At 37.1% G+C, this 121,182-nt stretch overlaps 4 protein-coding genes across 7 annotated transcripts; 1 reads left to right on the forward strand and 3 right to left on the reverse strand.

The window, feature by feature from the left end:
- Positions 1-760: 760 nt before the first annotated feature.
- On the reverse strand, positions 761-46,745 carry loxhd1a (lipoxygenase homology PLAT domains 1a). The gene is made up of 43 exons (XM_053479351.1): positions 46,311-46,745; positions 45,968-46,277; positions 42,660-42,774; positions 40,616-40,696; positions 40,280-40,464; positions 39,054-39,152; positions 38,764-38,915; positions 36,229-36,352; positions 35,886-36,136; positions 35,488-35,623; positions 34,107-34,267; positions 33,879-33,965; positions 33,655-33,790; positions 33,295-33,449; positions 31,571-31,731; positions 27,246-27,322; positions 26,928-27,124; positions 26,479-26,671; positions 25,924-26,084; positions 25,134-25,310; positions 24,883-25,021; positions 21,526-21,677; positions 20,916-21,049; positions 20,443-20,585; positions 19,968-20,072; positions 19,694-19,822; positions 18,181-18,345; positions 17,396-17,577; positions 15,950-16,066; positions 15,463-15,625; positions 12,732-12,886; positions 12,198-12,407; positions 10,897-11,035; positions 10,532-10,737; positions 9,986-10,171; positions 7,264-7,391; positions 7,016-7,133; positions 6,525-6,702; positions 6,132-6,317; positions 4,786-4,956; positions 4,055-4,193; positions 2,685-2,840; positions 761-1,387 (listed from the first exon to the last, which is right to left on the reverse strand). Exons 1-43 carry the CDS (start codon positions 46,743-46,745, stop codon positions 907-909), a joined length of 7,275 nt encoding a protein of 2,424 aa, XP_053335326.1. The 3' UTR covers positions 761-906.
- A 3,314-nt stretch (positions 46,746-50,059) lies between these two features.
- On the reverse strand, positions 50,060-77,774 carry st8sia5 (ST8 alpha-N-acetyl-neuraminide alpha-2,8-sialyltransferase 5). 4 transcript variants are annotated; one of them, XM_053479355.1, is made up of 9 exons: positions 77,444-77,774; positions 67,726-67,836; positions 65,560-65,652; positions 63,851-63,943; positions 63,476-63,562; positions 63,221-63,365; positions 62,300-62,412; positions 55,080-55,172; positions 50,060-52,504 (listed from the first exon to the last, which is right to left on the reverse strand). In XM_053479355.1, the coding sequence occupies exons 1-9, from the start codon at positions 77,572-77,574 to the stop codon at positions 52,036-52,038; spliced, it is 1,335 nt and encodes a 444-aa protein (XP_053335330.1). In that variant the 5' UTR covers positions 77,575-77,774; the 3' UTR covers positions 50,060-52,035. The 4 variants fall into 4 exon arrangements, with proteins under 4 accessions (XP_053335330.1, XP_053335327.1, XP_053335328.1 ...); XM_053479352.1 differs by lacking the exon at positions 65,560-65,652 and having other exon boundaries at positions 77,444-77,660; XM_053479353.1 differs by lacking the exons at positions 63,851-63,943; positions 65,560-65,652 and having other exon boundaries at positions 77,444-77,660.
- Positions 77,775-82,331: 4,557 nt separating this feature from the next.
- rpl37 (ribosomal protein L37) lies at positions 82,332-84,998 on the reverse strand. Its single transcript, XM_053477880.1, has 4 exons — positions 84,908-84,998; positions 84,215-84,350; positions 83,001-83,085; positions 82,332-82,433 (listed from the first exon to the last, which is right to left on the reverse strand). Exons 1-4 carry the CDS (start codon positions 84,908-84,910, stop codon positions 82,364-82,366), a joined length of 294 nt encoding a protein of 97 aa, XP_053333855.1. The 5' UTR covers positions 84,911-84,998; the 3' UTR covers positions 82,332-82,363.
- A 14,377-nt stretch (positions 84,999-99,375) lies between these two features.
- Positions 99,376-115,444, forward strand: thbs4b (thrombospondin 4b). The gene is made up of 22 exons (XM_053478027.1): positions 99,376-99,669; positions 101,972-102,169; positions 102,340-102,626; positions 103,272-103,374; positions 103,536-103,618; positions 103,695-103,746; positions 104,343-104,491; positions 104,675-104,812; positions 108,689-108,766; positions 108,927-109,079; positions 109,258-109,362; positions 109,452-109,559; positions 109,794-109,953; positions 110,286-110,404; positions 110,648-110,700; positions 110,917-111,110; positions 111,389-111,567; positions 113,294-113,342; positions 113,473-113,669; positions 113,924-114,096; positions 114,758-114,897; positions 115,053-115,444. Exons 1-22 carry the CDS (start codon positions 99,591-99,593, stop codon positions 115,109-115,111), a joined length of 2,856 nt encoding a protein of 951 aa, XP_053334002.1. The 5' UTR covers positions 99,376-99,590; the 3' UTR covers positions 115,112-115,444.
- The last annotated feature ends 5,738 nt before the right edge of the window (positions 115,445-121,182 follow it).

Here is a 121,182-nt window from a genome sequence, read left to right on the forward strand (position 1 = left end):
TTAGATGAAGGCAAATGATTCGCTGTGGCGACCCCTGAAAGGGAACAGCCGAAAGACAAAGAAGAAGTGCTTTTCCTACTACTTTGGTTTAACACAGGGAAAGTTAAATAATTGTGAAAACATGTGCCGTAATAAGGGATGACAATAAAATAAAGAGAAAAAAAAAAACAGATTCAGCAAAAAGAATTGAATGATGGTAAACCAACTACTTAAACATTAAAGGGTTATTCATGTGCTTCAGTTAATTTGGACAAGCACCATAAAACATGCTTCCGCTCCTGGTAGAGACCTAATGAGGTAGAAAGACTTAAATGTTGTCAAAAATGAATAAAAACTCAATTTAAACAGTTATCCAGTTTGTTCATCTTTTTCCATCACACACAGTTAACATGCACAGTCAATGCCCTGAGATTGTGCGTTTAACAATATTAGTATGAAATTACTGGATTTGAATGTTTGTCTAATCTTATAACTAAAGATAATCTTTGAATTCAAATCTGTAAGAGGAATGAAAAAGTGTGCAGTACTATGGCAGAACTGACAACTGAGAACTTCCAAAATATCTTAATAATGTGTGTGCAATTCATGAAAATTTGTTTTCGTTTTTTAAATTTGTGATGTGTTAGCATTTAATTTTTTATATTAAAAATCTTATTATATGCTATGCCTTAATATTGCACACGTGCAATATCATTAACAGGACACATTAAAAGACCATAATTGACCCACAAAATCCTATTTGGCAGCACATTTGTAAGCATGTTCATTACCTTGCTTTTTTGTGCATCAGGCATATGCTAATATACATTGCATTATTCATATTTAGCATCCACTACTTCCATTTAGAAGAAAAAAAAGTTGGCCTTTTGTTAGTGCATTATTATTTTTTTTTGCAATCCCAAGATGTCAATACCTTGGGTAAAGGACCCTCTTAATTTTGCCATCAGCTTGGTTCTTGTCCAGCCATTTGTCACATGGGAAGACAGTTGTCACCCCATTGGCTGTGTTAGTGATCTCAACCCGATTCAGCAGCCAACCAGGACTGATGCCTGAGTTATCGTGCTCAATGCAGACTCTAAGCAGCTCACCCATATCCAACAGTTCTATGCTAAATCGGTCTGTACGGCCACGCTCGAATAGATTACGGAACTTCTGCTTCAGTTGGCGGTGGCCTGAGTCACCACTGGTGCCGAAGACAGTAAGAAAGACCTTGGCATCTGTACCTGCACCCTTTTCGTCACCTGTTATCACAATGATCTCATATGTGACAGGTGCCAGTTTGCGTGCTTTGCTGGCAAAGCTCTCAATGAACTTTGTGCACTCAAAGGTCTGGAAGTCATCACGCTTGTACAATAGGGGGATAAGTGCATTGCAGCGGAAGATGTACCTGTAGATGAGGGACAAGAAAGTGATGAAAGGATAATCAGTAATAGTTACATTAATTATATACACAGTATGATGCACAATACTGTAAATATGTCCTGCCCTTCAGGAATAGTTTACAACAGTGACGGCTGGTATAAATGGGCCAGCAGTGCTAAGCTTTTAGGTAAAATATTATGTTATGCATGAATTTAAAAAAAATGCACTTTATTGAATCTACAACCAATTCTTTCACCTGTCAGCCTTATTCACTTAAAGCTTGTACATCAGTTATTTCTTCACTTACATCATCTGGCACAGTTCCTGCCTCCCTGAGGCTCTGATCTAAGTGATTTTTTTTTATAATTATAGGCCAATTTCTAATCTGCATGTTCTCCCTAAAATTTTGGAGAAGTTGTTTAAAACAAGCCATAGCTTCAAAACTAACTAGCTTCTAACACAAGGCTGAATCCCAAATTGCTCTCCAACCCCTAATCAAGGGCCCTAATTAATGTGTGGGACGGGTTGTTTTACCACTTACATAACGCACTAGTGTTTCATATTTGCGATTTAAATAACGTAGCTAATGTAATGTATTCTAAAGTGGAATAAGTGGAAATATATAAAAAAATAAAAATTACAGGACCATCAGCTCAATGGTTCATTCTCCTCACCTCTTTGTTACATATCACCAGTAAGAATTTCAAACTGGTTTCACCTCTGTTTATTACACTGTCGTTACATCTGTCCCAGTTAGTTAGTTCTACCAGTATTAGTTCCACCCTAACTACTTACATGAACAAACAAATAATTCTTTGTTGATTATAAATGGTGTCAGTGGAACTGTTGTATAAAAGAAAAATAACAGGCCATACTGTTATTTTACTGTAATAAGGTCATATCGTTGTGCTGAATATCAGCATGGCTGTTTTGCCTTCAGTACTCTAGCATCAAACCTTGTTCTTATGACCAAGTCATAGCCGTGCTGATATCTAGCACAACAGCACTCATTGTCATGTCTCAATTATAAGACCAAGTTGTACAGTATGTGCCTTCCACATTTACTTTTGAGTTTTAAAAAACTGTCTAAATCAATTACACATGTTTGTATAATTTACACAATATAGTGATAGCATGTAGGCAATAACAGGAGATGCAAATGTAATTTTACATTTTAAGAATTTGTGATATAATATAATATTATACAATAATATAAATATATATTATTATATATATTATATATAGAAATATAATAATGTACAAATCTTAGTTTAGTGTATGCCACTGCTGCTGTCCCAGCATCTTGGTCAAGAATCACTAACCTGTTGCCAAGGTTTTTCTCTTTTATGATGACTTCCTCCACCCTCCAGAAGGCTTCTGATTTGTTCTTCTTGCCATCTTTGGGACTGTGGCCCAGGCAGATACAAACAATGTCACCCAGAATCTTACAGGAGAACTCAAACCGGTCCATGGCACCTCTATAAACACATACACAACATGTCATTACAACATCATTTTGGTTTAATTGACTTCTCATAATATTCTATTTATCATATGTGATCTTTTCACTGATTGTTAATGAATCATTAATTTAAAAAAATGTATATGATTAAATTTCTGTCAGTTGAAGAAAAAACTGCATACATTTTTTAAATAAATATATAAATTATATACAGTGGAACCTCGAATTACGAGTATAGTTCGTTCTGGAAGCGGGCTCGTATTTCAAAACACCAAACCAAATTTAATTTTCCCATAAGAAATAATGGAAACTCAAATAATTCGTTCTACAGCTCAAAAAAATAAATACATAAAAATAATTAATGCAAAATATAAAGTAAAAAAAAAACCTATAAAACCTGCACTTTACCTTTAAAAAAAGTTAAAATAAATCCAGACAGATTAATGCTTCCATTTGTGCACGCAGGCGCTGTGTGTGTGCAGAGAGTGTCCGTCTGTATCTGTGTGTGAAGCCGAGAGGAGGAGGGGGTGGAAGAGGGGCTGTAAATGCAAGAGTATGTGTGTGTGTGTGTGTGTGTGTAATGTGCGTGCACACAACACACATTAATGAAGAGATTGTTTTATCAGAAAAATTAGCAAGGAACATCGCTAGTCATACTAACGCATACTAAAGGAATTACTGCTGTAAAGTAAAAAAAACAACAAAAAAACAAATGAACCTCCACTTTACCTTTGAAAAGAATCGCGACAGAGCGTAGTTTCTGTGTAAGGCAGAGAGTGTGTGTATGTGTGTGCAGACCCCGTTCCACGTTTTTTTTTTTTGTTACTTTACAGCAGTGATTCCGTTAGTAAGCACACATGCCTTCTGTACAAACACGCTTACAAACACAAAATAAAATATGTTTTATGTACACATACGTGGTCACAGTGTTATAGTAAACAGTACACGTTGCATGGATGTTGATTATACCAGTCAGAGACAAGCACTAAAACCTAGCAGGGGAGACGATTACCCAGAATTCTGCAGCGCAAGAGAGAGAAAAACGGTTGGCTCAGTTGTGATCACGTGACGCTCGGCGTCAAAACAAGAACAGAAACTCTTATTTGCTCGTCTTGCGGAACACTCGTAGACCGCATTACTCATAATCCGAGGTTCCACTGTGTATATATATATATATATATATATATATATATATATATACCCCGGAGTTTTTGAGGTTTTTTTTTTTACCGTAAAAAACGTTTCTTTTTGGTGGAGTTCTCCATCGTGAGTTCTTTGGATCTTCCTAGTCTTCCCTCTAGAATGATCCAGGCATTCTCTTTTGTCTCTGCATCGTCTGTATCTGCTGTTAATGTGACAACCTCATACTCTAACAGAAACATGACAGGGTTGAGGCTTAACATCAAAAATGTAAGAAAAATTTTGGTTGAAGCGTATGCATGAGTAATATCTGTACCACCCTTTTTTTATTTTAACATAATTAGTTACAAAAATTTCTGATGACATATTACGTGTTTATATAGAAACTTCATTAAGTTCCTTAAGGTAAAATCTGCTTTATCCTGGTCAGAATGGTAATGAATCAGGAGTCCTAACACACAAGGTAAGAACCCCAAATAGGATGTCGGTTTATTACACGCCACTGTGTAGACACACATTTACAGACTCATTCACATTTAGAGTTGCCAATTAATTCAGCAGTATGTTGTGCAGAAATGGAAAGGAAAAACATGCAAAACTCTACAAAGCTTTTAGCATTCCATAAAAAAAAAATAAAAAAAAACTGTTTTGCTCAACCCTCTGCTTGCACTTTACCCTGGGTGTTACCAAGTTTTTTAAGCATTTATAAGTCAGATACAGGCACACATTTAGTGATTTAAAAAATAACAATGCTGTAGTAATCTGAATGAGAACATGTGTGTTTTAATTTGTGAGTGCATGTGTGTCTGTGAGCGTCTTACTAGTTTTCTCATCAAAGTCCAGCACATCATTGTTAGCACAGGCTATCTCTCTCATGATCTGGCCATCATCCTCCTTCTTTGCAAGCCAGCGGTCACAACGAAAACGAAACTTCTTCCCCATGGTTTCATCAGAAATATCCACTGATTCCAGATGCCACCCTGGAGCAAGCCCTGAAGCAAAAACACCAATATCCACACAATATACAAACGGTTACACACACAGAGAAATTCAGGAAAGCATAGGCTTATATAGGTTATGTATCTTAAAGTAAATATATGTTCAGTCAGGAATTGAGAACAAAATGTAAAAACTGTAGAATGGTTTTAATCACTTAACTGTTAATTACAGACATTACACAGACATACAGCATTGTGCAAACTGCTTGAGCCACCCTTCATATTTTGCTCCCAAAGAGGCAGACTTTAATGTATGTTTAAAATATTCATGAGGTAAAGTTCTCCAGGCTTCAGGCTTCCTGAAGAACATTTTTAGCTCACGTTGTTTGGCAAGTTTCTGACCAGTTTCAGGTAAACGTTTTTGTTTGTTAAGCCATGCAGTAAAGGATCAAGCATAAAGAAGTTAGCTAACTTAAGGCTTGAACCAGTGAGAAAAAGGTACAGATTATCAATATACTGCTGATGCTGAAAGCTGAGTGGTAGGAACAGATGAGAGGGAAAATGAAGTTGCTGCTGAGGTTACATAAACAACCAACTTTTAAATTGCATCTTTAGCCACTTTGCAGCCTGTTGCAGCCAGTAAAACATTTTGTTCCTATCTCCTTCATTTCATTTACATCACTTAATTTAAAATGGAGAAATCGGGGCTGGCTAAAGACTTTTGTACAAGTACTAAACTTATGCTACCTGTAATGTCGTTTCGGTTCTCCGCCACTTCCATAGGGGATCGGCTCAAAGGATTTGACGCGTAAAACCACAAACTTGTCGTGTAAAAGTTTACTTTTCGTTTGTCAGGATACAACAAAATCAAACTTAAGAACTATTTACACTTCTTCAAGCTTCAAATTAAATATGGTTTCAAAGAACGGTCAACAGACTAACACCAAGCCCCCTCCTTCTTCTTCAACGGACCCTACGTATACATATTACGTATGGGACTAAAATCAACCTATGAAAAGTATGCAATACAAATATTACAGAATATGTAAAATATATATCAAATAACAATAACAGCCATTCTTAATACAAATAATATTATAAAAAATATAAAAAATCACTTTGTTCTTTATGGATCTAAAACTACCAGTTATGAAACAATACATGCACACAGTTATAACCACTGGTTATAAACCACTTTAATTGGTATGTGCTCTTCTTAAAGCACTTACCTGTGTTGTCATGCCACACCCGGATTTTGGAGAGCTCTCCAAGACTAAGTATATCCGAAAAGTGAAATGTGTCAGTCAAACTTTGCTCAAACTTGTTGGTGTTCTCGCTTTCTTTCAGAGCAAGAGCCCCTGTGTCTCCATTCTCACCAAAAATAATCATCCATATATTGGCATCTGTCCCCGCACCTAAAACATAGTGAATAACGTTTCAGCTTCTGTTCCTTCCCCTAAAACCTAATCCGTTACTGTTCCGCACATTTACAGTATGTGTAGCATTCAGTGGCTAGTTTCTAGTTATACAGTAACTAGCATCATCTTTCTAGATTTGTGTGTAGGCTTATATAATGTAGAGTTGTGGACTGTGTACAGGTTTGTTGTGAGAGAGTTGTGTACCTGCGAGATCACTGGTTTTGACTGCAATTGTATATGTTGTGAGTTGCACCACTTCTTCATCGTCAATAATCGCAGCCATCTCACACACAAGTGTGCGGTTGGGTCCATATGAGCGGGACAGCCAATCCTCATACACAAACAATGCCACCTCGTCTGTCTCAAGGTTATGCAAAACAATCTACACATAAATACACTTAAGTTCAGGAAAAACTCTTTCTGAGAGGGTCATGTATTGTATTTTCATAGACATATTTTCAGATGGGTAACAAATTAAATCTAAACCGTAATAACAAAGTTTTACTAAAATGTTGAAACTACAAGCCATTAGAACATCGTCAGTGTGCTTAGGCATTGACTGTACAAGACCCTAGAACTCTCTAAAGCAAAAGTGAGCTAAGAGATTTCCTTTCATTTGCCATGAATCTGCATTTTTATTCATAGTTGATTTGTAAAGAAGACTGTACTGTATGTACTGTAGCACACAGACAAACCTTATCAAGGAACCAGTTGGGTCTACTTCCAGAGCCATCAATGCGAACTCGCATCTTCCGGAGTGGAGCAATGTCTTCGATCTCTAGATTAAACGTGTCGGTCTGACATCTTTCAAACCTGGGACCGCACATCCACACACAAACACCTCATAATGTCCTCTTTCTTCTTCTTGTATATCAGTAATCTGCTTTTAGTGTGTGTGTGTGTGTGTGTGTGTGTGCGTGTGTGTGTGTGTGTGTGTGTATACCTATCTTCCAATTTAGGCAGAATGATCTCCTCCGATGTGCCGTACACTCCAAACAACGTGAGGTAGATTTGTGTATCTGTGCCAGCGTGCTGGACATCACCTGTTACCACGGTTACCTCATAGATAACCTACAAGACAAGAGACATTGTTTCAAGTAAAATAAGTAAAAGGAATTCATGAACAGGTTGTGAGAATCGTTAAACGGTGACTCAAGACGTATTTGTTTCATTAGTACTTGAACAGTACTTGGACTGTCAGATAAAATAAGTGAGATAAACAAGTTAAAATATAAAGTCCACTATGATGGAGTACTATGAGGAAACCCAAAATCTGTCAAAATGCCTTTATTTCTGAAAAAGTGGAAAAACCAGACGTGTTGTGTTTTTGTTACCAACAAGCTATACTAAGACTGTTTTAGATTCAACAAATTAAAGTCTGTATGTTGATCATCTAAAGCTAAGTGTCTATGTAGTATAACTCATTTAACTGTAGGAAGCTTTACTTTGTTTTTTTCTTTCTATTTTTTTTGATAATTACTTTATATTGAATATTCAATTATGAACACAAACAAAGAGTTAGAAAAGGAAAAACAAACAACATTTCTGATGCCGTGAGCGGCCATGTTGATTTGATGTCACTTTAAGGAACTCAGGCTATTCTTTTACATTTACATTTTTACAAAAATGGCAACAGTGGCTTTTAGTGCAATTACTAACTAACAAATAATACCTCAACACCCAGACGTAGATGGGTTTTTTATTCAAACTACAAGAAAGATCAGCTTGACTGTTTACAGATTTGTACAAATTCATTTCAAAAATATATATGTTATATTTTTTTATTTTACTGTAACTAAAACATATTCAACATTTACTTTAAAACCGAGATAAAACAGTGATATTTTTTCATACTGGAAGACGACCACACCTATACCTCCTTTTTAAAATAATACACCTAACCCCACATAGGCTGCATTAGCAATCACAACAGAATCTTTCTATACAGCACAGAAACACAGAAAAGTGACACCATTAATTTCTCATAAGATTATTTCCTTTTATATTTTATGCCTTAATTTAGTGATGTGATGTAAGCAAACGACAAAGAAAAAAGTAGAATAGTTATAAAGAAATGCATCAACAGCATTGATGCATTTCTTTATAACTATTCTCCTTTTTACTTTGTTGTTTGCTTTTTGCATCAACAGCAGCCCAATGGGATTTAGATTTAAACCCTCTGTTTCCCCTCTACCTTTAAAAACGGTTGAAGAGGAATGAGAAGAACAGCACTGCCACCTGATGCCAAATCAGCAAATTACCACTCAAACCCAGATTCAGTCACCAATAAACAGCTTTAAATGATAACAATTGCTATAAGCTATCAATAAATGTGCCTGTAAAAGAAATATAACCAAAGGCAGTACTGTATCTCCTATTTGGACCACTATTTAAAACAGTGGTGTCAAGTGTCATCCTGAAAAGGTCGGTGAGGGTGCAGGCTTTCATTCCAACCAAGCAGATGTCACACCTGATAGTCTATTGAAAACTTAGAGCGATTAATTACACAGGTGGAATCAAGTGTGACTTCTGCTTGGTTGGAATAAACGCCTATACCTACACAGGCACACTAAAATGAGGCCTAGTGAAAGACACATGCTGTGACTCACTTTGAGATGGTCACTTCTAAAGACGCAGTCTAAGCAGTCGTCATAGGCTTTCCATTCCTAGCATCCTAAATCTGCCTTTACCAACTTCACCGTTTCTTCCTAGACTCACAAAGAATCTTGGGATAGGTTTCCGTTTTCAGGGGGGAAAAGGCTGCATGTTGGCCACATTTGAAAGAACTATTGACGTAGGACAGCCTTAAACGTGACGCTATGACGTAATCAGCCTTCAAATGCATCCTTGGAAGGATGCAGCACGAAAATTGAAACACACCCACAAAGTGTTATTGTTCTATGCATTTCCTGTTTCAAATGTCACTTTGGTGAATTCCTGCACCTCTACCTCTGTTCCTGTGTTTAATTACCTCAGCTCTCTCCTTCTCTATTTAAACCAGGCTCAGTTTGCCAAAATGTCTCCTTCATTTCGTGTTTAAATTTTCCAGCTATCCTTTTGGTTCCTGGATTCTCCTTTGTACCTGAAACTGCCTGTTTTTAACTGGTTTATCTGACCATTGGACTAATAATTTGATTGCCCCTTGTCGGTAAACCTGTCTGCCTTGGGTCTTTGCCTGGTCGAACATATACAATGAAAATAACAAGCTACTGTACTGTACAAAACAACAAAATTACAATAAAGAAAAAGAAAACTGTACAACATCCAGTTGGTCACTTTCAAACGCTTGGTATTGGGAAGGCAGAAAACCTATCAGATTGTAGGTTAATGAATACAGTCCCATACTGATCCAGCAGTAGAGTGACCTTAACAGACCCATGTCATATGATTCGTGAAACTGAAGGACGTGTCACCGACTGGGGATCACATTTGAGGGCAATTCAAGTCACTGGCCTGGCTGTGGTATCAGCCTTCTATCCTAGTACTGGACCAGAAATTTATGATAAATTGCTGACCTACTGTTTACACATTTCTTACAGAGATGTCACAGCCAACTGTTTTCATTAGAATCATCAAACATGTTGGAAAGCAGCTCTGGAAAGAAGCAACGAACGAGCAAAAGAGACAGAGAGAGAGAGAGAGAGAGAGAGAGAGAGAGAGTGTACCTTGCGTGAAATGCTGATAGTGTCTGCATCAATGACATTAAACACGCGTGAAGTTAATCCTTCCCCTCGATCTTTGGCCAGCCAGTATTTGCAGGGAAAAACATACATGATCCCTTTGGTCGGCACAGCAACAGAGAATTCACCCACAAACCAGCAGCTTTCTGCAGTGGCACCATCATGGCCTAACTACACACAAACATACAGTACACACATACATAAGCACACACCTCAAATTAGTGGTGCTTTATTACATTTTATTGTATTTGTATTTACAATATCTTCTGCAGAAGTGGAAGATAACTAGATACATTTACTTTGTTTTTGCACTTAAGTATTTTTATTTGTGGAATCTTTTTACACCACTCTCTTGTACTCCCCTCCACAATGGCATTGCATTACCTAACCAGAGTGTTGTGTAATGTTTGAAGTAGTAATTATTATTATTATTATTATTATTATTATTATTATTATTATTATTATTATTATTATTATTTTAATTCGAGGTATTGGAAATGGCAAATGACTACATGAATGTGTATTTCTAACCTCCACTTTTTTTATGTCCCCTACATCTCTACCATAACAGGTAAAATAGTCGAGGGCTTGAGGTGTGAAGGCGGTCTTCCCTTCCAACTCCAGCCACATAAGTTCGGTCTGTCTGTGTTTTGACCCCTTAATGATGACATAAGCACGGCTGTTTGTCCCTGCTAGACGATCAGAGCCTGTTTTCACTGTCAAGTGATAAGGTATCACTACACACACACACACACACACACACACACACACACACACACACACACACACACACACACACACACACATAAACATACATACTATAATATAATACATCAGTAATAAGCCTATTACAAGCACAGGATAAGTATAACTTTAAGATATTCTGCTTCTCCTACATGAGGAATCCTGGTCTTCCTCCTCCTCTTCCTCCTCCTCCTCAGTGGCTCGTTTTTTGCTCTTTTTATTCATGTTGCTGTCCAGGTTGGTCACTCTTCTTATAGGACAAAACGCACTCTCTCTTTCTTCTGTGAACCCCTACATAACCACAGACACATATTAGTAGAAGGATTTACTCATAAACTAATAACAGTTAGAGTTAGATGGACTGAAAACTTAAGCGATATTCACAAACTATAGGAGGGTTTTGCAAGTTGCATAAATTTTGGGCACATCTCACTTATGCAGGATTCAGAACTGTTTTTTTTTTTGCTTAATCAGAGAATTGGCGGCGCGTGGTTGGTGGTTAACACTGTTGCCTTGTACCTCCAGGGTCTGGGTTCGATTTCTGCCTCGGGGTCTGTGTGCATGGAGTTTGCATCTACTCTCCGTTTTCTCCTACACTCCAAAGACATGCAGATTAAGCTAATCGGTGTTCCCATAGTTTGTGGACGCATTTGTAAATGTTGACCGGAGTCTTTCTTTGATCAATAGATTGTGAAAACTTTACACATGCCTAGTGCAGCTTATTGTTGACTTATTGGTTGCTTTCTGTGTTTTTCTTCACAGCTATCACAGCTATATGTTTTGACTCGTTGTTGTTCTTGACCAACAAATTTGCCTGGTTGTTAGTATAACAATGATTTCTGTCTATTTCAGGTATTTCATGGTTGTCAAGACCATGCCTACTTATTATTAGGTTCCCAACCTGAGGTCCATGCCCCCACAAGGGGTCGGCAAAACCACAGTATGTACACGAGCCTTTGTCTGCTCCGAGATGGAAATATAAAAATGTAAATTAAACCATAACTACACATTTACAATTTTATTAAAATAGAAATCTGTATCGAAAATTATATATATATATATATATATATATATATATATATATATATATATATATATGTTTATACAGTATATATAAGCTGGGTTGGGCTAGTTTGGGGTGGGGTGGGTTGTTGTGAGGGGGGCTCAGCATTTCTTAGATAAAAGCAGGGAGGGCTCCAAGGGTTGGAAACATCTAGATGCTGCTGTCCAAACCTCTGTTTTGGACATTTCCTCTCAAGAAACATCAGGTCATCAATGTGGTATGAACTACACAAAGTTTATTTCCATTTAAAAGCTGCTATGCCACTCTTACAAAACCCCCGGACAAAACTTTTTGATTAAAAAGCCAAATTAAGTCACTAACTGATTTTTGCACATGCGTCATATGTTTTTTATTGTTTTACATGTATTTGTTTAAAACACACACACACACCTTGACATAGAAGACTCTTTCAATTCGTTTGTCTTCCTTTTTGCAAGACAGCCAGCGCTCACACTGAAAAAGAAACACTTCATCCGTATCTGTGTCCACAACCTCTACCTGGTCCAGGTACCAATCAGGACTTAGCATGCTGTTGTCATGGCGTATGCAGATCTTGAACACCTCCCCAAGATCCACTGCTTCAATACTGAAAGTGTCCACCTGACCAATTAGCATAAATTCAAAGAATAGTAAATAAATGATCTATTTTTAACTCAGTAAAAACCCAGGATGTCCTTATACTGTATTCTCTTTAATACATCTTTATCAATACAGTACATACACGTACATAAGCACATCTTTGGTGAAACAGACATGATCTATCTCTGTCTTATCTTAAGCTCATTGTTGTTATAGAATGTGGAATGTTCTAATAAATTTCAAGGGTGATATCTTGTATTATTAAAAAATAAATGATTAAATCTTGTATTATTAAAAGGGGGACTGCAGGTTTAAGTGAAAAACCCTTTGCACTGTGTGTCTTACCGCTCCTCTTTCAAACTTGTTCCTGTTGTTCTCCGACTGGCTGAGTTTTCGCTCCCCCGAATCCCCCATGTCTCCATATAAAGTAATAAATACATTTGCATCTGTGCCTGCCCCATACACATCGCCAGTGGTCACGGTCACTGAATATATATGAACTGAGTACACACACACACAGACACACACACACACACACACACACACACACACACACACACAGACCATGGAAACATTTTGTGTATGCCCACTACTGCAATACAAATAGCTATGAATAACATGTAAACAATGTTATTTTTTATATTTAGAGACAATTGAAACAAATGGATGAAATTTTACATTATGCATTGTAATTTAGAATTCAAGATGAAGATCTGTAAATGTTCACAAGATGGCATGTAGTTTTTATTTTACCCCCCACCACTTTTTTTGCTGGGTGTTTTAAGTTGCTATCCAATGAGAAAAAATACACTTCTATTATACATTAATCAGCCATAACATTATGACAAGTCATCTAATATTGAGTAGTTCAACTTTTGTCACCAAAACAGCTCCTGACTTAATGTATCAAGGCATGAGCTCCACTTTACTGCTGAACACATGATGTCGTATTGATATCTGGCACAAAGCCATCAGTAGCAGACCCTTTAAGTACTCTAAGTTGTCAAGTGTGGCGTCCATAAATTGGACGTTTATCCAGCACATCACAAAGATGCTCAAATGAATTGCGATCTGGAGAATTTAAAGGCCTAGTCAACACCTCATTGTTGTTTTCCTCAAACTGTCCTGAAACATTTTTTATCAGGGAATACTGTTTTCATGAAGGGGTAAACTTGGTAACATCCACATGAATGGCAGGACCAAGGGTTTTTCCAGTAAAACATTAACCAGTGCTAGCTTGCCATCTTCCCTTAGTCCATCCTGGTGCCATCTCTTCTGCATATAAGCGACACACACTATAGCTACGTTTACACTGTCAGGTAAATGCGACCCAATTCCGATTTTTTGCTCATATGTGACACATATTGGATATGTTCTATGTCCGTGTAAACAGGAAAAAAACGCATGCATTCTGATATTTCTAAATCAGTTTCACGCCTCCTTCATATGTGGAACTAAATCAGATATAAATCAGATATGTGCTAATGTGATTGCTGTGTAAACAGACAGATCGGATTTCCTGAGTCATTGTGTTCTGTACGTCATTAAAACTGTGACTTCTTCTTATTGACGTAATTTTATTCTCCGGTGGAAGCGCGTGTGGCATTATAACATCGCAGGTGACATGGAAAAGGAAAAGCACCCAGCCCCCCTTTCTTAATGCTTATTTGGGCAAAATAACATTAAGAAATCAGTATTTGGTGAATAAAACATATGCGCAGGCTGCAATTATGCCGTTTTTTTCATTCGTATTAAAACCATGGAGACGTTTGCGAATTTTGCATATATCGCAGAGCGTCAAGCATACTTCACCTTCGTCTATCTTGGCTAGTGTGGAGCGCAAGAACCTCCCTTTAAGCATGCGCAATGTTTCAGATGGTATGGCAAGTGTAAACACGTGTATCGGATATGAGTCATAGTTAAAAGAACGTGTAAACAGACGGTCAAAAAATCAGATATAGGCAACAAATCAGAATTGGGCATCGAGACCTGCATTGTAAACGTAGCTTAAGTCATCCACATAATGTAAAAACAAAACATGATTCATCAGACCTGGCCATCTTCTCCCTTTGCTCTTTGGTCATGTTCTGATGTTCATGTGCCCATTCTAGGCACTTTTCAGTGGACAAGGGTTAGCATGGGCATCCTGAGTGGTTCTGCCCATCCAGCCCCATACACAACAAACCGTGGTGCATTGTTGGTCCTGACACATTTCTAAAAGAACCAGCATTAACTTTTCAGCAATTTGAGCTACAGTAGATCTTCCATTTAATGAGACTACACAGGCCACCCATAAGCCTCGTCCCTGGTTTACAGTTTTTTCCACCACTGCAGACCTAGAACATCCCACAAAAGCTACAGTCTTGGAGCTGTTCAGAGGTAGTCATCTAGACTTCACAAATTGTCACTCAAATCATTATTCTTGCCTATTTTTGTCTGCTTCCAACACATCAATTTCAGGGAGAAAATGTTCACTTAATATTTTACCTATTTCTAAGTGCCATTGTTTTGAGACAATCAATGTTATTTGCATCACCTGTCAGGATATTACAGCTGACTGATGTATATTTATACAGTATACATGGGGAAAAAAGTTGTCCATAGCTATACTTGTTATCAGAACATCTTGGCCCAGAGCTTAATAATGAGTATTGTAACTGCGTGTTTTGGAAACAATGCTGTAAACTGATCATCACAGTTGGATTCATTGGATTCTCAAGACATTAGCCAGAGTTACCTAGTAAACAAAGTATACTGTACTTCGATGGGAAACAAATTAAACTCTCTTGTACTAATAAGATTAATATAATTAGAATGAATTGACCCATGTTAAGTCATCAGCCACATAAGCAGCTACAAGAATTTGCAGCCTGAACCCTGTCAGTGCCTGTCATATCCGTAATCCTAGGGCATGCTTTTGGACAGTAAGTGTTGAAAGAAACATCACATTGAAAAGGAAGAGTTTCAGATGCCATCTTGTACCTGTTCACAAGAAATGAATCAACATAATGTGCATGAACTAAATAATATGTATGTATGTATGCATTGTGTATATGTAAAGTTGTTAATTACATACTTTCCAGTGCATCATCCACTTCAGTCTGCATTGTTTTGAGTGTTCCATCTCTGGACAACTTCTCAATGATGATGTCAGATGGTACCAGCTCCCGTATAGTTTCACCATCTTCCTCTGAGTGTGCTAGCCAACTCTCGCATGGAAATATGGCAGTCTCTGAACCCTACAAACACATATACTGTTTATAAAAGTTGAAATCCAATCTGAACTGTTATAAGTGCAGAACTATATGTACATTATGTAAATGTAGGTCTTCCTAAACTGTGGCCACAAAGTTATAATCACACAGTTAGATTTGTATTTGTAATTGTATGCAATTGTGTTTTGATTCAAATGTTTTAGAAAATTTATGATTTAAGTTTTAAGGGACAATTTTTTAAACCTAACCATTTTATTTTTTATTTAGTTTTTAGTTTGTTTAAGCTATACTTTTTGGCCTTAAAATAAAAATAGATAGTTTCGTTCTGAGAAAGAGAAGATTCTGTACCTTTCCTTTTCTCAGCAGTCTCCTGATCTCTACTCTGTCAAGGTGCCAACCCCCGTTCATGCCACGATTATCATGACCAATCCTGATCTTCTCAATGATGTCACCAATGTCCTCCAGCTGCGGTGACAAATTTCTTAATATGTTCATACTCATTGCATTTTTGTTACTTTTTAAATGGTCAGAACGATCATGCAAATCACACTAGAATAAATTTTTAAATAATGGTATATTCACTTAAAAATATATGTGCCTGATTTGGTGCCAAAAACTACTCACAATAAATGCAAACGGTTAAATCAAACATTTTATATAATTTGTTCTCAGTCATGAGGGTTTTTGCTTTAAGTATGTCTTATTTTAAAACAAGGTTGCCACATGTGTAAAATTCTTAGTCTTTAATTAAAACACAAAAATACTGTAAATGACACAAAAATACAATTGGTTTTAGCCACCACAAATCAGTTAATGAATATAAAAATTAATAAACAGTAGAAAAGCTCAATCAGCTATAACACATGATTATATTACGTATGTACTATACAATAAGCAAAAAACTAACACAAACTCTAATATTTTGTTTGAAAAACTATACTCTTAATTCCAAAGTGCAATGAGTTGGCCAACTCGTGTGAAAAATTATTCCTTGTGTTTCAAGGATCAAGGCCATGCCAGCAAGGAAGGAAGAAAATGCATAGAATGAATGCATCTGCACATTGTTGTCCTAGAACATGGCCATGTCATTAGAAAAGAAGGAATCCATTATTGGTATGACCTGCTCATACCATTCCAGACATTCAAGTAGTCAGCTGAGTGTTAAGTGTTAAGTGTTAAACACAGCTGTGATTTCTACTGGTGACTTTTTTTGATGCAACTTCAGCAAATGCTAAAGTGATCTCCAATTGTGCTCATGATTTTCTCTGACCACCTATTTTTTCTACCAAGATAAAGTTGCATCACTATTCTTCAAGGTTTTAATAATATGTTGGAAAGTTTCTAACCCAATTCCAGTAACTTTTGCAATCTTCTTGATTTTTTTTCCTGGCTTGATGCAGGTTTACACTTTTTTTTTTTCAGCCAGGCAGTGTATGCACAGTATATTTCAGGCTCTAACCTAGTTCTCTTTGTCAGAAGGTTCAGACCTGGCCATATATCGTGTTTTAGAAAATGATGAGCTAAATATACTTCCAACTCCATAAAAACTGGGTATTTATGCTTTGCAATTACCATCTCTGCCTCCAGATTTAATCTTTACTAAAAACATGTGGTCTGAATTAAAGTTCACATGTGCAAACCTTAAAAAATCACAAAGATTTAAATGTAGCAGTGGACCATTGTAATTGTCAGGGTGCTGCCACCTATTATAAAATCAGTGTTTTCTATGGAAAAAAATTACAACTCATTGTGATCGAAAGTTGATTCTGATGTGCTTTATCAAGTGTGTGTTACCTCCACAATAAACATATCTTCAGCTCCTCTTTCAAAGTACATGGTTCTCTCTCTTTTGTTGAGGCAAAGTGATTTTTGAGATGTACATGTGCCATTCTGTCCATACAGGACAATGAAGACGTCAGCATCTGTCCCCGCTGCAAAAATGTCACTGGTGAAGATTTTAATCTCATATGGAACGTCTGGAACATGACAATTCAGATCAGGTCATTCAAGAGACATTTTACAAGATTATTGGATTTTCTTACTGTAAATACACACCAGTTCAAGTTTGTAAAAATTGATAAACACAAAAGTCAGCTGATATTGTATATACAGTACAGTATTCCTGTGTTTGTTGACTTTTATCTGTTTAATTGGTTGGTCTGGCCTCCTAATTCTTATCCTAAAAAAGCCATTTCAATAAATAAAATGGTGTGATACTGCAGTGAGATTTCACCAAGCGTGATGAATAATATATAGACACATTTTTATGTTTAAAATAGAAAAATTTCACTGACAAATTTTAATTAAATGTAGCAACATTGAGATTCTCATTTAAAATGAAAGCAATCACTACTCACATACATTAATGTGTAATAAAGTCTGGGATTTCATGCTTTTAACATACTGTAACTCAATTAACTGTGTAATTAACTGGATTACACATCACATATCTCTTTGTGTGTGTGTGTGTGTGTGTGTGTGTGTGTGTGTGTGTGTGTGTGTGTGTGTGTGTGTGTGTGTGTGTGTGTGTGTGTGTGTGTGTGTGTGTGTGTGTGTGTGTGTGTGTGTGTGTTTCATACAGGGTGTGTATAGTCTAGTTTGTAACTTGTTGTGGTAAAGGTCTCTAAAAATGGCTCCATCATCTTCTTTTTTATCAAGCCAACGGCCGCATGGGAAACACAAACACTGGCCCAGAGATGGAGCGTCGATCTCCACCCAGTCCAAAAACCATCCAGGTGCGCTACCTAATACACATACACACATAGGCAGAGACACACACAAACACACACATATGCATGCACACGTACACTGTAAATAATTGTCTGTAAAATTTACACCAAATCTATTGGAATCCATCTAGGGATGTACGTGAGTTAGAACAAATTCCTATCTAAATATTTTCCCCTAGTAGACAAAAGTTTTATTAATCATTTGCATCCACAGGCTAAAATGTGCTTTGATAGCATATGCTTTGTGGTTGATTTTTGATGATCATTTACAGTAGCCTGCATCTGTATAAATAAACAGTTATTAATAGTTATGCATTATTAATAATTTATAGTATACAATTTATACAGTATTTGACATGTCATCCACACAGATCTCCTTTCTGCCCATACATTTCCAAAGTCTTTTTAAATTTAGCCTTAGTACACCACCTCATTGAATTTAAAATTGAGCAATTTCAAGACTTTATTTAATTGGGTTTGACAAAAGTAAGGCATTTACCATTCAGGAATTACAGGGACATTCATCACAGGTAGAATGACCCACAGACAATCAGCTGATGGCAGCTGCAGTAAAGGCTTGGCAAGGGGGGAACCTCAACATTTGGTCATGGAAATGGCTGTGATGTATGCCAATCTCTACTCCATGCCTTGAAGCCAGAATTCCAATTTGTGAGGTTTTGTTAGAACATATACATTTTACATAAACTGAATTCTCAAGTTTCGTTAACTGAGCTCATAAAGCTGATGAATATAAGAAAAGTATGTACTTTTGTTTTTTGCTGTAAAAAGAACAGCGATTTGTTACAGTGTTAAGACATGCAAATACACAAACACGCATGCACACAGAAAACAAATGTACATGAATAATATGTCTTCATGTGCACACTAAACATTTAAATGTAAGTTTGCAAGTTTTAGATACATTTACTGTTACCTAGAATAATGATTAATACTCTGTATACTGAAGTTAAAGTAGGATCCATTTTTATTTATTTATTTGTTTGTTTATTAACATAATAGAATTTACCTGGAATTATGGATCCACTTTACAAATATGTCCAATGTTGGTAAAAATTAAGAAACTTATACAGTGTCTTTCGCATAAGTTTATATATACTGTATAAGTATATATAGTATAAATATATACTTATATAAGTTAATATAAGTATATATAAGTCCTAAGGCAAACCAGTACTTATTAAACATACCTGGTTTATCTAGTTTTGTCCATTAATGAAAACAATATATAAAAAGTTTACATTAAGGGAATATTTATACAGGTGTACAATTTTACACAATCTATATAAAGTATAAGCAGTAGTAGAGCATTTGCCAGCGAATACGTTTGTGCGCCTGTGTGTACCTGCGTTGTCGTGACCGATGCGGATTCTTTTAAGGCTCCCGAGGTCGACTGCCTCTATAGTGAACTCATCGATCATACCCCTCTCAAACTTGTTTCTGTGGTTCTTTGAAGCCTTCAAATTAATGATACCTAATTACACACACATACAAATTATACTTTTAATAATGGCATACCGTTCAATCTCTTTTTAAGTTGAACTACTCCACTACATTTGTAGTTATTTGTAGGTTTTTTTTTTATTTTACACATTGGCACACAGTGTGTTGATTCTTACCTGTATCATCATTCGTGCCATATAAAACAGTGTAAACATTGGCATCAGTTCCAGCATTCTTTTTGTCTCCGGTCTTTATTCGCATGGTGTATGTGGTCGACATGGCTACCAACACATTATATAGTAGATAAAGCAAAGTTACTCTACACGCCTGCTGTTGTACTGTTAAACTTAACTTAACTGACAAGCAGTGCTATATTTATATATAAACAATATATTTAAGCATAATTTAATAAACACTTAATAGTCCTTAAATATACAAACATAGATCTTTCTTGAACAATTTCTTGACAAAAGCATTCATGAATAGAGCACTGTATTGCTTCAGGTTAATGATTTAAAAAGAGATCCATTATGCAAAATTCATTTTTGTCATTTTTAAACATTCAGATGGTCTTCTTTATGTTAAAAAAATATATATGAGGGGAAAAAACCTTCTATTTGCCCAATTAAACAATTGGCTCTATGGGCTGACCTTTCTGTTCAAGTCCAAGCTGTGCTGGAGAACCCGCATCGGATTCCTTTGTCATGAATGCTTCATCCACTGGAACTAGCTCACGTGCTAATTGTCCATCGTCTTCATCCACTGCTAGCCATCGCTGGCATGGGAAGAAATACCTGAAAGGCATTCAAAGGTCTGATTACGGTCACATGCAATTTATTTAATGAGTTCTTAAATATAAAAAAGACTGTGTATCAGTGTGTATATTTTAGGTGGACAGATAGTTGTATATAATATTTGGATAAATTAGATATGTTTAGGGTTTCCTGTGCTCACAGTGTACAGTACAGTGCCCAGCTGAGCTTTAAGTTGGGGATCTAAGTTTAGTGTATTTATTTAGCTATTATATTAAAAATATCAAAGTTAGTAAAAACATTGCCTAAAGATTGTGTAAGTGTGATAGTACAATGTATGCTGTTGTTTGCATGTGTGAGAGACACGCTCACTTTGTCTCTTCCTTCATGTCCATAATTTCCACACGATCCAGGTACCACCCTGCACTGGCCTGTCGGTTATCATGGCGAATCCGTAGCTTTCTCAGTTGCCCCAGATCAATTGCCATAACGGTAAACACATCCACCTGAGGAGAGGTCAAACTCTCAGCATGTGTGTGATTCTTTCAGGTTTTTGTAATTTAGTTCATAATGTTTTACGTAGGTTTACATATGTGGCTTTTAATGCATGTACCAGCTATAAATTATGGGATTCTATGGGTAAAACCTAAATGCCCTACTCTCTACTGCTTCCTTACTGTGAAAAATAAATGCTTGTCTATAGGCAAATGCCCAAATGCATTACACAATCTTTAATTGCATCCAAAGGATCAGTGTAAAAATATTGCTTTATCAGTCAGAAAATCATCAGTTAGCTAGTCTGTGAGATTAGGTTTTTTTTTATATTTTTTAATATTTTTTATTTTTAATATAAGTTTAGCTAAGCAAGTAAAGTCACCCAGTCAAACTGGAAAAAGTGCAAAGGGTCACGTATTGTGGATCCATATGAATTTATATATAGAACATATACGTATAGAACATAACATAAGACAAAACATGTCACCTGTCCACGTTCAAACTTATTGAAATGGTTTGATTTGCGCAGCTTTCTCTCGCCTGTGTCTCCCATCTCGCCATAGATATTGATGTACACATTTGCATCTGTCCCAGCACCCCACATGCTACCGGTAAATACATAGACTTCATAGGTGTTCTCTGAAAAACAAACACACACAAACACACACAAGTGTATCTCTCTCTCTCTGTTTATATATATATATATATATATATATATATATATATATATATATATATATATGTATACAGTGGTGTGAAAAACTATTTGCCCCCTTCCTGATTTCGTATTCGTATTCATCAAACACATTTAATTATTAGTCAAAGATAACACAAGTAAACACAAAATGCAGTTTTTAAATGATGGTTTTTATTATTTAGGGAGAAAAAAAATCCAAACCTACATGGCCCTGTGTGAAAAAGTAATTGCCCCCTGAACCTAATAACTGGTTGGGCCACCCTTAGCAGCAATAACTGCAATCAAGGGTTTGCGATAACTTGCAACGAGTCTTTTACAGCGCTCTGGAGGAATTTTGGCCCACTCATCTTTGCAGAATTGTTGTAATTCAGCTTTATTTGAGGGTTTTCTAGCATGAACCGCCTTTTTAAGGTCATGACACAACATCTCAATAGGATTCAGGTCAGGACTTTGACTAAGCCACTCCAAAGTCTTCATTTTGTTTTTCTTCAGCCATTCAGAGGTGGATTTGCTGGTGTGTTTTGGGTCATTGTCCTGCTGCAGCACACAAGATCGCTTCAGCTTGAGTTGACGAACAGATGGCCAGACATTCTCCTTCAGGATTTTTTGGTAGACAGTAGAATTCATGGTTCCATCTATCACAGCAAGCCTTCCAGGTCCTGAAGCAGCAAAACAACCCCAGACCATCACACTACCACCACCATATTTTACTGTTGGTATGATGTTCTTTTTCTGTAATGCTGTGTTACTTTTACGCCAGATGTAACGGGACACGCACCTTCCAAAAAGTTCAACTTTTGTCTCGTCGGTCCACAAGGTATTTTCCCAAAAGTCTTGGCAATCATTGAGATGTTTTTTTAGCAAAATTGAGACGAGCCTTAATGTTCTTTTTGCTTAAAAGTGGTTTGCGCCTTGGAAATCTGTTTTTGCCATTTGTGGATAATGGCTCTCACTGTGGTTCGCTGGAGTCCCAAATCTTTAGAAATGGCTTTATAACCTTCACCAGACTGATAGATCTCAATTACTTTTGTTCTCATTTGTTCCTGAATTTCTTTGGATCTTGGCATGATGTCTAGCTTTTGAGGTGCTTTTGGTCTACTTCTCTGTGTCAGGTAGCTCCTATTTAAGTGATTTCTTGATTGAAACAGGTGTGGCAGTAATCAGGCCTGGGGGTGACTACAGAAATTGAACTCAGGTGTGATAAACCACATTTTTTTTTTCTCCCTTAATAACGTAAACCTTTATTTAAAAACTTGTTATTTAAAAAATTATGTTATCTTTGACTAATAGTTAACGGTTTTTGATGAGCAGAAACATTTATGTGTGACAAACATGCAAAAGAAAAAGAAATCAGGAAGGGGGCAAATAGTTTTTCACACCACTGTATACAAATACATAAACTAATATATACAGTAGTACAGTATATACACATGCCATATGTATATGCATATGTATATGTATATATATATATATATATATATATACACACACATACATATACAGTAGATATGTACATATACTTATGTATCAATGCATATATATATACTCAGCAAAAAAGTCCCTTTTTCAGGATTGTGTATTTCAACAATGATGTTGTAAAAATCCAAATACTTTACAGATCTTCATTGTAAAGGCTTTAAACAATGTTTTCCATCCATGCATGTTCAATTAACCATAATCAATTAATTAACATGCATCTGTGGAATGGTCGTTAAGACCTTAATAGCTTACAGAAAGTAGGCATTTAAGGTCACAGTCCTTAAAACTCAGGACACTAAAGAGACTTGTCTACCGACTGTGAAAAACACCCAAAGAAAGATGCCCAGGGTCCCTGCTCATCTGCGTGAACGTGCATTAGGCATGCTGCAGGGAGGCATGAGGACTGCTGATGTGGCTAGGGCAATAAATTGCCATGTCCGCACTGTGAGACGCCTAAGACAGCGCTACAGGGAGACAGGAAGGACAGCTGATCATCCCCGCAGTGGAAGACCACGTGTAACAACACCTGCACAGGATCGGTACATCCGAATATCACACCTGCGTGACAGGTACAGGATGGCCACAACAACTGCCCGAATCACACCAGGAACACACAATCCCTTCATCAGTGCTCAGACTGTCCGCAATAGGCAGTCCATGAGGAGGAGATGCACTGCAGTACTTCAGGCAGCTGGTGGCCACACCAGATACTGACTGTACTTTTGATTTTGAGCCTCCCTTCATTCAGGGACACATTGTAAAACATTTTTAGTTTATGTCTTATGGTGTTGACTCTTTTAGTGTTCATATAAATATTTACACATTAAGTTTACTGAAAGTAAAAACAGTTGAAAGTCAGAGGATGTTTCTTTTTTTTTGCTGAGTATATACAAATATATATATATATAGATAGATAGATAGATAGATAGATAGATAGATAGATAGATAGATAGATAGATAGATAGATAGATATACACATGCCCATGAAAAACTCTATTTCGTAAAACAGCTTTCAAATTTGATTGTCTTGCTGTGGCATTACTTTGATAAGCTTATGCAATGTCACAATATTCATTCAATAATTTCTCTCCAAGATCTTGTATTGATGATAGGAGAGTCACACAGCTGCATAAAGTCTACTCGCATCCCAAACATTCTCAGTAGGGTTAAGGTCTTTCATTGTTGTTTTTTGTAATGTAAAATGATCTCCTTTTATGGCCATTAAAAAAATTCCGAACACTTTCCCTAATTAAAGATAATTCTATAATATCTTTCCAGGGATTTTCCAGGTCGGAGAGTTCTTAACAAAATTTTAGTACTTTCAGAAATCCCTTAAGTTGTTGTCTTAGCTTTTCGCAGACCAATAATGTGACCCTTCTGAAGCAGTGTAATCTTTGAGGCAAAGTAATCTTTGTCTTCTGATATGGTCGTTTAAGGTCAAGACATATGGTTGTATGTCTTCTGATATGGTCGTTTAAGAATGAGTAGCTACTCACTGTATGAGTTATGGGTAAACAACTTTTTTCCACTTGCACCATATTAATCACTGCAGTAAGTATCCAATAGAAGGCTCTTATTTTTTACTTAGTTAATTCCAGATGGTGACTTTTTCGCCAGGCGTCGTATATATACCTTTCTTTCTCAAGCCCACTCTTACTCTTTCCATACCCTCCAAATCTTCATAGTCCTCTGCCAACAGCTCCACCACAATCTCTCCATCTTCCTCATCCCGAGCAAGCCACCGGTTGCAGGGAAAATTGTAGGTCTTTACCACCTCTCTTAGCTCCCCTGGATCTTCATCTTCGTCCTACACATGAAAAAATAAAGGGAGGGATAGAGGGAAAAAGCAAGCAGAAGACAGTTTTCATTCGTTTGAAACTTATTTATATTTATAAAATGATAGCCAGGGCCACTCTTACCTTTTTCTTTTTTTTCTTTTTCTTGTCTTTCTTCTCCTCCTCTTTCTTCTCAGGTTTTACCATAGCCATAATGAGCCGTTTCACTTCAATGTACTCCAGGAACCAGCCAGGAGCCAATCCAGCATCGTTATGGCCAATACGAATCTTATAGACCCGACCGACATCCAGAGCCTCAATCTGATATGACAAGTGAGAGAAAAAGTTGTGTTATTGTGATACCTTTGAGATACACATATTGTAAACTTATCAGGACTGTTAAAGCTGTATGATGCTTGATGGGTCAGAGCTATTTTGGCAGTACTAGGGGAATCTACAAAATATTTTGCAGGTGATTTCATGTCACCTGTAAGTGGTTTAAACATTATGGATGATCAGTGACATAGATGGTTAAGGCTCTAAGTTGTTAATTTAGGGACTGGAGGATCTGGGTTTGAGTCCTGCTGTTGGTGGTTACTACACCCCAACTGCATGCAGTGCTGTTCCCAAGTCTGGTTAGAAAAATAAGAGAGAGTCTGATGTGAATCCTGTGCCAAGTTGTTTGGAATGGTTGGTCTGTTGTTGCAACCATCCACTCAGAAAAATGCAGATGGAAGCCAAATTTTACCATAATACTCCTGCTTTAAAAGGTAAGAGTAAAAGCACAAGTTCTATTGTTAGGTAAAGTAAGCAAATAAAATAGAGTAGTTTTCTTAAATAATAATAGTTTTCAAGAAATAACGTCAGCTGTTCTGACTATCATTCTGGCCAAAGCACATCGAATGAGGTCTGTACAACACTCATGCTTATGCACCTTAAAGATCTCGGTGGTCCCTCTCTCAAAGTTGTTTGAACGGCTCTTGAGCTGAATGACTTCCGTCTTGCCCTCTTCACCATAGATTTGCAGAAACACCTTGGCATCGGTGCCAGCTGCAAAAACCTCCCCTGTCACGACCGTCACCTCATAGTTTATTACTGCAATCACGAAACACATAGCTGTTAATAAGTACTCTTATTTGTATCCTTCATTATAATAAAATGGTAGCAGTGCTTTGGTAAACTTTTTATCTTAATTGTTTGGATTGTAGTATGTGTTATGGGCTTTACTGTCTCTCAGTTGATCCTTAATAAGGAAAGATAAAAAGAATTCAGCTGAGTCGAGCATGATGAATACACTGAGTCTCTACCACTGTAACATTAAGGTAATGTTAACAGTTTATTATATCTTTATTGCATTATGCCAATATTCTGCAATAATGTAATCAAAAATCTCATCAATAATCATGTATGTGTGTGTTTGTGCGTGCGTGTGTGAGAGAGAAAGATAGATAGATAGAGAAAGAGAGAGAGATAGAGAAAGTTCTTGTACATTTCTCAATATCCAGTATTTCGCTTGGGTAGATCTCAACCTCCACTTTGCCATCAGCCTCATCTTTACAGAGCCAGCGGTGACTGGGGAACATATACTGAAGGCCATGCACTGGCACCCAGATCAACACACTGTCGAGGAACCAACCTGCCTGCAGCCCCTCATTTGTGTGGCCAATCAGGAGACGGTTTATCTGTAAGTCCCGCCCACAGGGAGCCACCATCAATATGCGAATTGAATAATAAAAAAGCCTTAATCACATCACATAGACAAAGGAAGAATGCAAAAAGTCATGCAATTGTCTAATAAGCCGGACAAGATATTAGGAATTAAAAATAAAAATAAAAATGTTTAAAAAAAGCAGTTTTTAAAGATACATACTAAATATTGATTGGGTTTAGTTTTTTCAGGGGTGAAGGGGGGGATGAAATGTGGGTGTGGAAATTCACCTTGCCAAGATTAACAGTCTCTACAGTGAAGATGTCAGTCTGGCCCGTCTCAAAGTAGTTATTGTGGCTGGTGTCTGAGGCTACAAGTAGGATCTTATTGGTGTCACCTTTCTCGCCATAGAGTTTAACAAATACTTTTGAGTCGGAGCTTGCACCGCTTAGGCTGCCTGTCTTTATTGCAATGTGGTAACTAATGTCTTTAAAACACATACACACACACACACACACACACACACACAAAACTCAATTAGTGATTTTATCATAAGGCTAAATGGTAATGAGCCAGTGTGCATATGTGTGTGTTGTTAGTGTACTCACTGAATAAGCGCTGGCCATCTGCACTGGGCACCAGCTCTCGTACTATCTGTCCATCATCTTCACTACGATCCAACCATCTATAGGCAGAGTAAGAGAGAAATTCTTTTGACAACATAATGCACGATCGCAACATCTTTCCAAAGTCAAACCACTCTGTAAAGTCCAATTCATGCGTAAAAATGATTTCCTCTTGCTCCTAGAACCACTCCTTCACAATTTTAGAATTGGAAGAAAAACTACATTGATGGTATAAACTGGTCATTCAGTACATTTTGGTCATCAGATGATTTCATTTTATTGCCACATTCTAAGACTAGACCTGAGCAACTGAAGCAACCCCAGATCATAACACTGCCTCCAGATACTTACTGTATACAGTGGCCACTAAGCATGATGAGTGCCTTGTGCTTCCACTCTTACCCTGATGCGCCCATTACTTTGGAATAGGCTTAATTCAGACTCATCAGACCACATGAGTTTTTCCATTGCTCCAAAGTCCAATCTTCTTTCTTTATAGCAAACTGAAGCCTTTTTTATGATTAGTCTTATTTTTTGATTTCTTAGAATACAGTATTGTATATATTTTTATGGCCACACAACTGATTAGTCCCCATCCTTTGAGTTCTCACATTGTGTGTGGAAATGCTTCTACTTTTACAGTTAAACTTAACTAAGATTTTTCCTGTAAATTTTTTATGATGCATCATCTAACATCATTTCTTTTGTGGACAAAAGACGAATAATTTAAACCTTTTAAAACACAGTAAAAAGATCATGGGATACGTCTTCTGACATGGATATTTATAAAAAGCTTCTGACTGCATTAGGCCATCTGAAACTTATTAATCACTGCAGTAATTATTCAATTTACTTGTTTCAATCCAAATATCAGAACAGTCCAGGCACTTTATTACAAACTGATAAAGAATATTTTGTGCATGGTATTATAAGACACATTAAAAACAATAATAATAAAAAAATTTAATTAATCATCGATCATCCCTACCACTTTCAGTTTCAATGCAGTAGTTGGGGGAATTGCATTGCAGACTTTAGTCAGTATCAGAATCAGTAGTTTTGCTTCACTGATCGTGTGCCAAAAAACTATGTCATTGGCAAATTATCGATACATATCATTTTGCTGTGAAGTAAGATCATTTATTGTATTTCATTTTGTAATAGGCCTAAGGATAGGCATGCCAGAGGAAAATAATTTCTGATAAGGCATAAAAGTTCAAAAATGGCATTTGTGTAATTAAACACACTGCAGTTGGCATACACTGGCTAGCCCAAAAATAAACTTTTATTGTTTTATAAGCATTATACAGTGGTGTGAAAAACTATTTGCCCCCTTCCTGATTTCTTATTCTTTTGCATGTTTGTCACACTTAAATGTTTCTGATCATCAAAAACCGTTAACTATTAGTCAAAGATAACATAATTGAACACAAAATGCAGTTTTTAAATGAAGATTATGTTATTAAGGGAGAAAAAAAACTCCAAATCTACATGGCCCTGTGTGAAAAAGTAATTGCCCCCCCTTGTTAAAAAATAACTTAACTGTGGTTTATCACAGTTAAAAGTTCAATTTCTGTAGTCACCCCCAGGCCTGATTACTGCCACACCTGTTTCAATCAAAAAATCACTTAAATAGGAGCTACCTGACACAGAGAAGTAGACCAAAAGCACCTCAAAAGCTAGACATTATGCCAAGATCCAAAGAAATTCAGAAAAAAATGAGAACAAAAGTAATTGAGCTCTATCAGGCTGGTAAAGGTTATAAAGCCATTTCCAAAGCCTTGGGACTCCAGCGAACCACAGTGAGAGCCATTATCCACAAATGGCAAAAACATGGAACAGTGGTGAACCTTCCCAGGAGTGGCCAGCCGACCAAAATTACCCCAAGAGCGCAGAGACAACTCATCCGAGAGGCCACAAAAGACCCCAGGACAACAACTAAAGAACTGCAGGCCTCACTTGCCTCAATTAAGGTCAGTGTTCACGACTCCACCAAAAGAAAGAGACTGGGCAAAAACGGCCTGCATGGCAGATTTCCAAGGCGCAAACCACTTAAGCAAAAAGAACATCAAGGCTCGTCTCAATTTTGCTAAAAAACATCTCAATGATTGCCAAGACTTTTGGGAAAATACCTTGTGGACCGACGAGACAAAAGTTGAACTTTTTGGAAGGTGCGTGTCCCGTTACATCTGGCGTAAAAGTAACACAGCATTTCAGAAAAAGAACACCATACCAACAGTAAAATATGGTGGTGGTAGTGTGATGGTCTGGGGTTGTTTTGCTGCTTCAGGACCTGGATGGCTTGCTGTGATAGATGGAACCATGAATTCTACTGTCTACCAAAAAATCCTGAAGGAGAATGTCCGGCCATCTGTTCGTCAACTCAAGCTGAAGCGATCTTGGGTGCTGCAGCAGGACAATGACCCAAAACACACCAGCAAATCCACCTCTGAATGGCTGAAGAAAAACAAAATGAAGACTTTGGAGTGGCCCAGTCAAAGTCCTGACCTGAATCCTATTGAGATGTTGTGGCATGACCTTAAAAAGGCGGTTCATGCTAGAAAACTCTCAAATAAAGCTGAATTACAACAATTCTGCAAAGATGAGTGGGCCAAAATTCCTCCAGAGCTCTGTAAAAGACTCGTTGCAAGTTATCGCAAACGCTTGATTGCAGTTATTGCTGCTAAGGGTGGCCCAATCAGTTATTAGGTTCAGGGGGCAATTACTTTTTCACACAGGGCCATGTAAGTTTGGATTTTTTTTCTCCCTAAATAATAAAAACCATCATTTAAAAACTGCATTTTGTGTTTACTTGTGTTATCTTTGACTAATAGTTAAATGTGTTTGATGATCAGAAACATTAAAGTGTGACAAACATGCAAAAGAATAAGAAATCAGGAAGGGGGCAAATAGTTTTTCACACCACTGTATATTTGTGTGTGTATGTGTGTGCGCGAGTGTATATGTGTGTGGGTGGGTGAGTGTGTGTAAGAGACATGGAGACAGAGAGGGTGTGAGTGTTTGTAACTCAACACTATCCTCTAGTCTAGCTAGTGTTTCCAGCGCATCGTGTTTCTGTCGTTTAGTCTCCATTAGTAACCAGGCACTGTTTCCTCATTTACATAAGGACTTAAACATCACTCTCACACCTACACAACTTCTCCCTCTGAAACTTTCTCTAAGGCAAAGACATCCACACACACATCCACAGACACACGCAAATAAACATGTTCCTATTTACCAGTCTACTCACACTACTTTTTTTTTGTAATTTAGAATAACCCCAGAACAATGTTGCAATGTTGTTTATATAACACATATATTATAGATTACATATTATATATAGATTCTGAATATATTAAATCCATTCAATATATTCAGACTTTTTATTCAAAAGTTTTCATAAGAAAATTTTTCATATTTTCCCAAACGGCTTGCCATAATATATATATATATATATATATATATATATATATATATATATATATATATATATATATATATATATGTGTGTATATATACAGTGAAACCTTGGATTGTGAGTAACGCGGTTTGCGAGTGTTGATTTTTAATAAATTCTGACTTGGAAAACGAACAAGTCTTGAATTTTACAAGTACCGAGTATCATGTATCACGCATGCGCTTCTTCTTTTGACGGCGAGCGTCACGTGATCACAACTGAGCCAACGGTTTTTCTCTCTTGTGCTGCGGAATTGTGGGTAATCGTCTACCCTGTCATTGAACACCGTGCCACACACACACACACACACACACAGACCCGTCCTACTTTCGCCTTCTCAGACACACACACACTCTCTCTGCTCTACACAGAAACACTCGCTGTCGCGATTCTTTTTGAAGGTAAAGTGCAGGTTAATTTGTTTGATTTTTACACAGCAGTGATTGTTAGTGTGTTGCTCAATCGAGTGTCATTAGAGAGATTTATTGTTTATTTTTCTGATAAAACAGTGTTTCCGTTGTGTGCGCTTGTGGAGGAAGGGAAAACCAAAACACTTATCTGTCAGGATTTATTTTTACTTTTTTTTTAAAGGTAAAGTTTAAGTTAATTTGTTTAATTTTTACTTGATATTTTGTGTTAATTATTTTTATGTATTTATTTTTTGGGGGCTGTGGAATGGATAATTTAAGTTTCTTCCATTGTTTTTTATGGGAAAATTCGATTGGTTTACGAGTGTTTTAGAATATAAGCCCTCTTCCGTAACGAATTATGCTATATATATATATATATATATATATATATATAGCATAATTCGTTACGGAAGTATCTGATTGGATGGTTGACCTGCCTGTTACAGGGGAATTCCACACTGGTAGCCTCTGGTTGACCCTCCTCTCTGATCAGCACTTTATCCAGGAACCAACCACAACCTCCACCCCGGCCATCATGACCAATTCTCACCCTTCTGAGGGTCCCGAGTGACACAGCCTCTATCACAAACTCATCTGCCTAAGGCAAACAGAGAAAGAGAGAGAAAGTAATACATTTATATACGAAACTACATTGTTATTCTTTAGTGTTTTGTTTGTAGTTCCTCCACTTAAGTTAAGTGTTCTATTTTAACAAAGAAGAAAAAGACAAAAGACAGATGACAAATGTGTGGTAGTAAACTAAAGTATTTTCCTTTTGGCTCTTTGATACCTTTTTATTGGCAAAATGTAAAGCTTTGCATATCATTGCTGTTGTATGCATTGTCATCATTATATTTACTTAAAACCTTTACTCAGTGAAGTTTACTCAGGTAAATTATTGGTCCCATACCTGTCATATTTGCGTTTGGAACCTACCAGAATTCATTTGGTGGTTAGCTTAGCTTGGTTAGTTAACTTGCTAGTCACCTTTCCTTTTGACAAAATAATAAGATTCTTAAAGAAACAGATTTTAAATTCAATGTTGTCTGTAAAACAATGGGGCAACACTGTGCTTCCAAAACAAAACGGAGGAGAAGTGATATTAAAGCATAATAGTACAGGGACATCCAACTATATATATCACTAATTATATTACATGTTTTAATCATTAATTACACTAACTGTTGGTCACAGGCATTGGTAAAAGTAGCTTGGTACTGTCCGCAGTACTGTTAAGAGGGTAGGGTAGCCTGCCAAAACCCACAACCAATCACAGAAGCACTTTCAGCAAGCAAAACACATCTCATAACATTATGGCATCAGTTAAACAACACGTTTTATATAGTAATTGCTTCCAAGTTGTTCTAAATCGCCTATGAACCCATCCGTGTTGTTTTGTTCATGGCCTTCGCACCAAAGCTACAAAGCTTCTAACACTAGTTTTGGATTTAATTCCAAATCCATGTCTACATCTTAATTAAGTCCACTACTTGGACTGTGGACCAAGGCATTTTTACACCCTACATAATGCACTAGCTTTTCATTTTAGTCTATTTGGAATTCAACCTTGGAACCGAGGAAATTTGCTGATATTTTAAAAGTCAATAAGTGGAAATATAAAAAGAATTTTACAAGATTTAATGGTACATTGTACTGTTAATAATTTAAAACTACTTTCAACTCTGTTAATTTTACTAACTGTTGTTCGCCAGCTCCGCCAGTCGTGGTTAGAAACTTCTGCCAAGACATGTATTAGCAGAGCCAAATAACTGGTTGAATAAATAAAACAAAATCTGTTAATAATAAATGTTGTTTGTGGAAATTTTGTATAAAAGCAATATCACACTTTAGGCTGTGGTGTTGTATTTAATATTAGTATGGCTGTAATATCTTCAGGTTGCATTCTTAAGTGTGATATAAGTCTCAATTTGGTCTGAAATGTGTAGGAAGGTTGAAATATTGACAGAGTAAAATAGTGTTTAACTGAGAAGGGCAAGGAACACAACATTTACAGTTTCAAAACTGTACATTTAGTACATTTTTCAAAAGTCAGCATTTAAATCAGCAATTAAACTCCACTAAACTTAAACCACAATTGGACCATGTTTTTATAGTCACTTTTATAGTCTATAACTGATTGCTGAATGAGAGAATAACTCACATTGCCCTTCTCAAACTTGTTGACATTGGTTTTGCTCATAAACAAGAACCTCTCTCCAGTGTCCCCTAGGTCTCCAACCAAGCTCATATATACACTTGCGTCTGTTCCACTGCCAGTTATATTCCCAGTGTAGATAATTATTCGATATTTTACCACTGAAAGACATTAATGGTAAATAATAATGGTACAATAAAACAATTTGACAGAAGAAGTAAAATGTCAGGAAAAAAAAAATCCACCATCACATATGCTTAACAAGTTTGTTTTTGGATTAATACTTTTTGTTACATTGCAACAGTGTTAGCTTTTCATAACTGATTAAATGAAAAGTTTTTCTTGTATTTCGCTGTTATTTTTTACATGGCAGTGGCTCTGGAACATGGACTCCAGTAGCTGGCAGTTCCCTAATGATCTCCTGATCATCCTCATTAATGTCCAGCCAGCGATTGCATGCAAAGTTATATTTCTCTCTGGTCAGACTTTTCATTAAGGTAACCTGCATGCACAAACACACACTAGAGTCAACAAAAATACAACAAATTAATTCACAGAAATATGATAAATGGCTTGCTGTTTTTTCTCACTCTGCCTAGATGCCAGCCAGAGAATGGGTGTCTCTTCTCATGCCAAATTCTCAACTTCCTTATCTTCCCAATCTCAGGCATCAAAATCTACCACAACCCACCAGGGGAAAATATTGTTAAATACACATGTAATACATGCAAATCTTTACTACAGATGTGTGTAATAATAATAATAATAATAATAATATTAATAATAATAATAATAATAGAACTGGTAAATTTCAGTACCAGGAACTTGTCACACTGGCCCTGGTTGAAGCCATCTGATTTGGTCTCCAGCTTTATCTCGTCGCTCTTGCCCTTTACCCCATACACTTGTATAAATATCTGTGCATCTGTGCCTGCTCCTTTCATATCTGATGTAAAGATCCACAGTGACCACTGATGCTCTACAAATGACAGAAAAAAGTTTGTTTCCATTCGTTTTAATGTAAGTCAGATCACAATTAGACTTTTAGTTCTAAAGTACTACTCTATCCATCACCCCTAGAATGTTACATGTCACACAAGTGTAGCCACACAATTTAAACTCTTGTTATTGTTTTTTTTTGTTTCAGCATTTGCTGCACTTTTTTCCTGTCATACGTTTCACAGTACTACAGAGTCTGTATTTGCCATGTGTCCACAGCTCCTGTTTTTGATTCTTTTTTTCCTGCTTATGCTTGTTTGTGTTTGCATTTTAATTATCAATTACTGTATTTTCCACATCCGCATTTACTTTTAACCCTACTGGAGAAGGTCTGCCCTAAACCTAGAAAGAGCCATTTCCAAACCTTCCTGCTCCTCTGAGGACACTGCTGTGGTGTACTCATGGTGGGCTTTGCTCTATTCTCATCTGCCACCATGGAAGTTGTGCCACATCTTAGCAACTGGCAAGGTTTCACTTCTATTTGGTGGAAGTGACATCTCATGTTAGCTATGCAAAAGATAGCACTCCATTGTCCAGAACCCCTTCTTGACGGTGTTTCAAACTTTGGGAGCAAAGTTTTAAGCAAAGTTAGTCAATGCCAAGGAGGCTGAACTACACTGCTTTCACGTGACACATTTCACCTTAAATAGTTTTTTAGCTTTTGTTGCACTTGTCTTTTGTTGTTGTATGTTTCAATATATCACCTAGTGTGTACGGTTTTGCCTTTTGTCACCTGTCCACAAGTCTTGGTTTATTTTTTACACTTGCATTCAGCTTCATTTCCACTTAATTACTTCGTATTGAGACACTAAAGAATATCTACTGAACAAACCAATTTCCATCAACCAACTTTCTTATTATACACATAGAACTCGAATATAAAAGTGCAAAATGAAACTTAAATAAAATAAAACTGTTACATGTGCCTGTGATAAAAAAAAAATTATGTTGTAAATATGACAAACATCATGATATGATCTTATTACTCCTGAATAATCAGTGCTAAGGTAGGTCTTTACAGACAGAAGACTGCTTAACGTTTGGGAGCATAGCCAATGACTACTGGTACAAGTGTGTTTTTTCCAAGCATTATAATGGGTGTATGCTGGTACAACACTTGTGCAAGAGGAATTCAGGGAAAAGAACCAGTGGGTGGATGCTAAGAGAGAAAAGCACATGGCAGATGGACAAATATCTCACTCTTTAATTTGCGTTTGCGCAGTGAGACCATTTCATACAGCTCCCTCTCTACCAAGCCATCTCCATCATCTTCATCCAACCAGCGGCGACATGGGAAAACCTGCTCAATCCCTGTAAAAGGGCAATACACTGTAACCTGAGAAAAACAGAAAAAGAGAGACAAAGTGCAATAGAAATAGAATGATAATGCATAATATTAGCCTACATGTTCTGTTTAACGTTTTGTCCCTTTTGATGGGCAATCAAAAATTTCTATTGTAGAATGTACAGTTTAAACAGCATGATTTTTTTTTTTAAGTTTTAAAATGATTACTAAAATATACCTCACTTTTCTTCACTTATGTTTGCAAACTCTCAAAAGGAGATTTACACAAAGACAGACACAACAACATACACACCTTTTCACAGTACCAGCCACAGCTGATCCCAGCATTGTCATGTCCAATTGTGACCCTGCTGAGTGGACTGATCAGATCCATAATCTCCACGTTAAAGATATCAATCTGTCCGCGCTCAAAAGTTCCACCTTCCAAAAACATCTTCCCACTGTTTTTATTGCCCTTCTGCCCATACATAACCAGATGGATCTTTGAGTTGGTGCCAGCACCCCGAATATCTCCAGTCATCACCTGGACGTTATACACCATCGCTACATACAAACCAGCAACCACAAACACATGCATATTAATATTACACAGGATGTCTTCATTCTCTCTCTCTCTTTCTCATTTACATACATACCCATCGGTTGGGTAGCTCCTAATGCGAAATCTCTCTGTATTTTCCCATCACCTTCAGATATGTCAAACCAAGCATTAACAGGAAACTCATACATCTCTTTATTACCCAGATCATCAATGGCCACCTATAGAACACACACACACACACACAATATACGGCAAGAAATACTCAACATAAATGGGAACTCTTCTAAGACTGCTGGAGAATCAATTCAGGTGACAACCTTACGTAGCTGGGTGAGAGAATGCCAAGAGTGTGCAAAGCTGTTATCAAAGTAAAAGTTGAACTTGTTTACACTTTTTCGCTGGCTACATAACTCTGTTAGTTTTGATGCTTTCAGTATTCTACAATGTAGAAATCAACAAATCTTAAGCAACACCCCTAAAAAAGTACTGATGGTACTGTACCCAGTCACGACATTAAAACCTAAAACATTATGTCCAATATCATGTAGGTTCCCATTGTGCCACTGGGTCAGACCTGGTCCCTAAGGGCCAAGCCTTCTACAGACCACTGAGGGTGTGCTACGGTGTCTGGCACCAGGACATTAGCGTCAGATTTTATGGATGGTGTGGTTTGAAGGGTGGGAGCCCCATGGATCGGACTAATCCGTTCAGCAACCCCCATGGATGCTCTTTCAGATTGGAATCTGGGGAATTTGGAGGCACTGAATGAATGAATTTTGCACTCCTTACTGTAATGCACTGAATGGAATATGCCAGGTATTCTGACACCTTTCTACTGTGGCCAGTATTGACTTCTCTTTTTTTAATAGTTTGTACTACATTAGCTTTTCTGTGGAATCAGACCAGGCGGGCCTTGGGTGTCCATCATCCTCTCACCAGTTTACTGCTGCATAATTGATAGTCAATGTTATTCAGTTTACTAGGTGTTAGTGTTAATGCTACGGGTAATCTGATATGTATGTATTTATGTATGTATGTGTGAATGTATGTGTACTCACTATAAAGTTTGCCTCCAAAATTATAATTATAACAATAATAATAATAATAATAATAATAATAATAATAATAATAATTATTATTATTATTATTATTATTATTATTATTATTATTATTTTTATTATTATTATCATAACCTCTTTTTACAAAATCATTTTGCATCATAATACTTAGAGGATTGTTGTAAATTATGGTTTTAGGTGAGGTCATAACGAAAGAATTTTCTATGGATTTTTGAAATCAATAAATTTAATAGAATGAAATATTTAGAAAGTAAAAATAAGATAAACTATGTTAAAAGCAGACCAAAATTAGCAATGATGGACACACAACTACAAACAGGACACACAATACAGCAAGTAGTGATCAATCCAATTTTCTTTTCCAGTATATGACCTTTAAATAGAAAGGACAAAAGTGTACATTACTGTGACGTATAATGTTCAAATTACGTTTCCATGATCTGTGCAGTTAAATTGTAATCAACTAATTGGGGGTAAATGACTTCTAAATGGAAAAGACATTAAGAAATTAATACATTACTATGTGACATGATATTTAATTCACGTTTGCTATGAGCTGTGTAGTCAAATTTTAATCAACTAATTCAAGGTAATCTAGAACACAATACAATTTGAAACTGATTGTGTGTGTGTGTGTGTGTGTGTGTGTGTGTGTGTGTGTGTGTGTGTGTGTGTGTGTGTGTGTGTGTGACCAGATCATGTTTTGGTCTCTTGTGTAAACTCTTAAGAAAGGGACTGACTAATCTAATCAAAACTGCATGAATTAAAAATCACTCAGTATGAATTACAAACAGACAAAAGCTTTGGACAAATTAATCATTCATTAAGTATCTGACTATGTGACTAAGTCTGGACTTTTCACTAAGAAGGCCATAGACATATTTTACAGGGGGATGAGTTTAACCTTTCCCAGTAATAAAAATAGGCCAATATGAACCCCCAATCACCCCCCCGCCCAAAAAAAAAAAAATACAACGATGATAGATTAAAATGACTAACTGTTATAAACCATAATAAATTAATTGACTTTCTTAATTTATATCAACATGTTAGCCAGAAAACTAGTTAGGCCAATAACTACTTTTGGAGGTAGCCATTTGCCATTATCTTGCTAAAACCCCCAAACCCCCAATGGTGAACGAAAATGTATGTTCTTAGTTGTTGCATCACCAAGGAATAATCATAAGATATTCAAATGAGTAGTCTCCAGTGTACACATACAAACAAAAAAAAAAGGGAAAATAAACTTTCCGTGATTTTTGTCATTTTTCATTCACAGTATTGCGCTGGCCAAGGTCTAAACAAGCCAAATAAATTACCCCTATTGTGACCTTATATTAGAAGATACCCTCCCCCAGTTTGTTGCTCCCTGGAAGAGTTAGCGTTAAGTAGCTTATTTATTTAGTCTTTAAAACAGACTGTTAGAGTACAGTACATAAAGTATGGGAACATTGCATGATCTGACAAAGACAACACTAAAATATTACAATATACATGTATATTTTACTTGAAATTTTTATAACTATGAGTGCCCCTGCACCTGTGTGTACCTTATCACAGCCCCAGCCTGCAGAGGAACCCTTGTTGTTGTGTCCAATGGTGATTTTTGTCAGTCTGCCCAGGTTTGGGTTTTCTATGGTAAATTTATCCTCATTTCCCCGCTCAAAAGTATCCTTCCCTTCACTCACAAGCTTCCTCTCTCCTACAAACACACATGTGACATCATCAAGACATTATTCAAAAAAACGCATTACAACAAAATCTTGTGCATTATGTAGCTACTCATCGTTAAAATAATCCCATAATTGCACACATTATGTGATTATTCACACACACATACCAGTATCTCCAAACTCTCCAAAGATAGTCAGATAAACATCTGCGTCTGTTCCGCTACCTTTGACATCCAGTGTAAACACGCTAACAATGTATTTGTTCTCTACGAGTCAGAACAACAAAATACAAAAGCACACAGACAAACACACACGCACACACAAAATTAGAGCACTGTATTTACGTCAGAAACAAAAAATCCTACACAAAAATAATCAAACAAACCATTTGAAAATATGAAATTAAAAAATATATACAGTAAATGTATAAATGCATTACATTGCATACACATATAAACTTTTTATATGATTCATAAAATGTTAAAATAAATTAGCTCTTGAACATTTGAACATCTCCATTCTTAGAAAATGGCAAAATACTTTCAGTTTCAGTTATTTCCTTAACAAATACTCATACCGTCTCCTCTCTATGGGGTGATGATAAACACAATTAATTCTTTATACAGTATTCAAACTAAAACCTGCCCAATTTTGTGTCCAAAAGTGCTTCCGAAACATCCCTGATCCATCAAGGCATGGACTACATAAATCTTTGTATGTGTGCTATGGTATCAGATACCCAGATGTTCCTGATACCCAGATCCTATGAGACCTTTAGGTTGTGAGTTGGAACCATAATGGATCAGCCATGTTTGTCCAGCATTTTCTTTAGAAGCTGGATTGACTGAGCCAAGTCAACACCTTGAGCTACGTCAAATTCCGGAAATTATTCCTGACATTTTTTTTCCTGTATTATCCAGGTAAAATAGGCCACTGCCATTGCCATGAAGAAGTGTACATGGTTTGCACCAATAGTTAGGTAATTAACACTTGTTAAAGTAAAATTCACTTGAATGCCAGGTCCCAAAAGATATCCAGCAGAAAGTTGTAATTTACACTTTTTCTGCCGCCTTGCTTTTTTCCAGTAGTTACATTGCTTCCCCAGGTAATGACAAACCCACACACAGAGTCATCCACTTGATTTAAAAGAAAATCTTTCTTTACACTAAATTTAGCTCTAGTATGCACATGCCCATTGCACTTCTGCCACAGGTTTGGAAATGCACAATTGTTCTGAATGTTTTTGTATGAAATAGACTTGGCAAGGTTCTGTTCTTTCTGGAGAAGCCTAATTTGTTTAACTTTATTAGATTATGATAGGAATTAAAGCGAAACAGCTAGTGAACTCATACTTTAGCACCAGAATGGTACTTTACCACTGAGTGCATCTTACGTTTAGGGATGTTCATAGGATTAAGGCTGCCCAGGAGATATCTCACTGTAAGTCCATCCCCAACGTCTCGTGCCAGCCAACGGCTGCAGGAAAAGAAAAGACGAAGGTGTGGCCTGTTCATGTCCAGCAATGTGACACGATCCAAATACCACCTGGCACCCATTCCTGTGTTGTCATGCTCGATCCTGAAAGATAGCAAAGGCTTTATAGGACACAATATGCTATATAAAAATATATATATATATATATATATATATTGTGTGTGTGTGTGTGTGTGTGTGTGTGTGTGTGTGTGTGTGTGTGTGTGTGTTTGTGTGTGGTGAGCGGTATGTATACCTGAGTTTTTTTATGGGCCCAACATTGTGTGTTTTAATCCGGAACACATCCGTTTTGTTCTTTTCAAAAGCCACTTGGCTCCTGTGATGCAAATCAAAGAAAAATTTTAACCGGTTTTAAAAAAAGAAGTGAGAGACCACTTTGTTGTGCCTCCGCAAAACAACCTTTCTTACTTAAAATGAAGTTTACAAATTAAAGGTCATGCCGTCCTATATATTACAAATACAGTATGTCTTTAAATTTGGAACACATTATAGAAATACTGCAGGGCGTTTATTTACCACATCTGCAGCATATTGGTGATTATCATGTAAAAGAAACCTTATTGGCTTAACTTACTTCCTGATCTCAAAGCAGTTGCTGAAATCCCTATGAAGCCTAGTACGTCTATAATGATTATGTAACACTAAAAGCTAAAGTAAAAAAATACATACAATTATGCCATTACAAGGGAAAATTTAATGAATTTATTTATTTATAATATTAATGGTATTATAATATTAATTATTTAATGTATTTTGATAAAAGAGATATGACAGAGTATCTTACCCAAGCTAAGAAGTTTTATGCAACCAACATGGAAGCAATACAAAAGTAAAGTCTTCAAATTTCTGCTGAAAATGTTTTTAACTTTGTACTTTAAATTGTGCTTCTTATTTTTTGTGCTAGTCTTGGTACATAAAAATTAAATAAACAAGATTTTAATAATCACCTATACACTATAGATGCAGGATCTTTAGATAGAAAACTCTTTAATCAAGTCACACATGTTAAGACACCAAAAATTACATGTTAAATTGCTCAAAGCACCCCTTACCCCCACGCATATCCTATAATCCATATTCATTACAATAATCACACTCAATATTCAACACTGGCACACTTCATTAGCAAACTTTGGAAATGATGTAATTTAAGCAGTTGAAGAAGTACTGCTAAATTTCATCTTAATTCCAAAATGTTGCATTCTGACCATCAGATTCCAATCAAAGTCCAGGAGAAAAAGCCAAACCAATACTATTTATTTAATACTTTTTTAAACCCACATTCTGATTTAATCAGAATGTAAAAGTAGTTTAATTAGTCATTATGCAACATAAGTGAAATTGTCATCTAAGCAAAAGAAACCCTCTCAGATTAATCAATAATTGCTGGGATATTGATTAATGCATAAAGAGTTTCTAGAGTCTGTTTATAGCATGCACATAAATTCTACACACACAAAGTGCATGTAGATAATTTATCACACATGCAGACTGAACTAGCTTTTATTATTTTAAGACTGGAAGTAGAGTCATATAACCGTCCTATCCCATTGGCTGTGAATAAGATTAGGATGTCATTTGATCTACTCCTTCTTCTTCTTAAAGCTTATGATGTTTTTTGATGCTCTTTGGCTTTTGTGTAAAAGGTTTCGTAGTGTGTTGTTCATGTGGATGGGATAAGAGGTCAAAATCAAAGAACAATGCACTGCCACCCAAGTTACTGAGTGGGCTTTTTAATATAGTAATACCTCCTTTCAGTGCTGAGAAAACAGAAAGAAAGGCAGAATTACACAATTAATCATCAATTTCCTTGGTCATCTTTTTATACCACTGCTTTACCTCTAGCAGTATGTCTAAAAGACTACTTTTTAACAAAATGAAATTTTATTGGAATGTATACATTTGCCTGGCTTGGAAAGACCTGGTGACATACATACAAAAACTGTATAAAGGCTGGGTTTGCAAACATTTATCTACATGTTTTTAATGCATATTTTGTTTATGTAATCCATAATAAAATGCCCCCAACCAAACCATTTAACTCACATTTATTCCTAAATACAAAACCCTGCAATTTTAATAGACTGCATAATATTTCCTATATCATTTTACAAAAAAAAAAAAAACTACTATTTCAGAACCAACTAGATGCTTGTCTAAATCTGGCATGCTCTTTTGTATTCCTGATTAAAATAAAACAGGGTACAATCAGGATGATTTTTATTATCTTATAACATAAACAATTAACTTTGGGATCTTCAAAAGGTTGGTGAACTCACTTGCTGGCAAGCAGAACTTTTGGTGTAACTCCATACTCTCCGTACAAGGTGACAAAAACATTAGCGTCTGTGCCCGCTTCTTTCACATCACCTGTTACTGTCACCACTTCATACACTACAAAAGAGAAAACCATAAATAGATAATATCAATTTGATTTGCTTTTAAATAAATATGAAATGTTTTGTCACACCAAACACCAAACATATAATGAACACTGTCAGCTTTGCATTTCTCCTTACCTGACCTGCTGTAGCTACCAAGTTTTACTGTTTCTTGTCATGATGGAAATCCATCACTCTACTGTATAAGTCACACATATTAGCTACAACACAGTATTGACATTTTGCCTGGCATTATTTAAATAATTTTTACACTTTATGAACCATTTCTGATTAGAGTGCCTCAGATATTTCAGTTAAATATATATATATATATATATATATATATATATATATATATATATATATATATATATATAGGAAGGAAGGGAGGAAACACGTGATAGTCTTCAGCTGAATGGTAGTAGTAGCCTAAATTTGGGAGGAATTGGCCACGACTAAATTAGGGAGAAAAACGGGGAACCCCCCATAAAAAAAAAAACACTTAAGGAAGTACTTCTGGCAAGAAAGCACATCTGATAATGTTATGTCATCTTAAACAACACTTTGTCTTCTTAGTAGCTGCTTCTAAGTCATTATGAATTCCATCTATTCTATATCTATTGAAAATTTTGTAATGTGTTTCATGGCTAACATAAGCTACAAAGCTAACTAGCTTCAAACACAAGGTTTAATCTCAAACCCCTTTCTAACAAGGGCACTACTTTAAAGTGTGGAACAAGGCAAACTTCACCCCACATAGCCTCCAAAATACACCTCAAACGTAATTATTAAGCCTGTAGCCTAATGTCAGTAAATGGATGCATTGTTGTGATTTACATCATGGTAGCCTGCAAAAGGTGAATACAGCTGGAACCATATTGCCATATTACCAGTTTCTTTCAGGCAGGTTCTGCACAGAAAGTCTAAGTGTTTTTCACACATCTCACATTGAAAAGAGTTGAAGTGAAGTTACCCTGACCCGTGTTTCCACTGCTGGATCTAATCCAGAATGGAGCAAGGAGACAATCCTTGGTGCCCACCAGTGTAAATCTGTATGGGGTAAAACAGTAGAAAGTAAAAGGCTATAACTTAACCAGGGCCAACACAGCCAGACGAAAGGAAGATTTATACAGGGTTTAATGTTTAGAATGAAAAAGCCGTAAATAAAAAGTGTTTTTATACAGAAAATTTATTTATTTAAAAGTTGACTATCTAAAGCTGGTGTGCTGAGAGCTGAGAAAGCACTAAAATATCCAGGGCAGTGGTCCTCCAGGACCAGAGCTGAAAACCATTGGACTAGATATCTCACTCATAAATATTGGCTATGTACAAAACCAGGACAGGACTGAACAAATGAAGATGTCCTTATCAACTTTCTAACACAACCAGATGAACCTTTAAAACAATTTAATTGATAGCTCCTGGTTTGAGTGGTTATTACAAATTCATTACAAATGTGCTATCACAAAAGCTTGTGTACCATTTACAGTAACTTTCCAAAATAATAATGATTACTGTAAATTTGGTTGCCTGTCATTTTTTATAGATAGTGGTTTGTATTGTTAGCAATAGAGACTATTGTTATTGTGTGAAAATCAATTTGGGTCATGCAGACTTAATGTCTATGTCTAAGACTTTATGTCTGAGTCTCATTAACTTGACAAACACTTCTCTACAATCTCAGGCAGCAAAGCCACAAATTATTAATCTTATTCTTTGTTCCTCAGGGGATCATATGTTCACTCCTAATATTCTTTCAAGATCACATTTCACCCTAGTATATTCTAACACTCCAGTTTTACAAAGATGATATTCAGAAAGCTCTGGAAGACTTGTTACATGGACAAAAACAAGTAAAATTATACACAAAGGGAAAAGAAAAAAAAAGGTTGAAATAATCGTTTCTTGGGAATCATTCAACTTGGGAGAATAACATCTGTTTGATTCTAAGGGTCCGAGTTTCACTTTGAAAAATAGTTGGATCAACAATAAACCACAATCTGGTAAAATCTGACTCTTGAATTGAGGTAAAAGAGAAAATGTTTGATTATATTGAACACCATATGATAATCACACAGCAAATCTTACCTTTGTTTAGGGTTGTTTTAATACCTAGAAATGATGGTCACTATAAGATAACCAACCAGCTTGTGTTTAAAACACTTATTCTAAAAATGAAAATATAAAATGGATTTATAACCAATGCTCTGTTTTGGTACTGGTGATATTGTCTCCTAGAAGGCATCTTTAATTACCATGCCTGAACAAATTTCCTCTAAGAAATGTATAAACATAAGAAGGTTGCATGAATAGACTGATTAGGGCATTGTGTTTCAGCGCATGGAAAGGTAGCTGGCTGGTCGAATTGGCACCTGACAGCTTTCTCCATGGTGCCTTTACCATGACTGACAAATGAAGAAATATTACAGTTTGCCAATCAGAGCAGGTTCCTGAAAACTGGTTGGTAGAGGTGGTTTGTTGGTGAAGTTTGTGGAAACACATATTATATAAAATGTCTTTTCATGTTGTAATGTTACAGTTTTCCTTCACTGTGACTAATGCCTATGCACTAGAAACAGAGAACAGAGTATACCAAGGTTGGTGTGGAAGAACTTGAGTGGCCTGCACTGAACCCTGACCTCAACACCTCTGGACACCATTGGGATGAACTGGAATGATGACAGCTCCCTAAGCATTCTCATTCTTCATCAGTGCCTGACCCAATTAATGCTCATTGAGAGCCTTCCCAAAGGAGTGGAGGTTATTGTAACAGCAAAAGTGGATCTTAATCTAAATTGCAATGTTCAACAAGTAGGCTACATTTAAGTCTGATGGTCAGGTGTCTACAATCTTTTGCCTATATAGTATATAAACTTTTATAGTATATAAAAGTCATTTGAAGTTTTTTTTTTTTTTTACATAATTGTCTTAATGAGGGCGTGGCAGTTAAAATAGATGGGAATTAAAGATGGCTTATAGGATCTGTGATTGTTCAGGACAGCCCTGTAGTTTATATTAGCCCAAGAAACCGACAGTCAATCAGATAGGGGTCCTCCAGGAATGTGCATACATTGTTTAGGTTCCATTAAAATGTTGCAATTTACTTTTCTTTATTTTAATTCAGATTAATATCGGGAAAAGTACAGAGTTGATACCATATGGCTAAGCAAATGAGAAAGATAAGGAAAGGGAAAAAATATCAGTACCTTTTTTCTTATAGTATTCATCTTCATACCCATCTGAGTCCTCAGTATGATAATTCGCAATCTCCTGCTGGTAGAGCTCAGAATAGTCTAGCTGCTTGTTCTTTTTCTTCCCTTTCTTCCCTTTCTTTTCTTCATCACTCTCTGAACCCCTTTTCTTCTTTTTATCCTTTTTCTTCTTGTTTTTGTTCTCCTCTTCCTCCTCTGTCTCTTCCTCCTGAACGTCCTCGTCCTCCTCAGCCTCATCCACTGTCTTCTTCTTCTTTTTTACATCCTTACTTTTCTTTTCCATGCCGTCTTCTTCTTCTTCTTTCTCTTCTTCTTCTTTGTCTATGTTTTCTTCAACTCCTGCTGCCACCTCACTTTCTACCTCTTTTTTCTTTTGCTTTTTCTTTTTTTTCTCTTTTTTTACCTCCTCGCCATCTTCCACTGCTGGAGGTTTCTCTTTTTTCTGCTTTTCCTTCTTGACTGGCTCATTGTTGTTCTGCTCATCACCATCCTTCTCTCTGTCTATTGCCTCAGCATCCTCCTTCACATCTTCATCTTTTTTCTTTTTCTTCTTTATCTTATCAGTTGTGCTTTCCTTCTTTTTCTGCACTTTCTCACTCTTCTCCTCCCCCTCCTTGTCTGCTGTGTTCTTGGATCTTTTCCTTTTCTTCTCACTGTCTGGTGCATCTTGGTTGGCAGACGTCCCACTCTTTCCTTTCACCTTTGGCTCCTTCTCCTCTGTTCTGTCATGCCTTTCTTCGGTTTCGGGGCTTTTTTTCACTCTTGCTGGCATCTTTTATTCATCTAGCAGCATGAAGAGTGTTTCCTCGTCTGTTTCAGCGGTGTTGGGTGTCGCCGCCTGACCTTAAGTGCAAAGGTGCAGCTGGAAATGGGCCTTAGTGTGGAGCGTGTTACAGGTCTTGCAGTGTACTGTGGAGCTCCTGAATAATTACTGGATGAGGAATGGGTCACATGATCTTGTTGCCATCAAATTGTTTGCTCCACCTTTAAGATTCTTCTATATTATGTGCATATCCGTACATTATATGTGACATATGCCTTTATGGGGTCTGTTTTTTTTTTTTTTTTCAATACTCCAAATGTCTCAAATACATTAACTTTATTAATGTTTTTAACTACATGTATATATAAAAAAAATAAAAGAATATATTAAGCCTTGCTTTTATGTCTGGTAAACCAAAAAAAAATATCATTAGTATGCACCTAGATTTCTGCATTAGTCTGTCTTTTCATTCCTTGTCTATGCCACTCATCCTGTGATATGGCAGCCAAAGCACCTGATATTTCTACATAAATGTGTTACAACTTGGGGGTGAGGTAGTGTAACCTGAGAAGCACAATGTGTGTGTGTGTGTGTGTGTGTGTGTGTGTGTGTGTGTGTGTGTGCGTGCGTGCGTGCGTGCGTGTGCGTGCGTGTGTGTGCGTGTGTGTGTGTGTGTGTTATACAGAGAGTGAGAGAGAGAGAATGTAAGGGGAGGAGAGGATGGGCTTCAAAATTTTCATTATTCATTAGGCATGGATAGCCTTACTCAAACACACACACAAATTGTTTAAAATTAACCAAGACAGAACCCAGGGATAGTGAATCAGTTTCCATACAGTATATACATTGTAGAGTTACACGGACAGGAAAAAATACAATTGATGAAAATACAAAGAAACATGTAAACATACTTGTTCCATACATATAGCCATGCTGACTATATTTTATATTATGCAGGAGTGAAAGTAGTTTATGTTATATTTACATTACCAGCCTAAAGTGACTTAATTCCAATTTTGCTCCCTAATGTGACATGTATCTGATTTTTTCTGATTTCAGATCTGTCACTTTTTGTAGGTCGTTGTAGATTGGATGCATATCTGATATGCGGTTGGATTAGCAAAGGCAATTAGAACAAGGGTACCTGCTTGTGCATGCGTACATCCATGATGAGTCCTTGGAAAAAAGCAGATTTCCTGTTCATATGTAACTAGCATTATATTTCACCCTCCCTTACATCCAGGAGTGGTGAGAAACAGCTAAAGATGTATCTTAATGAAGTGACTGGGAAGTACTGAATGATGTTCACCTTGTAAAAAATCAAAAAAGTCTATAATGACACAGCTAAAGGGGAACACCTTTAAATAATGTGGACAAGACTCTACTGTGTAAAGTGGCATGTCACAATAGAAACTGGGCATCCAGACAGTCTACTGATCAAAGTGATGACATTCATCACACAGTTTGAATTTCAAAAGAGACCCTACATGTTGTAATCAAGAACATTAAACAACTGGTTTGAGTATTAGATGAATAACAATGGTTTTCCCATAGATTAAGAAGTTTATTTTGGCATCAGGGTGTTTACTTAACCTAGACTGCAAAAGGTTTTTATCTTGGACATTCATCACTTGTTGGCCTGACCTTTTTGTTTTCTTTGAGAAATAATGGGGCCATTCGTAAAAATTGGTATCATGGCCATTATCAGTTAGTTTAAAATTGTAACCTGGTCAGTTCAGTAGCAGCAAGAGCATTATTGGACAAACCAGTTTTCTGGGTACCTTGTGACTACAAGCACAGTTCTATGGCATAGTAACTGATGTCTGGGTAAGATTTAAAAAAATTGTTGAGGAGAAAATACATGTAACATGTATAATGTGCAGCTGTGGTCCAAAGCATCCTCTTCCAAGAAGCTGTTTGGCTTTGCACAGTGAGAGCGACAGTCAACAATGAGTTTTAACACTGCCAAGTTGGGCCATTCATTCCAAACCATTGTTCCTCTTGTTCTACATCCTTTCTTTTGTTAAAGTGGCTTAGGTCATTGTTGTGCTGGAGGGTAAAATTGTCATGTTTAGCTGGTCAACAGAGGCCTGTTGTCTTGTGCCTCTAGATTGTGTTTCTGGAGCTTTCCATGATTTCCTCTGTGGTGTTTCTTTGGCTGATAAGTTGCCTTGTTGTTGTGTCCCAAACACAATAAAAGATAATGTAATATTTTAGAATCTTTTCAGATAATTTACATTGTCTTGAATTTTTTTTTTTTTTTTTTTTTTTTGGCCTTAACCCTGCGGTACATCTAATGTTTTAGAAAGTCTTTTGCACCACCCTTAAAAATGATCATACTCTGTTGCTTAGCAGCCTGAATTGAAGATAGACGCAGTTTGTTTTATCCAGCTACAGTATATTTTGTATATTATTATGTTTATTATATGTCATCCTATTTCTTAATATAATGTCAGTGAATAATTCTGACACATTTTGGCTCCAACCACCTTCAGAGCATGAAGGTACAGTATTATGCTATTTATGCCACACATTGATAGCCAAGTCAGAGACAAGATCATAGGGTGACTGCCAAGACACACATATATGCAATATACCATATTTGTCACTTTAATTGACTGATTTATAGCACAGAAAGGCACAATATTGTATATGCATGCATTAAGCAAATAACTAGATATCGGTTTGATAAATTTGGGATTTCGTTTTGGATTAAGATGAGCCAGCTGTATGTATATGGGTGTCTCATCTACTCCATGTTCCACTGAACATAACTGTATAGGCTACATGATAGTCTTTACTCATCAGCATAGTGAGTTAAATAATTAATATTTTTTTAAGGGGCATGATACAATGACAACTCTGAGGTCAGATGACCAGAGAAAAAAACCGACATCTGACCTACTAATCTTACGGGGGGCATGTTCCACCTCTTTTGGAATGTAAAAAAAAGTTGTACTGTAGTTTCTAGTTTAGTATTGTCAGAGAAAAACATAGAATGAAATAAAAACACCTTTTTATACTTTGGTCAGTGTTTATTTATTTCCAACTAGGTGGATGTAACCTTGTCACCATTGCAACCCTTGATTTGGTGCCAGAACCTGAAGAAACTGTAGCTCTCTGAAGTACTGATTTTACACATTTAACCATGACACTAGGATGTAGTGGATTCAGGCCCAAAAACACCTAAACTGCTAATAATTCACTGGGGTGGTGGGGGTTAATTGGTCAGGCTGAATAAATGGGTGGATGGATGGATGCATAGATGGGTGGATGGATGAATGGATGGATGAATGGATGGATGGATCCAGTACACAGAAGCAGTAATTCCAAATGAATTTATTTACACATTTGATAAAGACAGTGAGTATTGCACATAGTACAGTATGACCATGTCCAAAAGCTTTCTTTATATGTCCCTTTATATATCCCTGCCCCTTTAGTCATTTTAATGAGTTCCTCAAATGTATTTAAAGAATGATTTTAGTATGGGATTAATACTACTGTATGTACTGTAGAACATGCTTAATAAGATGTTGTGTTTGTGTCTGGCACTGGAAAAGTGGCTTGAAGAAATCCAACAATTTTAGTCAGATTGACACTGATCAACCTCAGAAAATGATTAATTATTTACCATTTTAGTGAAACCTGACAACACTTCTATGGAATTATAATCAATCAATTATGCTTTACATCACATTCTGCATATTTTCTAATGATGACTGGACACAGAATGTTGCTGATGTTCTTCAAAAAGGTTCACACCTTCCAGAAGTTATAAATATAACGCAATATTTAGTTGTGAGCCCAACACAAAGAGACTGATTAAAATTTATATTATTATATTATATTATTATTATATATAAATATATTTAAATCATGATATGATTTAAATATATTTTAAATATTGTCTAGGATGAACCAAAACAATGCTATTCAGAATATTGGCACCTAATGAGGGAATTATGGCATGACTCATAAAGGCACCAAGAACAAAAGAGAAATACAGTCACAAAATAAAAATTCCTAATATGATTAAAATATGATTAATAGGCAATTCTTGAAACAACTTTCAGTTCATTCGCATCTCAGTTTATATCAGTGTTTGGAAAAAATTCACCTTCATCATGAAATTTTATCACATTACGTGGTACGCCACACGTCTTTTGTTGCCAACTTTTTCTTTAAAATGTCTTTAAAAACTGTTTTTGTAAGAGTCCCTACTATTGTCATGTGTGAGCAACAGCAAAAGAACACAGACACTTGATCCATGTATATAAATTATTAGTATGATAGAAAATATCTGCTTCTAAAATCCTCCATTTGCCTGGACGCTTACAGTGAGTTAAAACTTTTTTTTTTAGACAAATCATGAATAATTTAATAAACGGTCATAAAAATGAACACTGTAAAAGCTTCATAAATTTTGCATAACTATTTTAATTACATTTTTAAAAATCCCCATGAACTATATAAGCTACAACTGCAAAATGTGACTATATTTCCATATTGTTATGCTGATATATTCGCATGATGATTGTCAATATATAATACAGCAGGCAACATGATTTATGTGTGTATATCGACTCCAAACTTTCTGACAGGGACTTTACTTTAGAACTCGTTTACCTCTGTGCATATACCCCATGTCACTTTCAGTGTAATGCTGTTTAGGCAGTGCTGTTTGGATTTGTTTTAGTTCTGTCCTGTCTCTCTGCAAATCTGTTCGCTTTGTTTGAGACCCTAAACCGTATTACAACAGTATTTACAGCTGCAGCAATATCTAATGAAAAGAGAAGCACTTGTATGATTATTTTCAACAGTTTGTTCATGACAATAATAAAGTCATTTGTATTTAAGTGATAAATAGTTCTGTTGTTTATGAGATATTGAGGTTTCATTTCTCCTTTCACAGAATAAAACCACCATTTTAAAGTTTCACCAAAAAAAAAAAGGGGGAAAAAAAAACTGCACGAAATATCTTACACAAAACAAACAAGCACCATGTAGCGACGGCACTGACAGATTTAGATGTTATCTATATCAAAAACATAGTGTGAAACTAAATGGTTGTCCTTAAAGACAGCGATATTGTGTTTCAGACACTAAATCCGACCTCTGGCTTGAATTCACTCAACCGGATCAGAAGTCAACGGCTCAGTGGAAACCACATTAGCACATCTCAGGAATATTGTCTTTCACATGCAAACAGACTCAGTAGTCCATTTTGAATTTCACACCACTTACTAGCAACTGGAAGCTCCTCCCTTGAACACAATCGCTTCAGTGGTCAATTCCATCACCTGCACACCCCAGTATGCACATTCAGGATTCCACGTGAGTGTAAGTGCAGAAAGGTGAAGAGCTCGTGTGGCATGGCATGGAATCCCGGCCTTGGTTTGACATTGTCATAGTAGTGGTGTGTAATGAAAATGCCTGCTGGGTTCATTGGGAATGCCCAGAAGCCGTAGAGGTGCACTTCCTGGCACAGTTCGAGTGCTGCTGTGGCAAGCATGAGGCCACTGCTTAACCGTTTGGCACGGACACCCTGTGCTGCCCAGAAACGCTGTGCACCCAGGAGGTACTGTGGGTGAAAGAAGTAAACACCACGTGTAGTGGAGCCACTAAAGTCATCCAGGGCATACTTGACACGAAAGGACACGTCAGTATTGCGCGCATTATAAAATGCAGGCAGCACCACTGATGCATTCTTGTAGTTCACCAGGACATCATAGAATGGCCGCCGCCATTTCTCCAGTTTGTGAAACCTGTATGTATGTATATATGTATGTATGGGTTTGTGTGTGAATTGGATTGTGAATATGAGAGAAAGAGGGAGAGACATATATATACATAAGAAAGTGCATTATTTTTGCAAAACAGTAAGTGAGTGTTACATAAAATCAGCAAATAGAATTTGTGTTCAAAAGTTGGCACCTCCTCCTTTTTTAATCCTATGTTTTTGTGTAAAAACAAAAATCATCTGATTATAGCTTTTCTTGGTATTAGGAAAATACAACCTCAGTTGAACAACAGCCTACAACTTCACTGTGCCATTATTTGTTTAACAAAAATGAAACCAAAAAGTGTGAGCAATACTAAAAAAACCCTATGATTCACTAGCCTGTAGCAGCAATTATTGTTTCCCGCATAACTTTATCAGTCTGTCACATGGAAGATTTTTGGGTCCATTCTTCTTTACAGCATTGCTATAGTTCATTGAAGCTTGCATGTATGCACAATTCTGCTAAGGTCCTGCCACACCATTTCAAGTGGGTTGAGGTCTGGACTTCCAAAATCTTGATTCATTTATTTTCAAGCCATTCTGATGTACATTTACTGGTGTGCTTAGGAATATTGTTCTGACCCAATTTTGTCCAAGCTTTAGCTTTTAGACAGATTTGCTGCTTGCCTCTTTTTTCCGAAGAGGTTTATGATCAACTAACTGCAGCAAGCTCAGGTCTAGTGGCTGCCAAATAAGCCCAAACCATCACATCTTCAATGCTGTGCTCAACAGTGTGTATCACCTGTTTCTGATGAAATGCTGTTTGGTTTTTCCCATACATGGCACTGGGCATTAAGACCTAACAACTCCACTTTGGTCTCATCTGTCCATAGGACATTGTTCCAGAAATCGTTTTCATATGGAGTTTTGCAAACCTCAATTGTGTTTTCATGTTCTTTTTAGAAAGAAGAGGTTTCTCATGGCAACCCTTCCAAATAAAACATGCTTGTTCAGTCTTCTTGACATTTGCTGTCATGAACTTTAACATTTACCCTTCTCATTGAGGTAAGATGTAATTCTTGCGTTTTTTATGGATTTCTCTTAGCATTCAATGACCTGACCTTGGGGAAAATAATGATTTGATCCCATGTAGACTTTTTCCACAAGAAATGTAGGGTCTATACTTTTTAGAATAGATTTATTTTAAAGTAAAGAGATGGAACATCAATAAAAAATAGAAAAAAAGCACATCATATAAAGAATAGAAAACATGACTTAATACTTGGTGAAGAAACCCCTGTTGGCAAGCACAGAGGTAAGACGTTTCTTGTAGTTGGTTACAAATTTGCACACATCTCAGTAGGGATTTTAGTACACCCTTTTTTCACAGATCTTTGCTAATTCCTTACAGTTTCTTGCCTGTCACTTGACAACTCAAGTTTCAGCTTCCTCCATAAATTTTCTATAGGATTAAGGTCTGGAGACTGACTAGGCCACTTCAAGACCTTAAAGTGCTTCTTTTGTCTATGAGATATGTTTTGGGTCATTATCATGCTGGAACACCCAACCACGACCCATCTTTAGGAAGTTCTTATCCAAAATTTTACAATACATGATCTCGTCCGATTGGCCCCCCAATGAGACAACCTGTATCTTTAGCAGAAAAACAGCCCAGCCCAGCATGATGTTTCCTTCTCTGTGCTTGACTCTGTGAATTTACTCTTAGAGTCATAGTCAGGATTTTTCTTCCTCCAAACAAGAAGAGTCAAGTTGATGAACTTTAGACAGCTTGTATATGCACCTTCCTGAGGAGGAGGACCTGGAAATGCTGAAGGACTGTGTAACCAATGGTTTGTTTGGTGACTGTGGTCCTAACTGGCTTAAGATCATTTACAAGCTCCTCCTGTGTAATTCTGGGCTAATCCCTCAATTTTCTCATGATTATTTTTACTCCATGAGGTGAAATCTTCCATGGAGCTCCAGACCAAGAGCGATTGGTTATTTTGCATGTCTCTTTGTCACCAAGCTTCTTGTAGCCCATTCCAGTCTTGTGCAGGTCTACAATCTTGTCCCTGATGTCTTTTGTCAGCTCTTTGGTCTTGCCCATGATGGTAAGGTTTAAATGGAAGATTGGAAGAGACTCAGTGGACAAGTGGCTTTTAAACACATAACAAATTGTTGTTAGGAGCAACTTCTTAAATTAATCTGTTTACCAAATGAGACATAACCAGTGCGTGGAAGCCAGAATTATTGTTGGTTGGTATGATAAAACTTTATAAACCTTTATTAGTCCCACAAGTGGGAAATTTGTTTCCCACTTGGGATGGGATCAAATACTTATTTTACTCCACTACTCTGTACTTAGGAACAATTGTGCCAAGTCACCTAAACACACTTTCTCTCTATAATGTGTGATATTTTATGATAAATTTATAGTAGATTTTTTTAATGTTTGCCATTGCCATTGTTTTCATGACTGCAATGTTTTATTCAAAATAAAATAAATAAATCCCCCCACACGCACACACATACACACACACAAATGCAGAAGTGCATACAGACACTCTTGATGGTTGATGCTCTTGCAGTGACTATGAACTTCCTGACCCCATGCTCACCTCTCTGTGATAATGCTTGGGTTGATGGTCACCAGATGAGTCTTAGTTCCCACATCTGCTGCATACTTTTCAGAAATTGGAGGAATGTTACACCTGAGATAAAAGAAAGAGAGAAAAAGAGGTAGAAATTAAAAGAGAGAAGTAAGTGGTGGATTCAATTGACATTTTTAGTCATTGAGTTTATTTTATATTAGTGATAAAATAATTATAAAGAATTAATGGAAGCCACTGACACTGACCCTACTGAAGAGAAACAAGCCAAAAAGATCAAGAACAATACTGTATTAACCATAATAAAGGACTAAATATCTCATGAAAAAGATAAGACCCATAAGAAGATATACTTAGCTTGATAAAGAAACAATGCCACAATACACGAAGTCTGGTAGGGAAAAGTAATGAGCACAGAAGGTTGCTTCTGCGTTATAAGAAGTAGATGATTCCGACTGTGCTGTAGTGCCCCCTGCTCTCAGAATTATTTAACTGCAACTCCTTTAAAAATATGTTTTAAAAACAGCATATATTTTTGCACAGTATGTTGGGAGTTTGCATGTTTTATTTTTATAGTTTTGAAATCTCTGTGAGCCTCCAGAATTTGTGCCTGACCCAACTAATGTTTTGTGTGGCTGAATGGAGAAATCCCCATAGCCATGCTCCAAAATCTAGAGGAAAAACTTCCCAAAAGAGCAAGTTATCCTAACAGAAAACTGTAGACTATATCCGGAATAGGCTGTTTAAAAGATGTATAGATGTACAGTATGTATATATAAGATGCATACACACTATGTTTCCCAAAGTACTCACTCCGCTTTACATGCATATGAACTTGAGTAACATCCAAGTCTTAGTCTATAGGGATTCATATTATGTTGACCCACCCTTTGCAATTATAACAGCTTTAACTCTTCTGGAAAGGCTTTAGTAGTGGCCTGGCTCGAGCATGAAATTGTCGAAAATGTCTTGGTGTGCTGAAGCATTAAGTGTTCCTTACACTGGAACGAAGGGGCCAAGCTTAAGTCCTGAAAAACAACACCACCTCATAATCTCCCCTCCACCAAACTTTACACCTGGCACAATGCAGTCAGACAAGTACCGTTCAACTGGCAACCACCAAACCCAGACTCGTTCATCAAATTGCCAGGCAGAAAAGCATGATTTGTGGTGGCCTGCTTTACACCACTGCATCTGATGCTTTGACCTTGGTGATGTAAGGCTTGGATGCAGCTGCTTGGCCATGGAAACCAATTTCATGAAGCTCTCTACGCAGTGTTCTTAAGCTAATCTTATTGCCCCATTCTCAAATTGCTCATAGTATGTGAATGCGTGTGTAAATGTTGACCGGTGATTCCACCATGGTTGTAAAAATGGGAATGAATACAATGGTCTCTACTGGCCACTGGCCTCTATGGTCCCTAGTTGGACTACAGAGATCCCTAGATGGATGAATGGATATGAGTGTCCAGGTATATAGGAACTGTTGCCCATAAGGGGTAATTCTTTTTTCTCATGATATTCCTTGTGGATTGTTTACAGTTCACTCTTATTAAACAGGCTTAATATGTAATGTGTAAAGGCCTAATGTGTAACATGTAAAGGTCTGATATTAAAACATGTACACTGAAAAAAAGAAATTTGGCTACCTGTTACATGTACTAAAATGTAATATGTGTTTTGTACATAATAATTTCATGTTTCCAAGATGAACATGAATAAATTATGTTGTACTTGCATGAAATTTAACAACTTAACATGTATTAGATTCAATCATGTTGAGATAAACCAAAGAGATCTTGTCACTATGAAAACCAGAAATATCAAAGCAAACATCGCGAGAAGAGAACAGTTTGTTGAGAAGACAAACGTGTGGCGGGCGTGTGGAAAAGGTAAGCAAGAATTAATTCCCGTCTTTCTAAATAGAAACGAAATACTGAACATAAATGTCACCTGCTGTTTAGCGATGTTTAGTCACGTTATTTTGGTTTAAGCTATTTCTTGTATTGTTAATCCCACTTAAAATACAGAGGGTTATATGTGCGTGCTTAATCTGCGGTTCGGTTTTGGTTTCGGTCTGTTCTCATGAGTTGTGAGGCGATAGGAACAAAGTATAAATATTTTTCATTCGCTAATTTAAGTATCATGAATTTTAATTGAATATCTATCTCTGTATTTTTTCACAGGAGTTTGTGAGTGAGAGTGTCCTGACTGCATCTGACTTCAGGAGTTTCCTGACCAACCGTCTCTAACGGTCATATTTAAAAGTCATAACGTACAGTCATAAAGTACAAAACGTTTCTGTTGGTGTATAATATTTTTTTTCTATGATTAATACTTATTTGTGGTGTTTTATGTTTTGTACATCTTTTCAAATTGAGACCTCATTTGTAAGTTGCTGCTGGTGTAAAACAGGGTTTTTATTAAATATAAAATAAAAATCTCCGTTTTATCCCATTTGTCTTATGCTTCCTTCCTTCACAGAATTCTGTTGACCAGGGCTTGAAATTTAAATTTAAATTATGTTGGACGCAGCTGTAGTAAATAAGTTTTACTAATAAAATTAATTTGACTGATTAATTTTTTATAATTAAAATTACATTAAACATTTGAATAATGTAAGCACTAAGAAATTGTTAGACTTTTTAATGATAATGGAGTATCATAGACATAATTCAATTACATTACAATTGCACAATTAATTGCTATTACAGTAAATGATAAAGATTATGTTAAGTCAACATGATTCTTTCACACAAGTTTAACATGAATGAAATACTTTGGTTTAGCAGGCAAAATTTGTGTAATTTGGCCACATTTTGATGATGTGGGACCGAAGTACACATTAAAATCAAGTAAATTCAAAGGATTATTTTTTTCAGTGTAGAGCTGTTTACATACCCTACTGTCATCTCGATTATTTTTTGTCTACATATCTACTGTATATGTGGTACAGCCAGTAAATCACATGCATCATGATTTTTACAACACACATTCTTCTTCAGAAAAGTTTATAGAAGCCACTCCAAGAAGAAACCAGAGAGGAGTCATAGGGGCATAAAGGAATTATATACTGGTGAGAACATTTGGGTCAAGGGTGGGTGGGAACATAGTGGGAATCTTTTACATTTTGGAGTCATTCCAATGTCTAATGAAGGCAAAGGTCAAATCTGGGTCTGCAAATAAAAAAGGTAAATTTACATCATCAGCATCAGCCAGCTGGCAGCAGGCATATGGTACCATACACAGGCACATATTTGGATGGAAATAGTGATATATTTGGAGGAAGAGCAATAACTGAGGCATAGTGAATAATTGATTCACTTTTATATAATACTAATGTTTGCTGCATTACCCTTTTCACAACTGCAGTGTGAATTTATAGGCTAGGCATTACTTTTTTGTTATTATTATTCCCATGTACAATAGAAGTGAGAAAAAAAAATTATAAAAATATTAATATTGTAAAGCTACAGTGAAGAGACTCTATTACTAGATTTGAATTCATGTGCCCTTGAGGACTTGAAACTGTCATAAGTAAAGACCTGGAGGAGACCCACATAATTTAGGGCATTATTTATAATCATAGTAATGCCCACAGAGAAATGCTTAAAGGGCTCCTTTGGGGTCAGTGTTTTCTTCAAAATAATCATCAAAGCCTAGCTAGATTACATATGGACCAGCTACTTCCTTCATACTCATACATGCATTTACAGTATATATCTCTGGAATGAGAAATTTGACACTAAATATTTTGCCTTTATTTTAAGTAGCTGAATTATTAATTTAAAGTTTTTTTTAAACTTTTATTTGTGGGGTTCACATTTATTTTATTAATTAGGTATAGAAAATTCAATTCAAGGTTAGTGCAATGCAAATATACAGTAGTATTCAGTTCTTGAATTTGATGTGCTTGAAGCAGGAAATATGGGCAAGTGCGAGAATCAGAGCAATTTTAACATGGAAAAAAGGGCCAGCTGACTGGTGTCTTAAATCTTGAGGGATTAAGGTCTTCCTGGTGTGCAGTGGTTAGTATATACCAAAAGTGTCCAGGAAAGGCTAACAAGGGTTCTGGCTATAAAAGTATTTTTGTGGCTTCTTTACCCCAGCTCCAGTTTGTGTGGATTGTGCAATGTTCTCAGATATGTGAACCCTTAGGAACATGAAGCTGTTGACTTTTTCTACTGCTGTCCAATTGAATTATGAGTGGACTGTGTATCTATAACCACTTCATATGTTTTCTCAACATTAAGAGAGAGGTTGTTGTCTTGGTACCACTGTGACAGTGCACTAAGATCATTGTGTCATCAGCAAATTTGATAGTAATGTTGAAGTCTCGCATAGCTGCACAGTCAGAAATATACGCAATGGTCAAAGAACGGAATAAAGTCCCCTTCCCTCTGAACCCACTGAAATCCTAGTTCCAGTTCTCTGAGCTCTGTGACTGGTTTCATGCGACTATGATATCGAACCTTGAATCTACAAATAGCATCCTCACATAGGTATCCCTCCTTCTAGATGATTAAGGACAGTGTGTTAAGCTGAAATTGCATTGTTTGGGGCTAGGTGTATTCAGGTAGATCTAGTGTAGATTTGAGTATGAAGTAGGACATACTGTAGGCTAGGTGTATAAAGCATTTACTGCTGATAAAATTAAATAGACAGGCACAAAAGACAGGCCTAGTTGCATTGCGGGTTATTACTCGCATGAAGAGCCGACACACTTCCTGCTTGGAGATCGATAGTCCATTGTCCGCATCCATGCTGGGTGTTTTTACTAAGAGATCAGTGATGTTACCTCCAAACCAGTGTAGAAACCATCTTAGCTCATTCAGGAAGATAGACAGGGCAAATCTATTTCTAATTTCTTACTGCAGTATGTAGTAGAAATTTGTCATAAGTTCTGTGGGTATAAAAAGCTTGTGAACTTTGTGTGTCATCAGCAGACTTGCATCAAGACACAGAACTACTGGCAGAGTTCATGACAGACCCAGGAGTGGAGCCCCACGAGTGACAGACCGCAACGATGACCAGTACCTACGGACTTATGCACTCAGACATCATTATCCAACTGCCACACAGCTGCAGGTACTAGGGTTTCCAGACAAACCATTCACAACCGACTCCACCGCTTTGGCTTGAATGCCAGACAACCGTTGGAGGTTGTCTCCACTGACACCAAGACACCGCCCTGAACATTTGCAGTAGGCATAAGACCATGTGACCTGGACAATGCAGCAGTGGTCTACCATCCTGTACACAGAAATGATTGTCGTCAGCGTTGCTGGAGAAGGCGAGGTGAGTGATACGCTGAGGTCAATCATTTCTGTGCACAGGTTTGCTTTGAGGGAGGAGGTGCAACAGACTGGGCAGGCATCACCAGTCAGCGCAAAACAGATTTGGTTATTGCACATGGCTCAGTCACTGCACGTTCTTACCTCTCAGACATCATAGAACCCATCATCATCCCCCAATTACGCCAGCACAACCCCAACTTTCTGTTCATGGATGATAATGCTTCAGCACAGAATGTCAGAGCTCGATGGCAGAATTGTCACAGCACCACTTTAGGAATTTGGAGTGCCTCATATGGTATGGCCATCAATGTCCCCTGACCTGAACCCCATAGAGCACTTCTGGGACCAGTTGAAGCAGAGACTGGATGATCGTACCCCACCCCCACATGACCTGGCAGAACTGCGTGTAGCACTTGTGGAAGAGTGGAATGCATTGCCTCAGAACAACATCATGAGACTAGTGAGGAGCATGAGACGTCGCTGTCAAGCTGTCATTGCGGCAAATGGTGAAAACACCCTCTACTGACATTGTCAATTTTTGTTATTTGGGGCTATTCCTGTTATTGTCAAAATTTTTGAGGTAATAAATATTAAACTAATGAAAATGGTGTTTCTTCTCATACATTATTAGTAATATCTAAGAGAACTTATATATATATCATAATGTAAAGGATTTAAATATTATGAATCAATTTTTATTTCAGTTGAAAAGAAGCCACTCCTATCAAGATAGAAATGCTTTATTATACGATAAAGTTCAGACCACAAAAGCAACATTTCATCAGACCTCCTCACTGTAGGGATTAGTGCTGTACACCACAAATGTACTTGAGAACATGGTGAAGAATGACTCATCTGATATTATTACTCATCTGATTTTTCACTCATCTGATATAATTCCCCCACATCTATGTAGAATAGTGTCTTTAGTCACCACCAAACCTCTCAAAATCCATTCTTTTTTGTAATGAGAAATTTCCTACAATATTCCTCTCTATGTATTTGTCGATGGTATTTAACTATGGCCTCTCCATGTCTTTGACAATCGTTGCTTTCTGTATTAAACAACACTTGCTCTTCTGTTCTCCTTAGAAGTCAGATTAAGGCAGAAATAGCATGGTCACTGCATGTCCATTGTCCAAAGTGTCCACTGAATTTATGACCCTATTTACTGATGCCAGAATGTCACTGTTCCTGTTCCTATGGAAACACTCGCACTTTCACACTTGGGTGACTGAAACTCTTGCCTTTTGCAACAATGACCATTGTTAAAAGCGCTATATAAATAAAATAGAGTAATAAATATATTTCTGTTACCCATACGAGCCCATGATGACAGGTGTCACGAACAAAATTGTTCTGTAAAATTCCTTATTAAATTTTATCCTTGATTTTACCTTATCTAATTAACAGCCTGGGGCAATTATGTGACAATCTGTGAATTTGTGTACCCTTGACATCATTTCATGTTTGCCTGAGTAGCACATGTGACAGAACTAGCTGATTTTTTTCCTTATGGTCTTCTTTAGGTCACACAGATGTTTAGCCTCAATCTTATGAGTTCTTGTCACATCGTGTGTGTGGAAATGCTTTATATTTTACAATGCAACTCCACCAATCGATCCCAGATCGCAGTCATTTATCATTTTTTCCCCAACCATATTCTTTCCATGAAATTGGCGGACTATGCAAGCAGGCAGTGTAGCCAGGATTGTCCAGTGGAAAATCTAGTGGGAATAATATTATTTGAACTTTTCTCACAGCAATTCAGTGCCAAACCTTGTAAACACTGCTTCTTGACATGTATAATATATCAGCACAGCATGCATTCTGTGAGACATTCATTAATAATGAAAGATGCTGACAGCAATCTCAAGACACTGGTCATAATAAGGAATACTGACTGCATAAGTGTTATCAAAAACATCTTACCGGAAGACGAAGTCAGCAGAGTCAATCTCTTTCCCACATTTGCTGTTTTTAATTATTCCTCCATTCCCGATCACGGCACACTTCTTAAACTGTGATTTTGAGTAAGGCATGTCCTTAAAAAAAAAAAAGATAAGAAATACAAAGGGTATTTTTTTAACCCGCTTTTTAAAACAGGGATTTTTTTATTGTGCAGAATAAAAGAACACAGTTATGAGAGTAACTACCTTTATTTCTCTATATATTCATCTGATATACTAATGCACTTATCCAGACATTTCAAGGTAGACAGTTTTTTTCAGTATGCCAGCTTCACGTCTGAAACACTGGCCTCCCAGGAACTCCTTTAATGACTCAAACATGTGGAAATCATTTTGATTTGAAATTATTTGAGGTCAGAACTGTACGTGGGATGTGGCTATAACTCCCAGCCGAGTTCCTGTAGTGTGCAAGTGGTGTTTGTGAATGATTGCGTGTACCGTTGTGTCTCTTCTGCAATTTGGCAACAAGGTACACAAGTTATGCGACGATTTTTCAAGGATCAGGCATTTCACTTGACCGCAATGGGCTCCAAGCCACCATGGCTGGGATTGTCATTCAAATTCAAATGTTTTACTGTGGCTAAGAGTACTGTGCCTGAAGTCTTCAGTAAATATCTAACGGTTTTTATACCTTCATTTACAATAAAATGTCATGGTATTATCCCAATGTGGGCCTGTTGCTAGGTAACGGTTGCCAGATTGATGTTAGGTAAGATGAAGTAGATGTTCGGCAAAAGCTGCTGTTTTTTTCATCTGTCTGCTTTCTCCTCTCTCACTGTTTATATGTTACAGAACGAGAGAAGGAAACAAAGAGAGAGAGTGAGAGAGAGAGAGACAGAGCGAGAGACAGAGAAAGAAAGAGAGAGAGAGAGCATCCACCAACCTCTGGAAGCATTTTAAATATCTCAGGGCTGATGTGCAAGATGCCACTTGTGTCAACCTCGTACCGCAGCTTCGTGCCGGATGGTGTGTTTCTTTGCGTCGTAAACAAGAAGGAGGGAGCATTACAGCACCGTGACAAAGACATCCTGTTACACACAGAGCAGTGAGCGGGTTTAGACGAAAGCAAACCTGCCAACAGACTATACCGTTATATCCTTCTATGAGAATGAACAAGTTTGTTTATCTGTGTACATACTTGAAGTTGTTGGTCTCCTCTTTGTTCTGCTCCCATGTACAAGTCTGCAGGTTTCTCCATCGTTCAAACAACTCTGATGTCTTAACCCTAACACACACACACACACACACACACACACACACACCCCTATATACAGTATAGTGACAGAGCAGCTCACATCCAGCAACACTTTATTATATATTAGCACACATCAGGCAAGAAGGCACAGAGCACAAGAAGGATAAACGAGCACAAACGCTGGCACAGAAATAGCAAGTCTATGAATAAACGTCCTTCTCTGACTTTCTCGTTCTAATCGAATCATTCTAGAAACATGATTCCCTCAGAAGAGCCCAGGCTGCAGATATCTGGGAATCTGAGTGGTGTGTGACTCACATGGACAGCATTTTGATGTCTGTGATTTCTTGGCGCAGTTCTCTGCAGGTGGTGGTGTTATACAGAAGGGGTCCGTTAGAACTCTCCAGATACCTGCCAGGATACACACAGTCATACAGCAGCTACACTACACTAAAGCCTGGTCCCAAACACACACATACACAAGCACACATACACTCACATAGTGGGTAACTGAGATGCTGTCAGGGGTTTTACTGCCTACTGGGTTTCGTACCTCAAACACACACGCGCGCACACACACACACACACACACACACACAAATGAATTCACACAGACTGGTTGGTTGTTGTGAAGAGAAAGGTCACTTCAGAGGGTCCTTACATCAATGGTGAGCAAAGAAACATTGCAGAGACATTAAGATGTGTGGATGGGTCCACCTTGATTATGGAACAAAAAACAAGAACATACATAAAAACGTAAAAGGATTTTAAATTGTGGAGAAAAACAGAGCCGTACTGCATATAAACTGGCCAAATGCCATGACCCAAACTTTTCTCTCTCTCCCCCTATACATCATGTATATATCCTGGCTTTAATACTGACTGTTTCTGAAGTAATGACCTTTAAATGGACTATAGCAATACCATACACCACTTACTCTGCTTTAATCCAGAGCCAATATGGCAGCTATCTTAATGTCTCTTAAGAACCAAACAGGCAGCTAGCTAGGATTTCTGTGATTTATTTGACAAGCTTTAAATAATGTTACACTTAAAATTTACTTAGCAGAACTCTGACTATAAGGGGAATCAAACTTCTGCAAATAAATTTAACCGACTTGTATACTTGTTAGCTTTATAACACTAAAACTGATTTTAAATGGTCCCAAAGCTGCTTATGTTGTAATAGATATTCAATTAGCCCAGAAATGTATTCTCCCATTTATAGCCCTTGTGGGAATGGTATAATTTGAAGCCCGAACCAAAATGGCTGTTGAAATTTGACCCAAAATGGTGGTTGATCTCAGATGACAGACAATAGCAATGAAAAATGAAACATACTTATGTGGAGTTGGGGAGGGAGACAAAATGCAACAGAAGATAAATGACCCAAACTAAAAGACAATGTTGCAGTAAAACACAAAAGAACCATTGCATACATCTCTGACTAGAATGACATTATAAAGATCTGACTGTGCTGTAGCCTAGAGAGGTGCACACTAGATAGTCAGGAGCATTCCGGGAGTGTACACTTTGTTCAGAGTACAGATTAAAAAGGAACCAAAGTAAAAAGAAATTAAAGCGCGAGCCCAGTCAAAGACAAGATGGCAATGCAGGAGGACTGAGATTAGGCAATAGTGACAATTACACACACATACACACTCAACATGAGAGGGTGCGCTGTGTTTGTGACCCACACGCTGGTGCAGGTTTGGAAATGAGCAGCAAGGGAGTATGGGAGACAGACTAAACAGGAAGTCAGTAAACTAAGGGGAACAGAGTGAGCACTCCCAGCTTTGGGGTGGGGTGAGACAGGAGATGGAGTCAGAAGCCAAAGTTCGAGGTAGGGTTCAGACTGCATGCACAAGCACACCACGGAGTGGAAGGGCGATGAACAAATGCATCCTCTCAGACCAGATGGACAGGGGACAGACATCATTCCTGAAGAGGTGGAGGAGGGAAGGGGGAGGACGTTTGGCAAGAAAGAGAGAAACTGATCGGAGATGCCATCATTGACAATGGCCTACCTTCTCTTTTCTTTTTTTCTCTTCTTAATATCTGCTAGGCAGGGCGTGATAACTGCGGAGCTCTCTGAGTGCTGAAAATTCTGACGGACGCATCTGTCAACATGCAGACAGGTGGGGGTTAGCGTCATTTAATTTAGCCTTGTGTTTTTTTCAGGTCAGAATGGCCCGTTTTCATTTATTTGTACTTTTAATTAATAGTCAAGTGAATATTTTTAAAAAGATTTTCAAATATAAAACTTTAGGGGGGAAAAATATATGTATATATACACTCACCTAAAGGATTATTAGGAACACCTGTTCAATTTCTCATTAGTGCAATTATCTAGTCAACCAATCACATGGCAGTTTCTTCAATGCATTTAGGGGTGTGGTCCTGGTCAAGACAATCTCCTGAACTCCAAACTGGAGTCAGAATGTCAGAATGGGAAAGAAAGGTGATTTAAGCCATTTTGAGCGTGGCATGGTTGTTGGTGCCAGACGGGCCGGTCTGAGTATTTCACAATCTGCTTAGTTACTGGGATTTTCATGCACAACCATTCCTAGGGTTTACAAAGAATGGTGTGAAAAGGGAAAAACATCCAGTATGCAGCAGTCCTGTGGGCGAAAATGCCTTGTTGATGCTAGAGGTCAGAGGAGAATGGGCCGACTGATTCAAGCTGACAGTAGAGCAACTTTGACTGAAAAAAACACTCGTTACAACCGAGGTATGCAGCAAAGCATTTGTGAAGTCACAACACGCACAACCTTGAGGCGGATGGGCTACAACAGCAGAAGACCCCACCGAGTACCACTCATCTTCATTACAAATGGGAAAAAAGGCTACAATTTGCATGAGCTCACCAAAATTGGACAGTTGAAGACTGGAAAAATGTAGCCTGGTCTGATGAGTCTCGATTTTTGTTGAGACATTCAAATGATAAAGTCAGAATTTGACGTAAACAGAATGAGAGCATGGATCCATCATGCCTTGTTACCACTCTGCAGGCTGGTGGTGGTGGTGTAATGGTGTGGGGGATGTTTTCTTGGCACACTTTAGGCCCCTTAGTGCCAATTGGGCGTCGTTTAAATGCCCCGGGCTACCTGAGCATTGTTTCTGACCATGTCCATCCCTTTATGACCACCATGTACCCATCCTCTGATGGCTATTTCCAGCAGGATAATGCACTATGTCACAAAGCTCGAATCATTTTAAATTGGTTTCTTGAACATGACAATGAGTTCCCTGTACTAAAATGGCCCCCACAGTCACCAGATCTCAACCCAATAGAGCATCTTTGGGATGTGGTGAAACGGGAGCTTCGTGCCCTGGATGTGCATCCCACCAATCTCCATCAACTGCAAGATGCTATCCTATCAATATGGGCCAACATTTCTAAAGAATGCTTTCAGCACCTTGTTGAATCAATGCTACATAGAATTAAGGCAGTTCTGAAGGCGAAAGAGGGTCAAACACCGTATTAGTATGGTGTTCCTAATAATCCTTTAGGTGAGTGTATCTATCTATCTATCTATCTATCTATATATATATATATATATATATATATATATATATATATATAAACATTTTTCTGATATCATTGTCTTTAATAGAAAATGATAGTTCTAGTAGAGAGATCATATTCCATTCATTCTGACCTGAGAGTAATGAATGAATAAAAGTATGAATACTTTTACAGTTATTTTTATGGAAATTGTTAATTAGTTCATTTTTACCTAAAGATAAAACAGTTTGTGTGTGTGTGTGTGTGTGTGTGTGTGTGTTGCAGTTTAGTTAAGCTTAGCTAAAAATATCTTGGAAAAACAAACCCGAATATATAAAAAAAATGAATGGCCTTTATTGCAAAACAGTTAATAGAACAGGAGAGTTAAATCTATCATCACCCTTCTCACTATTCTGTTTCTCTTCCCTCTCTCTCTCTTCCTGGCTCTCTTTCATCCTGCTGCCTCCACCTTTACCTGGACCAGCCCTTAACAGATTCACACAAATGAAACAAAACTTGTCCCTGACTTCTGATTGGCAGTGGCATTAGCAAAATCTGTTAAATGCCTTTGTAGTGTTAATGTTAAATTAAGTCCAAAACATGCATGGAGTGGCATTCGTGTTCATTCACTTTCACACGTTTTCTCTCTCTCTGTGGGTTGGGTGGTTTCAGTGCTGCATTGTACCTTTTCCTCCCAATTCTGGCAGGTTGCTTCATCCCTCCATCATCAGGGTAACTAACGAGGGCACTCCAGTTGCCCACCTCCTCTCCTTTGAGGCGGGTAAACTGTTGCGTGCTAGTGAAAGAACGAGGCAGTGCATTTAAAGTTTAAAGGTGCATTTTAAAAGAGTGAAACACATTTAAAATTACATCTAGATACATGTGATGTGATCACAAGTGAAGTGTTGAAGCGATCAGTGCGCTGACACCATTTTTTTTCCCATGATACCTATCGTGTGAGAGTGAATTTTCAAAAATAAATCTTATCAATACTATTATCAGTTAACTTGTAAATTAACTGACAATAAACATCTGCAACATATTGTAATTGTTTGAGATGGGGAAAAATCGATTCAGTTATATATCACGATTCTTTGTGTGGCAATACATGTATTGCCAGACTTACTTCACAACTGTTTACTCTAAACTATTCACACACTGGCAGGCAGCACAGCATCTTGAAAAAATCCCCACTCCCCCCCAAAAAAGAAAAACAATATTGAATTGAGATATTTATAAAATCGTGATACTAACAGAATCGGCACATCGATACTGTGATAATATGGTATCGGGTTGTCCCTGGTGGTTATTGGCAATTATAATTTGTAATAATTGGCATAAGTTTCAATGCCATAATTTCAAATCCTCCTATTTAGGAGGATTTTTAAAAGTAAAAAAATTGGCTATTAAATGAACATAAACATAATAATCTTGACATATGACTGTTTAACAGTGTTCAGCCAATACCTCTGACACCTTATCAAGAACCCAGTACATCACTGCATCAGAATAATTTGCCCCAAATTAATCCTTTTATCTAAGGATTATTATTTTATCTAAAATTAGTTACTTGCATGTGTGGGTTAAAGTAGGACGTCTGAAATCAAATTATAATGTTAGATGAGCATATACTGTGCACATTCAATAATTAAAATACTGTAAATCTCAGGATTGAGGTTTGGGTAATGGGATTATTCCAAAATAACATTTTTAAAAATAGTTGTTTTTAAGTGTCCTTCTAAATACTGTAGTCACTACTGTGTACCAACCAAGTGATGGACATCTACAGTAGCTGTGTTTTTACATTAGGAAAAAATCCTGTGAATTTAGGTTTATCAAGTATTTGTAAGATTCAAATATGAACCTTATCAACACTGCATTTAGTAAAATCTACTTTCATAAACTAGCAAGATCAGTTTGTGGGTTTTTTTTTTTTGAAAACAGCTTAACTACTTGTACTTCTGACCAATCTTACACTACTTAATTTAAAATACTTATTCTTGTTTACTTATTCTTTATTCTTGGCTGCGACTCAAACTCTACAAAGGGGCACTTTTCAGATATCTCATTGTGGAGGTAGCCTTCTCATGAAATAGGTCAGGGGTTTTACTTCCATCCAATTAAGAAAGATAACTGATTCCACTTGTTTATCGGATGATTTCAGGTCTTTAGATTACTATCAAATAGGGTAACTACTTCACTGAAAATGAAAACCTACAGCCACACTGGGGCTTTGTGTTTAAGACTGAAGATCCCTGGAGAAGTGCACAGTAATGACCACATAATGGCCTCTTACAGTCTTACAATTGTAGGTCATGTTTCATAGTTCCTAGGTTTCTCATGTCCTCATTTAGATTGTTTAAGAGATCCTTGTGTTTTCCAACTTAGGGTTTTCAGATTAACTGTATTTAGTTCATTTTGGAACATAAAAACACTGAATGGCTTTACTTTATTTAAAGTGTCTTTTGCTTTTTCAAATATGTAATGCATCATATCAAGTCAGGTAAATCAATGGGCAGTTAATTATGGCCAATAGTGTGCAGTAAGTAAAATGTATCAACGTTTCCATTTTGGCAAAAATTGGTACATTCATTAGAATTGAGAAATTTCAATCCTTAACTTTATTCCAAAACAATTAAATAAACACTATCCAAGCTGGTTATTCCAGTTGTGATAGAAAAATCATACTTTTTTTCACTATAAAATCATGCTGTTGGTAAATCTACTTTTAAGGGGTAGCGTGATGACAAAATTAGGCTCAGGAAAAATACCTAAATAAGTATATTCTAAAAATCTGATTTCATTTTTTTTTTTCCCGCAAATTCTCTTTAAAAAACTCACACATATCTCAGCAACCGGACGGGATACAGTAATACATTTGGTATTAAAATGGAGCTTATTGAACGATCCATCCATCTAGGAACCTCTATAGTCCAACCAGGGACTGTGAAGGCCAAGGGTGACTATTGTATTTATTCCCATTTTGTACAACTGTGGTAGGACCTCTGGTCAACATTCACATTCAATATTCACAATTGGGAACACCAATTAGCCTAATCTTCATGTCTTTGGACAGTAGGAGAAAACCGGAGAACCCAAAGGAAATCCACAAAGCATGGGGAGAACATGCAAACTCCATGCACACAGACCCAATTTGGGAATAGAACCCAGGACCTGGAGGTGCACGGCAACACTGCTAACCACTAAGCCAACTTATTAACCCAGGAATCTGAAAATATTCATAAGTCATCAAATCATGCCTAATTCATGCCTGGCTCACTTTGCATGAATTACTGCAGCAATGCGGCATGGCATGGAGCGATAAGTCTGTGGCACTGCTGAGGTGTTATGGAAGCCCTAGTTGCTCTGATAGCGGCCTTCAGCTCTTCTGCATTGTTAGGTGTGGTGTCTCACATTTGCCTCTTCATGATAGTTTGCCGGCCAATCAAGCACAGTGTGGGCAGTTGCTGAGCCCTGCTGAAAAATTAAATTAGCATCTCCATAAAGCTGGTCAGCAGAAACAAACATGAAGTGCTCTAAAACTTCCTGGTAGACGGCTATGCTGGCCTTGGACCTGATTAAACACAGTGGACCAACACCTGTAAATGACATGGCTTCCCAAACATCCATTGACTGTGCAAATCTTACACTGGACCTCAAGCAACTTGCATGTCTTGCCGCTCCTCTCTTCCTCTAGACTATGGCTCCCTGATTTCCAAATCAAATGCAAAATTAACTTTCATCTGAAAAGAAGACTTTGGCCCACTGATCCACAGTCCAGTCCTTTTTGTCCTTAGCCCAGGTAAGACGCCTCTGACGTTGCCTCTGGTTCAAGAGGGGCTTGACACAAGTAACATGACAGCTGTATCCCATATCCTGGATATGGCTGGGCATGGTGCAGTACTGACTCCAGCTGCAGTCCACTCCTTGTGAATCTCCCCCAAATTCTTGAATGGGCTTCATTTTACAATCCTCTTAAGGATGCGATCATCTTCTGGACAACTGTCAAGGCAGCAGTCTTCCTCATGATTGTTTAGCACACTAAACAAAAAAGAGGAGACTATTTAAAGTCTCAGGAAACCTTTGCAGGTGTTTTGAGTTAATTGGCTGATTAGAGTGTGACACTATAAGTCTACAATATTGAACGTTTTCACAATTTTCTAATTTTCTGAGATATTGAATTTGGGGTTTTCATTAGATGTGAGCCCATAATCATCCAAATTAGAAGAAATAAACACTTGAGATATATCAATCTGTGTTTAATGAATCTACAGTATATTATACATGATACATACTGTTTCAAATTGAATTACTGAAATAAATCAACTTTTTCGATGATATTCTAATTTATTAGAATGCATCTATATTGCAAACTATATTGCCAAAAATATTCGCTCGCCTGCCCTAGCATGCATGTGAAGTTGAGTAACATCCAATTTTTAAGCCATAGGGTTTAATGTGATGTTGACCCACACTTTGCAGCTATAACAGCCTTAACCCTTCTGGGAAGGCTTTAGGATTGAGTTTATGGGAATTTTTGATAATTTTTTCAGAACGTCTGTCTCATTGTCTTCGCTCTAATTCATCCCAAATGTTGAGGTCAGAACAGGCCAGTCAAGTTCTTTCACACCAAACCCGTTTATCAATTCTTTATGGACCTTGCTTTGTGCACTGGTTGTACCCAATCGCTTCTACTTTATTATAATACCATTATAACAGTGGACTGTGGAATATTAAGTAGCAAGGGAATTTCACGACTGGCCTTACTGCACATGTGGCATCCTATCACGGTACCACACTGGAATTCACTGAGCTCCTGAGAGCAACCCATTCTTTCACTAATGTTTATAGGTCTGCAGGCCTGGGTGCATGATTTTATACACCTGTAACCCTGGAAGTATATATACACCATATATATACTGTACACATATATATATATATATATATATATATATATACACACATTGTAAAGCAATGCTGAAGGCATCCAAAATATGTGATAATCTCCTTTGAACAGTTTATGTTGAGATGTATCTGCTATTCATGATCTGTAAAGCCTTCATAATGGCTCTAATCTGAGATGCAGTTAATTGGTGATTTTTAAGGTTGGTAACTCTAAATAAACTTCTTCTCTGTAAGTTTTGGTCTTGCCTTGCTGGGATGGTCTTCATGAGAGCCAGGTTCATTATGGTGCTTGATGGTTTTTGCAAATGCACTTGACAATACAAGAACTATTCCAGAAAGGCTGACCTCCGTGTCTTAAAATAACTGACTGTTGTTGTTCTTACATAATTACCTACATTCTAAAATGTCAAAAGTAAATGACTAAACAAAACCAATAAATTTGCAAGTGATCCCAAACTTTTGATATATATATATATATATATATATATATATATATATATATATATATATATATATATAATTTTTTTTAAAGAGTTAAATGATCGCCCTAGCTAAAGTACCAATACTCTTTGAGTAAATGTATTTTTAAATTAAACCTCTAATGAGGGAGGTTTAATGTAAGTTTATTGTTGTTTGTCAAATAAGAAGTATATCTGAACTCAATCAATGTAGACCAACAAACACCACAACCCAGACTCAGAAATTAGTGAAGACTTAGACATTGTTAGTTTTGGTGTTAGCATTTCAATTTAAAAGCAATTTAGTTACTTTGGAGCACAAATCTTTTATCTGTGACCCAAAGCCAAAAACCTACACCACCATAATATTGCACATATGGCGCCTTTCGAAACTGGAGATAAAATAGATTCAGCGAACCAGCAGTACGTAATGTCTTGCAGACAGTCTGCAGTGCAACTGGTAAAATAAGATACAATTACATCATGTTATTTGATGCTCCCAGGCTACCTACAAAGTGCAGTTATATAAATATAGCAGGCTGTAATAATGCCATATTTCAATCAAATGTCTACATTTGTACATACAGAAATTGCAAGGACTACTAATTTCCTAATTTCTTCCGTTTTTAGACAAATCTCTGCATGTTCAGAAGGTGCAGTTTAGGTGCCTTTTAAACCGAGTAGTCTAATCATATAGCCAGTGTGGGTGTCCTTAATATGAACTGTCCAGAATATTGTGTCATCAACTGGTGGACTGTTGTATAGAAGGAAACATAAGAAAAAACTCTGAAGGCTAAGCCAAAATGACATATCTGTTTTTTGTCTGGAAAAATAAAATTTGATGGCACTAATCAAAAGTGACATTATGAAGCACATCTATGCAACTAAACATAAAGACTTAAGAATTGTTTTATTTACAGCTATGAACTAATTGCTATTGGTAAAGCTTTAACGTGTAACTGTTTATGTAACTATCCGTTTATGTTAGTTGCTTATATGAACTTTTGTCAGCAAGGAATTTTATTTTCATTCTAATTTTGATGCTAAACATATGTCATATACTACAATGGTTGCTGGGTCTCCATCATTTTTTTTAACTAACTGCTTGATTCATGCCAGTCCTAAATTTTTCCCCAAGGTACACCTACCCTTCCACAAAAAAATTCAGAAGGTTGTTCATGCACTGGTACTGATAGCGAATTAGATGAATATACATGTACAGGCTTCTGCACTTTATGTAAACTGTTTACCTTTAATTATATTTTAATAGCAGTTATAATAGAAATTATTTGAATAGGAGTTTTTCATAGGTTTTGGTCCACTGTCTTTTTCTGGACTGCTTTAGTTGAACTTTAAGTTCAAGTTTCCAGTTGCCAAGGAATTTATGCATTTTCTAAATCCTGGTTTTAGAAGCAACATTACACCAGCAGAATCTAACCAATCCTCACCCACAGATTAAATCAAATCTAGTTTATTTAATTTAGGACTACATAGTCTGGAATTAAATTGTGTTTCAGAAAGTCAATGGAATTAGGGCTTAATTAATTATGAATTACGGCCTACTTCTAAACCATTTCCATTATATTCCTTATAATGTATAAACGCCTTGCAGTTGTCCTAGCTAATTATTGGTTGTTGTTTTTTTTAACCATAAGTTATTGTTCTGCATGAGTAATGATTATTGAAATCTATCAATAGGTCTGTGAGATAAAGCACAGCAAATTTATATTACTTTTAACATGAATTCCTGCAGTATTAATTGTTTTGCCATTTTGCATTTTACCGTGCAAAAGTAAATATCAGCAATAATGTGTAAAGAATAATTCTCAATAAGAAAGAGCAAGAAATTTGTTTCTTGTTTTTTGGAAAGTTTGTTTGCACATTGTCACTCAGGATGATTTTGTTCATCCCATGCATTTCTAATTGAATGAATGGAAACCCCAAAGGCAATTGCTTAGACTGTTCAGCTCTACCTCAGCAGCTAATTGTAAGTCCTGTTGCACTTACACTTATCATCATGAAGTGCTTTGAGCAGCTCATCATGAGACACATCAAGACTCTGCTGCACCCTCACTGGACCCATTGCTGTTTGCATCTCATCCTCGTTCATCGGACAATGCACTCTCCACCGCATTCCATCTGGCCCTTACACACTTGAACAATAAGGACACCTATGTTTGATTTCTGTACATAGATTTCAGTTTAGCATTCAATACCATCATCCCCCAACACGTGAAGCTGAGCCTGTTGGGCCTGAACACCTCCCTCTGTAACTGTATCCTGGACTTTCGGAAGATCTCAGTCAGAGCAGATCGGGGACAGCACCTCCAGCACCACCACACTTAGCACTCGGGCCCACTTCTTGCATAAGAAAGCCCAACAGCATTTTTTCCTCCTGAGAAAGCTGAGAAAGGCCCAGCTTCCACCACCAATCCTGACCACCTTCTATAGAGCGGCTGCATAACTGTCTGGTTTGGGAATTGTGCCATCTTGGACTGCAGGACCCTACAGCGTATGGTGAAGACAGCAGAAAAGATCTTCGGGTCTCTCTCCCCTCTATAGAAGACATTTACACCACACGCTGCATCCACAAAGCCACCAGCATTGTGGCAGATAAGACACATCTATCAGACATACTCTTCACCCCCCTGCCATCTGGAAAAAGGTACCAAAGCATTCAGGCACACACATTCAGACTATCCAACAGCTTCTTTCCACAAGCCATCAGTCTCCTTAACAGAAAGAGACTGGACTGATAAACATATACACACACACACACACACACACACACACACACACAAAATCACTCAGATAAACTCTAATTACCTCAATAAGAATTGGACAGAACTGATAAAAACACATGCACCAACACACTGATCAACAACCATCTGACAACCATCTAACAATTCATCATACCAACCTGAAATTGCTCTTTTGCACAATATTTGTTATTTGCACAAAAAAGAAAATATTTTCTATCTCTGCTGCTATCCACAAGGTAATGTTTACTGTTTCTTATTCCACTACCTTAACTTATTACCACAGAGTGCTGAAATGTGTAATGTTGTCGTGTTGTCACTCTTTGTCGTTTGCACATTTGCACAAGCACTTTATGTTGTCTTTTTCTGTATAGAACTTAGATAGTTTCTGTTAATTTATAATGCTAATCTGTTCTGTCTTAGCTAGTCAGCTAATTGTTTTTAGATAGTTAGCTCGTTAGTTTTTTGTTAATTTACATTGTAAATGAGTGTTGTATGTAGCACCTTGGTCCTGGAGGAACGTCGTTTCATTTCACCATGTACTGACCTGTATATGGTTGAAATGACAATAAAAGCCTACTTGACTTGACTACTTGGCTTGGGAGAAAGAGTCAATCATGTGTGAATATATTATTCCAGATCCCTAAGAATGGCACATTAGTACTGATGGACAAACACCAAGACTAATCAGGACAAGTAATGCACTCCAGATATTTCACTCATCGATAAAACCTCAAGTGAAGGTTCTGATGAGTGGATTGGGATGATTATTTGCATCAATTACACCCGCTTTTGTGGCAGTAATAAAAAGAAATTAATAATTTGTTTGATTAATAACCCACTGAGTCATTAATTTGAAAATGAATTCAGTTTAGTATCAAGCATTTAAAGTGTTTTAGCATTGCAGACAGTGACAGACTGATCTTGCTGCCAAAAATAACCCAAAACACATCAGTTCCATCTGAACACTAAAGTAAGAAATGTCTCATACACACAACTACATACAGGGAAAGATTTCTCCTCAGCACACACATACTGACACACACTCATGGATATAGTCACCTGACTGTTTTAGAATGTGTAGTGATCGCAAAAACCCTTTTGGTCAATCTGAGCACTTAATGCACACACACATACAACCTGGTGAAGAGTGTGTAAGTCTGTGATAGGATTCTTGCAACCAAAATGAAGCAATTCATATTCAAATAATTATGTGGGAGCAATTCTTTGGGTACAGTATTTTTACTATTTCATTTCAAGTGAAATCACTCTAATAAAAAAAATAAAACTCTGAATTTTTGGATGACATGATTGGACTTCAGTGTTAGTCTTACAATCCTACACACTCGTCTTTCTCCACAGGCCAGGTGCAGACAGAGAAGATTCAGACAGGATTCATGCTATCAGAGGTGACACACACCTGATGTCATGAATGCACTGTGTGCGTGAGGCAGTGGGGGGGTAAGGTGGGAGTGGGAGTGGGCGTGGCTTTAAATGTAGCATATGGATGTCTGCAGGCTGGCAGAGACCATAATGCACAAGGGGCCCACCGTCTGAGAGAGAGGCGCCATTTTGCACTGACACACAAAGACACGCTGGCGATGATGCGCTTTCTCAATCAAGAAGATCGACAATACTCTAAGAACAGAAAGCTTAGTACCATACTGTAAAAAACCATTACAAATTAAGTAGAAATCTATATTAAAAAAAATCATAATCTGTTTCTTGGAGCTCTGCTATGATGCAGAATACAGGCTACACCACAGTCCTTTCCTGACATCACAGATAATTTGTCTTAAATGTCTGTCATAAAGATTGCACAATGCAGTTTCATGTAAAGATGTATGATTAAGGTTGAAGGAAAAGAGAAAACAAAAATTAAGAAATAAAAATCAATTAAGGAAAAATCAAAACAGAAGGACCCAAAGCGTCGCGCGGCATAGACAGTCTGCCAGTGGGGACTGTGTATGGCATTTGGGGAGGTGGTGTTATGGAGCTCTCGCCTCAAAAACGGGGTTTTTTTCTCTGTTTTTTTTTTTTTTGTTCCCTCCGAACAGAAAACCGAATGATCAATGAAGGAAACCGTGCGACCGTTAAAACATAACGGTCAGCGTCGTGCTGTTGTTTCCGCCATATATTAGAGCAAAACATGCCTGACATGAACGAGCTCTTTGGCTGTGTTGCAGATCTAATCACACATTACAGCGCATGCACTGTGGTACTCACGGTCTAAATAACTGGTTTACCATAAAATGTTTTTTTTTTTTTTTTTTCATTTTACCTCCGGATATAATTCTTGCCGTAGAGGATTTGTTGCAGCAGCGTGACCACGCCGAAAGCGCAGATGAAAATAAAACACAGGGATCTGTTTCCCAGCAAATCGCGGCCAGCAGTCGGGTCCGAGTATCCCATCCTTGCTCGCGCTACGAATAACGGGTGATAAGAACGGAGAGGCGCCTTTATCCAGCTCCCGAGCGCATCGCTCTGAACATCAATGCTCGCTCCGACTGCCTGGTCTTTTGCCGTTATGGCGATTTGTTTCTGATTTTTAAAGTCGATCGTGGTATAATATAAAAATAATGTCTGGTGATCTGTGTCTGTGTAGATATGCCGTCAGCATCATGCGCGCGCTCCTGTTTCCCAGGTACAGCGCACGCGCGTGACTGGAATAGACGCTCCCATCACATCACATCACATCACATCACATAGCACCTCTGGGAGGTAAACTCATAAAGGAGAAAATATAAAGAGCACGACCGCAGGAATCTCTCACCCAACCGTGTTCAGTCCCTGGGTACTCGCATGAAGATGAGAATAAAAACAGTGTGCAATGTGAAATTAATCAACTGTTCGATGTTATTCTAATTTATTGAGATGCAGCTGTGTCTGTGTATAATATTCTTACATAAATTGGAATTTAAGACAGTAGTCCAGAAGACGATCATGGAGACCCTGCACATGGTGGGTAACACAAATGGTCATTGCTAAAGAAGTTGGCTGTTCACATAGTGCTATATCCAAGCACATCAATAGAAAATTGAATGGAAGGAAAAATGTGGTACAAAAAAGGTGCACAAGCAACAAAATGAAATAAACACTTGAAATAAATGTTTGTGTAAAATGAATCTATATGAGCATTATCTTGCTAATTGAATTACTGAAATAAATCAACTTTTCGATGATATTCTAATTTATTAAGACACACCTGTACGCGTATATACACAAGACACATGCACCTTGTGAGTCCTTCTGAAAGGTTCTCCTCTCTCCACAGAGGACCTCTGGAGCTCTGACAGACTGACCATCGGGTTCTTGATCACCTCTCTGACTAAGGCCCTTCTCCCCTGATTGCTCAGTTTAGATGGCCGGCCAGCTCTAGGAAGAGTCCTGGTGGTTTCGAACTTCTTCCACTTACAGATGATGGAGGCCAGAGTGTTCCTGGGACCTTCAAAGCAGCAGAACTTTTTCTGTAACCTTCTCCAGATTTGTGCCTTGAGCCAATTCCTTTGACTTCATGCATGGTTTGTGCTCTGGCATAAATTGTCAACTGTGAGACCTTATATAGACAGGTGTATGCCTTTCCAAATCATGTCCAATCAACTAAATTTACCACAGGTGGACTCCAATTAAGCTGCAGAAACATCTCAAGGATGATCAGGGGAAACCAGATTCACCTGAGCTCAATTTTGAGCTTCATGGCAAAGGCTGTAAATACTTACATACATGTGGGTTAATTTTTTTTTTAATAAATTTGCAAAAATCTCAAGTAAACGTTTTTCATGTTTTCATTTTGGGGTGTTGTGTGTGGAATTCTGGGGGAAAAAAATAATTTAATCCATTTTAGAATAAGGCTGTGACATAAAATGTGGAAAAAGTGATGTGCTGTGAATACTTTCCAGATGAACTGTGTGTGTGTGTGTGTATATATATATATATATATATATATATATATACACACACATACATACATTATGGAAATGAGTATGAAATGTGTGAGACAATATGTATAAATCAAAATGATCAGATTGCATGATGATCATCTTCATGTCTGGAGCTCGTTACTGTATGTAACGAGTGAGATGGCATGTGCATCTTTAAGACTAATTTATTTAGTTTCTATTATTAGCCAAAATATGAGTTACTTTTGTTCTTAAATTAGTTTCTGACCTTAAGTAATGTTTCCCCTGCAGGATGGCTGCAATGCACTAACACGTTTCATGCTATCAGATTATTAATAAAGGACTTTATTTGCAATAGATAACAATACAGTATATATCCTCTTTTCATTCAGGTTGACTCTCTCGATTTAGTATATAAAAAACATTTAACAGCATTCTTTTACTTATAGTTGTGGCCAAAATTATTGATACAAAAATGAAATTCAATGTTTTTATGACATGGTCAATTATTTTAAATAATGACAATTAAGATAATAAAATAGAAACTATATATTAATATTACTTCTATTTTTGGAAAGTCCTGTCATATATTTGTTCCATCAATTAACTAAACTAAATTAACTAAACCAGCTGATTTACATGTAGTACAACAATTAGCACAACTCTTTAGCCAAACAGGCCAGAACTAATTAGTGACCATGTCAAAAAATAAAAATAAAAAATGTCTATGTTTAATATTTAAAGTAAAAGCATTCCACACACACACAATGCAAAGAGAACTGGAACTAGAACCAAACAGCTGTGTAGTCTTAATAATAATAATTAAAACCTAATCAGTTATTCTAATCAGACAAACATACTCAAATTTGTTAAGGAGTATAAAGAATGGCTTGTGGAATGGAAAAAGGTCATGTGGTCTGATGAGTCCAGATTTCTCTAGTCATGGGTGCATCAGAGTAAGAAGAGAGGCAGAAGTAATTAAGATTCTAGTCTAGTGCTTACCCTACAAGCCTGTAGAGGCGGTTGCATCTGATGTTTAAGTCAAGGTTTAACAATATGTGAGGTTAGCCAACTACCTTGATATACGGAATGACCATTTTTTCCCATCAATTAATTTTTCTCTTCCATGAGCACAGGCACAGGCATTCCAAAATAATTATATCAGATTCCCCAGGCTCAACTTGTGAAAGAGTGGTTCAGTGAGCAGGAGACATTTTTCACACATGGACACTTTGACCACCATAGAGTCCAGACCATACCTTTTTAAAGAATTTTTTGATAATAGTTAAGGAGAGTTTACACAGCGGTCTGACTCTCCCATTATCAATACAAGATCTCAAAGAGACATTAATGCAACCCTAGGTGTAAATAAATGTTGTGACATTGCATATACATATTGAAATAATGCCACAGTCATAATCAAAGCAAAAGTCGGTCCAAAGAAATATTAGTGTACAATTTCCTTTTTTTGCACCTGAGATCTTTAGAGATCTAAAGCTACAGTCTGACTACATTTAGTCATTTGGCAGATGCTCTTATCCAAAGCGACTTACATTTTTATCTCATTACACATCTGATCAGTTGAGGGTTAAGGGCCTTGCTCAAGGGCCCAACAGTGGCAACTTGATGGTTGTGGGGTTTGAACCTGGGACCTTCCGAACCGTAGTCCAATGCCTTAACCACTGAGCTACCCCTGACCCCAGCTGACTAGTAATTGTTTTTAAATTATGTACAGTAATAGGCAGAAATCTTGAGAAATGTTTTCCTGTGAATAGGGAAATATTCAAGACTACGCAAAAAAATACAAGAAAGTCTGTCTGGGATTAATAATTGAGCTCAGGACTGCATCATATATTTCAGTTGTTTAGCTGAAATGTCGATCATGTTTTATATATAATTAAGTTGGAATTTTTGTTATATTCGTAAAAGAATAAATTTTCTCCATCCCCAGAAGCGATAATTATCAAAATATAATCCTGGAGGATTATAATGTTGATTTCTGTCTCAACTGCCTTTATTTTTGCACCCAAGCAATGAGAATATGATTATTCATTTAGTGGTGCTGCACAGCTATCAGTACATGAGTAGGATCTAGCAATATATTAGTACTGCCCAAAGCCCATCTGTTGCTAACAGATAGTTGGGTGGTGATGGATCTTAACACAGCACTAATACTAACATGGAATGTGAGTGGGTGGTGCACTGATTAAGGCACCCCAGTGTTGCTGAGATTTTCAAACACATCACTGCCAAGTTGAGAACACACAGTCATCCAAAAATAGTGAACAGTGTCCCGTAGGCGTAAAACTGTGGTGATGAAGAGGTAGAGGGCAAATACTACTCATACACTGAATTTCTCTACTACAAAACAGATGACTGAGTTATACCCAAGTCATGTAGTTAATTCTTTTCTATTGACTAACAGGATTACAAAAGAACTCTTATTTACAGCAACACCCACTTTAACCAGTGAGACCACACAGGTTAACACATTCCCGAAAATGTATTACATTCACTTTACGACAGCATTAAATGCAGTTTATCTGACCATTAAAGTAAGTAATTATGGAAGACTCGCTAATAAACACTTTCAGGCAACCAGTGAGATTTCTTCAGTGAACCCACCAACAAATCAAGTACAATCCCTTCTAGCTTCTAATGGAAATCACTATTCTTTTGCATATTTGTCTAACGTGTTGGGAGTAAATTTAAGACATGTATGCCCAATACACACCAAACAGCTGTAAATTTATCATAGTACATTAGCATTAAACTATGTATTTGAATTTGTAAAGCACCGAATTCATGCTCAGTTATTTCCTATTGTTAGTACACCAGTGTTTTTATCAAAGATTTATACTGAGAAAGCTTTGCACATAATTTTAGTAAATGTTTAGACATGACCTAACTATCCTCCGAAAACTTGTGCTTAATGTTTAAATATGACAATGCTGGAATAACTAAGAATTTGTTAGTTAATTCACTTGGAGGGGGGAAACAATTCTCCAATGAAAGCAGTGCTTCTCAACCATGTTCCTGGAGGACTACCACTATCACACTTACTTCCATTAAGAAATGAATGTTAATTATTAAATTACTGGTTAAATGAGAAGTGCTGGAAGCTGAGCAAGGACTTAAATGTGTAGGGCAGTAATCCTCCAGCTTTATACCAAAAGATTTAACTTCCAAAAAGTATGAATGTCAAAAAAAAAAAAAAAAAAAAAAAAAAAAAAGCGAGAGAGGAAAAAAAACAAAACACAAAGCTTCATGTCTGTTGTTGACAAATTTATTGGGAGCACGCTTTATGAGGAGCTGGATGCAGCCACTGCTGCCCGCCTGGGTTTGGGGACGGTTCCTTCACGGAATCCATTCCTGGGTAGAAAAAAATATTTTAGACACCGCACCACACAGGTTAACACATTCCTGAAAATGTATTACATTCACTTTACGACAGCATTAAATGCAGTTTATCTGACCGTTAAAGTGAGTAATTATGAAAGACTCGCTAATAAACACTTTCAGGCAACCAGTGAGATTTCTTCAGTGAGCCCACCAACAAATCAAGTACAAGCCCACCAACAAATCAAGTACAAGCCCACCAACAAATCAAGTACAAGCCCACCAACAAATCAAGTACAAGCCCACCAACAAATCAAGTACAAGCCCACCAACAAATCAAGTACAAGCCCTTCTAGCTTTGGAGTGAATTATTTACATATATTACACTTTGTTCTAATTTTTCAAACATTTCACAGATTTAATCTTTTTATGACCCGAATATCAACCTGATGTTCAATCACAAAGAATAATTCTTGACCAGTTAAGGTGTAACAAAGCACGAAAAGTTGGGGAAACCAGATAATCCAGAGCTAAAATTTATTAGTAGGGCTTTCCAAAATTGACACTTCCGAATTATACAGCTGTGTGCAAGTGACTCACCTGAATCTACGGAACACAACCTTCATGTGTCTCATACGGCCGGTTCCGGTGGTGCTGCGCCTCTTGGCCTTGGCACTCCAGTTATCTAAGGACACAAGCAACCACACATTTAAAATACAACTTATGGACAGACCAATGATGAAAATAAATTTTACAGTCTGCACACCTTAAGTTAAGAGATAGACAAATGTACACAACTGAATGTCCTGCATAGAAAACAAGTGAACAACCTGCATGTTTGTGTGGGTTATCCACTGATTTTGCATGCTGGACACTCCAAGATACCCATGCTAAAATGACAACCTACAGTCATGCAGCGCTAGACATTCACAAGTTCTGTGAAATTAATGTTGCGCATTTTGGGTAACATCATTTTACTGGAAACTTTTGCTTATTGCAAACAAGAGATAATCCATATAGATGATGTTCGACAAAGTATGGTACTTTGTACTGTACATACTGTATGGTACAGGATGTTTATGACTGAAGACGTGTACAAAGGATTTTAAAATCAAAACCATAACACTTGATTGTGCAAAATAAACACTAAAGTTATGAGAATAAAACTCCCTTTATTCCCACCAACACATTTATTCCAGCATTTCACTTGTGCATCAAGATAGAAAGTTTTCAGTACACCCAGACTAGGCTTCTGTGCCAAAACTTCCTTTAAAAAAAAAAAAAAATTACAAATTTCCCATTACAGATTTAAAACCATCTGTGCCAATGGAAGGTCAAGTTCCCAAGAGAAATGACTTTCTTCCTCAAACTGACGACAAGTTATCTGTCTATTCTAGGATCAGACATTTTACTCTCTGAATGCTCACAGGTATGACTTGCATGCCCCTTACATCATATTATATAAAACGTGTTTCCAGGAAGCTTTTCCATCTTGATCACATTCAATGATCAATGGACCACGGATCTATAAGCAGTCAGTCATTATGTGGCACATTCAGGTCCTTATTCAATACCACCAAACATGCATCATCAGTACTTAACAGTGTTAGCTTCCAGACTGAACAATTAAGGAATAAGCAAGACATGCTGCTGGTTTTTGTGCAAGTAAAGCTAAAGTTTACAAATATGGTGAGAACTTTATGATCAGGAAATCAAACTGTCCAGCAGATAAAGGTGAGGTGGTCTGTTGCCCCAAACACAGAAAAAAAAGTAGACCATGCTTAAGTGGTGTGTATAAAAAGTACAGTACTTACACTTTCTTTTGCGCTTGGCAGGGTACCCGCACTTGCCGCATGTAGACTTCTGCAAGTGATAGGCTTTGGAGCCGCAGCGGCGGCACAGAGTGTGCGTCTTATTGCGCCGCTTTCCAAAAGACGACGTACCCTTCGTCTGGAAAGGCGAACAGAATTAATAGGTCAGGGTCATAGATTTGTGTTAGACACAGCACAATAACACAGGGAGTCAGGCTCAATTGGATGCCTTCTTAAAAACCCACTAACATCAGTCACTTAATAACAGCATTCTTTACGGAAAGACTGTCAAACATTTCTCAACAGACCAGCGAAACGCTTTAAAGAAACTTTCTTTGATGGCAAATCCACAAAAAAAAATAACCAAGCGCGCTGTACACGCACGGACAACTAAATTTTTAATAACGTTGCAAGATTTACTTTAATACTTTGAAGCCTCAAAATAGTAAACTCAAATTAAACCGTTTGACCATGTCGTTAGCCTAACCGCTAGCACCCTTAGGGAAAGCTAACGCGAGCTAGCTAGTCTTACAACAAATATCTTATTTTAAATATTTACACTCAATCCTCCACAAATATCGATGTCAGCTATCTTTAAATATCATTACATTAAAAAAGTCACAACAAGACAATGATATTAAAGTGAACAAAGGCAGATGTTAAAAGATTTCGGAGACGAGGCAAGCAAAAACTCACCATCTTTTCTCAGATGAGAGTCGAAAGAGGAAGGAAAAGGAATTGGTGCAGCACTAAAAGACATCCGGGTTTGTTTTAGGTGTTACACTAAAACGGGTCCTGAATTTATGCTTGCATTTCATAGGCTTTTTAATAATAAAGACATATTAACTTGTTTATATTAGTTTCATGAAGGGTTTAAAATGTTTAATTACAAGACTTTAGGATATATAGCATGTAAAATGTTTAAATATAATATGTGAAAGGTTTAAGTATAAGGCTATGGCATATATACTATGTAAAATGTTTAAGTATAAGGCTTTAGGATATATACTATGTAAAATGTTTAAATATAAATATATTTGATATACTATATGTACAATGTTTAATAATAAGGCTTTAGGATATACAATATGTTTCACATAGTTACTGTTACTTAGAATTCGGGGTTTAGCACTCAGCTTACGTTCAGAAAAAAAAAAAATTATCTCCCCTTAATAATCCTTATTTTTCTTGTACTCAAAGATTACCGAGGACGGAGGAAAACGGTTTGAGTGAATGCGGTCTATGTGTGACTATTAAATATAGTGTCGCAATAATATTAACCACCAGGTGGCGATAACAGCTAATACTCACTCACACACCTTCTCTCACTCATTTATCATCTATGCTGCTTTATCCTGTATTCAGGGTCACTTGGACCTGAGGCCTATACCATGAGACTTAGGGCATTAGCCAGGGTACACCCTGGACAGGGTGCCAATCCATCGCAGGGCACACACATACACTGCGAGCAATTTGGGAACACCAATAAAAAAAAATCTGGAGGAAACAAAGCACGGGGAGAACATGCAAAGTCCGTACACACAGATGGGAATCGAGCCTGGCCAGAAGTCGAGCCCGGATCCTGAAGGTGCAAGGCGACAGTGCTAACCACTACACCACCATGCCGCCAAGAGTGCCAAACTTCACAGGGTGTTCAGCCATGTTATTCAGCCAGTTTGATTCCAAACCGCAGGGAGCGAAAATGTTCAGTTCAAAGAGAAATGTGAACGGTGTAGGGAACAACTGAACAACAGGCCATCACTTCACTGTAAAAGGAAATTAAGTCACTTGCATCTCGCTGGAACTCGAAAAAGGATATATATAAAATCATTATTATCGAGGATGACATCATATATTCTTTGCCTCATATTTTATCAAAAATTCTGTAGTATTATATAGGCTAGTAATCTGTAAAAACATTTAATCTATGATTATTTAATTATTATTATAATATTAATCAAGTAATAATTTATTTACAATTTTACAAATTTACAATATATATAAATTGTAATATACTGTAAATACTGTGTAATAAGTGTACTTAATATTAATTAATAAAAAAATAAATTTAAAAAATAATATTTAATGTCCGTAGTTGCAAATGGTGGAGTTTAGTCGAGGAAAGTTCCCTTCACCGACATGCCCTGCAAACGGAGCAATGGAACGCAGCTTAAAGCGTTTGTGCCCAAAATTAGATTATTAATTTCAAATCTGAAAAGCTTTCCACGCCCACCTAAAGCTTAAATGATAACTCTGGTTAACACACAAGATGCCTATGAAGTATTTCCCTATATACTGTATATATTTTTTTTATTATTAAGACACAATTAAAATCCTATGGCTTTGTTTTATTGGTTTTGATGATATTAAACTTACTAAAAACCTAAAAACCTTAAATATATTTATTTATTGTAAAAGCTGTGTCGAGGCCCACATGCAGGACCTTCACGGACCACCAGGGGCCACTGTCCACACTTTTCTTAGCCCTGGACTCGAATCAAAGGAAAGACGAATCAGCTTCCGGGAAACGTGGTTTCACAGGTCGCGGGAATTTCAGTATGAAATACGCAAATGTTTAACGATGGCTATTTTTAGACCTGGAAACTCCTGCAGAGTGTATATGCATATATGTAAATCGTTTGTTTTTCTTTATTGTTAAGCTGATGTTGGATTAGCTGATTAGTCTCCTCTGGACTAATGCACTGGTCCTAAAATGGGGAGACATCTCAGGGAAAATGAATTACTAAACTGTGCTGAACCTATTACAAAGCTGTTAAATTTTCTATTCTGGTTGGTTGGAAAGGATTGGTTAATTTTCTATGACTCTTAGTTCATTCGTTTATTCATTTTAAGGAACTAGTGGGTCTGTAGCTTATCCTGGGAACACTGCTGGCAAGGTAGCAATACCCCTTGAGGCACAGTGCACGCAAACACCCACATCATACACTCATTCCCAGCAAATCCACATACAGTACTGGCAAGTTTCCCGGAAGCCAGAAGGGCACCAAGGACTCCACAGAGGCAAGAGGGGAAAACATGCAATACCCAACACAGACAGTGAAACTGAAATTAGGATCAAATCAGGGATACTGGAACTATTACGCTACCAGCTGTCCCACCCTAAAAAAAAGTGTATAATTAAAATAAATATTAGAAGAAGACTGAACAAATACAGTTTGTTTGGATGGGTTGCCAGGAGAAAGTCTCTTCTGTTTATAAAGAACATGGAAGCATGACTGAGTTTCACAAAACTGTATCTAAACAAAGCACAACATGTCTGGGACAATGTCCTATAGACAGATGAGACCAAAGTGGAGTTATTGGGCCTTAATCCTCAACGCCATGTTTGGTGAAAACCAAACAGCATTTCCGCAGTAAAACACCTCATATCCACTGTCAAACCCTGCAGTTAAGGGGTGATGATTTGGGCTTGTTTGCAGTCAAGTTAACCATGAACTCCTCTGTATACCAGAGTATTCTAGAGACAAATTTGAGGCCATCTGTCTAACAGGTAAAGCTTGGTCAAAATTTGGTTGTGCAACAGGACAATAAGCCAAAGCACACCAGGAAGTATTTGTAACAGCCTAGTCAAAGTCTAGACCTCAACCCAATTGAAATGCTTTGGCAGGACCTATACAGAACTGTACATAAGCAAGTGCCCCCAAACCTCAATGAACTAAAACAATCTGGGAAAAAAAGAATAGATAATAAAATACAAGGCAATAAAATACTTTGAGACATGCAGTTATAGAAAAATAATATGCACTTTTATTGCCTCATGGTGGCTTCATTTTGGGCCAAATCATTCGATTTATTTCATATAAGTTACACAGTGCTGTTGTATTCTTTATTTATATCTTTTTTGACATTAGCAGTGAGCTAGCTTTATTGTCATTACATCTCTGTGTTTAGTTTTTTTTAAAGGTTTTAGTTTTCTTTAGTAAGTTGTTCGCCTCCTTTTAGTGTCTTGACAGCCCTGTCTTGTTATTTTCTTAATAAGATGTCAGTAATTATATGTGGAAGGAAGTCTTTAAACATTATGTTGCTGCCTCAGTGTCCAGGTGTCTACCCCATCTAAATGTCAAATAACCTCCTAGTCCACATATGGTAGACTAATTATGGTGTAAGCACTACTAACTTGTGTAGTTTTTATGGGGATGGAGTGTTATTTCAGATTAAGCCACAGACTCAATCCATTTCCCAGAAAACACAGTGACACCTAGATTCACAAAGGTTCTTTTAATTCATTTTTTTTAATTTGACAAAAATGCACAAATAATTGTGTATAACTTTGTGGGTCTGTGGCCTTATTGGTTTGGTCCATAAATAAGTCTAGTTCAAGTTCAAGACTTGAGTACTGAATGTTCTGTGCGTCTGTGTGTTGAGAATAATTTAAACAAAATGACTTTGTCATGACACATGGTTTCGATTGGCAGACCACTTGCTCAGAATGCAAATGTTAACCTCATGAAGAAAGTTGAGAAGGCTAAGTAAACACACATTCAAATACTGGCTGTTTTTCATATGTACTGTAAATTAGGCTGTACATAATGAAAGCTGCACTATATGTCCAAAAGTTTGTGGACACCTGACCATCATACCCAAATTTGGGTTTTCCCTAAACTGTTTCCACAGAGTTAGAAGCACAAAATTGTATAAGATGGTTTGTACGCTGTAACATAAAGATTTATCTTCATTGGAACAGGTTTCAGCATGACGATGCCCCTGTGCACACAGTGAGATTAAAACACATATAGATGTGATGGTCGGGTGTCCACAAACTTTTAACTTTTTAAAGTTATTTAGTGTATGATATACTATAGACACATACTGTAGCATAGTCCTGGACCATTGGAAACCAAAATAATAATGATAATAATAATAATAATAATCATAATAAATTGTATACAATCCTTGAGGAAGTGCCACATGGATTGGCGTTTATGTCCCTTTTTGCACAAAGAAATTGAAGGGAGCTTGTTGAACTTTAATAATTATTAGTAAACATCTCTAAGACAATGCATTTTCCACAAAGACTAATATTTCTTTCACCAAGTGAATTATATGAAACATTTGAAGTGGTTAAATTTCTCTTTAACAAAACAGTCAGTTGTGTTATTGCATAAACACATGGTGAGTGTATTTTTTATTAAGCCCCAAGGGGAATATATGATTTGATACACACATGCAAACACATTAGCCTTACAATGTGAGAATGTGTGCCTCTGATATGCTCTGAGTATTTAGATGGTTTATGTTTAAAATGGCACTTTTACTCCTCTTTAAGGGGTTGGAAAAATAATCAAAACAGAATTTATTTCAGTAATAATGTACAATAAGCAATTTATGCCTTACCATCTGGCTTTTATACACAATTAACTAATTTAAAAGTCCCATATTTACCATTTCTCCCCCATCCCCCACCCAAAGTCTGTCTACTATTGCTCGCGCTGGAATATCCCTTAGGTAAGGCATGGAATTTTTTATACCTCAAGCTTCCTCTGTTTCACCTCTCTTCCGAACATGCCATTTTAGTTATTAAATAAATGAGCTACTGTTGAGCCACACCATTCAGAAAGCATCAGAGCTGAACAACAAGCCTGGGGAAGTGCTCTTCTTTTCTGAGATCACATTAAAAGGCAAGTTGAAGTATAAAGATATTTCAGTGAAAATGACGAGGGCCTAAACAAAGTTTACACACTGTGTGCTAAAGCTGGTTTTATATTCATTGCACATTTGAGATTCTCTCTTCTTTTTCTTGCAAAATTTACAAAAAGAATACAATATTGTCTTATTCTGGGGTAGACACAGAACCAAGGGGATTTTATTTACACACACACACACACACACACACACTGGCAGCCCATCTGATTATCGAAAAAATTAACAATTGGTCTCCTTTAACATTCTTCATTTTTACATTTTACATTTGCAATGATGGGTATACAATATAATGTAAATATTATAAGTCTAGTAACACTTTATAAAAACAGTGAACACATTTCTGCTATTACTGGATCAGATTTCAATGGTGTAGCAATTTTGTGGCATGGCTCATTATTTCCACATGGCCAGTGTTATTTCTTGAGTTATCAAAAACAATCTGGTTCAAGTGGTTTTTTACACTTATATATTTGTATGATTTATATGTTTATTAAGATATTCACAGGCAACATATTGTTAAATCTGTATGACACAATGTTTTCTAACTGTTGAATAGTTTTACAACTCAATGCCAGCTAGGCAGGCTGCTTTTGTGCTCCTTTAAATTCTAGTTTTACTATTCCAGATGTCAAAGGTAGAAAAAAAACTGATAAAAAATGATTAATCTCCCTGAACATCTGATATGTGACCCATTCCTGTTTGTAAAATGTTTTCATGATGTTCTGATGTCTGAAGAGGAAAAGAACTAAAATAAAAGAAAACTAAATAAAATAAAACAAAACAAAAAACTGGAGATTCTGTGCAGTTTCTAAGGTTTTACCTTCAGGCTCTGTAAAAGACATTTGCAAAGAAAAATGTGCGCGCGCACACACATTTCAATACACCACACCATTAATCCACATATTCCACTGCCTTAGAGTTAATCTATATACAGACAATCTACCATGTATAGACTTACAGTAAGCACACTGCAGCATGAATGATTCTTCATTTTGTCCTTACCTGCCTCTGGCTGAACCCTTTCCAGTTTAAAAAAATGCTACAATTAGACTCCACCCCCTAAAGCTAGCATCATTAACTATCCACAAAACCCTTTAGGGATCCTTTTTTTTCTGTAAGAGTGTATTATGTATATGATCCAGTGACGTCAAAGATTTAATAAAGAGACCTGTCATAGCATACAGCATTTTTCAGGAAAAAAGAATCATCTGGTATTATAGGATTCAATGAGGCATTTATTGAGTACATCCACCATATAAAGTGGTGACAAATGAATGGATAAAAAAGGAACAGGTGATTTGGGAGCATTTTGCTGACATGGTTTGAATCCACTTGTCTCCTTAAAGAACAGAGTCACTGCAACTCAGCACAGAAAGATTTTTCTAATTGATTCCCTTTATTCCAGGATGACGCATCCCATCCAGAGCAAAACGCCACACTGAATGGGGAGATGAGTATGAAAGTGATGTTGTGTAGTAGTTTCCAGATTCAACTTAAATGAAAAACCATTGGAGATTTAGATAGCACCTTAAAAATCAACATCAAAAATGCCAACAGAGGTAACATCTTTTAAAAGAATGGTGCTCAATACAAAAAAAAAAAAAGATTTGCTCTTTGCCTTTAACAGTTTATCACTGTGGAAATGTACTTCTCCCTCAGGACTGTTTTTACTGGCTGTTTTCATGCTGTTTTCACAGTACAATTCAGGAGATGATGCTTTCAGCTTCCTGGAATTTCATTCCACTTGTCCAATCGAGTTTTTTCCTCTGGAAACTGTGATTTAACCTTCCAGAAAATGTGTGTTAGAAGTTAAGGTCAAATGTGCTCCCTTGACAGTTTTAAATCCATTAAGCACAAGCTGTCACCAGGTTAAAAATGAGATTTGTTGCTAAGTCTGTCTTCAAGTTAAATTTGCAGGCAAGCCAGAACAGGTATATATGGGCTTTTCTATGCAGACTTCTATAGGCACTAAACACACTCATAAATGCTAAACTACTGAACTATCTTAAACATAATAATGTAGTTCTTCTTATTATTATTGTTATTACATTTCTTTTCGATTTTTTTTTCTTTTATCATTTCCAATTTCTATTCAATCATAACCATTATTTGTTGCATAACCAAGCCAAATACAAAGTTACACACTCATCACAGTGTTAAAAACTACATGATAAATTTCCTTAATCTAGTCAGATAATGTTTGTATGAGCACTGCAAAACCATGTATTTGTTCATGATTTTAAACTATTGCATTATATATATATATATATATATATATATATATATATATATATATAGTTTTATGTACACTTAAACAATAGTATACACACATTTCCCATAGAAAATATTTAAAGTAAAAATCCAGTATCTCAAAATATTTGAGAATATTCTCTTATAAAATATTGATACACATATTTCTTCACAGTCTAGCTAAGTACACACATGGGGAAGTTTTCTGACAGAAGACAATTATCAATAGCCTCCATGTGGAGGGGTAAGGCACAGAAGATGCTGTACAGAAGGAAATTCATGGACGGTGGACTGAAAGTGCAGAAGTAACAGTGATGACTACAGGCTTAAGGCTTAACTGTCAAGCAAAGCCGATTCAAGAACTTGGGGGGACTTACAAGGACTGGATTGAGGAAGGAGACAGTGAGATCAGGAGCCACTTAGCCTACAACTGCTGCATTCCTAGTATCATGCCATTTCTAAAATAGAGAAAACATTAGAAGCATCTTTCCTGGACTAAGTAGAAAAGGACCTCTTCCAATGCTCAGTGGACCACAGTCCTCTTTTCAAATGAAAGTACATTTTGCACTTAATTTGGAAATCAAGGGCCCAGATTCTGGAGGAAGAGTGGAGAAACACATATTCAGTCCAGTGTGAAGTTTCCACAGTCTGTGATGATTTGGGGTGCCATGTCATCTGCTGGTATTGGTCCACTGTGTTTTATCAAATCCAAAGTCAAAGCAGTTATCTACCGGGGTATTTTAGAGCAAGTCTTGCTTCTGACTGCTAACAAGCTTTATAAAGATGCGTATTTTCTATTCCAACAAGGATTTACCACCTTTCCACAGTGCCAAAGCCACCACTAATTGGTCTGCTGACCATGATGTTACTGGGCTTGATTGGCCAGCCACCTCACCTGACCTGAATCCCTTAAAGAATCTATGGGCTATTATCAAGAGGAAAAACACCTGACCCAACAACACAGATGAGCTGAAGGCTGCTATCAAAGCAACCTAGTCTTTAATAATGCCTCAACATTGCCACAGGCTGATCACCTGCATGCAAAGCCACTAAGCCACACTAATTCATGCTAAAGGAGCTGCAACCAAGTATTTAGTGCATAAGTTAACAGAATTTTTCAGAATTTCTGTATTGTAAATCCTTTTTTGACTGATCTTAGCAAATATTCTACTGTTCTGAGATACTGCATGTAAACAATAATGGCTTTACATTTTTACATGTATTGAAAATAGAATATATTAAAGTTTCATGTTTTGAATTCAATTACAAAAGAAACTTTACTTCTTTTTTTTACAATATTCTAATTTTTCAAGATGCACTGTATGACTGTAATATAATATGTTTGAGCTACTGAATGGAAAAAGTGTGTTTGAACATGATGGCTGACTTTAATGGTACAAAGAACAGAAATACCAACAGAAATGCCACATCATTTCCTAGTCTAGGCACAGGAGATCCACCACAATTCCAACTAGGATAAAGTGGCTAAAAAAGAGAAAAACAAATGTACAAAACCTTGTGAATGCTTTGGTTGAAAAGGAGGGAATTATATTCTAACAATCTCTGTTTCATGGAGTCAGCACTAACTGATAGATTCACATTTGTACACCAATGTTTCACTACAGGCTAATTTTTCTGTACTACAGGCTAATTTTTAAGTAAACATTTATGCCACCTGAAAAAGCAGTAGCATCAATCAGGGCGGATACTGAAGACGCACTGTAAGTTTCATCAGGAAAGAATTTCAATACCCACAGCTAAGCGACTATGATTCTACTGTCATTAGAAAAAAGGTCAGGGCTGGGAAATAAAGTCCTGTAACAGACTCATAACAAGCCAGGACCAGATCTAGGCTACTGTAGTTTACTTTCTGCATAGTGTCTTCATTTATTGACCTCTTATTAACCTCTTATTAAGCCATGGTTGATACTAAAAAACTGAGTGAAGAATATACAGAAATTGCATAATTAAAGGCACAATAAATTTCAGATTTTGCATTGTGTTGGTTGCTTCTTTTACGCAACTGTTCCAAACATCTTCAACATGACTTCAGCATGTCTTACTGGACAATTGTTAAACACTGTATACTAAAAAAAAACTAAGTTGTGATCTCAAACATAACATGATGGTGTACACACAGGCGATTTATGAGAGTGAGAACTTTATTTACTTTAAGAGGCTGAGACTGACTCAGTAGGTTCAATCACATGGACCATGATATTCCAGGAATAATGGACCAAACTGCATTGTGTAAACACCTTAGTCAGAACCAATCTGGACCGATTAGAATGATTTTTTAGCTGGACCGAGGGGGTATAAACCCTTTGTAGTCTGTTTGATAAGCAAATAAAGCTTGTAAACTCTTTCTCTCTTGTTGGAATAAATCTAATATTTCTGCACGTTTGCCTATGTGAGGAAAACATTAGGTGACGTAACAAGCTTCTGGGATGGAAATTTTGCTTTATTTCCTGATCGCTAAACTCAGTGGGAACTACTCTTTCCCAGTTGTCTTTACTTTTATTCACTGGTACTCTGGCTGAAAAAAAAGGAAATCTATTGGTTTTCTACTGTAACCAATCACAGATGAGACAGAATTCTTGTAAACAATCATAATTCAGAAGACTGGATATATCAGAAAGCCAAACCTAACCCCAAATTTGAACACCAGATCAACAGATCAAGCAGTTAAACACAGCAGCCAGTACCACTTTATGTACATTGAAGAAAGATTGTCCATGCAGACATACCTAGCATTAGGATGTATCACAAAGGGCAATTCTGGAAAAAGAAACTGATGTAGGCATTGGGTAAGGAGAACTAAAGGACAAATCATCAACTACCAGGTAAGAAAAAGCAATAATATTGTTTCCTAGAAAGCGAACTTGTTTTGGTTTCTTAGAAAGCTAACTTGACTAGACCGGGGGTTGCCAAATTAGGGGTCCCAACTATGTGGGGTTCCTTGATTAAGGTCAGATTTTGTGAGATAATATTTTAAAATGTTAGTGGGAGTCACATTTAGGCAAGCCAATTTTTTAGTTTCTTGGTCTTTTTTCCTTTCCCAGGGTTGCCATATCAGGTAATTTTATTTATATTCGATCTGGAAGGTTAGAAATTGAAGAAGACCGGATTGACCAATGAGTAACCGAGAGGCTCTACCGCCTGAGCTGTTACTGCTCCCCCTACCAAGTTTTAACTAATATTTGACTATCCTGACATTCTACACTAGTGTAGAAAGGACATACTTTACTGATTAGCTTTCTCCACTAACAAGCTACAACTGCGTGTCAAATTGCAATTAAGTACGATTCTAGACTATTATTGAATACTACCACTAACCACTCTTATTTTATAATTTTTTTAACACTTACTGGATCTCATGTCATGTTCAAATCTAGTGGAAGACTTACTTTACATACCAGATCTCTGTATTTTTCGTTAAGTTTTTGATTTAACATGGGGTTCATGACAATAATCTTAAAGACAGTGTAAAGTTACTATGCTGGGAATAAAAACTTTATAGTTCAAAAATTCTGATTGCTTGATCTGTGATGTTTTGTTTCTTATGTTTTGTGCTTTCTACTGGACATCCTTTTTCGATTGTCTGCATGTGGCACTAATAATTCCTGTCATATTACTGGTACATCTATCAACCTGGCATAGTTTATTTTCATAACACAGCACAACATTTTCCCAATAGATTAGTAAGCCAGTGCAAGGTATGTTTGGTTTTTAGTCACTTATGTTACACATTATTACTTTATTAAAAAAGTAAAATGTTCATGTTACAGTAGAGCATGTTGAATCCTGCTACAGCCATCTGCAGACACGTAAAACAAATGAATCATTTGCATTTTATTTCCCTTCCTTTAAGGATAGGTGCGCAGCAGTTAAAGAAGCTTGAGTCGCAGAGTAAGCATGTGATAAAGCATTAACCTTCCCAGATCAATTTTTATATTCACTTGGTTTTTATTTGTACCAAAAAAAAAAGCCCTGGCCAGTATATTGGAGAACCTAGTTCCACAGTTATTGAGAGTAAACATTATTTAAGTTACAGTTATTTATATAAGTTACACAGTTATTGAATGTAAACATTTAAAAGCCTGTGTACTATTATCTACACTACCACTCAAAAGTTTGGACAGACCTCCTAATTCAAACTTTCTTTAGTATGTTGTTCTACATTTTAGAACAATACTGGTAATTTCAAAACTATGAAATAACAGTGAAATATGTGATTTTTTTTTTAACAACAACAAACAATCATTAAGGGCCTTTATGTTTTAAACTAATCATGACGAAACTGGCTCTCATGAAATCAAGACCAAATTTTACTTCTGCTGCATTGGAAAAGTTCATTTAGAGTTACCAGCCTCACACATCACCAATTAACAGCACCTTACATTAAAGCAGTTAAGGCTTTACATATCATCAGTAGCAGATACATCTCAATATCAACTATTCAAAAGAGAATTTTTGCATATTTTCAGCATTGTTTTACAATTTAAAAAGAATACTGTAATAAAAAGTAAAAGTTTATTCAATTACATCAAAAGTTCTGAAAATGTTTATGTATGATCTTGGAAAAAAAAGAAAGGAAAATTAGGATTGGCCAAATTTGGTATCAGCAGGCAAAACAAAACGAAAAAATCAAACACATTATCCTGGACAACTATTGAAAAATAAAAGAAATAATTAAATAAAAAAAAAGTTTTAGCATAGAAACTGACACTTCTTGTCACAGGCATCGGTCTTGACCACTGATTTCTCATTAGATATTTGTCAACCCACTCAAGAAAGCAGAAACTGATAGGAGCAAAAACTGATGGTTGGAAATGTTTAGAAGGAGGATAACATGACAGGGCCCTCTATATTCTAAGAGTTAACCTTTATCACTACATGGCCTGTTAACACTACCTACTATTACTAGATCACATGGTGCTGTTATACAGTAGAACTAAGACACTTATGAGGACATACACATTCCCATTTCAAGCATAATATAGCACATACCGTCTACTTTTAAACAAGCACAGATGCACGAGTCTGTAATTTCCTTCTCCTTCATCTCTCTCTCTCTCTCTCTCTCTCTCTCACACACACACAGACATCCCACGCACATGTTAAAGTCATTAGCAGGGTAGTCTTGTGGTGAGCCGACAGCATCCTATTACACCATTATACTGTGGGAACAAAAGGACAGTGTGTGTGTGTGTGTGCTTATCTCATATTCCTGATCTTCAGACAGTGCCAACATAGTCAGTCATCCAGTTAAACTGTCTTGCTACTTGTAACACACACACACACACACACACACACAATCACAAACTGAGTCAGAACATTTCAGAATGTTGCCCACCTGAGTCCAGACATACCCACAATGCCCTGGAGTTTAATGACATAGCACAGTCTCATAAAGACTATATTCTCTCGCTGGCTCTCTTGCCCAGTCTCAGAACAGAATATGCTAGTGCTAGGGATTATGTCATAAACCACTGCAATGAAATTTAATGTGTGGTAAGAATAGTCTGTGTGTGTGTGTGTGTGTGTGTGTGTGTGTGTGTGTGTGTGTGTGTGTGTATTATAAATGTTAGGATATGATTTGTTAATATCTGCTTCTTATTTCAGCAAATGCTAAAAATGCTATCAACAGTTTCTGGGCAAAAAAAGTATTTTGACACAATTCCCAAAAATTAATTAAATCACACATTAAATGACATTTATCTATTATGGACACTAATATATAATATAATAATAGACATTAACAAAACTATACTGCCTGGCCAGAAAAAAGTCACACACACTAAGACTTCATTCAATCACCATTAGCTTTGATTACAGCACACAATGTAGCGGCTAGTTTGCATGTGAAATAGATTCCTTATGCTCCCAGAATGACCCAATTTGAGAAATGGAATATGCCTGTTTCATCAGGAAAGAAAAACTCCATTAACGTGACAACCTGGTCATTAAGTACATTTAGGTCATCAGCTGACTTTATTTTATTGTTACATGACGTTTCTGAGTCTTGACCTGTCCAACTAAAGCAACCACACATAAGACTGCCAGCCGAGGCTTGTACAGTGGCCACTATGCATAATGGATGCATCACTTCATGTGCCCCCCTTCTTACCCTGATGCGCCCATCACTCTGGAATAGGGTCAATCGTGACTCATCAGACTACATGACCATTGCTCCAAAGTCCGAATAGTCTCACTCACAAGTGGTTTTCTTAGGCCCACACAGCTGTTCAGGCCTAATCCTGTGAGTTCTCATCACATTGTGAGGGTATATAAACGCTCTTACTTTCACTATTAAGCATATCTACTTAGATGTTTCCTTAGATGTAAAAAAATATATAATAATAATAATAATAATAAAATGACTGAAGCACATCTATTCTTTCTAGTAAGGTTTTGTGACAGTTTGTTCAAATGAAGATGATGAAGATGATGCACAATGGGTAGTGATCCCTATTTGTCACCTGCGCAACACTATAAGGCTGTTTCCTAACATTTGGCCTTTAATCAGCAGCAGCAAAAGATTCAGATTAATTATCTCAATTGTAGATATGTAAGTAAGTAATTTGTTATTACCTAATTTTAGCTTTTCACCAGATCACTTTTTTACTCTTACTCTAATTTTCTTAATTAGCAGTATTGTTATAGTACTATTAAGCTGCTGGTGCTAATGCACAAGTAGAAATCATACCCCCAATGTAGAGATTACTCTACAAATCCAAAGAACTGTCTGCTCCAAGATAATGTCCAAGATTATTCTGTTATAACTGCCCAGATGTTTCACTGCAAAATTATGTACCCATTGGATGCAATTCAACATCCCTCTTAAAAAATAATAAAATCAGTCTTACAAATGATGTAAAAACAAAGATTGGGCAATATTTTATATAAATCACACAGAATATGTTGCTCAATCCAACAGTCTTGTCCCCAAATCCCAAATGATTCATGGTACATTAAACTTTAACACCTGTCAATGACAAAGCAATGAAAATATGGGTAAACATGAGAAAGAGATGAAAGGTGAGATGAAAAAATGAGAAAATGATGGGAAACAAATGAAGGTTTATAAACTGTGCCAAAACAATACAGACATGACTCAAGACAGCCCTGGCTCCACCCCCCACACCATGGGGCCGTCTGTTAAACTCATAACTCCGCCTACCACAGCTGCTCTAATGTAATAGACAACCCCTTACCTCACTCTTTTATACACACACACACACACCCACCCCATTAAATACACACGGGAGCACATAACCCACTCTTTTCTCCCTTCAAGACACTTCAAGAGAACTTTGAAGTGAAACAGAACAACTGAATGCAGAGGAGATCATCACTACATAGACAGCTACTGGATCTTTAAGTCACTTATATAAGTATAAACAAACTATTAAAGTTTAGAGACTCTACAGGTTTAACAACACACACAGGTTGTGTGTGAAAGATGACAGGGAGGATGAAGCTTCTTGTAGCCATATCTCTAATTCTCAGCTTAAATTTAGCCGTAGATGCTGAGTCAACCGGTAAGTACGTTTTGTCTCTTTCCAGTTATCTTTGCAGCCTTACAGTACATTATAAGATTTTATCCTAACTTTTAAAATTTTGCACTACATTAAAACACTTAAAGTACATAAGAAAACCTTTTAATTGACCAATTTTATGTAAAAACATTCATTTTCTTCACATTTCATTCATGTTTATTCTGTCTTTCAGGGATGTTCACTCTTTTATAATGTTTGCTCTTTTTTTTATTCTTCTCATGAGCCTCAGGTAGTCTGAACTTGTTTAGCTGTAACGGTTTACGAAAAAGTATAATCATTGTATAGCATCAAAGTGATTCCACTCTGATTACTGCCAATTTTGTATGTGTGTGGTGTGTGTGTCTGTATGAGAGAGAGAGAGAGAGAGAGAGAGAGAGAGACAGGCAGGGAGACAGACTCAGACAGAAACAGTGTACATGACTTAAGCTGTGTGCAGGTTAAACTCGTGATGATTTTAGCAGAGTTGCGGAAATCAAATCATTGTATTAACTCCAAACAACACAAATATGGCCCTGATAACTAAACAAAAAAAAACAAACAAAAAATCAATATCACAGACACAAATTCTCAGCTTCAAATATTCTTCCTCAATCTGCTATTAATCACGTTTTGTTCCAGATCATAAAATCTATACCTACTGTTTCCTTTAAAAAAGCAAGATGATACTGTTGTGTTCATGTTTAAATAACCATTTTGCCCAGGTTAAAAATCTAAACAAAGGTAAATTTAATTTTATTCCCTTGGGCTTCATGATCATCTGGATTTGATCTGAGATACATTACACATGCATATGCACACACACAAGCAAAGCACATATGTTAGTGATCTTTTACTGTCTGTAGGCAAACAATCTTGAGTGTGCAGAATTATAGCAGTAGACATTCGCAATTGGTCACGGCAGCTGCTCCAGAGCTCTGATTGGTTCAACAGGTTAACCTCAAGTTCTGTTCTTTTCTTTCATCTTTCATTCACGGAAATAGAAAGTTGATATGGTCACGGTTTGCTTCCCACTGCTATATTTTATTGCCCCAGATCTTAAAAACCAAAAAGGTTTTTAATCTTTTAGCAGCCAGAAAGACAGACAGACAGTAGTTAGAGATGATTAGGTACTTGTAAAAGTAATGGCACAGCAACCACAGCACAGCAACCAACTCAACAAACACAAACATGACGATATTAGCCTTGGAGTGAACAGAAACAGTCCTGACCAGGCACATGAACCAGCATGAAGAGGGGAAACGATCTAGGGACTTGCCAAAGCTTGCATACAGGTATGGCACTTTAAGCCAACAGACTGGAAAAAAGTTGGGTCTAGGCTTAAATGTCAGTTGAACACTGGCAACGTCCCTGAGCAGTTCTCTAAACAAATGAAAGTCTGAACTAGTGTGCTGGACTTGCCTCAACACACACCTTTATTATAATAAACGGAAACATAAATACCAGCCCTGTTCTGGGCCAAACAGCAAATGGCCAATAGCCACCGCCATAACAACCGACATCTGTATTTGCAGTTTCAGGCAATGAAATCATTGGTACCACTGGTCAAATAGGCCAACTTCTGGAAATTTTAAATAAATTACTTTAAACAAAAAGTTTATTTGAATAAGTGTCAATCTAAATATTATTAAAATGTATTATGCACTACTGATTTCACTGAGTATTGAGTTTACACTTTCTGAGTAGAGTACACTTTTCAGGCTAATTACTACAGAACTTGTTATAGTTTTAAGATTTATTTATGTATTAAGCTAAGCATTTAGAGAAACACCTTATTTTCATTAGCTGTACAACTAAATGAGCAAAACAGGCTTCTAATTAAATATTCTAAATGATCCACTGTAATAAAAATGCAGAATATCAAAGTTCTTTTGATATCCATTTCAGAAGTGGGGATTACTCTATGTGAATTCTGCCCCTTTCTACACCGGCGCTTTGATAAGGAATATTTTTGGAATCATCTATGCAAAGGAGCCTCGGCTCATTAACCGATTAACTGTTCTTACATTAAATCTCCTGTTTCATACCACCAATTTCTTGAGACCTGTAAGAATGCTGCCTTCCACTAAATTTGGTTATATTGGTGCATATAAGTTGCATCTGCAGAGGATTAATGACATTTTACAAGCATTGTAAAAGTATTGTCATAACTGAGTTCAAACTGTGAGCAGTTACACAACTTTTGTTGAAAGCCATATACATTTACCTAAAAACATACAGCTAAAATTACTTCATAACAGTGATAATTTCCTGTTCACACATTTATTGATACTGTTTACCTCTACAGTATATAACCTACTGACATCACCAGACTGTCTGCCAGATCTCCTGCATGGAGGTTTAGCAGAACAGGGAGTAACGGAGCTCTTCCTGCTTGCAACGTTCCGCCTGCAACCCCGAACTGGAACCACGGTTTTTGGCCTATATAATCCACGAGACAACAGCAAATACTTTGAGTTCACTGTTATGGGCAAATTGAACAAAGGTAAACATGTTTGAATGGCATTTATGCAATCTGAACAAACCATAAGGTAACCTTGGAGTCATGTTTGTATTTCTGACCTATTTTTCATTCCTATTCTCTGTATCCTTGCTGATTATTACCATCTTTAAATTTAAAACCCTTATATTTCGCTTTTGTCCTTCTATGACTAGCTACGCTCCGTTACTTGCGCACTGATGGAAGGGTAGCCACTGTCACTTTTAATAACCTCAAACTGGCAGATGGAGAGAAGCACCACCTCCTTTTTCACCTGAAGGGTTTGGAGGTTCCATACAACCAGGGGTCTTTTCCACCTGGCCAGGCAACGTTGCCAGTACCAGGGGTGGAGTTGCATCTGGACTGCCGTTTGGTCGAGACGCTGAGAGATTTACCAGCAGTGTTTAATAGGCTCAGTAACAATCAAGGTGTGGAGCTAAAAACCATGCAGAAAAAAGCACAGGTAAGCACAACAAAACAATTAGACACATTAACAAGGGAATACATAAATAGATGTGCTCACAATACATTTAAATCAACATACTTAAATTAATTTACATACTATTTAGTGATTAACTGCAGTATACTAAATAAAAAATTGTAATGCAAAAGACACTTCATCAGCCGTGCAAGCAAAGTGTTTATAAAAAGGTACTTACAGGCCCTTTTATTTACTGCATATTCTGCAACTTTCTGTACTTCCCTTATCTTTAACTACATTTACATTCATTTTAAAAGAATTCTGTTAATTCACACCATTTTCTAGTCACACATGTGGCAGCAGCACAATGCATAACACATGCAGATGCAGGTCTAGAGCTTCAGTTAATGTTCACATCATGATGTGGTGAAAAAATGTGATCTCAGTGACTTTGTTCTTGGCATGGTAGTTTAAGACAAATTGGCTGGTTTGAGTATTGCGGAAAATGCTGGGGTTTTCACACACAACAGTCTGCACAGAATGGTGTAAAAAAAATCCATAGTCAAAGTCACTGAAATATTTTTTTTTCCTAATTCAAATTTTATGAATATCATGAATGTAAATGTGTACCTATGAAATTGGCTGATGTGTGGACATATAAAACATGTTTTTCTTAATGTTTGACAGGAGGAGCTTGAGGAGCTGAAACTGGCTTATGGTGATTCAGTTGAGAATATCGCATCACTGCAAGGCTGCCAAACCCACCAGAGTGACTCCGTACAGACACTAGGTAGAAACAATTAAAAATAACACCTAATAAAGTTAGCATCCTTACCTGGACTCAATTAATTGAGATAATGACAGAGAGATTTTTATACTTTATTCATCTCCACAGATAACCTTTACATTTATTGAAAAATTGGACCCTGATGAAACAATTTTTTTTTCCAGGGCTCAATACAAAACAGCTGACCAATCAGATGCTGGAGCTAACCAAAGTCATAAATGAGCTAAAAGATGTGCTTGTTCAGCAGGTAATGTGCTAGTTGAGTCGATATTCTAAAGTTAAATTGTGCTGTTTCCCACATTGATTCTGAACATTATTCACAGGTTAAAGAGACTGCCTTCCTCAGAAACACGATCTCTGAGTGTCAAGCATGTGGTAAGACACTTTTCCTACCAAAAGGTTAGGTGTGTTTAGAGATTCAACCAGCCGACCCTAACATTTGTCTCCACATATGGTAACCAAATGGTCTAACCACAAATGAAAATAGCCATCAGCATCAGTAGCAATATGTTTTTAAAGACTTGTACCAAAGACTGTTTGTCTTACTCTAACAGGCATGATATTTTCATGTTAAGATGTAAAAAATAGTTAACACACACACACACACACAGACAAGTCCTGTGGTCTTTAATTCTCATGCGCATTCGTGCGAGCGTGCAGCAGCTTGGTGCAGTTGCTCTTGGGTTTTTTTTGTTTTATTTGTTTTTTAATAAGCCTACTTTTCTGCTTTTTTTCTATTTATAACTTTATCTTTTTTCTAAGTCAGTACGGTCTGCCCTTTTAAACCATGCGTTTAAGCAATTTCCCTCTGGGATTAATAAAGTTCTTTGAATCTTTGAATCTTTGAGGGCTATATTTGGAAAATAGAGTTTAAAAAACAGACATTCAGACATTATATTGCAAAGTGTTTATCTTGTAGTTCATTTACTGTATAATTAGTAAATTTGCATGTGCGGGTGTTTGTGTTGCAGGGCTGGATGGTACAACAGTAAGGCAGCGGTGTGCTCCTGGTGTATGTTTCCGTCCTGGAATGTGCACTGAGACGGAGGAAGGCGTGGAGTGTGGCCCCTGTCCTGATGGATACACCGGAGATGGCTACAGCTGTGATGATGTTGATGAGGTAACACTTCAATACGTTACTAAAGATGACAAACTGTTTAATCATGTTCGGACAAAAATTACAATTATCTTCCCAAAGGCTACAAGCTAATTTCCTGAACCACATCCATTATTTATTATTACTTGCAAAATTTAGACAGTATTATGAATGATTATGAATAATGTGTGTACATGTATTTTACAGTGCCAGTTTAACCCCTGTTTCCCGGGTGTGAAATGTGTGAACACGGCTCCAGGGTTCCGCTGTGAGGCGTGTCCTAGCGGTTACACTGGCCAACCAGTGGAAGGAGTGGGAGCTGCTTTTGCTCAGACACACAAACAGGTCAGCATGTATATATTAAAAATGGTCATAAATATTGAACAGATTATGTTTTTTAAACAGATACAAATGCAAATATAAATAGGAGATGCACTATTCGTTTGGTTTATTTATATATATATATATATATATATATATATATATATAAAGCTTGTCAAGAATGTTCACAGGGCATCTGGTTGAGAATAAAGATGTGCATTGGGAATGATATCTGTGGGAGGCAACAACAACAAGAAAGCTCTCACATTTTTTGCTTTCATGTGGGGGCGAGTGAGCTGTCAGATATTAAAGCTAAAATGAAAAGACCATGCTTATTAAAATGCAGCAGTCCTTGCATGATAAAAATGATGGTTTGTTTACATCATGGAGATTTAGTCCAACTGAATTCATAAAAAAATATTGCAGGCAGATACACACAAAAATTATAACTTCTCAAGCAGGATTTTAAAAAATCCATCCAGCTCTCTACTTAAGAGCAAGTGTTCATGAACCGTTTTAGAACCCTTGACCCATGACTTACAACACAAAATGGTCTCAAATCTTTTAAAATCACACTGATAAAATGTTTTTGTATGAAGTAAGTGTACTTGTTTTTTTATAGTTGGTAATAGCATATGAACTCTAAATGTGGTAAATTAAATTGAAGGCTTAAGGTGGCTGTAAAACAGTATTACATTATAATATAGTAGGTGTGTATATACATATATACAGTACACACACTCACAGGTGCATCTCAATAAATTTAAATATAATTAAAAAGTTGATTTATTTGAATAATAAAAAAAACTAGCATTCATATATTTTATAGATTCATTATGCACAGACTAATATATTTCAAGTGTTTATTTCTTTTATTTTTGATGATTATGGTTTACAGCTAATGAAAAACCAAACTTCAGTACAGTATCTCAGAAAATTAGGATATTGTAAAAAAGTTCAATATTGGAAACTCATGGTGTCACACTCTAATCAGCTAATTAACTCAAAACACCTACAAAGGTTTTATAAGCCTGTAAATGGACTCCCAGTCTGGTTCAGTGGGCTAAATAATCATGGAAAAGACTGCTGACCTGACAGTTGTCTAGAAAACGATCCTTGGACATGGAGAGTAAGATACAAAAGGTCATTGCTAAAGACTGCAGCTGGAGTCATTGCTTCAAGAGCCACTACGTACAGACGTATCCAGAACATAGGCTACAGCTTCGCATTCCTTGTGTCAGGCCAGTCTTAAACCAGAGACAACGTCTGAGGCATCTTACCTGGGCTAAGGACAAAAAGGACTCGACTGTTCCTCAGTGGGCCAAAGTCTTCTTTTCAGATTAAAGTAATTTTTGCATTTCATTTGGAAATCAAGGTCCCAGAGTTTGAAGGAAGAAAGCAGAGGCACAGCATCTAAGTTGCTTAAGGTCTAGTTTACACAGTCAGTGGTGATTTGCAGAGCCATGTCATCTGCTGGTGTTGGTCTACTATGTTTTATCAGGTCCAAGGTCAGTGCAGCCGTCTACTAGGAAGTTTTAGAGCACTTTATGCTTTCCTCTGTTGACTAGCTTTATGGAGATGCTGATTTCATTTTCCAGCAGGACTTGGCACCTGCCCACACTGCCAAAAGTACTAATACCTTGTTTAAGGACCATGGTATCCCTGTCCATGATTGGCCAGCAAACTCACCTGATCTAATCCCTATAGAAAATATATGGGGTATTGTGAGGGGTAAGATGTGACACCAGATCCAACAATGCAGAAGAGCTGAAGCCCACGATCAGAGGAACCTTGGCTTCCATAACACCTCGCCGCAGTGCTGCAGTAAATCATGCAACGTTCATACCCAACGAGTGCTGTACATGTTCATACTTTCCAGTAGTCCAACATTTCTGTGTTAAAAATCACTTTAAAACAAAATTAACATGTTCTGAGATACTTAATTATGGATTCTCATTAACTGTAGTCATAATCAACAAAATGTAAAGACATAAACACTAGAGATATATCAGACTGTGAGTAATGAATCTATAAATACGAGTTTTACTTATTGAAAAAAAATATTGAAATAAATAGAATATTAGAGATTATTCTAATTTATTAAGATACACCAGTAAAAAAAAAAAAAAAAAAAAAACATTATTTAATTGAACTGCATATACAGTGCTCAGCATAAATGAGTACACCCCACTAAATTTGTCAGAAAACTTTTAGTTTCCTTTCAGAATCAACATTTTCTATGAGATATTTATACCACAAAATACTCCCACAAATGTGGGCCATTGATTGCAAACAAGATTTGTTAATTTGAACACACAAAAAAGTGATTTTTTAACAAATTCATTCAAGCCCATGTTGCAAAAATGAGTACACCCCAATTATAGTCTTAGGAGAAAAGCCACACTTAAGACTACAACATTCTAATTAACAGGCATTCAACTACAGGTGAGTCTAATGATTCATTTAAAAAGTGTCCAGCAGACAGGTGATTATAAAAGGGTATTACTTAACAAAGAAAAGCCCTTCCCATTTTACGCTGTCAGCAATGGCTTCACTTGGAAGGGAAATGTCACAAAATCTGAGAAAGGAAATTATTTATTTGCACAAAAAAGGTGAGGGCTCCAGGAAGATCAGCAAAGCTTTAAATATCAGTCAAAATACTGTAGAAAAAGTGGTCCAAAAATTTAAGAAAGTTGGAAGTGCAACCATCTTACAGAGACGGTCAGGCCATCCATGGAAGTTTACATCTCAACAGGAGCGTCTTCTGATGAGAAGGGTTGAAGAAAATCGCCATGCATGTTTACTGCAGTTAGCTAAAGCAGTAGAAAGCCAAAGTAGAGTGACCGTTTTCCATGACACCATACGGCGCACACTGCAGAGGAATGGCATGCATGGGTATCGTCCACGAAGGAAGCCTCTCCTAAAGCCCATGCACAAAAAAGCATGCCTAGAAACTGCTAGGGCCCATGCTGAAAAAGATGAAGACTACTGGGACTCTATACTTCGGAGTGATGAGAAAAGATCACTGTTTTTGGAACGAATAGTTTCAAAACTGTATGTAACGACATAGGATTTCAAAGAAATGTCGTCGTGAGGATTAAAAAAAAAAAATGCATGGTGCCTACAGTGAAACATGGTGGTGGCAGTGTCCTTATGTGGGGCTGCATGAGTGCTGCTGGTGTTGAGGAGCTGCATTTCATTGATGGTATCATGAACTCAACAATGTACTGCTCTATACTGAAGGAGAAGATGCTGCCATCACGCCGTGCACTTGGTCGTCATGCACTTTTCCAACACGACAATGATCCAAAACACACATCTAAAGCTACTGTTGCATTTCTAAAGAAGAACAGGGTGAAGGTGAGTGAATGGCCAAGTATGTCTCCTGATCTGAACCCAATCGAACCCCTGTGGGGAATTCTAAAGCGACAAGTTGAGCATCACTCTTTACCCAGCATCCAGGCTCTAAAAGTGGTTGTTCTTGAACAATGGAAAAAAAAGTAGATGTTGGATCGCCAACTTGTTCATTCCATGCCTAGAAGACTTGGTGCTGTCCTTAAAAATCACGGTGGTCATAAAAAATACTAGATGTAGTAGTTTTTGTTGCGGGGTGTATTCATTTTTGCTTCAAAAAATTTGAGTAAAACTGAAGATTTTGTGATCTAAGTTATATTATTAACCTTAATTAACCTTGTTCATTGAGCTACTGATTAAATTCATACTTTTTAAAGGGGGTGTACTCATTTATGCTGAGCACTGTATTTGCAGGACCATATAAATAAAGAATTTGCATATCTGTACATTCACATCTAACGTATCCGTACGTTCACAGCCTTTTTTTTTTTTCTTGATTTTGTGAACTGTATACATTGAATCATGCAACCCTTATTCTAACCACAGGTTTGTGATGACATTGATGAGTGCAGTGGACCGAATAATGGAGGCTGCACAGACAATTCAGTCTGTTTGAACTCTATGGTAACAGCTCCTAATCTTCCCTATTGTAACTGTTTGGTGTAAGCAGAGACTTTTTTTAATCACAAGATGTAGATACACACATATTTACATGCATTACATTGTGTGTGTGTGTGTGTGTGTGTGTGTGTGTGTGTATGCATATGTCTATGTGTGTCTGTAGGGTTCGTATCGCTGTGGTGATTGTAAACCAGGATTCAAGGGTGACCAAGTGAAAGGCTGTAAGCCTGAAAAGAGTTGTGGTAATCGGCTGCAGAACCCCTGTGATCCGAATGCACAGTGCGTTGAGGAACGAGATGGCACCATCACCTGCCAGGTAACTTTGTAACTAACATACACATGTACACTCACACTCAATGCTACTGAAGAAACAGTCAGCACAGTCATCTGTCAGATCATACATGCACAAGCCCAAAAGCTATTTCATGACCACAAACCACTAAAACTGAATGGATTGGTTAAACTGTGTTTTTTAATATTTCTGTATGCTCCAGTGTGGTATTGGCTGGGCAGGAAATGGCTACCTATGCGGTAAGGACACCGACATTGACGGGTACCCAGATGAGAAGCTTCGCTGCCGAGATCCCACCTGCAAAAAGGTAACAATGCTTTTGAGGGTGCATGACCAGGATGGATTGAGACTTGAGAGTGAAAAGGCAGGTGTGTTAACAGTTTGTGTGTGTTTTAGGACAATTGTATTATGGTGCCAAATTCAGGTCAGGAGGATGCCGATTCAGACGGACAAGGGGATGCGTGTGACCCAGATGCTGATGGAGATGGAATACTGAATGAGCAGGTACACACACACGCACATAAAACATTTGTTTTATTGCAGACAAGCAGGAATTCTCTGGTGTTTTGGGCAAAAGTACCATCTGAGAACATCAGCAGATACATAGCTCTTGTACAGCTTGTTCTTAAGTTTATAGCTTTCAGTTCTTTGGCTCATAAATATATCTGACCCTTTGTGAGTTATTGTGACATACCTGTGTGTGTATGTGTGTATGTGTGTATATGTGTATGCGCCTAGGACAATTGCTGGTTGAAGCCAAATGTGAATCAGATGAACAGTGATAAGGATAGCCATGGTGATGCTTGTGATAATTGCATAACCACTGAAAATCCAGACCAGAGGGACACTGATTCAGATGGCCTTGGGGATGCATGTGATGATGACATGGATGGGGATGGTGAGAAATTGTGCACACACAAACTCGCATATCCTTGAGAGGATCTTACAGCCATTTAATAAAGTATTGCTAGATTCACACCTATATCCAATCCTAACCTCAGTAAGCAAAAGGAAACCTTTAAGTTCATTAAACTTAAAGTTAATTTTTGGTTAGATATAAAATGTAAAGCTGATGTTTTTGTGTATAATAATAATAATCATCATCATCATCATCATCATCATGCAAGTTTCCACTTATAAATTCCTTTTAGCTTAGGTCTCTCCTCTCACACAGTTTTACTATGGTCATTTCAGTGTATCTGGTTGATATCTTTTGTGATTCACTCGCAGGTATTAAAAATTTCCTGGATAACTGTCAACGAGTAAAAAATCGAGACCAGCGGGACCGAGACCGAGATGGAGTGGGAGATGCTTGTGACAGCTGCCCTGATATTCCCAACCCCAACCAGGCATGCTTTTCCAAAGCACAATCATTGTTATCATTGCAATCTTTCTTAACCACAACCTTTAATTTCATTAAAAAAAAAAAATAATAATAATAATATATATATATATATATATATATATATATATATATATATATATAAAATAATATATATATATATATATATATATATATATAGAGAGAGAGAGAGAGAGAGAGAGATGTCCTTCTCTAGTTACTATTAAAATCACTTTTCTAATTTTTACAGTCAGACATTGATAATGATCTTGTTGGAGACTCTTGTGACACAAATCAAGACAGGTAAGAATCATTAAATTAAATTACCATTAACTTTGTTTATAGCTTATTTTGCCTGGTCCCACCCTAATGTTAGCTTAGAGCTTAAGTTAAAAAGACAGCTTTCCTTGATTGTATAAATTTCAAATAGTCTAAGTCTTTGCCTAGCCTAGAGTGTTACTTTATGTGTACTAGTGTATGCCATATTACATTATATATTTTAAATCCCCTGCTACACAGTGATGGTGACGGACATCAGGATTCAAAGGACAACTGTCCACTAGTGATAAACAGCTCCCAATTGGACACCGATAAAGATGGCCTGGGTGACGAATGTGATGATGATGATGATAATGATGGCATCCCCGATGTCCTTCCCCCTGGCCCAGATAATTGCCGCCTAGTGCCAAACCCTGACCAAACAGACGACAACAGTGAGTGCTGCATGTCCACAGAACCTAGTGTTCTGTGAAAGCTTCAAACTAAGTTAGAATCCACAATCCCATCAAATTATAAATCAAAGAGAAAGTCCTTAAGTAGTAATCCACCTCAGGTTGTAAATAAAATTTATTTATGTTTATATTTAGTCCTACTTTAACAGTAGAGGGCATACGTTTACAAAGTAAATACCATACTTAGTAACATGTTTAAAGTAAATCTTATCCTTTTTTCCAAGCACTACAGAAGACTCACCTGCACTTTCTTTTTCCAGATGACAATGTAGGTGATGTATGCGAGTCAGATTTTGACCAAGACAAGGTGATCGACAGGATTGATGTCTGTCCCGAAAATGCAGAGATTACACTGACAGACTTCAGGGCATATCAGACCGTTGTGTTGGACCCTGAGGGTGATGCCCAGATTGACCCCAACTGGGTTGTTCTCAACCAGGTGATGCTTCATTTTTGTTTGTCAATGAACACTTTAGCTGTTAGCTTTACAAACACAATCTTGAGATTCTCTCAAACAAATAATCTAGCTTTTACTAACCTACTATAGTACCAGCAATCAGCCATAATCTAAAAACCACCTGCCTAATATGCTGAAGGTCTCTCTTGTGCCACCAAATAGCACTGACTGGTTAAGGCATGGACTGCAGAAAAATGGTGTGTTGTGGTATATAGCCAAGTCATCCAAGTCAAAGTAGCATCCCCATGAATGCCAGGAAAAAGGTTCCCCAGCAAAACATTGCCATGAGCATCACACTGCCTCAGTCAGTCTGCGTTCTTCCCACAGTGCACTCTGGTGCCATCTCTTCCCAAAGGGCAGATGATGAAAAAGAAAATATGAATCATCAGACCAGGTCACCTTTTTCCATTGCTCCATGGTTAAGCCTTTTCTTCATGCAGCGGTTTCAGCCATGTGTGCTACAGTAGGTCTTCTGTGGGATCGGCCAGACAGACAAGCTTTCACCCCAAATGCACGTCAGTGAGTCTTAGACCCTCATGAAACACTTGGAACACTTTTGGTAGGTACTAACCACTGCATACCAGGATCACGTCACAGAACCTACCGTTTTGGAAATGGTCTGACCGGGTCATCTAGGCTTACACATTGGACTTTGTCAAAGTCACTCAGATCCTTATGTTTGCCCATTTTCCTGTACCCAACACATTAAAAGTACAGTACCGTATAGTCCAAAAGTCTGAGTCCACTAACAAGCCATTAATATGTTTGTGGTCTTAAGAGATGGCAACATCATAATGTACAGGAGTCTTTGTACTCCTGGGGTAAATCACAAATCACAATCAGAATACCATTTTTACTCTTGTCTCAACTGATCTCAACTGTTGGCACTTACATTGGTGTCAAAATAATTGTTGATTAATTCAGTGAGTTTTGTTCTGTTGGCTACCTATCAAACTTTGTTGATTAGCATTCAAACAGCCTGTGTACTGCCAGCTGGTATTTGTATCATTTACTAAATGAATCTATTATTTTGATGTCCTTTTTATTACAGCATGTAACTAATAACCTAATCATAGCATGGCATGATGATGATAAGGAGAAGGAGGAGGAGAAGGACAACAACAACAAAGACTATTATCAATGTAACTTCATGCCTAAGATATAGATTTTAGGGATAATTCCTACTCCTGACTAACACTTGGCCCTGTTCTTTCTTTAACGTTTGTGAAAAATTAACTGAACTTATTAAAAAAAGATGTGGTTGGCTGGCTTTATGTGTCTTGCAGGAAACACACATTCTTTAGCCTTTACTTACCCCATTTGGTAGTCATATTCAGGGAGAGATGTCTGGTTGGTGGAAATTTGGCAGGTGACAATACTAGGAAGGAAAAGAAATGGATGGAGGATTATTTATACAGAAGGAGATATTTTGAACTATGCACATTACATATATTGCTGCAGCATAGTAAAAATAGCAGAGTGTTAAAATGTAAATTTTGTAGCATAACATCTGACTGGAGTGCTGATGAGTATGTAGGCTGCTGCAGCAAAAGCTGCGCACTCAGGAATGAAAAGGTGGCTGATTAGTTAAGTGTACTCTCTAAATTGTAGCTTCTAAAACATCAGGTCAAGGACCCATGTCTGATATGCCAAATATTCTCAGACTTCATTCTGTTGGACTAATATGTTTGCCTCCCATGTGCTGCAGGGTATGGAAATTGTGCAAACAATGAACAGTGACCCTGGCCTTGCTGTGGGTAGGTGCAAACACATTCACCCATTCATACAGTACATTTTATACATATATATTTTTTTACATTCTAAGGACTCTCCTTTGTACACCTTATCTACAATTTTTCACAGTTAGAATTACTGTTGGTATTTCAGGTTACACAGCTTTCAGTGGTGTTGACTTTGAGGGCACTTTCCACGTGAACACTGTGACTGACGACGACTATGCTGGCTTCATATTTGGCTATCAGGACTCGTCTAGCTTCTATGTGGTGATGTGGAAGCAAACGGAGCAGACCTACTGGCAGGCCACACCTTTCAGAGCTGTTGCTGAGCCTGGCATTCAACTGAAGGTCAGACACTACATGATACCTGACCTTTTGACTTCTGTTCTAGTTATATCTAACTATAGAATTACTATACAGCACTACTGTGTACACGGTAGTATTGTATAGAATTATAGAAGTACAGTAGATGTCTACTACCTATATACTAATTATGTTGCTTCCATCAGTCAAGGTCTTACTTTTCTACAACCAAAATATAATTTCATGTATTTTCCTTAATTTTAAAACTAATATTGTAAAAATCTTCCTATCCCTCCTAGGCAGTGAAGTCTAAGTCTGGTCCAGGTGAACATTTGAGAAACTCCCTTTGGCATACAGGAGACACTAACGATCAGGTGCGCTTGCTCTGGAAAGACCCTCGTAATGTCGGCTGGAAGGACAAAGTCTCATATCGTTGGTACCTACAGCACCGTCCACAAGTGGGATACATCCGGTAAGCTAATTTATAGCTTATTTACTTTATTAAGTTCGTTAATACTTCATTACTTCATGTATGAATTTCAAGAATAAAACACAGCTGTTATAGAAAACAAACGAATACACATTTAACATTAGGGCACATTACACCACCCTGTCATTAAGTATTTTTTTGCAACATGTTCTGTTTTATTCCTTACATGGTTTTATTGTATATCATTAATATTCACTTGTGTAAATCCTGAAATCATAGAAATCACACCACAGTGTGTCTCTTAAAACATGTTACAGAAAAAGCCCTTACAGGACTATTTTTACATTGATCTTTAAAACTACTGAAAGTTGAGTAGAAGTACTGGAACAATTAAAAAAGTTCTATAATATGACACTTAATAAAATTTCGCAGAATTTCCTAAATGAAGTGCAATTTATATATTTCAATAACTGAAATAGCCCTGTCACCATAGTTCTATTTGTTTCAGAAGTGGCTCTTAAAATTTCCACCCCTGCAGCTCTTTTCAGCTTTTCAAAATGCTACAAAAATAGAAAAAACAGACCTCTTTTAACAGCGTTAAACATACACCCACATGCACTCTGCTCTTTTACCTGCATGATAAGCTTGCATGATAAGTACAGTGATGTGTGTAATGACTCTGTGTGTGTGTGTGCGCGCGTAGGGTTCGTTTCTATGAAGGCACAGAGTTGGTAGCAGACTCTGGTGTGACAATCGACACGACAATGAGGGGAGGAAGGTTGGGTGTATTCTGCTTCTCCCAGGAGAACATTATATGGTCCAATTTGAAGTATCGCTGCAATGGTGAGCTCCTTGATTGTGTTTTGTGTGTGTATATGTGTGTGTGTATATATATATATATATATATATATATATATATATACACACACACACACTGTATAATATACACATACTCTATAATAAATCCTGTGATTTAAATTTAAATTTTTCTTTTGCAGACACTATTCCAGATGACTTCCAGGAGTTTAGCACACAGCCAATCATGTATCCTCTGTAAATAGTCTGCACAATAATGCACACCTCACACCTTCATGCATGGCCAAGTGGTTATGTATCTGTGTGTGACACAGCTAATCAGTTTTGTGTGTGACACCGGTTTGTTCACAATGTATGTGTGAAAGGGTAAGATATGTGTATATACAATGTGTATGCTTTTAATAATTCACTAATTTCTATTAGAACCCATTACACCTTGTTTAAATGCATACTCAGTGAAGACTGTAGACTCATTCTCATGTATTTACATTTGAAATTTGATTGTAACCAAGCCATCTCTTTGTTCTTCATAGTGGGGGAAATCAAAAATAAATTTTTTGTAGTACATAAAGAATACCTGAGTTCTTTTTTTAATGAGTTGTGAAATAATACAGAAAGACTTTGTTGGTGGATTTGCCGTGGTGTGAATAAATGTGTAGATATGTGATGTATAGTATGTGCATGGCTACGTGCCACAACCAGAGATCTATCACCACGATCATTAGGATAAAATAGTTACTAAAAATGAATGAAAACGTATTCTCGAATTACAAAAAACATCTAATTTCTATCTGTTCAAATGCAACCCTCAGTCAAATGATATACATGTATAAATCCTTGAGAAGATTTAGTAGATATCAGAAATATAGGACAGCATAAACATAATTAGCCAGGACAAGAATACATTTTGCCAGGAGATTATCATGGCAGTTGATGCCTCCAGCCGTTTGGCCCAGATGGTGTGCTCTATCAAAATGTCAGATGGTGACTGCCACATTTATAATCATCGTAAGAAAACTGAGATAAGTCAAGTAGTCCATTATTCCCGTAAACAGCAAATGTATTCAAATACATACCTTTATTTGTGGAGGACATGGAATGGCCTAATCCTAAAACATTTCTTTTTGCAGAATTGTTCTGTTCTTTGTGTTTCTAGCCTTTTACCGCCAATGAAGTGCTAGGCAGAAGAAAGCTTCAGCTTAATTATGGAAATTCTTTTAGAGAACAGATTGTGAAACATGCAAGCTGAATAATGTGGAAGCTGCATTTGCAAAATGTTTTGATTGGCTCTAACTACAGTGTACAGTAGTTAGAAGTACAGTTGTCTAAGTACAGTGCTCACCACTTTTACAGATATGTTTATTAAATCTGAAATACATTCCATGGCCCACTCGGATATTACTCTTATCTTTGGAAGAGGCAATATTGACATTGTAAATCTAATGGAAGAGCAAGGTCAATTGCTGGAATGCTAACAATACTATGGCATGCCGTTATATTAGCCTATTAGTCAAGGGAATAACATCCCAGCCATTGTTTTAAACAAAGAAATCAGACCAGTATTTTGCTGAGGTCATTGCTAGGTAAAGGTGAAGAGTTTATACCGAGGACTTGGGAAACCATGTCAAATAAAGTCATCTCACTCTTTTCAGAAAGACTGTAATACATTTCTGTGCCAACAGAAATGCTATGGTGTATTGATGTATTGCCATAACCACCATGTACAGCTTTATTACAGAGGGACTCTTGCAGCCACTCAAAAAAGCTAGATTTGTTTTGAATTTACAAATGAATAACATTCATTGAAAATGCTTTCATGGGCACACAAGGCCTGTGTTATAGGGGCTTTGACATTTAGGAGTGTTTCCAGAAATGTTATGTCAAAAATATTAGTTTGTATTTCATATTAAAGGACCAATCCATTAATCACAGGTGACGGAGAGCTACAGATCTTTACCATTTGTGTCAGCACAAAAAGCATCTTGACTGTTCTGTCCACTAGCAAAAGTTGAATTCTGAATTCAATGTAATGTAAAAATTAATTCAATAAAAATGGGAAGCATCAGATAAGGAAATAAGTATTGTAGAGGATGATTCTGTCCCTGTGTCCTGTAGCTGTCCAGGCTGCCTAGCTCCATAAAAGAAAAACAGTGCTGACTTGGAAAGGCTCCAGCTGAACCTGCCAACCCTTTTTTTGATCTGAGACACTAATTTATGTCACAAATGGCACTTTTCCATTGCACTGGTCGACGAGTTCAACTGAATGAGGACACGCATGGACCAAACTCAATGTCCATTCAACCTTGTGGTGCCCTGGTGATTTCAATATTTGAGTCTCATTATAACACATGACCAAAATTCTGTCTCAAAATCAATAAGAAAATAAGGCTGTGCCCAGCACTGTACTGTAGAACAGACTAAAAATTGTAATCACAACTGTAGTCACAAGCTGCTAAGCAGATATGACAATATGTCATGTGGACTATATTTAGTATACATAGTCCACTGGTAGTGGACTGGTAGTCTGGTATACTGTGCAATTTCCTAAGGGGCTGATGCACCAGGGATACACTTTAATGCCAATTTAATCCAGGCGCATTTTTTAATAAAAAAAGCAAAAATATATATATAATTGGCCCTATTCCTTCCCCTCGGTCCTCTCTGTCTCTCAGATCTGATGCTTCAACTCAAAGCCAAATATCTGTGGATAAATGAGGATGTCAAAATGTAAAAAAAAAATAAAAAATTAACAAAAGCACAAAGGAGGTGCAGCACAGTTGTGGGAATTTTTTTTGGTTAATCTAGAGCAGCATGCTGCTAAATGTGCAAAAATATGTTATGTGTAAAAAAAATACCACAAATATGTTATGTTATATGTTATATAACATGTTGTAATATGACATGTTTGCTGCGGCATCTTTAACATCTACAGTACCTGACTATATAGAATATGAGAGGCTGTGGCTGGCCAAGGCCACTGAGGAGGGAGAGAGTGAGCATGACATGGATAAGGAACAGAGTGAGCAGTAGCACGATAAGAGTATTGTTTAAGCAGTAAGAATGGAGGCGCTTCATGATTAGAATGGGCTTGCAGGAAGGGAGCAGTGAGGTAGTGTGTGAAATACCATACTGAGGACGGTGATAATAAATTAATGCAGATGATAAGACAAAATAATCAGACTACTATCATATAATGAGACTGTCACCTCCTGCTGCTAACCACTTGCAGTCACTCAGCATAAACTATTTTCCAGATGCACCTTCAGCTGAATATTTGAATGTAATTTAGCTAATATTAGCCAATAGTTTTTACTATGCTTATTACATTTATTACATACATATGACATGTTATTAGTATCTGTGGTGTAATGGAACTAGCACAGTAGGGGACAACAGAGGAATAGCACAATAAGGGTGTACAAATGATTGTGATTGTGATTGTTTGTTTGGGCCAAAAATCTTGTCATACTGAAACAGGAAGGTGTTTATGGTTTTAAAAAAAATTGACTGGATATTTAAGTATATGATTTGGAATCCTGCAACAAAAAGAAATAATTTTTCAATGACATTTTATAATCTGGACATTATGCACAAGTGAATGTTTGGGCACATTATGGCCAACAGGTGGCACTACATCTTTGTTTTTTCCACTGGTTTCTTTCTGTCTCTTATCTTTCTCACAGTGTCAATTCCTCTCATTCTTCTTCTTATGATACTTTACAGTAGAGTCATTTAAACTTGTCCAGAGAGGGCTGGTGTGACTACATGATTTTATTCCAACGAGGCCTGAGTCGCATGTGTTTCCACTTGTATAATCAGTTCATCTTGGAATGCGGTCAACTATTCAGTGCACACCTTTTATATGTCTGGAATTAAAGCCAGCAATCCCACCCGCCCATAATACCCCCACGTTAAAGGTGTAAATATTTGTGTATTATTTCATATCCATAGTATTATTTGTAAAAGCATTAGAACATATAATACCACGATATAAATATTTGCAAATTAAAACATTTTAATTCATTCTGAAATTTGCTTTCTATACAAATCACATTATTAGAATAAAAGAAATAATGAATCATTTTACTTCAATTTTAAAAATTCTGAATAGTAAAGTAATAATATTTTAATATTACTATTCATTCCACATAATGAACTAATCAACATGTTTAATTGACCAACCTACCCTAACTCCTTTCCTGTCTATTTCATCTGTGACTTTCAAGGATTTCACACTATACTCAGAGTCGTGACTCAAACTTAACACACACACAGAGTGAGAGAGGGAGAGAGAGAGCAAGAGAGAGGAGGGGGACACTAGGACAGACAGTACCTGTGAATGAAGCCCTACCGCTTAGCTTAGCTAACACCACACTTTCTCTCTGTCTTTCTCACAGACACAGACGGATAGAGGAAATCTCTTCATGTGCATAGAGCTGTAGAAGACTTTTTTTGTTTTATGCATGAATTTAGTTTGCTTTTAAAAAGCATTTACAGATGAAATCTATATTGAAACATCTTTGTGGGCAACCATTGCAGAGTGATAGCTATATTTTAAATTGTGTCAGTTGTGTTAAATTGTGTTAGTGCAATGCCCTAACCTTACAGTTTAAAGCCAAGAGTTCCTTTAATGTCCAGCTATGACCATGCACTAGTCAAGAATAATAACTCTAATAGCTTTTATACTTCTACTACTACTACTACTACTACTAATAATAATAATAATAATAATAGCCTAATAATAAAGCAGTTTAGACTTCCTCGTGGAAATCAGACAAAAGAACCAACAAACTCTCAGACATTCTATTCTTCTGGTGAGGACATTCGGTCCCCACCAAAATAGCCCCCCCCCCCCCCCCCCTCTTCCTCCCCACCCCAAGCGCCACATTGCACGCGCGAGCACACTGCACTAACCACAATTTACAAAACCCTCTGGGCATCTGCTATTCACGCGCCAAAGGTTACTGCAGACACACGATCACGACTCAGTCACAGCCCTATTCTGGACTAAATGACACTGAGTCGTCGACTCACATTCGCACTTACACTCTCGGATACAACAAACGCCCTGGTGCGACCCTATTTTGAGCCAAATGACTCGAAGCTGCCGAGTCTCGCACTTGTTCACACGTTGCTATGTATCCTGAACAAAATGACACCAACTCCTATCAAGCCCCGACAACCGAGTGCTTCTTTTACTCCATCCACAATTTGCTCAAATCAAAGTCTATCTTAATGATGCATACAAATTAAGCGGATGATAAATAAACAAATTGATAAAGCGCGTTATTGGCGGATTTCCGCGTCTCGACCTGATACGTTCCCATTCATAAGCGCTCTCTCGCCTCAAAATGGAGGAATTTGGAGGAGAATATTTCTCTGACGCTGCCGCAAGGTGCATCTTCTCCAAATTTGTCCCGTTTTCCGGTAGCAACGGGAATCCTGCGGTGCTCCCATCTGCTATTGGCCGCACGCGTCATGGTTAAGGAAATACTGCCATTTATGTACTGAGGCACAAGATTCATTCAGGCTGTATACGGAGCGGCAAAGACACTCAAACGACGCCCAATTACCGCCCAGACATGAGGAATAACGTGAAATAATATTGCCTTCATACTCCGGAGAGGGGTGCATTTTTGGCTCACATGAACCACTGACTTATAAGCAGTGCATCACCACTAGTCTGTTACACCAACACAGTGTTATCCCTAACACTTTTCAAACTACATTTATTATGGACATTTCTACACCATAGAGTATTAAGCATAGTCTTTTTTCATACACTTAAAATTTATAACACACAGCCTTGTGATGCTACTCCAAGTGTACGCTCCTTCACTTGGAATTGTGACTATATGAACCTTTAAAATGATTAAGGTCCGTAAATGTACGTTAAATAACTCGTTTTTGTAATTAAAGTTTTTAAAGTAGTCTACATGTACATTTCTAAAAGTTGAGGATTCCTAGGAAAAGCTGTACCCTTTAGGGCGCCACCTCAGTGACAAGGACAGGGACAGTCTGTACCCTGTGACTGTAATGAGAGAGAAAGAGAGACAGAGACAGATTTTGTGGTGTTTATAGACGAGAGTTAATTTATGGTCTATATTTTATAATTATAGCACACACAAGACGCACTGCAACTGTACAACTAGTGACTGTAATTGTCACCCATATAAAAAAAAGGACACCATGTTCCATCGTGTTCATTGTGGGTCTCGGTTCATTTATATGTTGTATAATATTGCGGAAAGAGCATAATCCTGCATAAATGAGCCCAGACGGGCTGCATAATTCATTAGTTTAATCCACCAA

Source organism: Clarias gariepinus, chromosome 19 (assembly GCF_024256425.1).
Source record: "Clarias gariepinus isolate MV-2021 ecotype Netherlands chromosome 19, CGAR_prim_01v2, whole genome shotgun sequence".
Classification (NCBI taxonomy): Eukaryota; Metazoa; Chordata; class Actinopteri; order Siluriformes; family Clariidae; genus Clarias; species Clarias gariepinus.

Bases quoted from the DNA above. Each gene is read 5' to 3' on its own strand.
- loxhd1a (XM_053479351.1), bottom strand. From the start codon at position 46,745: ATGCCAGCAAGAGTGAAAAAAAGCCCCGAAACCGAAGAAAGGCATGAC. The intron at 15,626-15,949 runs GTACAGAATCTT...ATGTGTTTGTAG, and splicing joins GACTGCTGAGAAAAGGAAAG to GGTTCAGAGACTGCCATATT. The intron at 4,957-6,131 runs GTAAGTGCTTTA...TTTTTGCTTCAG, and splicing joins GGTGTGGCATGACAACACAG to GGCTTGCTCCAGGGTGGCAT.
- st8sia5 (XM_053479355.1), bottom strand. From the start codon at position 77,574: ATGGGATACTCGGACCCGACTGCTGGCCGCGATTTGCTGGGAAACAGA. The intron at 67,837-77,443 runs GTAAAATGAAAA...TTCTTTCACTAG, and splicing joins GGCAAGAATTATATCCGGAG to CACGCAACAGTTTACCCGCC. The intron at 63,366-63,475 runs GTATGTACACAG...TGTGTGTAACAG, and splicing joins GAGGAGACCAACAACTTCAA to GATGTCTTTGTCACGGTGCT.
- rpl37 (XM_053477880.1), bottom strand. The intron at 83,086-84,214 runs GTAAGTACTGTA...TTGTGTCCTTAG, and splicing joins TGCCAAGCGCAAAAGAAAGT to ATAACTGGAGTGCCAAGGCC. The intron at 82,434-83,000 runs GTGAGTCACTTG...TTTTCTACCCAG, and splicing joins GTTGTGTTCCGTAGATTCAG to GAATGGATTCCGTGAAGGAA.
- thbs4b (XM_053478027.1), top strand. From the start codon at position 99,591: ATGACAGGGAGGATGAAGCTTCTTGTAGCCATATCTCTAATTCTCAGC. The intron at 108,767-108,926 runs GTAACAGCTCCT...GTGTGTCTGTAG, and splicing joins CAGTCTGTTTGAACTCTATG to GGTTCGTATCGCTGTGGTGA. The intron at 110,405-110,647 runs GCATGCTTTTCC...TAATTTTTACAG, and splicing joins ATATTCCCAACCCCAACCAG to TCAGACATTGATAATGATCT.